General features: G+C 45.8%; 1 protein-coding gene across 3 annotated transcripts; it reads left to right on the top strand.

Moving 5' to 3' along the window:
• The first annotated feature begins 46,310 nt into the window (after window positions 1-46,310).
• znf711 (ZFX family zinc finger ZNF711) lies at window positions 46,311-104,838 on the top strand. 3 transcript variants are annotated; one of them, XM_085996149.1, is made up of 8 exons: window positions 46,313-46,600; window positions 68,598-68,698; window positions 69,383-69,946; window positions 83,359-83,517; window positions 88,569-88,712; window positions 90,232-90,369; window positions 98,087-98,230; window positions 102,454-104,838. In XM_085996149.1, exons 2-8 carry the CDS (start codon window positions 68,620-68,622, stop codon window positions 103,629-103,631), a joined length of 2,406 nt encoding a protein of 801 aa, XP_085852275.1. In that variant the 5' UTR covers window positions 46,313-46,600; window positions 68,598-68,619; the 3' UTR covers window positions 103,632-104,838. The 3 variants fall into 3 exon arrangements, with proteins under 3 accessions (XP_085852287.1, XP_085852275.1, XP_085852282.1); XM_085996156.1 differs by lacking the exon at window positions 46,313-46,600 and adding an exon at window positions 46,743-46,896; XM_085996161.1 differs by lacking the exon at window positions 98,087-98,230 and having other exon boundaries at window positions 46,311-46,600.
• The last annotated feature ends 39,341 nt before the right edge of the window (window positions 104,839-144,179 follow it).

Below are 144,179 nucleotides of genomic sequence, written 5' to 3'. Positions count from 1 at the left end.
TGGGGTCGAACTCTACGGAATACTCCAGCCTGTCCGGGTTTGCATACGGAGATACTTCTCTAATGTGTCCCAGGGTGAGGATCATCATGCCCAGAGTCAGCGTAACCGTCGGGAGGAAGATTTGTTTAGTATGCAATGGACATGTTCCTTTGGACAGATGGTGGTGGCTTCGGAAGTTGAGTAAGACCATGAAAAAGTCCACGGTCGAGTGGGAGCGACTGGGTAACAATACCCATCGGACTATTACGGGGACTCATGGGGGATTGAGCGTCTGTTGGGACAAATGGTGGGAACCAGATGAGGGGATTTACATCTGCATGTGGGGTTCAGAATGCGCCTGCCCCACAGACGTCTCCATCTTTTTCCAGAGACAGTGGCAGTATGCTGGGGAAGGGATGAGGTGGGACGTCAGCATGCGTGCGTGCGGAGTCCCATACTCTCTGATCCCGGTGAATGCCACTGAGCTCATCACCCGCCCCCGCAAGCCCCTGCCCACGATTCTGGTAGCCAAAGCCCGCAAGGAAGGGTGCCCCGCCACTACCAAGGGACCCGGGAACGGACTGGTATTGGTACCCACAGGTCAGGTGCTGTACCAAGGGGTGCACTACGCGGTAGCCTCGGTGATTTTAAACCTCACCGAGGTGCGATTGCCAGAGTGGTGCCCCAAGGAAACGGAGCAATTGTACCAGGTCCTGTTAACAAATACGTTCAGACAATTTTATGAGTTCGGCTTTGCCGATGTTCAAAGAGCCGGATTGTACACCACACCACATGAGGTCTTCGACAGGGTAGGGAGACAAAGGAGGGGTACAGCCAATGATATTTTTACCGCCTTTAACACAGGGACTTCCGTCATCAACACTCTGGATGACGTGCAGCTGCAGACCCAGATCAATGGTTTAAAAGTGCAGTTAAGAAAGATACTGACGGACGAGAATAAGGTAGTGGGGTCTGAGTTACATGAGGACCAGGCCGTGACACTACATTTAAAAGAAATCATAGCTGAGCTGGAGAAACACGCTAAAATGGTAAATGCTCTCATCAGAGAGGATTGGAATGCGTCAGATCAGGCTGCGCAGAACGAGGCGTGCGTGCTGTACGAGGCGTGGTTACTGGGTGAGGGCCGCAGTAATCTGGAGGATTTAAAACAAGGTTTGGTCCCCTCCTGGATCAGCAATAAGCACCTCGCAGCCCTCCACCCTTTTGAGAACGCATTAAGTCCGTGCCAGCTCAGACTAGCTTCAGAGGCCTACCCAGTCCCAGTGGACTGTGGGTGGTCTAATCACACCATTATGGGTATAGTGGTAAGAATGCTGGTTATGGAAAGACAGCTAAACCCGCCCCGGTATACAGGGTGGAGAACATTGGAATCATTCAAGGGGGTGCACACATTCGCTACACAGCGGTCCCACCTCACATCATTCGATGGGAGCATGCAATAATGGGTACCGACCTCTCAGGGTGCCAGAGCCGGGGAGCACACATCATCCTGTGTCCCCAGCACTTGAATGCCTATTCGAAACCACAGTGCAGGTGTGATTTTGTGTGTATTTTCTTTCTTTATTATTTTTATTGAAGTTTATTATGTGTGTTGTTATTAATAAAAGATAATATGTATGAACCAGGTGGTGTAGGGGTATTAGGCCCCCCTCCACACCTGGAAATATGTGTGTCAGATTTTAACTCCAATGTGTGGTAAACCACTTTTATCGTTACACTATAGTTATCACTGTTGTATTGTTATCACCGTTATCACTGTTGTATCACGATACGAGGTCGCCTCTTGTCGCGCTGTTATACCTGGGCTGACCACCTCCGACTCCGCCCATGGCTCCACCTACCTGCCCAGGTATAAAGGTAGTCGACTGGCTGGTATTCCTCCTTGTTGGACCCGATCACCCACGAGGGTGGGCTCTGTTATTTAGTCAATAAAAACCTTTAGTTACGTTCCTAACTCGTCGCTTTTTATTGGACGAATTGATAGGTATATCAATTTTATTGACTAAATTTTAAAGATGTCTACTACTGGCCAGCCAGAAGCCCTCCCAGAAGCACAGCCACACCAGCCGGCTTGGCTGCAAGCCCTCAAACCACCGTACCTGGATCTAAACCCACAGGCAGCAAACGCAGCCCTCAACTTCAAACACTGGCTGGACTGCTTCGAATCCTACCTGGAAGAATCCGGCGCCCCGCAGAGATCCAAACTAAGACTTCTGAACGCCCAAGCGAGCCCGAGAGTATACGCACTCATCCAGGACACGACTACGTACGAGGCCGCTATCAACCTACTGAAACAGCAGTACCGCAGCCCGGTAAATTACATGTACACCAGGCACCTCCTAAGATCCCGCCCGCAACAGCCAGGAGAGTCTGTAGCTGAATTTTTACGGGCGCTAAGAGCACTCGGCAGGAACTGTGACTTTAAAGCGGTGACGGCTGTTGAAAATACGGAAGATAATATCCGCGATGCCTTTGTGAAAGGCCTACGGTCCGACTACTCACGGCAAAGACTGCTTGAAGCTAAAGACCTCGACCTGGACAAAGCTGAAGCCCTCGCTCTCTCCCTGGAGGTGGCCCATCAGGACCAGGAGGCGTTTTCCAGGTACTGCTCGCGACCCTGGGACTCGGGCCCGACCCCTACCGCAATACCCTTCGCAACGCCGCCCCCGGGACCTACCTCAGCGTCGGCGTCCCGGACCCGACCGGGCCCGCCACCCCCGGTACCGGCTCCGACATCGGGCACCCGCGATCGGGCCGCCGGCTGCTTCTTTTGCGGCCAGGAGAAGCACCCGAGGTCGCGCTGCCCAGCCAGGAACTCTACCTGCACAACCTGCAGGAAGAAAGGCCATTTCTCTAAGGCCTGCAGGAGCGGATCTTCAGAGGCCAGCAGTGCCTCATGCGAACTGTGGGGGCGGCCATCTTCTTTCACGGCAACTGAGGCCAGTATCCCCACACGTGAGTCATGGGGGCGGCCATCTTTGATCAAGGCAACCGACCCCAATAGTGCCTCATGTGAGTTATGGGGGCAGCCATCTTCTCCGCCATTTTGTCCTACCTCGTGGGAGACGCCATTTTACCCACCACGCCCGACTGCCACCGGGCCCCCGGACCCGACGACCGCCTCGCCCGCAGACGACAACGGCTCGCTTACCTACACGCTAGCCTCCGTCACTCTGGATCAAGCCCGCCCACACCACCTGTCCAAGTCGATGATGGACATCAAAGTAAACGGCCACGCCACGACCTGCCTGTTCGACAGCGGAAGCACGGAGAGCTTCATCCACCCAGACACGGTGAGCCACTACTCCCTCCCTGTCCTGCCAACGCGCAACCGAATCTCGATGGCATCGAGGTCCCACGCCACGGACATTAGCGGCTACTGTGCTGTGACCTTGTCGGTTAAGGGTACAGAGTATAAAAACTTTAAACTCCTCGTCCTCCCCCAGCTCTGCGCTGCCGTCCTACTAGGGCTGGACTTCCAATCCCACCTCCAAAGTGTAACCCTAGCATACGGTGGACCCCTCCCCCCACTCACAGTCGACAACCAGCGAAGGTTAAACCGCCCACCGCGTAACACCTGCAGCCTATCCACCCTCAAGGTGCCGCCACCTTCCCTGTTCGCTAACCTCACCCCCGACTGCAAACCCGTCGCTACCAAGAGCAGGCGGTACAGCGCTGGGGACAGAGCTTTCATTAGCTCTGAGGTGCAGCGTCTCCTGAAGGAGGGCATCATCGAGGGGAGCAACAGCCCCTGGCGTGCCCAGGTCGTGGTCGTTAAGACCGGCGATAAAAATCGCCTGGTCATCGACTACAGCCAGACCATAAACAGATACACCCAGCTGGACGCATACCCCCTTCCCCGCATATCTGACATGGTCAATCAGATTGCACAATACCGCGTATTCTCGACCATCGACCTTAAGTCGGCCTACCACCAACTCCCTATCCACCCCGAGGACCGCCAGTACACCGCCTTCGAGGCGAATGGGCGCCTATACCACTTCCTTAGGGTCCCCTTCGGTGTCACCAACGGGGTCTCGGTCTTCCAAAGGGAGATGGACCGGATGGTTGACCAGAACGGACTGCAGGCCACATTCCCCTACCTAGATAACGTCACCATCTGCGGCCGCGACCGGCAGGACCACGACGTGAATCTGGAGAAATTCCTCCGTACAGCCCAACGGCTGAACCTCACCTACAATAAGGAGAAATGTGTGTTTAACACCTCGCGCCTTGCCATCCTTGGCTGTGTAGTAGAGAACGGACTCATCGGCCCCGACCCCGAAAGAATGCGCCCCCTCATGGAGCTACCCCTCCCCCACTGCCCTAAGGCACTTAAGAGAACCCTGGGGCTCTTCGCCTACTATGCCCAATGGGTGCCCAATTATGCGGACAAAGCCAGACCCCTCATGAAGTCCACATCCTTCCCCCTTACGGAGGAAGCGTGCGCAGCCTTCTCCCTCATTAAGGGAGACATTGCCAAGGCCACTATGCACGCAGTGGATGAGTCCATCCCCTTCCAAGTCGAGAGCGATGCATCCGACTTCGCCCTAGCCGCCACCCTTAACCAGGAGGGGAGACCGGTGGCCTTCTTCTCAAGGACCCTACAGGGCCCTGAGATCCGACACTCGTCGGTCGAGAAGGAGGCCCAGGCGATTGTGGAGGCGGTACGACGCTGGAGGCACTACCTGGCAGGCAAACGATTTACCCTCCTTACCGACCAACGTTCGGTCGCTTTTATGTTTAATAACAAGCTGAGGGGCAAAATCAAGAATGACAAGATCTTGAGGTGGAGAATCGAGCTCTCCACCTACGATTATGATATCTTGTACCGGCCAGGTAAGCTGAACGAACCCCCCGATGCTCTGTCACGAATTACATGCGCCAGCGCGCAAAGTGATAGACTTCAGACCCTCCACAATGACCTCTGCCACCCCGGGGTCACCAGACTTTACCACTTCATTAAGGCCCGCAACCTGCCCTACTCCATCGAGGAGGTCAGGACCATAACCAGGAACTGCCAGACCTGCGCCGAGTGCAAACCGCACTTCTTTAGGCCGGACAGAGCAAGCCTGATCAAGGCCACCCGCCCCTTCGAGCGCCTGAGCATCGACTTTAAGGGGCCCCTCCCGTCCTCTGACCGTAATGTGTACTTCCTCAACATTGTTGATGAGTACTCCCGTTTCCCCTTTGCCTTCCCCTGCCCAGACATGACCAGTACCACGGTCATTAAATGCCTGAACGACCTCTTCGCCTTGTTCGGGTTCCCAAACTATATACATAGTGACCGGGGCTCCTCTTTCATGAGCGAGGAACTCCGTCAGTTCCTACTAGCGAGAGGTATTGCAGCAAGTAGGACCACCAGCTACAACCCCCAAGGGAACGGCCAGGTGGAAAGAGAGAACGCGACGGTATGGAAGGCCGTCCTCTTAGCCTTAAAGTCTAAGGGCCTCCCAACCTCCCGCTGGCAGGAAGTCCTCCCGACAGCGCTGCACTCCATCCGGTCACTACTTTGCACTGCCGTTAACGCCACCCCCCATGAACGAATGTTTGTTTTCCCCAGGAAGTCGACTACGGGAACCACCCTACCAACCTGGCTGACCTCTCCGGGGCCCGTCTTGCTGCGAAAGCACGTGAGGGCCCATAAAACAGACCCCCTGGTCGAAAGGGTGAACCTCCTGCACGCCAACCCCCAGTACGCCTACGTGGCTTACCCAGACGGGCGGGAGGACACTGTCTCCTTACGAGACCTCGCACCCTCGGGCACTCCGGAGACACCACCTTTACCCCCCCCCACCACCCCCCCAATTCCAGCCCAGGTAGACGGCATGCCGGAACCCCACGAGCCTTCGCCGACCACGCAGACACCAGCACTAACACCGGATAATGCAGCACCGCCGCTGCGACGATCGGAGAGGCTTACGAGGCCTCCGGACAGACTGACATACCAGAACTGGTAGTACACTTCACCCCGCCGGACTCAAATCTAAACAAGGGGTGAATGTGGTAAACCACTTTTATCGTTACACTATAGTTATCACTGTTGTATTGTTATCACCGTTATCACTGTTGTATCACGATACGAGGTCGCCTCTTGTCGCGCTGTTATACCTGGGCTGACCACCTCCGACTCCGCCCATGGCTCCACCTACCTGCCCAGGTATAAAGGTAGTCGACTGGCTGGTATTCCTCCTTGTTGGACCCGATCACCCACGAGGGTGGGCTCTGTTATTTAGTCAATAAAAACCTTTAGTTACGTTCCTAACTCGTCGCTTTTTATTGGACGAATTGATAGGTATATCACAATGTATTGCCATCTATAGATGCTTAATGTACACTGTGGGTTTTCTGAAATGGGAAATGCATGTGTCGTGGGGTCATAGATAGGTAAATACAGGGGATAGTTTGATTATGGAGAGTCAGAAAATTTTGCTCACCCAGAATTATGATATTTCAAGCAAGTTATAGTATCATCAGGGGGGACTGTAGGATTTGCAAAATTGAACATTGTCCTATAAGGGTCTATTGGCAGAAAAGGCCTTAATTTTAAAGACTGTTTTAAATGAAGCCCAGAAAAAGGGGGCACACAAAATGGCCGCCAGACCCTGTGACCAGCTTTTGGGACATTTTAAAATGGTTCCTGCAGTCCACAGACAGCTTTTGTGGATTCAGCCCACAGTAAGTTCTGGAATGCAATTTCGGAGAATGCAAAACCAGACAGAACCCCATACATATGGATTGGATGCAGATCCAATCAGATCGGGCTGTAGATAAAGGCCATCAAAATGTTTACCCAGACAAAGGGAAACAGCTTCAAATTCAAAGGGGGACATCAAGACCCATTAAAGACAATACAAGATCATTCCAGACCAGAGATGGCAGTTACCGGCCATCCCGAAAGTACTTTAAACACAATGACTACCCCTCTGTGCTAAAAGCCCACCAAAATTTAAACAAAGACTAACCTTGATATGGCGGGAGATAAGGGCCTCGATGAGAAGTATAATTGGAGACCCGGGGTAGCTATCGGGAGTGCGGAGGATCGAGTTAGATGATAGAGGATCGAGTTAGATGATCGAGGATCGAGTTCGAGTTCGAAGTTGGAGAGAGAGGTTCGAGAGGGAAGATCGAGTCAGCGCCCAGACCCAGGGTAGCTATCGGGAGATCATCGACAAACCCCGGGCCATTTGACGAGATAAATAGACGGCGACCCTCCAAGAAGAAACCTTTATGAAAATGGTCAAACAGTTGGTCTCTCTCCACGCCGACATCCAGGCCTGCTAACATCCAGCCTGTCCGAGTCCATTACCTCGAGGGAGGAAAGAGTGTGTCGCAGCCCGCTGCGTTCCGCTGACCACGTGGAGACAGGACGCCTGAGAGGACCAAAACGCAGACTTCAAAACCTCTGTTTTCTAACTGGGACTGGTGAGCATGTTTCTGGCCTCTCATAATCTAATCTAGCTAGGTTTAGGGGGTGGGCATTTTAGGGGATAATTAACAATGAGTTGTTGTCCCTCGATGTTCCGTGTGTTTCCCTATTTCATGGTGAACCGTGTAAAGTACAATATGCCTGTAGATATATTGGTTAGTACTGTATTATGATTTGTTTTTCCCTCCCATGTACCTTATTTTGGCTTACATTCAATTTTTCCTTTATGCAATAAAATTTCACTTCGTTTCATTAAACTTGGTCTGCAGAGTATTCTCTGCATTGTAGTTCCTGCCTCAAAGTCCAGTGTACAGAACCTAAGGGGTGAGTGGGTCGAACCACTCGGTAAATTACTGTGCAAAAGAGAGAGAGGTCTCACCAGAGAGAGAGACCCGGCAAGAGAATACCCCTTACATTGGTTAATGGACAGAAAACAGAGAGTAGAAATAAATGGGTCATTTTCGGGTTGGCAGGCTGTAACTAGTGGGGTACCGCAAGGATCAGTGTTTGAGCCTCAGCTATTTATCTACATCAATGACTTGAGGGGACCAAGCTTAATGTATCCAAGTTTGCTGACAATACAAAGCTAGGTGGGAAAGTAAGCTGTGAGGAGGACGCAAAGAGGCTGCAAAGGAATATAGACAGGTTAAGTGAGTGGGCAAGAATGTGGCGGATGGAATATAATGTGGAGAAATGTGAAGTTATCCACTTTGGTAGGAAAAATAAAAAAGCAGAATATTTTTTAAATGGTGAGAGGCTGAGAAATGTTGGTGTTCAGAGGGACCTGGGTGTCCTTGTACACGAATCACAGAAAGTTAACATGCAAGTACAGGAAGCAATTAGGAAAGCAAATGGTATGTTAGCCTTTATTACAAAGGGATTGGAGAATAAGAGTAAAGGGCCTAGAAATTCGGTGGGCCGCGCCACCAGTTAGCGCCTAAAGAGGGCACCTAGTGGTTTTAGCGCCACTGGCCATGCCTCCCGCGAAATTTAGCGGGGCGCTAATGGCGGCGTTAGCCTGTAGCGCTGCGCCGCCACCAATGACATCATCGGTGTGCGCAGCACCCCGCTGCCACCCCAAACGCGATATTGGGTCACGCCCCCCCCCCGTAGCGCCGGTCGCAATTCGTGACCGGTTCAGGGGGGCCTACCTGTGGCGGTAGTGGCGCTAATTAAAGGGGAGGTGCGGGGCGGCCATTTTTTTCGCTGGCCACCTGCCAGCACCTCCTCGCGCCGCCCTCCCCGGCCTCCTGATCCCCCCCCCCCCCTCGGGCAGTGCCGGCTGTGCCCCAAGAGCCCGGTACTTCTCCCGGTGCCGGGCTCTTTTGCCGGGACTCGCGATCAGAGATCGTGCTGGTGCAGGCCCCTCCCCTTTAAGAAGGGGAGGAAGGCCCGCAGTACCGCAGCGCGCCGTGCCGCAGCGTGTGGCGCTGCAGCACGTTGCACTGCGCTATTGAGTTTGAGAGCCCCAAGAGGGACGCGGGGCGCCTCAAGCAGCGCCCCGCTTCCGTTTGGGGCGCTCAAACTGAATATCCCGCTGGCACTCCTGGCTACTTCCGGGGCGGGACTTCCGGCACCCAGGCGAGCTTGGCGCTCCAAACGGGGCGCCAACGAATTTTTAGCCCAAGATGTCTTACTGCAATTATATAGGGCTTTGGTGAGACCACACTTGGGGTATTGTGTACAGTTTTGGTCTCCTTACCTAAGGAAGGATATACTTGCCTTAGAGGGAGTGCAGCAAAGGCTCATTAGACTGATTCCTGGGATGGGGGGATTGTCCTATGAGGAGCGATTAAGTAGACTAGGCTGATATTCCCTAGAGTTTAGAAGAATGAGCAGTGATCTCATTGAAACATATAAAATTCTTAAGGGGCTTGACAGGGTAGATGCAGGGAGGATGCTTCCCCTGGCTGGGGAGTCTAGAACCAGGGCTCACAGTCTCAGAATAAGGGGTTGGCCATTTAGGACTGAGATGAAGAGAAATTTCTTCACTCAGAGGGTTGTGAATCTTTGAAATTCTACACCCCAGAGGGCTGTGGATGCTCAGTCATTGAGTATATTCAAGACAGAGATCAATAGATTTTTGGATACTAAGGGAATCAAGAGATGTGGGATAGTGCGGGAAGGTGGAGTTGAGGTGGAAGATCAGCCCTGATCTTATTGAATGGCGGAGCAGGCTCGAAGGGCCGAATGGCCTACTCCTGCTCCTATTTCTTAATCTGTTGTGCACTTATGTACAGGAAAGTATGCACGTATTTCATGCTGAATTATTTATTCAGCTGATTATCATTGGCATGGTCATATAAGGGCAAAATCATCTGGTGCGTTGTAATATTCTAGGATGGGTATTGCATTGAATGATTTGTCCTTTATTTGAAGGTGTGAAGAAAGTGACGTTGACAAAGGTAGACGGTGTTACTTGATCGTTGTTCCCATTACAAAAACAGATCCTAAACTCCATTACGTCACACCATAAAATTTACAGAATGCATTATGGAAGTTAACAGATTTGCAGAAATTAAAACAAAGCTGCAATCTAATTTCAGGACTTTCAATGGTGATTATAAGAATTTCAAGCATCACTCTTATAGTTGATGTCACTATTTGAAATCCTGAATTACATTATTGCATTGTGATCACTCCTGAACCTTCATAACCTCTGTGTAACACAATCTGGAGGTTTAGTTTTCTTTACAATTAAGTCTGAGATCACTCAGCTGTTTTACAGCCTTAACCCACTACCCTATCATTTTTTTCTACAATATATATGAAATTTAGTTTGATTTATATTTTTTGCAAGGTCACTGATTTGTGGCTTTCACACAAAAATGAATGGAATCACGGTGTATGATTAACATTAATAAAAACCTGGAAACACCCCATAATCTCACATAATAAAAATAAAATTTGACTCCATACATCAATGGGCCTAATTATAAATGGAAGGAATCACAGAATATAATCTTCGAAATAGTAGTAAAAATCCCAGAAACCCATGCAACGAACATTGGAATTTGTCTTAATCAGCTACCATAAACCAATGGCCCTGACATTAACTTAATCAAAGTATAATTTGTTGCCTCATGCAAATGTTTTCAATTAATTTGAAGTATCATCAATAACGGTACTATTTAAAAATGCATTATGATTTAAATGGTTAAACGCTGTCGTATTTCTAAAATGCTGAAAATACACAGCAGGTGTCACAAAATCAAATAGGTTAGTACTTTAAGTAAAAACTCTTTTGTCAGATCAAAGGTGTTCTGACAAAATGTCTTAACTCAAAATATTAACCTGTTTTTTCCTGATAGGGAGAAATTTCACTTCTTTGTTCAGATGTTCACCTTTCCCATTTTTTACTCTCACTGCTGGAGACACAGTTGGGTCGATATTAACCCGCACACGATGGAGCATCCAAGTAACCCACTCTGGAGAGGCGAGTCTGTAATTATAATATTTAAATTAGGCTCCTTTCATGAGGTTTTGGCAGAGATATGAAATTAACGCCTCCTGCGTGGGTTTCCTGGGGTTCGGGAAACTTGTCAGTAAAACGGAGGTGAGATTGAGTGGCACTTCATGGGAATGGTTAAAGGTCACGAGTCCCGATATGAATAAAGGCTCAGTGCTCACAGCTGCTTCCTCAGTTCCCTCTGGGAAATGGTTTGGTGAGAATACTTGTTGTGAGAGACTTATTCGTGCAGTTTGGAGGTGTTGACATGGAGAACATTAGGATGGGTGGCGTCATGGCTGCTTTTGATTGGACTTCAGATGAGGAAGATCAGCATCCAAAGCAGCAAGGGCGTGCTGAGAAGGGAGCTGCAGGTGGACAACAGAGAGGGGAGCAACAGAGAGGTCGTGTTCGCAGGAGGCACTACCCACCTAATGGGGTGTACAGATAGAGGCTCAGCTTCCTTGACCTATCGGAAGAGCAGTGCTTTCGAAGGCTGAGATTGTCGCGTCAGGTGGACAGAGACATCTGCAGCCTCCTAGAGGAAGGCCAGCTACCTGCTGGACCTGGTGGACACGCATTACCAGTGGCTGTGAACATCACCACTGACCTCAGTTTTTTTGCCTCTGGTTCCTTCCAGCGCGCTACCAGAGACATGGAGGGTCTTGCAGTCGGCTGCACATAAATGCATACGGCAGGTAACGGATGGATTGTTTGCCAGGGCTGGGAGTTATATAAACATCCCCTGTGATGACAATAACCAGAATGAGCGGCCACTCGAATTTGCGTCTCAGGCTGTCTCCCTACAGGTGCAGGGTGCCATTTATTGCACACACGTTGTGAGGGAGTAAGCCATACTTCAGAAAGATACACCATAATATGAACAGAATACTGATATTATTAATACATGATATACTGGGTTTAAAAATCTAAAGCCTTGGAGACACAGGCTGCAAACAGAAATACAGGCTTCTGAGATAAAGATCAGTTGATAACAAAGTTGTAAACAAGCTTTGAAATGGGAATTAGTTAAAAATACTAAAACAATGAAAGATTGAAGCAAACCATTTGGTGCTTCTGAAAGGTCTAAAGTGTTAAGAACTAACATGTAGAACAGAAACACAAACATTAAAAGAACCAAGTGCCTTTGAAAGAATGACATCAAGTAAAAGAAACACCTGCTGGTCAAATAGTTTTATGTTAAACTTGGAAGGCAGGAAACACAATTAAATATGCAACCAATTGAGATAGCTAGAAATGCATGAAACACTCTGGTTAAAAAGTGTTTTTAATTTATACATATAGTAAATATGATACCAACAAGAAGACTTAGACCTAGAAATTCGGTATAGCCGTATTTGGGGCGCTAGTCCTGGCGATGCGCAAAGTTTAGCGCCAGGCGCAATTTAGTGCCACCTAGCGCGATATTGGGTTGCAGCGCCCCTAAAGGTGATTGCGGCGCTAAATCAGGCGCTGCACGCGCTAACCCGGCGGCGCAACCCAATTTTGCGGCGGCGGGTCGCAGCGAGGGTGCTGTCAATAATCACTTTCCCTGAGACACACTGGCGCCGGCCAGCTCTTAAAGGGGCAGTTCAATTGGCATCACCAGACACACTCACTGCCTTGTAGGCCTTCAAAGCGGTGGGAGCCTACCTGTGACGCACCAGCCTAGCAAGACATGGAAAGGGTGAGGCAGAGGGTGGAACACCTCACTGATGGGGCATTGGATGCTTTGGTTGGTGCAGTGGAATCAAGGCCAAGGAAGATAGTCGGAATGTGATTTATGTTTTGGACGTCTCCCGGGTGTGAGAGCCAGTTATGTGTCAGTGTATTAGTTTTGCTTTCTGTTGCTGGTGTATCCATGTGTTAATGAAGACACGGAATGCAGGAGTTGGTTTACAGGTGTTTACTGGACAAAGTCTGGAGGTGAACTAACAGATACAAGACAATATACAGGCTTATATAGCCCGAGTGGCCATTACCGGCATTACAGTACACAGGCGGCTCTTAAAGGCACATACACCACAATTCCTCCCCTTTTAGACAACCAGTACATAATATTTTAAGTAATCATTAATTAACATGTTACAAGAACAATAATCTACACATTGCTGCAGTTAATCAATTATAAGTCAGTCTCTCTGGAGGCTTCCTGACTCGGTCCGGATAACGCCTCGGGGGTGTAGTAGTTTCTGGTGGTGTAGTAGGTTCTTTTGGCAAGGCTGATTCGGCTTGAATGCCAGTGTCGGGTTCATCTGGTTCCAGTATCACCGGATCGGAAGTAAATACTATGGGTATCTCTACTTCATCATTAGGCATATAGAGTTGTGATGTAGGTTGTCCCTTTTTGGATGACTCTATGATCTGGTCAGCATGGCGCCTTATTATGCTTTCTCCAATGTCCACGGTATACATCAGCGGTCCTAGTCGTGTGCAAATAGTTCCAGGCTGCCATTTCTCGGTACGGTAGTCCCGGGCCAAAACTTGTTGACCTATCTGGAAGGTTCTAGTTGGCCTTTCATTCATGCCTTGAAATTGCCGGTTCTCCACGTCCCTTCTGATGTTTGGCTTGATCAAATCCAGCCGGCATCTTAGGCTTCTATTGAAGAACATCATGGCGGGAGTTTGATTTGTAACCACATGTATGCAAACAAGAAGTTATCTACCTTATGCTGAAGTTTATGTCTTCATTACCCATGGCCTTTATGGCCTTCTTGAAGGTCTGGACAAACCTTTCAGCCAATCCATTGGTGGCGGGATGATATGGGGCAGACGTGTAGTGCTTAACCCCATTGTTTTTTAAGAACTTCCTGAATTCTTCGGACACAAATTGCGGTCCATTATCAGAACAGATCTGTTCAGGCAGCCCATTCCTGGCAAATATGGTCCCTAATACTGTGATGGTTTTTTCCGTGGTGGTGGAGGACATCTTTATTACCTCCAGCCACTTGGAGTGTGCATCAACCGCGATTAAGTACATTGAGTCCATAAATGGACCAGCAAAGTCAATGTGTACCCTTTGCCATGGAGATGAGGGCCACTCCCATGGATGTAGAGGGGCTTGTGGTGGGGCGTTTTGGACCTTTTGGCATCCTAGGCAACTCTTGGTCATTTCTTCGATGTCTCCATCGATACCTGGCCACCACACAAACGCTCTGGCTAGGTTCTTCATTTTCACTCCACCCAGATGCCCCTCGTGAAGCTCCTTTAGCACTTTATCCTGGAGTTTGGGTGGAATCACCACTCTGGATCCACATTTCAAGGTTCCTCGGCACACTGACAGCTGTTCTCTTCTTTGCGAGAATGCTGGCAACAGTGGTTCGCCATGTGCTGGCCATCCCTTCACCGTTAAATCGTAGACTCGTGAGAGAGTCGGGTCATTTCTCGTTTCCTTTTCAATGGCAGAATTTGTTACTGGTAGACACTCCACTATGGTTGAGTGGAACATCTCTACTGGGTCTACTGTAGGTGCCTCTTCCACCGTTGGCAACGGTAGGCGCAATAACCCGTCAGCATTCCCATGCTGTTTTGATCCTTTGTATTCTATGTCATATTGGTGTGCCCCTAGGAAAAGGGACCACCTCTGTAGCCTTTGCGCTGTCATAATGGGAACACCCTTTTTAGGGTTGAATATGGAGACGAGGGGTTGATGGTCAGTCAACAAGGTAAATTTTTGTCCGTGTAGGTAATGGTTGAATCTCTTCACTCCCCATACCAGGCTGAGTGCTTCCCTGTCGATCTAGGCATAGTTACGCTCAGCTGAGTTCAATGAGCGTGATGCAAAAGCTATTGGCCGTTCTGAGCCATCAGGGAATCTATGTGATAATACCGCTCCTACGCCATAAGGGGATGCATTGCACGCCAGTCTGATTGGCAGTGATGGGTTGTAATGAGCCAAAACTTCCTTGGACGTGATCAAGCCTTTACATTTATGGAAGGCACGTTTACAGTCCTTGCTCCATTCCCAAATTACTCCCGTTTGTAGCAGTTCGTTAAGAGGGTGCAGAACAGTTGACAAGTTCGGTAAAAATTTATGGTAGTAATTTATTAATCCCAGGAACGACCTTAATTGTGAGACATTTTCAGGTGCTGGGGCTTTTATGACCGCTTCAATTTTCTCAGGGGACTTATGCAACCCTTCTTCATTAATTATGTGGCCACAATATGATATTTGTTTCTGGAAAAATTCGCACTTGGGGCGGTTTGCTCATAGGCCCCGTTCTCTCAGCCTAGTGAGCACCTGCTCCAAATTGGCAAGGTGTTCGTTGTCATTTTCTGCTGTTACAAGGATGTCGTCTAGGTAGCATTGAGTCCCATGAATCCCTTGCAGGACTTGTTCCATAGCTCTTTGCCAGATAGCTGGAGCTGATGCTATTCCGAAAACCAGTCGATTGTACTGGTACAGGCCTTTGTGTGTGTTTATTGTGAGATACTTTTTAGAGGCCTCCTCAACCTTCATTTGTAGATATGCCTGTGCCAAGTCAATTTTTGTGAAACGTTTCCCTCCGGATAGTGAGGCGAAAATATCTTCTATCCTCGGAAGAGGATACTGTACCATGTGAAGGACTGGGTTTACAGTCAGCTTGAAGTCCCCACAGATGCGAATTTTTCTCTGTTCTTCAGATTTATCATTATTTAACGTTTTCTTCATGACCGGGACGATGGGTGTTGCCCACTCGCTCCAATCTATCTTGGATAACACGCCTGTCTTTTCCAAATTCTCCAGCTCTGCCTCGACTGCTGGACGAATGGCATATGGTACCGGCCTTGCCTTAAAAAACTTGGGAATTGCTGCATCTTCCACCTTTATTGAGGCCGTGATGCCTTTTCAAGGTTCCTAGTTCCTGTTGGAACACTTCTTTGGCATTGGCCAAGATGTCTTTTAATCGTTCAGGTATGATGTCATCATCATTTTTTTTCTTACTGGTCACCGTCAGTGCCTGAATGGAGTGCCAGTCCAAACGTATCTTCCTGATCCATTCACGTCCCAACAGCGGTGGACCACCATCTTGCAGAACGTATAAATACAACTTCTGTATTTCCTTGCCGTTGTATACAACAGGCACCTTTATTTTCCCTTTGGGGTATACTTTCTGCCCCGTATATGTTTTCAAGATAATGGATGTGTCTTTCAAAGGTATATGCGGAAATAGCCGCTCGTAATCCCGTCTACTTATGACGGTCAGAGCTGATCCTGTATCTAGCTCCATTTTAACTGGGGACCCCGCTATCGTGAGGGTAACCCAAATGGTCTGGTAATCTTCTTTGGCAATTACATTATGTAATTTGAGAGAGCTTAGTCTCTTGTTTCCGGAGTCGCTATCGCTCTTCTGGTCTTCAGAGCTACTGTCCGTCATCATTTGTACCTTTCTGTACTTTTCCTTATTAATTTTTTTTCTGTCAGTGGATTTTTTGTTTCCAGATCGGCATACACGTGTAATGTGTCCCATCTTTCTGCATTGCCTGCATGCTTTGTCCTTGAACCAGCAGTCCCTCTGGTCATGGGTGGATCTGCCGCAGCGATAACATCTCTCGAAACCCCGTGTCATTTCATGGGTGCCGAAGTCCTGTGGCTTTTGCTGTATCTCTGCAGCTCCTCTTGCACTGAAAGCCTTGTCCAGTGTCAAATCTTTCTCAGAAAGTAGCCTTTTTTGTGTTCCTTCACTTAGGAGACCGCAGACGAATTTGTCTCGTCGAGAATTTGCCAATCCTGCCCCGAATTGGCAGTGTAGGGTATCAACAATCTCCTTAAAATTCTTGTCCATCGGTTTGGCTGGAGTGATTAAGTTTCATAACAGCCTGTATGTCCTTGCGCCCATTAGATTTAGAAGTACCGATGCCTTTTTATCATTTTCTATTCCATTTGCTGTGCAATATACCTCCACTCTTTCCACATATGTGGTCCAATCCTCTATATCGTTATCAAAAGCATCAATATTGCCAGCCTTAGGCATCCTGGAAAAAAAATGGTGCTTCCCGCGCTTTTCTTTCTTTCCTGCAGAAAAGATATGGCGCTTCCCACGCTTTCCCGCCGCTGCTGCTGCTGACAACGCTGTTTTCCGTGTTTTTTTTTCTTGCTTTTCTTCGACTTTGGACGTCTGAGGAATCGATGTCCTTGAGGTGCTGCCGAATTGCAGGTAAGCCCGTTTCCAATTCGTCGCCACTGTTGTATCCGTGTGTTAATGAAGACACGGAATGCAGGAGTTGGTTTACAGGTGTTTACTGGACAAAGTCTGGAGGTGAACTAACAGATACAAGACAATATACAGGCTTATATAGCCCGAGTGGCCATTACCGGCATTACAGTACACAGGGGGCTCTTAAAGGCACATACACCACAGTTGCCATAGCTTTCTCATGTTTGAAGGAACCACATTTTGTGTAATGAAACACTTTCTTCATTTACAATGGCCATGCCTTCTATTTACATGCGTCTTGCCCTTCACAGGCTTGGGGGTATCAGACCGGTTCCATTCCTGTTCTTGGAATGGCAGCAAGCATTCCGTGAGAGGGGCCTAGAAGCTACTTCTGATCAGCCTCTGACGCGCAGCCTGAGAAGAGCCGCTCACGTAGAAGTTCAGACCGGCAGGCATCTTCTCAGCCACCGACAGAGATGTCCTGCACCTTTTCTGAGGTTGCAGATCTGGCTGAAGCAGCTGGCACAGCTCAGTCACCACCTCCTTTCTAAATCGCAGCCTTCTGACACACTGCTCCTCCGGCATGTTCATGTAGGAAAACTGCTGTCGGAAAACCCTGCCAGTGTAAGGTCTGCTGTGGCGACGTCTGTTGGCCCTCCTCCGTCTGGCCATGCCCACCCCCCTCTCCCAGCGTCTCAGTGCTCTTTCCAGATGATTCAGCAGCAGGACGTTCCCCTCCAATGCAGCCCCCATAATAACTGCCCACAGGAAGGTTCCCTGTTGTCAAGGCTCACCAACAGCAAGGTGATGGTCAGAAGGCTGAAGATCGTCTGCCTGTGCTGGCTCAGTGGTCAAATGGCTCTCAGTGTGCAGCTCAGCAACTCTTTGTAGCTCTCGAGGAAGTTGTGCTCCAAAAATGGCTGCCACTTTTAAACCACACCAGTCCCCTTTAAATAACGCTCCTCCAGCCCGAGAGCGACTTGGTAAGGCCCAGGTAAGCTGTCACTATTAGCGCCAGGTGCTACGGAGGGGGGCGCCACTGAATTTCCAGTCCGGGGCGGCCAAAAGGCGTTGCACACTCAAATGACATCATAATCAGCCTGCGCCCATGAGCGGGTGCTAAGATTTAGCGCCGGCGCTAAATGCATGCTCAATATGGGGCGAGGCACTAGGCGCCTTGCGCCCGCCCAGAAATTGGCTAGCACCCCACTTCTCGGCCTCTTTAGGCGTTAATCAGTGGCGCTAACAACCAAATTTCTCCCCCTTTGAAGATATAACTTCAATAGATGACACCAAGCAATTACATAGTGTTCGTATTAAACTTGGATCACCACGGAGTCACAATGTCTGCTAAAAATCAGTCAATATTAAGAATTAAATGGAAAATCGTTGATAAGAATGACATCAAACAGAAACCATAGCTGTCATTGTTTTTATGATGGTTTTTGAAACACCTAAAGGTAGAGAAATCATTATGCATGCATTAGTTGAATTGACAGTAAGAATAGAAAGCATTCAAAACAGAGGTATCAAGAAAGACAATTAGCTGACATCAGCAGAGAACTTCAAAGAAGAAACCACTGCCAAAAGGGTATAAAAATAAGACCTTTTCAACAGAAAGTCAGAGCTCACTGAACGGGCAAAGCATTTCTCAACTCTTCAGAAGCAGCTCTGTAAGTTTTTAACTATGAGTCTCGGGAAGTCAAAGTAATTGATTTTGGTGGATGTTCTGGATTTAGAAATAAGTAAGAAATAAGAAATGTAACAAAGTAAAGATTTGAAAATAAGGATCTCTAAGAAATAAGAAATGTAAGCTATCTGTATTTTGAATTGTTAATGTTGTGACTGATTCAGCAGATGTTAAATGAATGTCTGCTTTTAAAAAACTATATATTTTTAGAATTTCTCAAAGAGTAATTCTGTATAAACTCGCGAACCCAAATTCTGTACAATCTTTTGTAAGGAGTTGCAGAATTCTGGGGGGTATTCCAGACCCTCATAATATCCGGAAGGTTACAGTCTAGTTCAACTTATGAAAGTACTATCTGGAGGATGGTAACATCTTCAGTCCTTCCTTTTCTTTAGGGAGAGATAGCCTGAACCTTAAGACCCATATAAGCATCTTATGGAATTCGGCTATCTCTAACTTAAGTTGAGGGTGAATGTCTGGGGAATATGCCTGATCTGGGATAGCCCAAAAAGGCTAGGACTGTAATTATCCCTTCTACGTGACAATCCAAGCACCCCCAGGTCAACCAGGAGCATTCGTCAACTGCAAGGGATTTCATTGCATCAATGTTCAGCTTGTGTCCAAACAACAACAACTTGCATTTATATAGCGTCTTTAATGTCGTAAAACCATCTCAAGGCACTTCACAGGAGCGATATCAAACAAAATTTGACGCCGAGACACATAAAGAGATATTAGGACAGATGATGGAGGTTTTAAGGAGCGTCTTAAAGGAGGAGAGAGAGGTATAGAGGTGGAGAGGTTTAGGGAGATATTGCAGAGTTCAGGGCCTGGGCATCTGAAGGCATGGCCGCCAATGGTGGAGCAATTAAAATCAGATGTGCAAGAGGCCAGATTTGGAGGAGTGCAGAGATCTCGGAGGGTTGTAAGGCTGGAGAAGATTAGAGAGCTAGGGAGGGGCAAGCCCATACACGGATTTGAAAACAAGGATGAGAATTTTAAAATTGTGGCGTTGGCAGACCGAGAGCCAATGTAGGCCAGCGAGCACAGGGGTGATGGGTGAATGGGACTTGGTGTGAGTTAGGATATGGGCAGCAGAGTTTTGGATAAGCTCAAGTTTATGGGGAGTAGAAGATGGGAGGCCGGCCAGGAGAGCATTGGAATAGTCAAGTCTAGAGGTAACAAGGACATGGTTGTGGGTCAGAGATATTTAATGCAGTCACTATGCAGCAGTTAAGTCTGAGTCTCGCCATCTCCAATGCTTAGGGATGCTGACATCCCACTTATCTCCAGGGCCTCCTGCTCTGCAGTTGTCAACTCCATGATCTGTGGTGGCTCACATCTGGTCCTCTGGCTCTCCCTTGCATTTTGTGCTCTTTTCTCCTACAAGGGGGCACGACAGACTAATGAGTGTCTGTAATGCAAGTGTGCATCCAGTGGATGTAGTGCATTCGTTGAGGGTGACTATCAGGAAGATGCATCATGAGAGACACTGGTATGCATTTGAGGACATGTTGACGTGTACATCAAGGGACGCCTCATTATAGCAGGTTTATAGCCTTTGCTCTTCCTGATTCCATTTCAAATTCTAGTAATCTCCTATAATTCACCTAACTCCTCCAAATTCCATCTGTGTATTGGCCCTTTATAAAGTCGAGGTAAAATCTCGTCGAGCAGGTGCAGATTACGCCCGGAAGTAAAATGATAATGAGGCATCCATGTTGAAATCAGACTTCCCCACGGGTTCCAGGATCTTCGGCATTGCTCACTTGCTATCGCACACCCACATCCCTCCCACCCCTGCTCAGCTCCAACCCCAGTGAGTTCATTCCCTTCCTTGTGCCAGATCTATCACTAATATATGGTAATTCCCCTTCAGAAACTTTCTTTTTAAAGATACGATAGGTCTTGCAATAGACTGACCTTATTCAATAAACACAGATGCAACTGAAACATTAGAATAGGAAATGGATAAATTTCTGATTCAGCGGGAAGCAATGTTAAATGATAAGGCCAGACCTTGAAACAGGATCTAGTTGGAGTGATGTGGAGGAGTAAGTTACTTGTGCATAACTTCTTACAATGTTAAACAAGGTTTATGTTCTTAAACTGCACACTGCTTTATTTGGGGGATTCACTATCCATGGGGCACGCTGATTACAATGAATCCTAAGAGGAAGATGTCCAAAACTGAGTACTTTGGACATGCCGAATTAAGTGTTTGAAGAAGAAGCATCACCTCAGGAGTTTTGAAAAAAAATATGGGCAGGAGGGATGGTTACACTTTGAAACAAAGAATTTTGATGTCTGAGTAATGAATGATTGAAGAAATCAACACAGCATGAAATGCATTGCCAAAATCAATGAGTCATAAACCTAATCATGCATTTAATAGGATCCAACTGTAATACAATACTTTTCTGATCCATCTCTGTGATTGCCTACTGCTTCTCTCTTTGCTAAGGGTCATCACATTCTCATCATCCATCTATTAGCCTCACAGGTTGTTACTGCCAAGGCATTTACTTTAGACCATCTGGTTACATTTTAGCCTATTTTGTTTAACTATCCACAATTGTAAATTCTCAGTACATTCCACATGCAATACAGTTTTCGTTTGTTACCAAAAACAAAACACTTCTATTTTGGACTATGATTTGATGCATTAAATATGCATTAAACAGAATATTCGTGGTTAAGCAATGGTAGGATCTAATAGCCCCAAAATTGCTCATGCATTCAGGCTAGGCTAGGAATCTAGCGGAACTGCTGCAAACTCCACCAAGATTCAGGAACACTTTACACTGGCGTTTCCAGTGGCCTTTTTCTGGGGCCAGAGCCTCTGGGCAGATTACACTACTGTGTCTGATCAATGTAAAACAATGGTGCCATTGAAGCCTTGGCGTTAAGATACAAATCAGCCATGGTGGAATAGGCTCGAGGGGCTGAATGGCCTACTCCTGTTCCTATGTAATTCATAGAAAAATCACAAGACTGATCACTGGTATCAAAGGGCTGAATTATAAGGAAAGACTGGTGAAATATATAGACTTGAAAGGAGATGTCTAAGAGGAATCTTCCTATAGGTATATAAGAAAGTAAACAGTATAGAAAAGGTAAATCTAGAACATCACTTCAAATTAAATGGTGACAATATGCTACATTACAACCACGACTATAGTTCTAAAAGTACTTTACTGGCTGTGAAACATTTTGGGACATTCTGAGGACATGAAAGGTGTTGGAAAAATGGAAGTTCTTTCTTGCTTCCTTTCTGGGACAAACTACCAAAAGGCATATTCAGGACATTTTATGCCCAATATTTCTTGCAGGAGACCCAATTCATTTTGAGGGCCTAGCATTTGGCTGACATCTGTTGGCAGAAAACGAGTGCAATATTGGGCGGCCAGGAGGGCCCCTGGGCCGGAAGAAAGTAGATTCTCGGGGTGGGTGGGGGGGGGGGGGGGGGAGTTCAATCTCAGGATGGTTGGTGGTGGGTGGGGGGCGGGGGTGGATACCTGGATAGCAGCAGCCCAAGCTGGTTTTTGGAGCCTGGAGGAGTACTCCTGCTTATCCTAGTGCCACAAAAATATCGTACAACGTACCTGCCGGGTTCCTCTTCGGCTGGACTGCCAGCTGATACTGGACAGAGCATGCACGGCACTCAGTACTGTCCTAAAATGGCAAACTGGCTCAATTTGCAGGCTAAAAGTACCTAAGGCGGCCTGAAGGAAGATTGCGGCAGCCACAGCGACAGCTACAACAGGGCAGTAAATCATTCTGCACCATTTTCAGGGTGCTACTGTTCTTTTTCTACCGGGTGGGAGGCCTCAAAATTTCCCCTATATTCATTTAAGAAACAGCTAGATTGTGTAATGGAGAGATTGCAGGTCCTTTCTGGGACTGATGAGCCAAGATGGACCTTCCCCATCCGAACCTATCCTGTGATCTTGTGGTGTGGTGACACCATCACACATGACCAGATATCCCTCTCTCCTCCAGTAGTGTATGTCTGAAGTCCAGAATGAATATCTGTGCAGAATGAGAAGATTATTATGAGTGCTACACATCACAGTAATGGTATTTTATTATGAACAGGAACAATGACACTGCATGCACATTTAACATTTGGAAGAAAAACAATTTTGCCCATGTCCTTGAAGAGCTGGATGTTCTGAATTATTAGGCTTGATGTGTCATTTCCATGCAAATGTGAGTATTACAGATTATTATGTCTGATTTCTGTGAAAAACTACTCTGCTATAAGTTTGCAGCCCTGGCTAAATGATAAAAGAGTACATCTTGGATTACTCACAGTTCCATGGAAGATTCCCGATAACATTTCCCAATTGTGTCTATAACATACTATGGAACATAATTACACAAGATTAAAATGTTTTACTTTAAGTAGTTTTACTCACTTTAAATAGTGTTAAATAATATTAAATTTAATAAATATACTGCAAGATTCGCAAAATTTCTACATTTCCCCAAAGGTTATTAATAAGAAAAGGGACCCTGCATGGACATTTTAATGAAAAAGGGTACCCAAAATGGCGTCCGCGCCTCGTGACAGAAAGCCTGTGAGATTTTTTAAACTTGGACTCTGCGGCACAGGCAGCTCGTGGAGAAATCGAAACCAAAGCTGCAGTTTCTGTGAAGAGAGACTTTGCATTTTGAAAACCAAACAGGACTTTGAATTATGTATTAGATCAAATCGGAGACAGATCAAACCCAGTTAGGCCTATAGTTAAAGGCCATCAAGCAGTTTGCATAAATAATTGGCAACAGATTAAGGAAGCCATCGAGGCTGGACAGGCCCATCAAGGTGCATTCTAAACAAGTCAATTATCAGGCCGGTAGATGCGATTACCGGCCATCTAAAAGCAGTTAGAGTAGATTGCCACCGTTATTTAAAATAGCCCGCCAAAATTAAGACAAAGAATTAACCTGATTTGGCGCGCAGATAAGGGCCATCCAAAGGAGTATAATTGTAGGCCCACCGGCAACCTTCTCTCTCTGATCTCAGCCTTGCTCCGGCTCTGGCCCCTCGCCCTCGTGGCTGCTGCTCTTCCCCTGTCCCGCGCTTACCCCCTGGCCTTTGCCCGTGCCTTTCCCCACTCCATCTGGAATCGCCCAAACACTGCATCGGGTGGACACGGACAATTCAGGCCAGGCGAGGTGGGACGCAACAAGGCGAGGAGGCAAGACGAACTGAGGAAGACAACGGAGGAGATGAACTGAGGAAGACGACTGAAGACAGGCTTCGAATCATTGGGCCTTCAGTCTCAGCTGGCCTGCGACTATCTTCATGCAAACTCAAACTGTCGGCCGAGGAAGAGGAACCGCCATCCCTGCAAGGTAAAGTACCCAGGCAGAGACTTTAACTTTGGGGTACTCGAATCTGGACAACACACTTGCAGCACCCGGAGACCACGTGATGACGTCAGGCTCCAGAGAGCACCAAGAGTGAACCACGAACCCCACCGCTGTTTTGAGTTCAGCAGACCCCTGTTGATTGGTGAGCATGAAGTTCTGACCCCTCATAGCTTAATCTAGTTAAGTATAGGGGGTGGGATAAGGATAAGGGGATTGTTAAGATAGTTGTTTTCCGTCGATGTGTCATGTGTTCTGATGTAAGAAAAAGGAGACTTACCATCAAGTAACTTTAAAGTAAGCTTTAAGTAACTTATAAACACACTATATACACGAGAGGTCTTTACCATGCCTCTGGTAGAAGCCTCTTACAACACTGAACAGACCAGTATTTATACCAGTCCAACAGGAAGTGACATATGACAGGAAGTGAGGTATGTACACAGTTCATAGTTCATAGTTCATAGTTCACAGGAAGTGATGACATAACTTCCCGGAAGTTATCATTTTTATCACATTCTTCCCTCCTGCAGGATTAGGAGGCTGTGGTCTACCTTTTGGTCCGCAGCCGCCGAACAAGGAAGAGTCGCACCCATTTGGATTCCCGTCGTAGAGGGTCGCTGGTCCACTTACATGCGGTTGGCCATTGGTCAGAGTCTGTGTGGCCTGGATTGCCCTGTGAAGGGTCGGGGAGATCATGGCTTCGAGTACGAGCCCCAATAGGTTCAAAGTCGGGCTGCCTCTGTTCAGAGGGAGGTGCAGAGCTGGTCTGTGGTGGATCAGTACTTTCATGCGCGGTACTGGGAGGGTCGCAACCTTGAGCACGGGGTTCTACCGGCACCAAGCTAGTTGGTGTCCGATCAGGATCCTGGAGAGGGGTACCCGATAGGTCCCAAGAGTTTCCTGGTGAAATGCCATCACCCGATGTCCCACTAGGTCCTGGTGGGCAGGGAGCCAGATCCCGTAATGATACGGTAGATTCTCGGCCGTCGGAATATCGTATGTTTGCATAGGTGGGGTTGGCATCGGTTAGTTCGACCTCGTCTACAAGAGGGTCATTTTTAGACGTCCGAACGTATCTTCGGAGTAATACAGGTCCAGGAGTAGTTAGCCATGATGGGAGTGATGTCCCATGAGATGAGCGACGCTGGAATCCAAAGAACCGCTCATGAGGTGTAGTATTTGTGGCTGTAGAAAGCAGGGACCGTATAGAGTGCAATGCATCCGGAAGCACTGTTTCCCATTGCTGGTCTGGTAGGCCCCGAGATCTTAAAGCGAGACGTACGGAATTCCAGATGATACCGTTATACCTCTCTACCTGCCCATTTCCGATGGGATGGTATGGTGTTGTTTTGCTTGTAGCAATTCCCCGTTCTGAGAGGTAGTCCTTGAGTTCCCTTGACATAAAGGATGGACCCCGATCTGAGTGAATATAAGCCGGCATGCCACAGAGAGAAAATACCTGCTCAAGGCAGCAGATTACTGTGGACGCCAGCATATTGGAGCAGGGGAAGGCAAACGGAAAACGTGAATATTCGTCGATCATGGTGAGCAAATATGTGTTCCGAGTTGAAGAGGGCACTGGGCCCTTAAAATCGATGCTAAGTCGTTGCATCGGTTGGGTTGCATGTATGAGTATACCATCTGAGGGGCGGAAGAACTGAGGTTTTAATTCCGCACAAAGCCGGCATTCTGAGCATATTTTCTTTACATCTCCAGTGGAAAAAGGGAGATTCCGTGATCGTACGAAATGTAGCATGCGCGTAACGCCAGGATGACACAAACCATTGTGGACATCCATGAGAGTGGAGGATGACATAGTGGAGCAGAATGCCTGTGTGAGGGTGTCCGGGGCCACATTCTCCTTGCCAGGCCGATAGAGAATGGTATAACCAAAAGAGGCCAGTTCCATCCTCCAAAGTTGTATTTTATTATTCTTAATTTTGGTTCGTTTTCGATTATCGAGCATGAAGGCGACTGATCGTTGGTCCGTGATCAATGTAAAGTGCTGGCGAGCTAGAAAATGGTTCCACTTCCGTACTGCCTCTATGATGGCTGTGGCTTCTTTCTCAACCGGAGGATAATGTAGCTCGGCACCTTGTAAGGTCCTGGACATAAATGCTACAGGACGACTTTCCTGATTCAGAGTAGCCGAGATCGCCACCTCCAAGGCATCACATTCAACCACGAAAGGGAGATTCTCATCAATGGAGTGAAGAGCTGCTTTCTCCAACTGTTTTTTGAGAAGGTTAAAGGCTGCAACAGCCGCTGTTCCCAGTGGAAATGATCTAGCATGCAGCAAGGGTTGGATTTTGTCCGAAAAATGAGGAATCCATTTAGCGTAGTATGCAAACAGACCGAGAGCCCGATGTAAAGAAGCCGGATTCTTAGGTGACGGGAGCTCTTGGAGCGGGCGAAGTCTTTCTGGGTCTGGCTTAATGATACCATTGCCTACGCAGTAGCCAAGGATGTTGATGGTCGGTTGCGACTCAACAGATTTGGATTCATTCAGGGTCAAATTACGGCGATGGAGGGCATCCCGAAATTTTTGGAGGTTGGAGTCGTGTTCCTGTTGATCGTGACCTGCAATGGTAATGTTATCAAGATAGGGAAAAGTGTCCCTTAGGTTTTCCTGCTTAACCAGGCCATCCATTGCCCGTTGAAAGACAGCCACTCCATTAGTAACCCCGAATGGGAGGCGATGAAATTGGTACAGCCGTCCATTAGCCTCAAAGGCTGTGTACTGCTTATCTGAGACCTTCAAGGGTAACTGATGATAGGCACTTTTTAAATCGTAAGTTGAGAACACTTTGTATTCGGCCAGTTTATTAACCATATCATCAATGCGTGGCAATGGGTAGGCGTCCAAGTCGGTATATTGATTGATGGTTTGCGAATAATCGATGCATAGTCGCTGTTTGTGAGGTTTTAGAGGGTTCTTGACAATGACGACTTGAGCCCGCCAGGGCGACGAACATGGTTCAATGATATCCTCTGCTAGAAGTCGAGAGATTTCAGCCGCAATAAAAGATTGGTCTTCCTGATTAAAGCGCCGCGATTTCGTTATTATCGGTTGGCATTGAGGCGGAATACTGGCAAATAATGAGGGTTCATCAAGTGAAGCTGCTGATAATGCACAAAATGGTAATTTAGACGGTATATTAGAAATAGTAAGTCCGGGTTTGGATCCACCAAACTCAATGGTGAGTTTCTTATGCTGTTTTTGGAAGTCCAGCCCTAAGAGGAGATCACTACATAAGTCTTTGAGCACCGAATGTCGGGTGGAGGGATACATACAACCATGAAGTGTCATATCAACAACACAAAAGCCGGAGATTCTGGTATTAAGTGATGACTGGGCCATCGCAATTGCCTGGTCCAATGGGAAGACATGTAGTTTCAATTTCGCAACAATCTGTTCCTTAATGAAACTATCAGTACTTCCTGAGTCAATTAATGCATCTAAGGTATGCCCTTTAATTGAAATTTTTGTGGCTGCATGAGACAGGTTCTGTGGGCAAGCAGCTGTAATTGGTGTCGTTGCACAGAGAGTGGCTAAAACTCTCGGTGTGCTTCTTCGGGAGAGAGCTCGAGAGGAAGCTTGATAGGTCCTAGCTGGAACATCTTGATAGGCCCTAATTGGGGCAGTTCGGTAGGCCTTAGCTGGATTGGCCCTCGTAGAGGCCCTTGATAGGCAAACTTTAGCAAAGTGTCCTTTTTTCCCGCAATAACTGCAGATTGCATTGCGAGCAGGGCAGGTTTCCCTAGGGTGAAAAGCATCTCCACAAAAGAAGCATTCCTTCCTAGATTGCCAAGAGGCTGCTAAAGTGGGGTCGTCCTCCTCTTCTTCATCAGAATTATCAGAATTAGATTCCCCCATGATAGGGTTCACCTGAGACCGCTTGAATTGTCTGGTTGCAGCTACAGCAGCAGATCGAGATCTGGGCAGCTGATAGAGGTCTGCATTTCTCTTTGCCAAATCCAGTGAACAAGCTAGGTCAAAAGCTTTTTGTAGCTCAAGTGTTTTACTTTCTAGTAGACGCTGGCGTATAAATGGAGAGGCAATCCCGCAGATGAAAGCATCACGAATCATTTCTTGGCGGTACAGCTCAGCTGAGGCTGCCTGAAAGTTACAATCTACGCTGAGCCTGCGAAGTTCTTGCAGGAATTCGTCAATTGATTCCCCTGGCCCTTGTCGGGCTGTGGCCAGTAGATGTCTAGCATAGACCTCATTTGGGGTCTTCGCATACAGTTTCTTAAGTGCCCGAATCACCTCTTCGTAATTATCCCAGTCATCAACATATTCGAACACTTTTGGGGTCACATAATTGACAAGTATCTTCAATTTAGCAGGAGCATCCGCTTTACATTCATCCAGAAAATTCTCAAAAGTACGATACCAATGCTTCCATACCCTGCCAGCTGCTGGTGTATTCGGGTCCAAGTCCAGACGAATAGGTCTAAGGATTTTCTCCATGATGGGTGGTTCCCTGGATCCTTAACTTCCGAGTTTGTCTGAAGGTCTAGTATTCGTCAGTGTAAATACTAAGTTACTTAAATTGATGTAAGAAAAAGGAGACTTACCATCAAGTAACTTTAAAGTAAGCTTTAAGTAACTTATAAACACACTATATACACAAGAGAGGTCTTTACCATGCCTCTGGTAGAAGCCTCTTACAATACTGAACAGACCAGTATTTATACCAGTCCAACAGGAAGTGACATATGACAGGAAGTGAGGTATGTTCATAGTTCATAGTTCATAGTTCACAGGAAGTGATGACATAACTTCCCGGAAGTTATCATTTTTATCACATGTTCCCCATTCCCTGTATAAGTATAGTTATTTTTGTATTTTGCCTGTAAAAGTGTATACTAGTAACTTTTTCATAAGATTGTGTTAATTTCCTCTTCAATAAAATCTTGGTTTTTGCTTACATCCAACCACCTGTCTACTCGAGTCTTTTCTGTATCGCCGCCTTGTACCTAAATCCGGTGTGTAGAACCCAGGGGCGTGGGAGCAATTCAAACCGCTCACAAACAGTCAGAGGCATAACTGACTGGGCGCACGCGCCACCCCACACCACCCCCTACAATACATCACTGTTTCAACATTATTAGGAAATGTGTAACAGATCCAAGAGCCATCACAGTTATAAAAACTGAACACACATCAAAACATTTCCAAAAGTGAACCCCCAAATTGTTTAATATTAATATTTTCACATCTCCTTCATATATCCTTCTCCATTGCAGAAGATAGGGTAGTCTTAGCTATGGATTCCCTCATGAATGCTATCAACGCCTATTGTATAGTGATTTACAGCAGACATAATTCTAATCGACCAAATCAGATTCCAACTTTCTCTAACATTCTGGAGGACTTTGTCATCTTTTCATAGTTCAGATGTTTGGCTCTAAGGTGATGTAAGACTACTGGGCTTTTCTGTTCATCTCAACTGATAGCAGAAGTCTGGCCAATGTAAGGGTTTTCTCAACTTAGAAACGGCACAGCCCTAGCCACTTACAGGCTTATTAAATACTACTAAACCCATATATCTTTGTACTGTAGTTACTGTGTTAGTGTTGGTTGTGTGTTGTGTACTTAAATGATGTTTAGTATTGTACATTTTGTCATCTATTGTATGTGTTGATACCAGGGTTGGAGGTGCCGTCTTTCAGGTGAGACGTTAAACCGAGGCCCCGTCTGCTCTCTTAGGTGGATGTAAAAGATCCCATGGCACTATTTCGAAGAAGAGCAGGGGAGTCATCCCCGGTGTTCTGGCCAATATTTATCCCTCAACCAACATAACAAAAACAGATTATCTGGTCATTATCACATTGTTGTTTGTGGGAGCTTGCTGTGATCAAATTGGTTGCCGTGTTTCCCACATTACAACAGTGACTTCACTTCAAAAAAGTACTTCATTGGCTGTAAAGCGCTTTGAGACGTCTGGTGGTCATGCAAGGCACTATATAAATGCAATTCTTTCAAGTCTTTCTTTCAGGGTAGGATTTTATATTCAGCTGGTTTAAATGACCAAAATAGATTTTCATTTTTTTTCTCGAAACATGGAAAATATGGCAGCAGCAAAAGAAATACACTCTCAGCTGGAAACAAAACAATTATTTTATCAAGTTCCACTTATCTGTTATATATAGTTAATTGGTCATTCCTACCATGCTGAGTGAATCCTTTAAAAGAGACAACTAAACATATACATATTACAATTTTAGAAATTAAAACAGATTTGGCACTGTAGATTGGAAACATTTCTTCTTAGTCAGAAAATCCATCAACAGAAAATAAGATAAAATGTTCACGTTTATACGAGAATAGATCCACTAGATCCCCTGCAGTATTCTGTCATGTCTCACCTATAGTTTTATGCACCTGCTGTCTGAACAAGCTTTTTATTACTTGGCTTGGCTTTTGGCTGATGCCACAGCTCGCCACATAACCTTATATATTGCCACTCAATTCTCTTCAGAAAAATTGCAGTAATAAATTGAAAATCAACGGGGATTTATTTTCACAACTAAGCTGTCCCACCAGTTTGGAATCAGAATCACATTTCATTATTACTTGCTGTTTGGTTTGTGAGATTACCAGTCTTGTATGTGTGACCTTGAAGATGTTTCTGATTTATCAGTGTGCAGAGCATAGTGTTTAGTGCAATATAGTCAAGATATGGGCTTTTGGTTTGCTTGATTTTTATTCACATTTTCCCCCTCTTCGCTTCTCCTCATAGCCCTGCCATGGATGGTGATTTCCATCTGGTACCTTCTTCTACTGGCCAATTTTAATTTGTGACCCTAGAAAATTAATTGCTAAGATATTATATAGGCCACAGACAGCTGACTTGAGCAACCCCACACTTGCACAAATGTATTTCAGTACTGGTACAACTGTAATCAGTTAATGCTGCATGAATGTCCAGTATCTTAAAATATTCTTGCAGCATATACAGGCTGAATATTCCATGTAACATTCCAATAAATAAACAATATCACTTCAGTTGTCATAGATTACTACTTACATTAAATTGTGATTCAATTGCAGGGATCTACCGTGTTACCAAAATCATTGCTGACAACCCTTCTGTTCCACAAATAGACAATATATTTTAGGGTCTAGGAGATTTAAATAATATAAATTACTTTTAACAACCATACATAAGAATATAAGAAAATAAGAAATGGGAGCAGGAGTAGGCCATTCAACACCTCAAGCCGGCTCCGCTATTTAATAAGATCATGGCTAGTCTTCTACCTCAACTCCACTTTCCTGCCCTATCCCCATATCCCTTGATTCCTTAGTTCCCAAAAATCTATCGATCTCTGTCTTGAATATACTCAATGACTGAGCTTCCACAGCCCTCTGAGGTAGAGAATTCCAAAGATTTACAACCCTATGAGTGAAGAAATGTCTCCTCATCTCAGTTCTAAATGGCTGATCCCTTATCCTGAAACTATGACCCCTAGTTCTAGACTCTCCAGCCAGGGGAAACAGCCTCTCAGCATCTACCCTGACAAGCCCTCTAAGAATTTTATGGGCCAGAAATTACAGTGTCTTTGACAGTGTATGCTCAGCGTACGCCATCACAATCCTTCTGAAAGGCCCCGCAAGTCCTGGGTTTCCGCATGCGCGAAAACCCGGAACTTGCGATCTGTCAAGGTACGCCTTGACAGATCATACGAACCGACTGGAAAATCACTATCACGGGTGCAGAATTGGGCTATTTGCCCAACAACTGCCCAGCGATTGCCCACAAAACTCTTATGGCTGGTAAAAACAGGCGTAGGGCCTGCTTTCAGCAGCGTAAGAGTTATTGGGCCAGAAATTCAGGTCGGAGGCTTCCCGCAGGTGCAAGCCCCCAACCTGCACTTACGTAGTGCGCCGGCCGTTGTGCTGTGGGCACGCATGGGATTCCGATCCTGGGCCTCCTCCAACTGCCAGTGCGCTGTGCTTGCGTATCCCAGGGGCGCAGTTAGTTCGAAGTGTCCCCTGGGATCACGTGGGCCATGGAGAGCCAATCGTATCAGGGAATGCTTCATTCATAGATTTGACAGTCAAATCTATGAAACAGAGATCGGCCCCAAAACATAACTAAAACTTCAAAACAAAAATTTTTTCATTACATTTTAAAAATAACTATAAATTACATAAAATAACTATTTTAAACAATAATTAAAATTTTTGAAAAAATTAATTACAGTTTTTAACGGGGCTAAAAATAAACTTACCTTTCTTTTTAAAGTATTTAAAAATAATAAACCTGTGGAAAAAATGTTTTAAAATTACTTAATTCACCACTTACCTTGTTAAAAGCAGGCCTTGCGACTGCTTTTTAAAAGCGTAGCTGCTGGAGACTTACCCGCCCGGAGAAGCCTGTAAAAAAAACGGAAGTTCCAGGCGTATGCGCTGCCTCTCCGGCGCATGCATTCAACCTGTGAACCACTTCCTTTAAGGGAACGGAAGTTCCGGTTTCCCGCGCATGCGCAGTGCATGCACAAAACCGGCACTTTCGTTGGCCCTACGCGTGAGTACCCTTTGCGTACTCACCCGTGGGGACCCGAATTTCTGGCCAACTAGTATAAATCTTAGGGGAAAAATTGGGTTGATTTGCACCTTTCGTTAGCATCCCTGGGGGGCGTTAACGGGGCACAAATCCCTTGCCGCCCGATGTGCGGTGCCGCTAATGCCTCCCGTGAAATTTAGCAGGTTAGTGGCGGCGGTAGCCGGTAGCGCCCCATGGCGCTGGCGATGATGTCATTGCCGTGCACAGCGCCCCACTCACGCCCTGGCCGCAAACTTCGTTTGCGCCCCCTGACCTATGGCCAGAAAAAGCAGTAATTCTGAGGATTGGGAGCAGTTTAGGATTCAACAAATGAGGACAAAGGGATTAATTAAGAAAGGGAAAATAGAATATGAGAGTAGGCTTTCAGGGAACATAAAAACTGACTGTAAAAGCTTTTATAGATATGTGAAGAGAAAAAGATTAGTGAAGTCAAGCGTAGGTCCCTTGCAGTCAGAATCAGGGGAATTTATAATGGGGAACAAAGAAATGGCTGACCAACTAAATATATATTTTGGTTCTGTCTTCACAAAGGAGGACACAAATAACCTCCCAGAGATGCCGGGGAACATAGGGTCTGATGAAAGGGTGGAACTGACAGAAATCAGTATTTGTAGGGAAATGGTGTTAGGAAAATTGATGGGATTGAAGGCCGATAAATCCCCAGGGCCTGATAATCTACATCCCAGGGTACTTAAGGAAATGGCCCTAGAAATAGTAGATGCATTGCTGGTCATCTTCCAGAACTCGATAGACTCTGGAATAGTACCCATGGATTGGAGGGTAGCTAATGTTACCCCACTATTCAAAAAAGGTGGTAGAGAAAAAACGGGTAATTGTAAGTCTGACATCAGCAGTGGGGAAAATGCTAGAGTCCATTATAAAAGATGTAATAGCAGAGCACTTGGAAAGCAGTGACAGGATCAGACAAAGTCAACATGGATTTACAAAAGGTAAATCATGCTTGACTAATCTACTGGAATTTTTTGAGGATGTAACTGATAAAATAGATAAGGGAGAACCAGTGGATGTGGTGTATTTGGACTTTCAGAAGGCTTTCGATAAGGTCCCACATAAGAGATTAGCATGCAAAATTAAGGCACATGGGATTGGGGGCAAGGTATTTGTGGTAAACCACTGTTGTTCACTGTTGTTCACTCCACTGTTGTTCACTTCACTGTTGTTCACTCTTGCCCATTGTTGTACCTGTCTGTGCATGCCTCAGCTGGCTCCGCCCCTGGCTCCACCCATATGCCCTGGTATAAAGGCGGCTGCTCTGCAGTTCCCCAGGCATTCAGGACCGGTCGACCACTAGAGGCATGCCTTCGTTCTTTAGCTAATAAAAGCCTGTTTGTTACTCTCTTAACTTCCAGTCTTTCTCAGTAATTGATAGCGCATCAATTTTATTAGCTAAACTTTTTTTCGATGGAGCAAATCCTCAAACCAGCACGCCTGGAACTAGACCCTCAAGAGGAGGATTCATCTACCAAGTTCGCACACTGGCTGCGATGCTTCGAATTTTACATAGAAGCCTCCGTCGAAACTGTTCAAAACGATGGCGACAAACTAAAAATTCTGACCTCCAAGGTGAACCACCAAGCTTATTCGCTCATCCAAGATGCGACTACGTACAAGGGCGCTCTCGACCTCCTTAAAGAACAGTATGCACGCCCGGTAAATGAGGTTTACGCCAGACACCTCCTGGGGTCCCGCAAACAGCAACCCGGGGAATCGATGGAGGTATACCTATGGGCGCTGAAGGTGCTCGGCCGGGCCTGCAAATGTAAAGGGGTGTCGGCCGCGGTGTACATGGAGGAACTTGTCCGGGACGCCTTCGTCGCGGGCCTCAGGTCCAACTACACCCGGCAGAGACTGTTGGAGCAGGGCGAACTCGACCTGAAGAAGGCCACGGCCCTCGCACTCTCGCTAGACGTGGCCCACCGGAATATGGCCGCCTACTCCCCTGGCCGTGCGGCCGCATCGTGGATGGCGCGGGCGCCGCCATCCTGGGACACGGTAGGACCGCCACCCTGCGCCGCGCCACCCCCGTCACATCCCGCCAACGGCCCAACTTCTGCAGCGATGTCCCGGGGCCCAAAGTGTTACTTCTGTGGCCAAGCCAAACACCCCAGAGCGCGCTGCCCGGCGAATAACGCTACTTGCTCTGGTTGTGGGAAGAAAGGGCACTACGCCAGCGTCTGCAAGGCTAAACCTACCCCAAACTCCAGCAGTGCCGTGTGTGGGCCGAGCGGGCCGCCATCTTGGACGCCGCCATCTTGGACGCCATCTTGTACGCCTCCAGCCGCGTGTGGATCATGGGCGCCGCCATCTTGGACGCCATCTTGGATGCCTTTGACCATGGGTGATCCGTTCCGGCCGCCATTTTTGCAACGGGCCCCCGACTCACCCACCGCCTCACCTGATGACTGCAGCGACACGCCTGACCCTATGCTGGCCTCCGTTACACTGGACCAATCTAGACCTCACCAACTCGCCAGGTCCATGATGGACATTAAGGTAAACGGCCACGCCACGACCTGCCTTTTCGACTACGGGAGCACGGAGAGCTTTATCCACCCCGACACGGTGCGGCGTTACTCTCTCCCGGTCCTGCCAGCGCGCCACCGGGTCTCTATGGCCTCCAAGTCCCATTCAGCGGACGTCGGCGGCTACTGCGTGGTGACCCTTTCGGTGAGGGGCACAGAGTACAGAAAGTTTAAACTGCTTGTCCTGCCCCATCTCTGCGCTGCCGTTCTACTGGGGTTGGATTTTCAGTGCCACCTTAAGAGTGTCACGATGGCGTACGGTGGACCCCTTCCCCCACTCACAGTCTGCAACCAGCAGTTTTCAAATTGCCCGCCGCGCACCTTTTGCAGCCTCTCCACGCTTAAAGTCACCCCTCCCCCGCTGTTCGCTAACCTCGCCCACAACTGTAAGCCCATCGCCACCAAAAGCAGGCGATACAGCGCTGGTGACAGAGTTTTTATTAAATCTGAGGTGGAGCGGCTCCTGAAGGAGGGGATTATTGAAGCTAGCACCAGCCCCTGGCGAGCCCAGGTTGTGGTCGTCAAGACCGGCGAGAAGCAGCGCCTGGTCATTGACTACAGCCAAACAATTAATCGATATACCCAACTGGACGCATACCCTCTCCCCCGCATATCTGATATGGTCAATCAGATCGCACAATACCGCATATTCTCCACCATTGACCTTAAGTCAGCATATCACCAACTCCCTATCCGCTATGAGGACCGCCAGTATACTGCCTTCGAGGCAAACGGCCGCCTCTACCACTTCCTTCGGGTTCCCTTCGGCGTCACCAATGGGGTCTCCATTTTCCAAAGGGAGATGGACCGGATGGTCGACCAGAATGCGTTGCAGGCCACTTTTCCCTACCTGGACAATGTGACCATCTGTGGCCATGACCTGCAGGACCATGACGCCAACCTCGCCAAATTCCTCCGCACTGCCCAACTCCTAAACCTTACGTATAACAAGGAGAAGTGCATATTCTGCACAACCCGCCTCGCTATCCTTGGCTGTGTTGTGGAACACGGAGTCATCGGCCCCGACCCCGACCGGATGCGTCCCCTTATGGACCTTCCCCTGCCCCACTGCCTCAAGGCCCTGAAGAGATGCCTGGGGGTTTTCTCCTACTATGCCCAGTGGGTCCCTAATTATGCGGACAAAGCCCGTCCACTTATCAAGTCCACCTCTTTTCCCCTGGCGGCAGAGGCCTGCTTAGCCTTCCACCGTATCAAAGAGGACATTGCTAAAGCCACCATGCACGCAGTGGACGAGTCCATCCCCTTCCAGGTGGAGAGCGATGCGTCCGACTTTGCCCTGGCCGCTACCCTTAACCAGGCGGGAAGGCCCGTGGCCTTCTTTTCACGAACCATCCAAGGCTCCAAAATCAGACACTCCTCTGTCGAAAAGGAGGCCCAGGCCATTGTGGAAGCTGTGCAACATTGGAGGCATTACCTGGCTGGAAAACGATTCACCCTACTCACTGACCAGCGTTCAGTTGCTTTTATGTTTAATAACAAGCAGAGGGGCAAAATCAAAAACGACAAGATTTTGAGGTGGAGAATTGAACTTTCCACCTACAATTACGATATCTTGTACCGGCCCAGGAAACTCAATGAGCCCCCGGATGCTCTATCGCGAGGTACATGTGCCAACGCACAGGTTGATAGACTGCAGGCCCTTCACAATGACCTCTGCCACCCGGGGGTCACCAGGTTCTTCCATTTCATCAAGGTCCGCAACCTGCCTTACTCCATCGAGGAGGTCAGGACCATGACCAGGAACTGCCAAGTCTGTGCCGAGTGCAAACCGCACTTTCATAGGCCAGACAGAGCACACCTGATAAAAGCCACCCGACCCTTTGAGCGCCTGAGCGTCGATTTTAAAGGGCCCCTCCCCTCCTCTGACCGCAACGCGTACTTCCTCACTATCATCGATGAGTACTCCCGTTTTCCATTTGCCATCCCCTGCCCAGACATGACCAGTGCTACGGTCATTAAATGCCTGAACGACCTCTTCGCCTTGTTCGGTTTCCCCAGCTATATCCATAGCGACCGGGGCTCATCGTTTATGAGCAACAAACTCCACCAGTACCTGCTCGTGAGAGGTATTGCCATGAGCAGGACCACCAGCTACAACCCCCGGGGGAACGGACAGGTAGAAAGAGAGAACGCGACAGTTTGGAAGGCCGCCCTGCTAGCCTTAAAATCTAAGGGACTTCCAACCTCCCGCTGGCAGGATGCGCTCCACTCCATTCGGTCACTGCTCTGTACTACCACTAACGCCACCCCTCACGAAAAAATGTTTGTCTTCCCTAGGAAGTCCACATCGGGGACCTCGCTACCACCATGGCTGATGTCTCCAGGGTCTGTCCTACTTCGGAAGCACGTGAGGACCCATAAAACGGCCCCCCTGGTTGAGAGGGTCAACCTCCTCCACGCCAACCCTCAGTATGCCTACGTTGCGTACCCGGACGGGCGGGAGGACACAGTCTCCATACGAGACCTCGCACCCTCGGGGGCCCCTGAAACCAACATCACCCACTACCCACTACCATTGCCCTTCACCGCTACCCACAATGCACCGGCGGCAATGGACCCATACCTAACCCCTGTAGACGGCACGCCGTGGCCCCGTGACCCGTCATTGATCACCAACCAACTCAACACCCATGAGGATGACACGCCAGTGCTCCAGCCCACACGAGACTCGGCGTCGGAAGCTGCACCACCTCAGCCGTCGCCACGACGATCACGACGGCATACAAGACCCCCAGAAAGACTTAATTATATGAACTTTTAATACACTTCACCCCGTCGGACTCATTTTTAAGCAAGGGGTGAATGTGGTAAACCACTGTTGTTCACTTCACTGTTGTTCACTCTTGCCCATTGTTGTACCTGTCTGTGCATGCCTCAGCTGGCTCCGCCCCTGGCTCCACCCATATGCCCTGGTATAAAGGCGGCTGCTCTGCAGTTCCCCAGGCATTCAGGACCGGTCGACCACTAGAGGCATGCCTTCGTTCTTTAGCTAATAAAAGACTGTTTGTTACTCTCTTAACTTCCAGTCTTTCTCAGTAATTGATAACGCATCAGTATTGACTTGGATAGAGAACTGGTTGGCGGACAGAAAGCAAAGAGTTGGAATAAACGGGTCATTTTCCGAGTGGCAGGCAGTGACTAGTGGGGTACCGCAAGGATCGGTCCTAGGACCCCAGCTGTTCACAATATATATTAATGATCTGGACGAGGGAATTGGATGTAACATCTCCAAATTTGCAGACGACACAAAGCTGGGTGGTAGGGTAGGCTGTGAGGAGGATGTCATGAAACTCCAGTACGATTTGGACAGGTTGGGTGATTGGGCAGGAACATGGCAAATGCACAATAATATGGATAAATGTGAGGTTATCCACTTTGGTGGCAAAAACAGGAAGGCAGATTATTATTTGAATGGCAATAGATTGGGAGAAGGGGAAGTGCAAAGAGACCTGGATGTTCTTGTGCACCAGTCGCTGAAGGTAAGCATGCAGGTGCAGCAGGCGGTTAAGAAGGCAAATGGTATGTTGGCCTTCGTAGCAAGAGGGTTCGAGTACAGGAACAAGGATGTCTTGCAACAGTTGTACAGGGCCTTGGTGAGACCACACCTTGAGTATTGTGTGCAGTTTTGGTCGCCTTACCTGAGGAAGGAGGTTCTTGCCATGGAAGGAGTGCAGCGAAGATTCACCAGGCTGATACCTGGGATGGCAGGAATGATGTATGAGGAGAGATTGTGTCGATTGGGCTTATACTCACTGGAGTTTAGAAGATTGAGAGGGGATCTCATCAAAACCTATAAAATTCTGTCAGGCCTGGACAGACTAGATGCTGGAAGGATGTTTCTGATGGCCGGGGAGTCCAGAACCAGGGGTCATAGTTTAAGGATAAGGGGTAAGCCATTTAGGACTGAAATGAGGAGGAATTTCTTCACCCAGAGAGTGGTGAACCTGTGGAATTCTCTGCCACAGAGGGCGGTGGAGGCCAGTTCATTAAATGTATTCAAGAAAGAGTTGGATATATTTCTTAAGGCTAAAGGGATCAAGGGTTATGGGGAGAAGGCAGGGACAGGGTACTGAATTTGGATGATCAGCCATGATCTCATTGAATGGCGGAGCAGGCTCGAAGGGCCGAATGGCCTACTCCTGCTCCTATCTTCTATGTTTCTAATATGTCCTACAGGGTCAGGGGGCATTTTTGCAGTGGCGGCGGCGCTAGTAAAAGGGGCAGGTGTGCAGCCTCTTGCATGCTGGGCTGTTTTCATGGCACCCCGCTCCCCGGTGGTCTACCAGGGCCCTGGTGTGTGCAGCGCTAGGCCCCTCCCCTTTAATCAGGGGAGGAAGGCCTGCAATGACACGGCGCTACGTGCCAACGCACATGGCACTTTTACTCGTAGCGCCGCGATCTTCAGTTGTAGTGTCCCAAGAAGGAGGTGGAGAGATTCCAGTAGCGCTCCACTTCCTGCTTGTGGCGCTACTACTGAATTTCCAACGGAGGGGTGCTAACTTTTTCGGGGCGCTAATATTAGTGCACCGGCGACATTAGCACCCCAAAAGGGACACCACCCAATTTTTCCCCCTTAAATTAAAAATTAAGAAAAGGTGCACAAACACTTAAAATTAGTTTATGCAAATATTGGCCTGGATTAAAATGTTTAAAATTATTTTGCAAATCATTAAATTTCTATTCTATTTTGTGTAATGAAGGGGCTTTTCATTAAATTTGAAAATCAGAACATTTATTAGAGTTGTCTAACTTGTTTAATTATTTGGGGATTTCTTTGCATGTCATTATGGGATTCCGTTTGGAAATTACTGCAATGAAATATTCCTTTCTCATTGGAGGATCTAGCCCACGTGAGCCAAGGGACGCTTCCGAACCGCCTGCATCCCTGAGATCCGTGGGCCTTTACGCAGGCGTACACACAGAGGCCCAAGGCCTGAACTCTCCGTAGCTTTGGAACCTGGAGGTAAGTTTGGAAATGTTTTGCAAATTCAGGGCCTATATGTTTCAATGAGATCACCTCTCATTCTTCTAAATGCCAGAGAATACGTGCTAACCATTGCTATTTTAAGCTGACAGTCAGCATTTCAACCTTTGTGTCTGTTTGTTGAGTTTCACAAGAAAAATTTTGTTTTTGCTGGGATTGCAGATTGTCAGTATCAACCAATCAGATCGGTTGAAAGATGAGACAGAAACCAATGAATTGGGCCTTACTATTAAATTTTTAGGCTTCTTTTACCTTTTTTCATTCTAAATATTTTTGGCTTCTGTGTTTCAGACTACTCTCATAAGTGAGCCCTAGCTATCTATGTTCCAGGCATGGTTTCATTTGTCCCGATATCTAAATAAAATTTGCAGCATGCCTGTATAACGAATAGAGAACCCTTTTTACATTATTGCAGTACTAATTCTATCCTGTGCTTTCATGAGATCCTTCTTGTTTTCGTATGGCAGCAGAATATTAATATACTCTATCTTGTCATAGGCTGTAACTGACAAATGTATTAAACAGCACTAGAAAAAGTTATTAGTAGTACCACAGCATATATTTTTACAGTAATTGTTAAGTTTAGCTACCTCCCTTGTTTTAGTAGAAAATACATAATAGTTTGCAACGGTTGTGATAAACTAGGTTATTCTTCTCTCGCCAACTAAGAAGCTGTCTGGCTTCAATAGCTCTTTTTGAGGATTCCAGAGAGAATTATTTCAAAGACTCCAAACAGTCTCAATTATTCCAAAATTTCCAAGCTAATAATAATAATAATCTTCACACTAGGTCCAGACTTCCGGCATGGACTCGATGGGCCAGAAGGCCTCCTTCTGTGCCATTGTGACTCTAAGGCCTAGAAATTGGGTATCGCCCCGCTTGAGGCGTTAGAACTGGCGCTGCGCAAAGTTTATAGCCAGATGAAAGTTATCGCCGCCTGGCGCGATATTGGGTTGCATCGCCCCCAAAGGGGATTGAGGCGCGAATTCAGACGTTGCACGGGCCTCCTAAGGCGCAAAACTTCCAGCGCTACCCAATATCGGCGCGGACGGGCGCAGCGCAGGTGATCTCAATTACCGATAACCACGAGACTTCCAGGCGCCGGCCGACTCTTAAAGGGGTGGGTCAGTCAGCCTCAGCTTCCACACTCAACGCCCTGTAGGCCTCAGAATCGGCGCTCCTCCTTCTCTGGCGCAAAAAACTTGGTCAGGATGGAGAAGGTGAGACAGAGAGCAGAGCGCTTCAGCACTGAGGCTCCGGAGGAGTTGGTGTCCGCAGTGGAGCGCCGTCGAGATGTTCTGTATCCTGACAATGGCAGGAGGCCGAATCAAAAGGATTACCGCCGAGCTTGGAGGGATGTTTCTCAGAGGGTCAACTCCAGCAGCATGGCGCCCAGGAGCCCTGTTCAGTGCAGGAAGAAATTCAACGACCTCACTCGGGTCATTAGGGTGAGTGTTGTTTATGCAAACTTCTGATTCCCTCCATCTGCACCTGACTTCGTGCACCCTGTTGCCATGATGCCCCAATGGCCATCTGTCAGCAAGCACCCATGGCCCTTTCTGGGCACACACATGGACATTTGACTCAAGGCATCATGTAAGGGCTCTTGCACCATGGGGGGCATGAGATGATCTCTCAAGGCATCATGTAAGGGCTCTTGCACCATGGGGGGCATGAGATGATCTCTCAAGGCATCATGTAACAGAGCTTCCCCTTCTTTCCCCTGCAGTCCAAGCTGGCAACGATCCGAAAGGACCAGCGTCGAACCGGTGGCGGACCTCCACAAGTGGTCACTCTCACGGATCTCGAGGAGAGAGTGCACCAGATTCTTGGAGGACGTCTGAGTGGTCCTGTTACCACTGCAGCTGCCGACCCCCTTCTCGAAAGCGAGGGTAAGGCTCTCACCTTTTTCAGCTGTCTCCTTCCACTTGGTCCCCCCGCCAGCATGCTTTCTCGGTGTGCAGCCATGTTGGAGCCTTGCCGCAATCTGGCATGCCTTGCCGCCAACCTGACCCTTTTGCTAAAGCCACTGTTCCACCTCCCTGCTTTCAGATGCTGCATCACCAACTCGGGATCTGCGCCCTGAAGTTGCCAGTGCCAGTGCCTCCGGAGGCGAGGATCAGGAGGAAGCCGGAGCATCCGTTCCAACTTCAGGGGAGCGTACACATCTGCAGACTGGGGATAGTAGTTCCCTGGATGGGAGGGGGGGGGGGTGCTCTGCTGATGAGCCAGTTGCCGGAACAAGTGGCATGCAGCAGCGCGGGGGGGGTAGGCAAGTTTGGCCACCGGCTCCCCGGAGGGCAAGGCAGGGAGTGATGACTGCTGCACAGAGTGCAGAGGAGGTGCGTAGCCTGGCTGAAATGAGCACCCAGGCCCGGCTCAGGCACACTGAGCTGATGGCTGCAGTGGGGAGGATGCCTCAGTCGATAGAAACACTGGCAGAGTGTGTTGGACTTTGGAGCAGCAATGGAGAGGACTGTCCAGGGCTTCGGGGCAGCAATGGAGAGGACTGTCCAGGGCTTCGAGGCTGCTATGGAGAGGACTGTCCAGGGCTTCGAGGCTGCTATGGAAAGGACTGTTCAGAGCTTCGGACAATCCCTGGAAAGGTCTGTCCAGGGCTTGTCCGAGGCAGTGGAACGGACTGCTCCGGCCTTGTCCGAAGCAATGGAAAGAACTGTCCAGGGCTTCTCCGAAGCACTGGCACCTGCCACACAGGTCCTCACTGCTGCCCCGCAGTCACTTGCTGGCCTCGTCCACACCCAGATTGAGGCAACGCGAACTCTCACTGCAGCCACCCTATCTGCATCAGCTAGGATCACCCCGGGCCCTTCCAGTACCATACAAGGCCAGGAATCAGTGGAGCAGGCGATTGTGGCGGTGGAGCCGAACCGGTCCCCTCAGAGAGCCAGTGTGTCGTCCGACCATGGTGCAGGTGTCCTCTCTCGGCAGGTGACCATTGCTCATGCCACCGCTGGTATGTCTGCAGTGCGGCTGCCACCACCTGCAAGGCACACTGCTTCCAGCCATGCTCAGATCAAGCAGCCTGCGTCCGCACCCTCCAAGACCAGAGGTCGGCCAGGCCGTCCCTCAGGGGCTTCTGCGCTTCCACACAGTCAGCAGGCGTCCCCCAGCCTTGACCCCGCCACTGGGGTTCAATTACGTAGGAGCAGCAGGGAGGGAAGGGGCCAACCGTGAAAGAGAAGTCGTTCTCCATCAAGGGGCCAGCAGTAGAGGGAGGTGCAGAGACGTTTCTTTGGCCAAATTCAAGGACTCCCTCACCTGTTGTGATTGTTGGAAATGGTTTGTTTAGTTTTGCGGCTTTGCCGAAGAGTTAACTGTTATTTTGTTAGTTATGGTTTCTGTTGACATGACGTTGTTATGCTGGAAGGAAGGACTTTTGTGACAATAAAGAAAAGTTTTAATTTGCAATGGTACACGTAACTATTTACAATCATGCTGGCCTTCAGAGCCTTTCAAAGATCCGAAGTGCGCAGGACAAATGACACCCATCATTCCGCCAGAGGGGCCTGGAACCGAGTCCTGATGAGCCTCTGACGGATGGCCCTTCCACTTTCAGGAGCCCTCCCATCTTCCTCCTCCTCCTCCTCCTCCTCGTCCGCCTGCTCCTCCTCCGCCTGCTCTGCTGGACCTTGAGGGACAGCTGGCATTGGCTGGGTGCCTCGAATCGCCAAGTTGTGGAGCATGCAGCAGACGACGACGATGTGACCCACTTGCTCCGGCGAGTACTGCAGGGCTCCCCCCGAATGGTCCAGACAGCGGAAACGCTGTTTGAGCACACCAATAGTGTGCTCTACAATGTTCCTGGTCGCCTGATGGCTGCTGTTGTACAGCTCTTCTGCTGGGGTGGCGGCCAAATGGAGTGGTGTCATGAGCCATGGGCAGAGAGGATAGCCCTTGTCCCCAAGAAGTCAGCCTCGTGAGCGAGCCGGCCCCTCAAAAAGGTCACAAACTGAGGTCTGCCGCAGGATGAAGGCATCGTGGCTGCTCCCTGGGAATTGGGCGTTGACTGCCATGATCATTTGGCAGTGGTCACAGACCAGCTGCACATTGAGGGAGTGGAACTCCTTGCGGTTGCGGAAGTCCTCAGGATTGAGTAATGGCGCCCGCAAAGCCACGTGTGTGCAATCAATCGCCCCCTGCACCATGGGGAAGTCCGCAATAGCAGCGAAGCCCTGCGCGCGCTCTGCCTGCTTCTCCAGGCTCAGAGGGAAGGTGATGAATTGACGCCTTCGTCTATAAAGGGCAGCTGTAACTTGCCGGATGCAACAATGGACTGCAAACAGAGATATTCGCAACGTCCCCAGTGGCTGACTGAAAGGATCCGGTGGCATAGAAATTGAGGGCAACAGTCACTTTAACGGACACCGACAGAGAGGTCCTGCACCGTAGATGCAGCTGCAGATCCTGAGCAAGCAGGTGGCACAGCTCAGTTACAACCTCCTTCCCGAATCGGAGCCTTCGCACACACTGCTCCTCCGACATTGCAAGGCATGAGACCTGCTGCCTGAATACCCTCGCAGCGTACTCTTGGATTGGCCGACTTCCATTGCCCCTCCTCCTTCTGGCCAATCCCGGCCCTCTCTCCCGCCGTCGCTCTGCCCCTTCACAGTGTCCGGCCATGAGGACGTTGCCATCCAAAGCAGCTCCCATTCCGATGCCAGTCGGTCAAAACACTGTTAGGTGTAGTGCTCCAACTGCTCCGGACAGGTTTGAAGGTCCCAAGTATTCTAAGGCTAAATTCCCAAAAATCTGCTCCACAGTAGCTCACCAACTCTCTCCAGCAACGATCACAATGAACAGGCCAAGTGGCTGCAGCTTTTATACTAGAGCTGTCCCCTTTAAATAGCGCCCCCCGACTACGAGAAGGGCCTGGTAACGTTCCATCGAACTGTCACTAACAGCGCTAGGCGCAAAGGTTCCGGGCGCCACCGAATATCCGGTCCGGGGCGCCAAAAAGGCGTTGCACACTGAAATGACGTCATGATCTGCCTGCGCCCGCAGGCGCGCGCAAAGAGTTAGCGCCGGCGCTAAAAGGATACTCAATATGGGAGGTGGCGCTATATTCACTGCGTCCGCCCGAACATTGGGTAACGCCCCAATTCTCGGGCTCTTTAGGCGCTAAATGCTGGCGCTACCAACCGAATTTCTAGGCCAATGACTCTAACTGTGGTTACATTCTAAAAAAGCTACCTATGGAAAATATATTTGCATAAAACACAAAATGTTTGCATTTGAATTGAGGGGCTTGACCACATCCCCACCCCTCTCTTGGGCACCTGTCTTCTGACAAATGGACAAAATGTTGCAACAAATGTACCAAAAATGAAATGGCACATTCTTCTGTGAATAAATTTTTAAAAATCTTTATATAAACAATGACAGAATTAAAACAGATCATATCAAGCAAAATCTTAAACAAAAATACTTATTGTCAGTTACTTCCTCTCATTTATGGTTGCAATATAAACTTAAAGCAAACAAGTTTTAAGATGAGCAGACAGGGTTTTTTAGCGCTGTAGTTTCGTTTATCCACACCTTCAGTAGTGTCAGATCTGTAGTTTTAGTGAGGGCCAGTGTTCTGATAATAAAATAAGGGCTGTAGTGGTATTTTGTGGGTGCTCGCCTGAATTTACAGTACTGGTTGTTTCTTGTCTTACTTCCAACATACAATCTTTGTCTCAGGTAGTGGTGTAGCAGTTTATGTTTTGATGAAAAGAAGTTGATTCTTGCCCAGACTACTAGGTTGCCATGTCAATAATGCAGAAATGTTAAGGAGTGACGAGGCTTACAAATCCCATCTTCCTCACCTTCCAATTCCTCTTGTTCCCCGATGTGCCTATTTAAACTTTATGGAGCTGTTTTTTTATTTGTTTTAATGCGACACAAATCAAAAGAAGCCGTATTAAAAAAAAATAACAGAAATAAGTTTTTTTTTTAAATGTTGTCCCTGAGAGGTAGTTTTGGCGGGCCTGTAGTATTTTTGACCCCCGGAATATCGCGTATGTATTGAAATAAACACATTGTGTGGCTCTTTCTTCAGTTGGAGTCGGGAACGCACCTTTTGCCTTTTTATATATTGCGTTAGTTTGTTGCAGTAGCTGCAGATTTTGCCCGATGCCGGTGTTTTTTGGCAGTGCTTTGCCCTGCCTGCGCTCTACCCTGCGGCTCGGGCTGCAGCTCCTCAGCTGTCTTGCTCTGACGTAACCCCGAAAAGCCGGTGCGGGCGGGCGCGCGCGCTCAGCCCGCAGCCGCCGCCAGATCGAAGCCTAATTGGCGGGGCCTGGATCCGGGGAGCGCTCGGCCCTGGCAGCACACGGCGGGGAGGCGGCCGGCCGATCGGAGCGATAGAGGACAGGCTACACACAACAGGCAAGTCACCGGCTTACAGTGAGCGGGCCTCCCGCCTAACCATCGCTTACAGGGCGGCGGCGGAGGAGGGGGGCGGAAGCCGAGGGCCCGGCCCGCTGAGGGGATTGAAGGGAGGGCTGAGTTAGGCCGGGTTAAGGCCGCAGTTAGGCCGCGGCCTTGGGCCCAACCCCAACACAAGGCCTAAAATCTCAGCGGACCGAGGGGAAGAAACAAAGGGAGAGGGGAAGAATCCTGGTCGCTCGGGCCCGGACTCTCGGTTGTGGAGAAGGCGGTGGCGGCCTCCGGGAGAGGCTGGAGTGAGTTTGATTGTTGTGCGCGGCCGGGTTTAATGAAATTATAAAATAAATAAATAATGGAAAGTGCCGGGGAGGGTGGGAGCGAGGGGGGTATCCCGAGTTGGGGCTCAGGCCGAGCCCGGGAAACGGCGGCTTGTGTTGAGATATGATGCCCCGTAATGGCGAGGAGAAGCGCTGGAGACAGGGAGTACGTGTAATATGGCGGAGAAACAAGATGTCGGCGGCTGGGCGAGCGATTGGTGTCTGACTCCGGGAGGGGAGGGAGCGGCCATGATCGACCTTCCTTGTCCGTGTCTCAACTTCACTGCAACGGAAGCGTCGTCCTGGTCTTCCACCAGGGCTACGGCATTGTTGCAGATGGAAAATGGTGCGGGTGTGTGTGCACATTCATCCAGGGGAATTTGCAGCATTTGAGATTTTGCAACAAACGTTAACTGTTCTGAACCATAATGGTGACACGCACACAATACCACTCAGTTGTCGGTTATAATGTTGGATTGGCAGTTGTCTTCACTGGGCGAAATATCAGTAATAACAGCCGCCCATTGTAATTCGTGCGATTTTACTGTATCCTAGTTTATCTGGAAGAACTGACCACTCAATAAATGCTGAGTCCTTTTATTTATAATTACAATGATGATTTACATGCACGTCTTTAGATTAAAATGTGATGTGAAATTGCAGTAGAATATTTACCACAATATGAAATTGCCGAACATATTATTGGTTAATGCCACAAGCTGTTTTATCTTAAATTTGTCCCGGCCCCTTTTATCTCCACCCACCTTGTGTCAGGGTGACAAAGCTGACGTTTTGCCCACTTCTAACGTGATCTCGTGTGGCTTCCTGTACCTGTAATATGTTTGTGTTATTTCTCCGAAGAGTGGGTACCTGTGGGGAAAATGCTTTCAAGAAGTGGTTATCACTTCATATAATGCAGATTTTTAATAAGACCCTATTCACAATAATCTTAATCTCCAGAATCTTATTCTGAATGACATTTTGTAGAATTCATTGCATTCTGCCAGCAGCATGAAAAACATTCTCATGGACATGCCCAACAGGAGCCAATGGTTGTTGGATTTATGTGATCAGAGCTGTTTTTGTTTTAATGCAGTCCCTATGGAGTTTGTGTTTAGTTTACTGAGAATACAGCAAGTCTTAGTGGGTTATACTTCAAAAAATATATATGCACCCCCTGGTTAGGAGCAATTGTAGAAATGCTATAATGAATGCCTCCTGGTGATCATGTTCAATGACCATCTCTTTTTGTGAGATCAGTGGAGCCCATCCTCTTCCTCTGTCCTCTTTGTGGTTGCCTTTCACAGGAAAGAGTTTAACTATGCAAGTGAGCCAACAACACTAGACAATGCCTGACAGAACAGTCATTATGCTTTGACCCGATTATTTATTACTGGTCCAGATAACTACTAATTCACATCTGCACAATGCTCTGGAGATGAAACTACTGGATATCTGGATTATAGCATTTTAAGTTTTTAAAAAAATATCAAATGCAGATATGACCAACCCAAGAAATTGTACCTACAAGTAGGAGGTAGGGCTGCTTATAATTGGCTTACAATGCAGCATCTGCCATGGAATTGTTGATCATTCCAAAGACCAAAGCTACTTGCTGTTAAAGACACACACAAGTAACTTTTTTGAGGCCGTCCACATACTCCAACTATGATTGATTTTTTTTGTATTCTTCTTGACCTTTCTAACCTGAAAATCTGTTGTGGAAGATTTACTTTCTTGACTGAAATCTAATTGTCCTAAATTGCATAAGTGCCAAATTGTTCAGTACATTGAGTTGGATAATGGTAATGCAGTACTATGTAGAAAGGAACTGTCATTGAGGCAGGTGTTGCAGATAAAGTTCAGTAGTAGGAAAAATTGTTGATCTTCATTTCAACCATTCAGTGCTCTCATTAGTATTGCCTCTATCAAATGTGAAGTCTGTTTACCTCTTGTATAGTTTACTTGTTTTATTTTGCTTGTGTAGAAATTTTAATTTCTTAAAGCTGGTTATTATGCACAATGTCAATGTATACAGAATAATCATGTTCAATTACAGTATCCAATCATCTGCAATATGAATCAAATCAATTACACAATAAAATTATGGGATAAAAAAATTCTAAACTTACGTTTTGAATTTTCAATAAATTATGGTGCCAGCCTTAAAAAAAAACACACTTACACTGGATCTGAAAGGCTGATTGGAGAGTTGTTGATGACAAAGCACTATGCTGACATTGCTTCACCTGTATTACCTTTTATAAATCAAATTTATCTTTTTTTCTTGACTTTAAGTGCTGATTTTCAAAGTGAAAATTGTGGGGGAGTGCAGGTTTTGAGCTTTTCAAATTAAGCATTTATTCTTGGTGCACATAATAACATTGTAAACTTAAGAATTTAGATCAACAAATTAAAAACTATTGGGTTTCTTATAGTATCTCAATTTTTAGACAAGTGAATCTTGGAAGATCAGTCCTTAAACCACTTCAGTACACTAGAGCTGGATGTAATATGTTGAAATGTTTAGATGTAATAGATAATGCATTTTCTGTGACTTAAAAAAAGTAAGTTATATTGAAAGAAAAGAAAGAACTTGGATTTATATAGTACCTTTCACAACCACAGGACGTCCCAAAGAGCTTTACAGCCAATGAAGTACTTTTGAAGTGTAGTCACTGTTGTAAGTAACGTGGTAGCCAATTTGTGCACAGCAAGCTCCCACAAACAGCAATATGATAATGACCAGATAGTTGGTTGAGGGATAAATATCTGCCAGGACACTGGGGGGAACTCCCCTACTCTTTAAAAAAAATAGTGCCATGGGATCTTTTACATCCATCCGAGAGGGCAGACAGGGCCTCAGTTTAACGTTTCATCTGAAAGACGGCACCTCCTGACATCCTGGACTGTCAGCCTAGATTTTGTGCTCAAGTCTTTGGAGTGGGTCTTGAACCCAGAACCTTCTGACTCCGATGCCTTCCAATATATTTCAACTTTAAGTATTCAATTTAACCAGTAAATGCTAGATATTAATGGATATGTTTCTTCCATTTGCTAATGTGAAGCCAAAAGTAGGTTTGAGTATAAAATGGCTTTCTAACTTTATGCTAATGACAGGAAGGCCATATACCTAACACAACAATGAATAAAAAGCACAATTGAAGTAGTTCCATTGTTATAGCAGTTGCAGTAAAAAAAACTCCTTGATGGAAACGAGAACTAATTTTGGAAAATACTGGTAAATTCCTTACATCTTATGCCAACAACCTCTTAGAATTGCATCTTAATTAGTAATGAACCGTGGATTAGGATTTTCTTTTGTCATGTGATCCTTGGTTCAGGAATTGTATACAATAGGAGTGAATGATCAGTGGTTTGAGCAGTAATTCTATATTTGAATCAAAAGTATTCATAGGTATGTAATTCTGAAGTTTAACTGTACAGAAAAGGTATTATGCTGGAGACTTAGCCATCTACTCCTCAAGTAACAAGTATCTGTGGAGTACTGTTATTTTCCCACAAATAATCCCAATCCAGATCTCATGCAGACAAAATAATTGGTTTTCAAATACATTTTGTGAAAAATACTATTTGCAATAATTTATAACACTTGCATGGGACTCGATGCAAAGGGTCTTATGTTCTTGGCCTACAGAAATACTCAAGGTTCCTTGTTTTCCCATATTTTAAACTTTAGTTTTCGTTCCAGATTTTCTATTATAATTATCTCCTTTTTAAAGTTAACATAGTCCGCTCATAATTTCATAGTTTGTTAGCTATCAGATCAGCATATCCTCTGGAAATAATTATGCTATCACCAGCAGATTGACCATGGGCCACAGCCAGTTGATATGTGTGCGCGTGTTATACATATGGGCGGCTGTAACTTCAGCTGCCTAGGCACCACACTCTGGAATTCCATCCGCCTCTCCTCCTTTATCATCCTCCTTAAAACCCATCGCTCTGGAGTGGCATCCATTTATTTCTGATTACGCTTCTGTGACATGCCTTGGGACATTTTTCTAAGTTAAAGGAATTATATAAATGCAAGTATATATATATGCGATAGAGTTGGGCGAGAGATTTCAGAAATTTGCTCTGCAGCTCCACAGTTGCAGATGCTTGCAGCTATATCGTGACAGCTGACATAGCAAAATTGAATGGTAACTGTTGACAGAAAAGTGTGACCAAAAATCATGACTAGAAGTGTGTGGACTATACAAGATTTTAATGGCATATATAGATTCATTGGTATAATGTTGCATTTTGCATTTTAAAAAATTCATTCACGGGATGTGGGCGCCGCTTGCAAAGCCAGCACTTATTGCCCATTCCTAATTGCCCTTGAGAAGGAAGTGGTGAGCCGCCGCCTTGAACCGCTGCAGTCCAAATGGTGAAGGTACTCCCACAGTGCTGTTAGGGAGTTCCAGGATTTTGACCCAGCAGTGACGACGGAGGAACAGCGATTATATTTCCAAGTCAGGGTGGTGTGTGACTTGGAGGTGGTGATGTTCCTATGCGCCTGCTGCCCTTGTCCTTTTTGGCGGTAGAGGTCGCTAGTTTGGGAGGTGCTGTCGAAGAAGCTTTGGCAAGTTGCTGCAGTGCACCTTGTAGATGGTACACACTGCAGCCACGGTACGCCGGTGGTGGAGGGAGTGAATGTTTAAGGTGGTGGATGGGGTGCCAATCAAGTGGGCTGCTTTGTCCTGGATGGTGTCGAGCTTCTTGAGTGTTGTTGGAGTTGCACTCATCCAGGCAAGTAGAGAGCATTCCATCCCATCACACTCCTGACTTGTGCTTTGTAGATGGTGGAAAGGCTTTGGGGAGTTGGGAGGTGAGTCATTTGCCACAGAATACCCAGCATCTGACCTGCTCTTGTAGCCACAGTATTTATGCAACTGGTCCAGTTAGGTTTCTGGTCAATGGTGACCCCCAGGATGCTGATGGTGGGGGATTACGCAATGGTAATGCCATTGAATGTCAAGGGGAGGTGGTTAAACTTTCTCTTGTTGGAAATGGTCATTGCCTAGCACTTGATTGGTGCACATGTTACTTGTCACTTATCAGCTCAAGCCTGAATGTTGTCTGGGTCTTGCTGCATATGGGCACGGACTGCTTCATTAGTTGAGGAGTTGCGAATGGAACTGAACCCTGTGCAATCATCCCCAGTTCTGACCTTCTGATGGAGGGAAGGTCATTGATGAAGCAGCATTACTGAGCGGTGCTCTACGACTAAAAATACTTAAGGGAAACATTAATCAAAAGTTTTAAAATGCATTTAGTTTGTACGTTGCATTTTATTGCTAAAATGATGATGCTCTTTATTTTCACATAAAATGTTCCATTTATGAGGAGTTGAACAGATGATGGCGCAATACAAGAATGATTTAATCTGTGCCAAAAGCAATAGAAAATTTCATTGGAAGCAGGAACAGTCAGATAAATTTGAGTTTGCAATTAATTTAGGAGATGCTTATGAGGCAAAGTACTCTCTCTCCCTTAACCTCAGTTAACCAACAAAAGTTTTGTCTGTTACTAGGCATTAGAAAGGGTGCAGGGGAGGCTTACCAGGATGTTACTGGGAATGAGGGACTTCAGTTATGAGGAGAAGTTGGAAATGTTAGGACTGTTCTCCTTTGAACAGAGAAGGTTAAGAGGTGACCTAATAGAGGTGTTCAAGATGATGAGAGGTTTGATAGAGTAAATAGGGGAAAGATATTCTGTCTGGTGAGTGGGTCAATAACTAGAGGTCATAGATTTAAAATCATTGGAAAAAGAGCTAGAGGGGAGTTGAGAAATGTTTTCACTCTGAAAGTTGTCGGGATCTGGAACACTATCTGAAAAGGTGGTGGAAACTGATTCCATAAATAATTTTTAAAAGGGAGTTGGACAGGTACTTGAGGATGAGGAACTTAGCGGGCTATGGACAAAAAGCGGGGATGTGGGACTAAGCGTGACTGCTCTTTCAAAGAGCCAGCACAGGCACGATGGGCTCAATGGCCGCCTTCTGCCTTCTGTGCTGTAAGTTCCTATGAATCTATTTCTGATGTACAAGAAATTCAATTTTGTTTTAGACTTACAGTAGCTTCTTGGAGATTGATAATTTTAGGCCTCGAGCTTTATAACACCCACTGTTGATCAGCATGTATTACAGTCTCGGATAGTAATCAAGACTTGAAGTTCTGTATGAGCTAGATGCCCTTTGTACTAAATTTTCTGTTTCTCTTGGCACCCCTCCAGTTGATAGCTAGCATCGAAAGGGTTGTTCATTTGCCTATTCGGGTACACATTATAGGTTCCATGGTATGTTTCAAAGAAAGGGAGTTCTCCCAGTGGCTATCATTCCTCCCTCAACTAACATCACCAAAAACAGATTGACTGGTCGTTCTTTTTGCTGCTTGTGGAGTCTTGCTGTGCATAAAATGGCTTCCATCTTTGCCTATCTAACAATAGTCACTTCACCTCAAAGTAATTCTATATGAAGCACTTTAAGACATCTCAAGAAATGTGATGAGGTGCTATATAAATGCAAGTTTTTCTGCTGGATTGTGGAGCTCATAACTGATATAGCTGGATAACGCTGTGCTAGGTTTGAGAACCTAGAATATTGGCTCTGGTAATTATTTTTTAATGAACTCTTCTGAGCGAATGACACTCACGTGGTGTGGTGGATTTAGCACAGTCAATACTTCTTTGATATGGGTGTGCAGCCAGCCGTGATTGATGAGATGTTTCAACCATATTTCAGCTATGTAAAGAATTCACAGTACAGAATTGCCTGTATTTCAATACAAACTTGTAGATGTCCTGTGATGCTGCACGTGGGTAGCAGTCCAGTATTTGGAGTATGGTTTTTGATGTATACTGAGGTCCTACTGTAGCCTAAATGCAAAAGTGTTGTGCTTGATCTCTAACAGTAGATTTACATAACTGATGCCAGGTAAAAATATTAAACATTTTACCGGTACTGAAAGGTTCAGGCCTCACAGAAACATTTGTAATATTGTTTACCTACCACTTTACAAAACCTGCTTACGGTGCAAATAATTTTGTTGTTCCCACTTTAAAATCTCCTTCTCGGTTCTTCATTTTTTTAGGTTGCTGTGCCACCCACCAGTGCATTGGACCCAAGTCCTCTGGTCCCCTCTTCTCCCTCCCCAAGATTTTCCTCTCTTTTCTTAGTTATTAACTATTAAAGTTGTTTTTGTCTCTTCCTGTCTACAATTTGTAGTAGTTCTTGATGAAGCTGTTGTTGGCATAGTACTGCTCCAGGGAGGTTTTTCCCCATGGTCACCCGTGATCATCATCTTGAACAGGTAGTTGTTCACTCTGCTTTGAGCCTGACTGACTCCAGCGACAAAGTCCATGGTCAGTTCATTGGTCAGTATCAAAGTGTCTCATTAACATCCCTTCACCGGCCCCTCTGCAACAGAAGAAATATCCCAACACGTCTGTTCGCACAATTTTTTTTGATGGCTTAATCTACAGAAATCCTTATGGTTCTTTTCCATTACTCGTGCTTCACAGTTATTTGTACATTTTCTGCATGGTTGTCATGTGACACAGGCCATCAGGTACGCTTCATGTAATCTATTTCCACAGGAGCACGGTAGAAAATACAACTCCCTTGATATTTTGCGCTCTTGTGTGCCCTCTCTCATAATTTATCAACAAGAGCTTTTAAGTCCCCAGGCAATTAAAGGATTCTGGTTGTCATGTGATATCTATTGTGGTGAATTCATCATACTAGTTTTACAAGATGAGGGTGTAAACCACAACTCTGATTATGCATCTTTTAACAATCATACATTTTGTCACACACAACTGGAAATCCACAGCAACCAAGGCCAAGTGAAATTTCCAACTCTAGAAGGGCCCAGGCAGAAGAGCAGACCTGTATAAGGAAAACTTTTTTCAGCTACTTCATTGAATTACCAATTTTTGGGTTTAATGATTTTATTCTTTAAATGTGCATTTTTTTGTATTTTACGGTAAATATTTTTAGCTGAAAACCGTGTGAAGAAATTATTTGATCAATTTGATTTTTGTTTTGTGTTAGTTGCTGGTTCCAGATTGGTGGGTTTTTGATGCTTCTTAATTGCTGATTGAAATTTTCCTAACTGACCAATGAATGAGAGTGGTTTTTGATTGCTTTGCAGTAGAATATTTCAGCATGACCTGTTTGAGAGATGCAATACTGTGGATGCGTGCTACACGCAAGACTTTTAATTTTATAGATAGCTAAATGGTTTCAGATCACTTGTGAGAAATGAGGGTAAACTTATACTGGCACACTTGAGGTGCTTTCGGAGGTTGAAATAAAGATACATTATTGGGGTAAAATAGAGGGAGCGTTTACTTTGCATTTATCCTGGTGTGAATACTTGATGCTGATACAGGATACCCTTCAGCTTTCAAAGTGCACATGCACTAATCAAATTTAATTAGTACATCACCTACTGAGCTTCTATGGAAAACTGTAATGTTGGGATCTCCATTTGGTAAAAATATCCATGGATTTACCGAGGTATATTGAAGTCATATAGAGCTGGTCATCATGTCTCCAGTGCCAGTCTCAAAAATGTCTATTTTAGACAGTCATCTCATTGGCCAATTTTCCTGCACTGTTAATTCTGCCCTTTTTTTATTTATTATTATTATTATTATTAGCCAGCTCTTGGGTTAAAGAAAGTAGACCGCAGGGACCTCCAAAAAGGGCTGGAAGACACGATGGGAATAGAAATAAATTCAAATTTGAAACCAATGCAAAGATGCAATAAAATGAAATAGATGACATTGAAATCTAAAATAATAAAACAAAAGAATAAGACTGCAAAATAATGTAAACAACATCTTGCATTTATAAAGCCTCCTCTTAACATGGAAAGCCATCCCAAGCCCTCAAAAGTCAGTGCCATTATCTTGTGTATGGAAAAAAGAGGGCAGATATTACTGGGACTGTGAAATGTCATTCAAGATCCATAAGCATAACAGCAAACAAGAGACAGCTGTAATCTTAAAGGATAGTCCAGAGGTTCCCAAACACACTTTTTCTGAGCCCCCCCCTTCAGAGATTCATGTCCCATTCACACCCCCCTTTAAGAGTGCAATTCTATTGATTTCAAAAACTGGAAAAAATTGAGAGAAGTTCAAATGCACCAGAAGCTGGTCCAATTGGACATTGGCTTCCACTCCAGTTTTTGGGATAGGAATGGAAGGCACATTGCCTTGATTGAGAATTGCAGTTCCCTTACAAACCTCTACTGCTTAAGCAAACTTATGGTGCTGCAGTTCTGAGATCGCCACGGTCTTGTTTCCAGTAGACATTCCTCGTGAGTCTCCCTTTTTGGCACACTCGTGATTTGACAATAGAAGAATAAGTAAATTGTTACCACAGGCCTGCAAGAGATCTGAAAACCGATAGGCAAATCTATTTTGTAAACCCTCTAGCTGCATCAGTTAGTGAGTCTTTGTAATTATGTTTATCGCAAAAGCTTTGTGTGGCTAAATATATAGAGAAGACATATAAAGCATTTACTTAACAAAGGAGAGGAGCTATACCCTACAATGTTATATATTGCAGGTTGGTTTATTTAAGTCTGTCCTTAATTAAAATTGAGGTGCATGAGAAGAAGGTTTGAGATGTATGTTGGGCAGATGGAGAAGTGTGTTTGAACTTGACATTAAACGGTCACAATTGGAGATTGGACACTAGTGGCTTGGACTGCTTCCAATTTATAGATAGTCCTGAATGCTGATTAGGCTCAGTCAACTTACTGTGGGATGTTGCTGAGTGGAGGCCAGATGCCTCACTAAAGAAAATCAAAGGAAGAGTTTTTGCTGGCCAGCTGTTGCCAATCACATTCTAAAGTCAAAGCAGCTTCTACATTATGTGTAGTTGGGAAACTGGAAATATATAGAGCATCCATAGCATCCTAGATTCTCTTGGAAAAATAACTTGGTATTGCAGCCTAGTGCTAATCATGCAATGCCATACAACTTAAGCTCCTGTATCACTATTATTATCTTTCATGTCTTGCGCCATTTCTACTGTCTAATGCAGAAGGGTTCAAAAACAAATTTCTCGAAGAGAATTATAAACGAATAACATGCCTTGCAATGATTTGTTTTGTGGAATAATTCAGTCTTTACTGATTTGTAACTCCTTTGTGGAGTATATTGAAAGCACACAGCCATACACTAATTTTCTAAATGCATCTCATTTCCGTGTGATCTTGGAGTTTTCAGTAGAATTTTGGGGTTGATGTGCATTTTAAGCTCAAATATATGCCTGCTAAAATTTGCTTTGACAAATGTATGAAAATAAAACTCATTCTTACATTTCAGTTCTGTACAACAACACATTATTGCAGTATTGCTGATATGGCTACCACTTTTGTTACTTGACCAGAATATTGCACTTGCACTGCTGCATAGCAATGAAATGGTTACTACTGCTTTTATTTTCATGTAACAAATAATTATTGATTTCTTTTTCCTCCATGTCTAGTCATTGGTTTACAAATTCATACTGGTTCAACATCTTGCTGGTAGACTATTTTGGACTTTAAATGACCCTGTGAATTTTCAAAATGCTTTGCAATAAGGTGAAGTAAAGGTGCCAAATGTCCTTCATGTTCAAAATAGTTCCTATAGAAACTAATTATTTTAAAACATAGCTCTCTTCTGGTTGAGAAAGGGGTAAGGTAGTGCAATGGTTATGTTACTGGACTAGTAATCCAGAGAACGAGTTCAAATCCCACCATGACAGTTCAGACTTTGAATTCAATTTTTTTTTAAATCTGGAAATTAAAAGCAGATACCAGTTAAACAAAAGTGACCATGAAGCTATCAGATTCTTGTAAAAACCCAACTGGTTCACTAATTTCCTTTAGGGTAGAAATATTTGTGTCTGCAGTCCCACGATAACGCCGCTGTTCCAGCACAGCTACAACACAGGCATCTACCTGGCATTCCTTAGCTAGACATAATGGAATATGCTGAAAGTCTTACACAGCTGTAGTTACTTTTTTCATTCTTGTGCTATGGAAAATCCTATACTAAACAAGCATGTTTTCATAAACATCTTGGCACCGATAAAAAGGAAATCTGAACCAGCTATTTAAAGCTGTGCCTTTAGCCACAACTAACACGGATTTCTCCAAGATTAAAATTTAAAGTAAAACTTAATAGATACTTGGCCAAATTGCAATAAATGGGATTGTAGTTATAATGTAGATGTTTTATACCCACTACTGCAATTTACTATAGCACTTCAATTTCTACTTTTGGACTAATGAATGATTTCTAAAATTTGTTTGACAATCTTGCTCGCACAGGCTTTCTTTCTGTAATGGCTTTTCCTTTTATAGTGTAAATGGACAGTTATCACTCAAACTCAGAAAAAAAACTATGCTCTTTTGACTTTTACATTTATACATAGAAATATATAATTGTCAAAAGATTTGGGAGTTGGAATTAAGTTAGAATGCTTCCTCTTCACTTTTGGGACTTGATTTTGAATCCAACATTGCCAGATGGGACAAATATCCCTTTGGCAGCTATCAAGTGTTCTCGGTGAAATTAATTTAATGTGGTTTCAATTCTTCTTCTTTCGTATGGTAGTAGTAAAGTAAATCAAATGCCAATGTCTAAGTCAGATATCCGGGCCAAAGCTTCCTGTGTAACCGCGCGGATATCTTGTAGGCTGCCTGTGAATTTCCTCTGAGGGCAGTGTTCACTGATGTGCTCCAGGGTCTGATTAGGAGCTCCACAGTCGCATGATGGGGATACTTTAATCTTCCATCTGTGGAGAACATGGGAGCATCTACCATGACCGGTTCTGAGCCAGTTAATGGTTGTCCACTGTTTGTGAGGAAGGTTTTATCGTCAGGTTGTACTGTGGGGTCCTCTATAAGGAATCAATTCGCTATGTCACGGTTTTTCCAAGCATTTCGCCATCGGTCATCAAGGCTGAGGGGAGATCACTGAAGCGCTTTGGCGACGGTCCAAAATGGCCTTCTAGATTTGAGACGGGTTGTTCAAGTCAGCCTGGATCAGCATGTCTTTGCTGGTGTAGCGGTTGTATTCTCTGAAGACTGCATACTCGTGGCGTAGGTGTGGTGGTGCAATGTCTGCAAGCATGGGCAGCCAAGGTGTTAGTGTCGATAAAAGCGTACCAGTGATGATTCTCATGGTAGATTTCGGCTGGACATTGAGTCCACCTCACAAAACCGCTACGTTTTTATTCTCACTCAGGAAATGGAAACATGGAAACATAGAAGATAGGAGCAGGAGTAGGCCATTCGGCCCCTTGAGCCTGCTCCGCCATTCAGTGAGATCATGGCTGATCATCCAAACTCAGTACCCTGTCCCTGCCTTCTCCCCATATCCCTTGATCCCTTTAGCCTTAAGAAATATATCTAACTCCTTCTTGAATATATTTAATGAATTGGCCTCAACTGCCTTCTTTGGTAGAGAATTCCACAGGTTCACCACTCTCTGTGTGAAGAAATTCCTCCTCATCTCTGTCCTAAATGGCTTACCCCTTATCCTTAGACTGTGACCTCTGGTTCTGGACTCCCCCGCCATCAGGAACATCCATCCTGCATCTAGTCCTGTTAGAATTTTATAAGTTTCAATGAGATCCCCTCTCATTCTTCTAAACTCCAGCGAGTATAAGCCCAATCGACCCAATCTCTCCTCATACGTCATTCCTGCCATCCCAGGTATCAGTCTGGTGAATCTTCGCTGCACTCCCTCCATGGCAAGAACATCCTTCCTCAGATAAGGCGACCAAAACTGCACACAATACTCAAGGTGTGGTCTCACCAAGGCCCTGTACAACTGCAGCAAGACATCCTTGTTCCTGTACTCGAACCCCCTCGCTATGAAGGCCAACATACCATTTGCCGCCTTAACCGCCTGCTGCACCGGCATGCTTACCTTCAGCGACTGGTGCACAAGGGCACCCAGGTCTCGTTGCACTTCCCCTTCTCCCACTTCTCCCAATCTATTGCCATTCAGATAATAATCTGCCTTCCTGTTTTTGCCACCAAAGTGGATAACCTCGCATTTATCCACATTGGGCAGATGCAGTATAATCACCCAACCTGTCCAAATCATACTGGAGCTTCTCGGCATCCTCCTCACAGCACACACGCCCACCCAGCTTTGTGTCGTCTGCAAACTTGGAGATATTACATCTAGTTCCCTCGTCTAGATCATTAATATATATTGTGAATAGCTGGGGTCATAAGACCGATCCTTGCGGCACCCCACTAGTCACTGCCTGCCACTCGGAAAAAGACCCATTTATTCGAACTCTTTGCTTCCTGTCTGCCAACCAGTTATCTATCCAAGTCAGTACCTTACCCCCAATCCCATGTGCCTTAACTTTACATGCTAGTCTCTTATGCGGGACCATATCAAAAGCCTTCTGAAAGTCCAAATACACCACATCCACTGGTTCTTCCTTATCTATTCTACCAGCTACGTCCTCAAAAAAAATTCCAGTAGATTAGTCAAGCATGATTTACCTTTTGTAAATCCATGTTGACTTTGTCCGATCCTGTCACTGTTTTCCAGGTCCCCTGCTATTACATCTTTTATAATGGACTCTAGCATTTTCCCCACTATCGATGTCAGGCTTACCGGTCTGTAATTCCCCATTTTCTCTCTACCACCATTTTTGAATAGTGGGGTAACATTAGCTACCTTCCAATCCATGGGAACTGTTCCAGAATCTATAGAATTTTGGAAGTTGACCAGCAATGCATCTACTATTTCTAGAGCCACTTCCTTACGTACCCTAGGATGTAGATTATCAGGCCCTGGGGATTTATCGGCCTTCAATCCCGTCAATTTCCCTAACACCATTTCCCTACAAGTACTGATTTCATTCAGTTCCTCCCTCTCATTAGACCCTATGTTCCCCGACATCTCTGGGAGGTTATTTGTGTCCTCCTTTGTGAAGACAGAACCAAAGTATGTATTTAATTGGTTTGCCATTTCTTTGTTCCCCATTATAAATTCCCCTGATTCTGACTGCAAGGGACCTATGCTTGACTTCACCAATCTTTTTGTCTTCACATATCTATAAAAGCTTTTACAGTCAGTTTTTATGTTCCCAGCAAGCTTGCTCTCATACTCTATTTTCCCCTTAATTAATCCCTTTGTCCTCCTTTGCTGAATCCTAAACTGCTCCCAGTCCTCAGGTTTACTGCTTTTCTGGCCAATTTATATGTCCTCTCCTTGGGTCTTATGCTATCCCTAATTTCCCTTGTTCGCCACGGTTGAATCACCTTTTTTGTTTTATTTTATGCCAAACAGGGATGAACAAATTCTGTAGCTCATCCATGTGATCTTTAAAATGTTTGCCATTGCCTATCCACTGTCAACCCTTTGAGTAACATTCCCCAATCAATCCTACCCAACTCGTGCCTCATACCATCGTAGTTTCCTTTATTTAAATTCAGGACCCTAGTCTCTGAGTCAACTACTTCACTCTCCATCTTAATGAAGAATTCGATCATATTATGATCGCTCCGCCCCAAGGGGCCTCGCACAACAAGATTGCTAATTAATCCTTTCTCATTACATAATACCCAGTCTAAGATGGCCTGATCTCTAGTTGGTTCCTCGACATATTGGTCCAGGAAACCATCCCGTATACACTCCAGGAATTCCTCCTCCACAGTATTGTTACTAATTTGGTTAGCCCAATCTATATGTAGATTAAAATCTCCCATGATAACTGCTGTGCCCTTATTGCACGTGGTGTATGAAATAAAAATGTCACTGTGGTACAGCACTCAATGCTATTCTGGACTTGGGGTGAGATGTTTTAGGCAGTGCAGAGGAACCTATATATTGTATGTAATTTGTCATGTACAGTATGGTCAACAGTCCATGATCCTGGGTTAAAGGGGACAGATATTTTATTCTGTAACAATGGCCTGGATTTTGCAGCCTGTGGCAAAGTGATGGCGCTTGCCGCTGACCTCGATGTAAGCTGCCAACGAAGATCTAGCGATCTCTGTGGCATCGATTTCACCTCTCCCGATGTTGCACCTCTCCCGACGTTAATTTGAATTTGGCCCCAAGTCTAGAGGATCTCCAGCGTCCAGCAACAGTGATATCATCAAGCTGGCTAAGCAGCCAAGCATATTGAAGAATTCTCACACAGCAAACCAGGAAGTAAAATGCACTGATTTCCCAACACATTTTTTAATCATTTTACAGTGAGCGAAATAAAGATTGGGACATACACATAGGATTAATTTAGAAGCTGAAATATCATAAAAATTTCATGTTTTTTATAGTAATCTTTTAATCATAATGGAAATATTTGACATTCCATAAATATAAAATTAGTTTTTCAGGGCCTGAACGGTTGTTCAGTAATTACGACTCAGTACGCCATTAAAAACCCAGTTACACCTCATTCAACAAGGCTTAACTTTTTCTGGGTTTTTTTTAAGAGCTATGTTCCAGCGTAAAAGCTTAAGTTCTCATCAGTTCAGTGATTTCAATTGATTGCTGGCTGTGGGGAGTTCAGCCTGTGGAGGGGCAGGGAATGACTGACAGCAACTTATGGATTTCCGCGTTTAACTGCACATGTGCGTACTCCAGATTGCTGTCAGATTCACGGTTGTAACGGTGGCGAACACTGACAGTTTCATCATTATTACAACCGCTAGTTCCGGGCCATGTCCTTTTACCTTGTCTGTCCAAAATTCAACATTTAAAAAATATTGTATATGTCTAGCACAGTTTCTATTAGATTTGCTCTTTTGAATTTCTGAAATTGCTCCGTGTGTGCCTTTGTTGTAAATAGCAATTTCCCTTACCCCAGCATTTGTTTGTTCCATATATAAACCTCGTAACTGTGTCAGCTTGGCTCAGTGGCCAAAGTCTGGGTTCAAGCCCCACTCCGGGACTTGAGAACATTAATAGGTTTACTCTTCAGCGTAGTACCAAGGGAGTGTTGCATTGTCTTCTGGATGAGACATTAGACCGATGCCACCTGCTTGTTCGGGTGGATATAATGGATCCCTAGCTCTATTGAAAGAGCAAAGGAAGAAAAGAAAGAAATTGTGTTTATATAGCACCTTTCATGACCACAGGATGTCACAAAGCACTTTACAGCCAATGTAGTACTTTTTGAAGTGTAGTCACTGTTGTAATGTAGGTAGCATGGCAGCCAATTTTCACACCGCAAGGTGCCACAAACAGCAATGTGAAAATGACCAGGTAATCTGTTTTATTTAGTGATGACCTGGGAGAGATTTGGGATATGAATGGCACTATATAAATGCAAGTTTTTTTTTCTTTACCTTCCTCCCACCTCCTTTTTGTCTTTCCTTTCCTCTTATTTTTATTTTCATTTTCATTCCTTTGAGCAAGGGATTACAAAATGCTGAGGTACAGAGGGATCTGGGGGTCCTTGTACATGAGTCACAATAAGTTAGCATACAGGTACAGCAAGTAATTAGGAAGGGAAATTGAATGTTGGCCTTTATTGCAAAGGGAATGGAGTATAAAAGTAGGGAAGTCCTGTTACAACTGTACAGGGCATTGGTGAGACCACACCTGGAGTACTGCGTACAGTTTTGGTCTCCTTATTTAAGGAAGGCTATACTTGCATTGGAGGCAGTTCAGAGAAGGTTCACGAGGTTGATTCCGGAGATGAAGGGGTTGTCTTATGGAGAAAGGTTGAACAGGTTGGGCTTATACTCAGTGGAGTTTAGAAGAATGAGAGGGGATCTTATTGAAACATATAAGATTCTGAAGGGGCTTGACAGGGTAGATGCAGAGAGGATGTTTCCCCTCGTGGGGGAATCTAGAACTAGGGGGCATAATTTCAGAATAAGGGGAAACCCTTTTAAATCGGAAATGAGGAGGAATTTCTTCTGAGGGTCGTGAATCTTTGGAATTCTCTTCCCCAGAGAGCTGTGGAGGCCGGGTCATTGAATATATTTAAGGTAGAGATAGACAGATTTTTGAATGATAAGAGAGTCAAGGCAAGGAAGTGGAGTTGAGGCCAAGACCAGGTCAGCCATGATCTTATTGAATGACCTACTCCTCCTACGTCTTATGTTCTTATGAAATGACAGAGAAAAGGATTCAACAGTTGGAACAAATTAGAAAGATGCTGCACAGGACTATCTGCATGCTAAGTGCCAAAAGTAGCAGGCGATAGACATGGTCTAGAAAGGATAGCAGAATAAGCCACAGAATAAGCCACTAGTTGCACATTTTGATATTTCAAAATATATGCAAAAAACAATTTCACTTTGAGAAAGCTCTGAGGGAAGCAAGGGCACAGCATGTACTCTGGGTGGAGAACTTCAATATGCACCACCATGAGTGGCTTGGCCAAGTGAGCTGGCCTTCTGAGGAGTATAGCTGCTAGGGTCAGATGATGAGAAAACTAACATGAGGAAGTAACTTTCTTGACTTCATGCTCACCAACCTACCTATCATGGACACATCTGTTCATGATAGTACTGGCAAGTGACCACCACACAATCCTTGTGAAGACCAAGTGTCATCTTCACCTTGAAAGCGTCTTCCATCGTATAGTGTGCCACTGCCACCCATGCTAAGTGGGTCAGACTGAGGATCGATTTAGCAACTCAAAACGGGACATCCATGAGCTGCTGTGGGCCATCAACAGTCCACAGCAGCTCATGGATGGCCCGTTTTGAGTTGCTAAATCGATCCTTAGTCTGTAACCTCATGGATCATGATCCCTCACTCCATGATCACCATTAAGCTAGGAGACTATTCCTTGTTCAATGCGTAGTGTAGAAGGGGGTGCCAGGAACTGCACCAGCCATTACCTTAGAATGAGGTGTGAACCTAGTGAAGATGCTGCACAGGGCTATCTGCATGCTAAATGCCAAAAGTAGCAGGCGATAGACAGAGCTAAGTGGACCCACAATCAACTGCACATCAATCGAAATTGTTTGTGAAGAACCAGGTAACCAACAGGAGGAGGCTCTAGATTTCCCATCCTCAACCGTGGTGGAGCCCAGAACATGAACGCAACAGACAGGGCTGAAGTGTTTGCAAACATCTTCAATCAAAAGTGCCAGGTTGATGATCCTTCTCGTTCTCTTCCATAAAATATACTGTTACGGTTGTGAGCTTGTTTAAGTTGCATTTCCCTTTAACCATCTTGAACACTTGAGCAGTGCACTGAGTCAGATCACCATCAGCTTTGAAATGCATTTGTAGTTGTAGCCTGGAATTTTCCTTAATTATAGAGAAAGTGAAACACTGCTAATTTAAAAGTGCATTTGTCGTCAAGTATGTTGTGCCATGTAGTAGTAGGATGTAATTTTGGATCTCGAATTCCCCATGTGGTGAGATCCAAATCTCAGCCCTAATATTTAATAGAGTAGTAAAAGCTGATGCTCTTTCCTTTCTGTGAATTTGAGCAGTTCAAACTACTGGCTTTTTCACGGATAAAACACTAAGGGAACATCCCCAAAAAGCAAACAAAAAGTGTGAAATCTGAAATAAAAACACAAAATATGCAGCAGTATGCTTCAAATGTAAGACATTTCCTCAGAACTGAAAATTGAAAGATTATTAGACCCCTTTGTAGTGTGCAAGAGAGAAGGAAAAAGAGGTAGTTAATAAGTTGACCAGCAGACTGCTTAATTAAAAAAGCAGAAGCATCTTAGATGGTATAAAAGACAATCTTGATGAGGTAATGAAAAGACATTCGAAGAACAAAGCAATATTTAAATAGCTAAGATGGTGAATAGCACAAAGAAAACAGCAAGAAGATGAAAACTTTTTTAAATGCAGGAGGTCTGAAATTAAATGAGGAAATGCTGGAAGTACACGGTAGTTTCACGAGTCCCTATCCATCTTCTGTTATATCACCCCTCATGCCCTTTCTAAGCTTATTCTGTCCATAACAACGACCTCCTGCTCCTACTAACCTGCTGAGCACCCAACATCCCTTCTAGGCCCACCATGCCACCTGACTTTGGAAATGGTTTCCTCGCCTCAGGTTCTCTCCCTTTTACTTCAGAAACCACCATCATCACCGCCCCCTCAATAAAACCCACCCATGACCCTCTGTCCTTGCCCTATCTCCAACTTCTCTTTCCTTTCCAAAGTCCTTGACTATGTTGCCGCCTCCCAAATCCGTACCCATCTTTCCTGCAACTCAATGTTTGAATCTCTCCAACTAGAATTCCAACTCTGCCACAGCATAAGTGACATCCTCTGTGACTGTGGCCGTGGTGCATTATCCCTCCTTGAATTTTCTGCAGTCTTTGATACAGTTGAGTGTACCATCCTCATTCCAGTGCCTTTTTTCTGTTGTCCAGTTGGTGGGATTGCCATTGCTTGATTCCACTCTTACTTATCTGATCGTAACCAGAGCTACTCCAACAATGGCTTCTCTTCCCATCCCATCCTTGCACTGTTACCTTTGGAGTCCTCCAAGGATCTGTTGTTGGCCCTCCTCATCCTAAGCTACATGCTGCCCCTTGGTGACATCATCCACGGATGGGAGATCATCTCCCACATGTATGCTGATGATACCCAGCTCTACCTCTCCACCATCTCTATCTACCTGACCACTGCCTCTGTGTTGTCAGATATCCAGTCTTTCACGAATCGCAATTTCCTCCAGTTAAACATTGGGAAGATTAATGACATTTTCAGCCTTCGCCACAAACTCTATACCCTTGACACCTATTCTGTCTCCTTCCCCAGCCATTGTCTCAGGCTTAACCAGACTGTTCACAACTTCACTGTCCTATTCAACCCTGAGTTCACCCTCCGACCCGACATACTCTGCATCACAAAGACTTGACGACTTCCACCTCTGTAATATTGCCTGCCTTTGTCCCTACCGTAGCCCATCGCTGAAACCCTAATCCATGCTTTTGTCACCTCCAGGCGCGACTATTCCACTGCTCTCCTGGTCAGCCTCCCATTGTCCTCCCTCTGTAAACTTCAGCTCATTCAATGTCTGTCTCATATCCTGCACCTGCCCTTGCTGACCCATATTAACTCCTGGTCCCCCAGGTCTCAAGTTTAAAATCCTCATCCCTGTGTGTGTAAATCTCTTTATTGCCTTGTCCCTCCCTATTTCTGTAACTTCCTTATATCTCCACCCTGCACCCCCGCCCCCCCCCCCCCTTTTTGTCATAGCATTGGCGGCCATGAATTCTCACATATGGGCACCACATTCTATATAATTTCCTCCCTAAACCCTCCGCCTCACCTTTAAAATCCTCCTCAAAACTACCTCTGACCAAGCTGCTGGTCACCCCATCTAATATTTCCTCCTTTGTTTTGGTGTCCATTTTTATCTCATTACGCCTCTGAATTGCCACGGGACATTTTTCTATGTTAAAGGTGCTTTATTATTGCAAGTTGTTGAAAAGGGGGAGCCATGTGATAAATTCATCTGATACTGAAAGGTTGTATCAATCTAATTTTTATAGCAGTAAATGGAATTTCCTGCCCCCGCCACCCCCCCCCCCCCCCCACCCCAGCCTGCCATTGGCCATGAGTTTTATCATTTTTCTCCCCCCAGAAGATTACGTGGTGCCTGGTGGGTAGTGTCTTGTTCATGATGTATAAGGCATCACAACTGTATGGGAAAGGCAAGATCTTTGGAATTCTCTACCCCAGAAGGCTGTGGATGCTCAGTCATTGGGTATATTCAAGATAGAGATCGATAGATTTTTGGATACTAAGGGAACCAAGGGATCTGGGGATAGTGCGGGAAGGTGGAGTTGAGGTAGAAGATCAGCTGTAATATTGAATGGCGGAGCAGGCTCGAAGGGTCAAATGGCATAGTCCTGCTCCTATTTCTTATGTTCTTGAGATGGACCAGCTGGTCTTTACTTGCTCAACATTTTCGTATGTTGCTTGCATTAAACAGAAAATATATTCAGCTTAAAGCATATTTTAAATTCTAGATATTATAAAAAAAAATGAATTTTCTTTATTAATGTCAGAATGTGGAGTCGGGGGACAAATGGAGAGATTAGAGAGGCTGGGTTGTTCTCCCTGGAGCAGAGATGGTTAAGAGGAGATTTGATAGAGGTGTTCAAAATCATGAATAGTTTTGATAGTGTGAATAACAAGGAGAGGCTGTTTCCGGTGGCAAAAGGGTTGGTAACCAGAGGCGACAGATTTAAGGTGATTGGCAAAAGAACCAGAGGTGACATGAGGAAATACTTTTTTATACAATGAGTTGTTGTGATCTAGAGTGCACTTCCTGGAAGGCTGGTGGAAGCAGATTCAATAGTAACATTCAAAAGGGAATTGGATAAATACTTGAAGGGAAAACATTTACAGAGTTATGGGGAAAGGGGAGTGGGATTAATTGGATAGCTCTATCAAAGAGCAGGCACAGGCACAATAGGCCGAATGGCCTCCTTCTGTGCTGTATCATTCTATAATTCTATGAATTTGTGGTAGGAGCTAAATTGTATGTGTGCTAAATAGAAGTTATTTGGAACCTATGACTTTCCTTTAATTTATGGACCAACAGTGGGGCATTACAGCCATGATATGACATTTGTTACCTTGTTAAAAAGATGTGGTTAGATTGAAAAATTCACTTGTGTGCTCATGAAAACATTTAAAATGTTTATTTAGTTAAAAAGCTAATTATTACATCTTTTGTTTAGACATTGATGAAAACTGTACATCATGGATCAAGGAGGGGGAGGACTTGAGTTACATTCACATGAGTCAAAAGTCTCTCACGCTATGATTATGCAGGACTTTGGTAAGTAGTTTACTTATTTAGAAATTTATAGTGCACAAAGTCAAGTTGTTAACTTTATATAGTATAATTCAATACTTATCAATAAAAGGCCACAAATAATTGATCACCAGTAGATTTAAGTAGCGGTTTAAAGGAGAGTTCTAAAGTAACAACATTTGGGACTGTTCTACCAACTTGAGCCTGACATCGGGGAAGGTACTAGCCTGACAACTGGGCAGATTTAGTACAAAGGGAAATAATAAAAATGGATATTGCGTACCAGGACCAGGAAGAATGTGAATCCATGTTTAATTTAATGGTAGCCAACTCAGACATATATATGTTATATATTTCACTTATCCAGGTGAGAGATTCAATATGGTTATATAATTCCAGGTGAATTGTATATTTAGTGAGTTAAAATTATATGTTTTATTGAATTAACCAGCTCTTTTAGATTTTCATTCAGCAGATATATATGGCAATTTATTCAGTGCATTTAAAAGCTAATAATAATGGCCAAATCTATAGTCCAGTCTCTGTTTTGCTATTTTAATATTATCACATTGTATGTGTGGATATAAAATACACATGCACCATCCCTCATGCAATTTGACCCCAGAACAAAGATGATCAGTAAAATGATTTGAATTAACAGAAAATGTTACTAACTGGCATAATCCTAATCTATTGTTTGTGTTGCAGTGACTGGAATGGCTGGTGCAGCCCACATTGATGGAGATCACATTGTTGTATCTGTGCCTAATGCAGTGCTGGTCTCTGATGTCACTGGGGAAGAAGTTACACTAGAACATGGTCTCACAACTAATATTCACGAAGTTGTGCAGGGTCCAGATATTATAGCTGAAAGTGATGTTGTTACAGAAGGAGTGATTGTCTCGGATTCAGTACTAGAGACTAATGTTACCATTGAAGAAGACTTGAACACCAGTTCGGTTCCTGACCATGTTCTGGCTTCAGATCTTATAACTGAGACTGTTGGTGTTCCAGATCACGTACTAGTGTCGGACCTTGTTTCAGTGCAGGATGAGGAACATTTTGAACACGTTGTCCAGGATTCAGTTACAGATGTTCTCTCTCCTGGGATGGTCTCAGAAGAAGTTATGGAAGTAGATGCTGTGTCAGAGACTGTAATTCAAAACCATGATTTAGTAGTTCAAAATCAAGAGACTGTTTCTGGCCCAACCATGACTATTGAAGCCCAGGTAGATGAAAAAGATGCATCTGAGGATTTCTTAATGATATCCTGTAAGTGGAAATTAAGAGTGTGGCTTTTGTATTTATATTGTTGTTGGGAACTGAAATTTTGTATTTGTAATTTTATGCCCATCAAACTGCTGTAGAAACTTTTCACAAAAAATGAAGGTATGCTGTACCAAGTTTCTGATAATGGGCAATGTAGGAGTAAGTTACAACATTTATGCAGGCAAGAAGTTTAGATGATGAATTAAACCACGAGGACCAACCCTGAAAACTACCATTAATTGCGTTAAGTTGTATCAGTTTTTCTCCTTTCTTATAATTACTGTTTTAGGCATTTTATTCTTATCAAATTTTGTGGTATTGGTATTTTGTCTACAATAACATATTGTAGAAAAATATATAAGCTAGTACTACATTTGCTACTTATATAGGAATATAAAAATATACAGGGCTGGAAAAGACCGTTACGCTCCATCTGTGTCATCATATCCCACAATACCCCTCTATCCATTTTTTCTCCACAGACTTATGCAGCTTTCTCTTGAACATTCTGACACAGTCAGGCCCCATTGTCTTTCTTGGCAGTCTGTTCCATACATTTACCACCCTCTGCTTAAAGTAGTTGAATCTAAACTGTCTTTTCACCCTCCCTCTTCCAAGTTTAAAGTTTTATGCTCTTGTAGAATGTGTGACTATATTAAACATATAGGCCTAGAAATTCGGTTGGTAGCGCAAGCGATTAGCGCCTAAAGAGCCTGAGAATTGGGGCGTTACCCAATTTTCGGGCAGGCGCAGTGAATATAGCGCCACCTCCCATATCGAGTATCCTTTTAGCGCCGGCGCTAACTCTTTTCGCTCGCCCGCGGGCGCAGGCAGATCATGACGTCATTTCAGTGTGCAACGCCTTTTTGGTGCCCGCAACCTTTTCGTCTGGCGCTATTAGTGACAGTTGGATGGAGTGTTCCCAGGCCCTTCTCGGACTCGGGGGGGGGGGGTGCTATTTAAAGGGGACAGCACTAGTATAAAAGCTGCAGCCATTTGGCCTGGCCATTCTGATCGTTGCTGGAGAGAGTTCCTGACCTTCTGTTGGACAGTAATTTTCTCATTGAGCCTTCGGAGGCACTGGCACTGGCAGCTTGAGTGCCCGGCTCCCGAGCTGGTGATGCAGCATCTGAAAGCAGGGAGGTGGAAGAGTGGCTTTAGCAAAAGGACAGCTTGGCAGCAAGGGATGCCAGATTGCGGCAAGGCTATGACATGGGTCCACAGTGAGAAAGCATGCTGGCGGGGGGAACAAGTGGAAGGAGACAGTTGTAAAAGGTGAGAACCTTACCATCGCTGTCGACAATGAGGTCGGCAGCTGCAGTGGTTACAGGACCACTCAGACGTCCTCCAAGAATCTGGTGGACTCTCTCCTCAAGATCCGTGAGAGTGACCACTTGTGGAGGTCCTCCACAGGTGCGAAGCTGGTCTTTTCCAATCCTCGCCAACTTGGACTGCAGGGGAAAGGAAGGGAAGTTCTGTTACATGATGCCCTGAGTGATCATCTCATGCCCCCCATGGTGCAAGAACCCTTACATGACGCCTTGAGTCAAATGTGCATGTGTGTGCCCAGAAAGGGCCATGGGTGCTTGCTGGCAGATGACCAATGGGGCACAACCCACCCTGTAGCCATAAAGTCAGGTGCAAATGAAGGGATGCAGAAGTTTGCAGAAACAACACTCACCCTCACGACTCGAGTGAGGTCGTTGAATTTCTTTCTGCATTGGACAGGGCTCCTGGTCACCGTGCTGCTGGAGTTGACCCTCTGGCATACATCCCTCCAAGCTCATCGGTAGTCCTTATGATTCGGCCTCGTGCCATTGTCTGGGTAGAGAACATCTCGCCGGCGCTCCACTGCGGCCACCAATTGCTCCAGAGCCTCATTGATGAAGCGCTCTGCTCTCTGTCTCACCTTCTCCATCTGGTCCAAGTTTTTAGCGCCAGAGAAGGGCTTGCGCCGATTCTGAGGCCTGCAAGGCGCAGAGTGTGGATGCTGAAGCTGACTGACCCACCCATTTAAGAGCTGGCCGGCGCCTGGAAGTCTCGTGGTCATCAGTAATAGAGAGCACCTGCGCTGCGCCCGTCCGCTCCGATATTGGGTTGCGCCGGAAGATTAGCGCCTTAGGAGTCCTGTGTAATGCCTGAATTCGCGCCTCAATCCCCTTTTTAGGGGCGATGCAACCCAGTATCGCGCCAGGCGGCGATAAGTTTCGTCTGGCTATAAACTTTGCGCAGCGCCAGTTCTAACGCCTCAAGCGGGGCTATACCCAATTTCTAGGCCATGGACTTTTATCTTGTCAGTGACCTTTAGGATCTTGAATACTTCTCTTCGATCACCCCTGAGCCTAATGTTTTCCATTGTAAAAATTCCCAGCTTCTGGAGCCTATCCTCAAAACTCAGGTGCCTCAGTGTATCTGTCTGTTTAATTACACCCTCTCCAGTGTCTGGATAGTTTTGTTATAATATGGTGACCAGAATTGTACACAATAATTCAGGTGAGAGGTGGGGCTGGGCCAGTGCACTGTACAAACTCAATCACTACAGGCGATTTGTGCTGTATTCCTTTGGGTGCACAGCCCAAGATCTTATTTAAGTCTTTACTTATGCCACCCATTGTCTTGATGGCTTCATCGATCTGTCCATCAGTACACCCAAATCCCTCTTCTGTGTGGTGTCCTGTAGAATAATATAATTTAACTTATATTGCTACTGTTAATTATCCTTTCCCAAAATGTGGGCTTTGTATTTATTCACATTACATGACACATGTCACTCATCGGCCCAGCTTCCCAATCTATCCAGGACCTTTTGTGCTTGACCAGACTGTTGTTTGTAGTCTCTCTTAGTTTGTTATCAAGCAAACTTGGACAGTTTTGTTTCTATCTCCACTACCAAGTCATTTAGGTACAATATAAACAGCAATGACCTCGGCACTGATCTGTAGGGCATCCTGCTAGTTGCCTGCTTCATTGCTGATCCAGCTCCACAGCTGTCTGTTACAGCCAATTTTCAATCCATTTCAGAAGCACTTCACCTATACCTTCCAACCTTGTGCTACATAAAAGATTGGTCCATTTACTGAAATCTAAATAAGCACCTTGTCCACAAGGTTTGTTATCTCCTCCAAGAACTCTGAGGACTGCTTTGAAGGTTGAGGTTAAGGCACATTGAATCTGACCCATGCTATACCTTATCTGTAAGTGCTTGATATTACCAATATGCTTTGTTTGCTTTTGTTTCTGTCTCTTTCCCTTCTTTTCCTCTCATCATTTTGTCTCTGTGTGCATTTTTCACCCATCCCTCATCTTTTTCTTGCCCTCTTTACCAGTTTCAGCAATAAATTATAACATCACCAAAAAAACAAGTCTTGGCAGTTACATTATGAGCACAAATTGCTTCTGTAATACATTCCAGAATTTTAGCACTTGCTTATCTGCCACTGTAATTCACGCTGAGGACAAATCATTCATTTAAAATTTGTAGAACAAAAAGTACATAATGAACTTTGTGTACTGAATTTCATAAAGGCTTTATCACTAATTTCATATTTATTTTAAAATTAACTGGGTCTTGACTAAATGAGCAAATTTCACATTTATTTTAAAATTAACTTGGTCTTGACTAAATGAGCAAGTTTATAATTATGTAAACAAGTTAAAAGTACAAACTTTTAGGATGCAATAACCATGATTGGATTTCAGGGAGAGATCAGTAGCTAGATAATGAAACACATTGTGTCATAATTTTGCCTGTATCCTTATTTTGAAAATGGATTTGTGTATAATATAACAATTTAACCATTTTAGTTATATACTGTATAGACTTTAAGTGGGCAACTGGAAGGCAAGTTTTATTGAAATTCTTGAGCAAGACCTCTAGCTGATGAAATGATGGTAGTGTTCCAGTTTCTGAATGAACTTTGTTTATAAAAAAAAAAAAAAATGTTGCTACCTGAACTGAAGCGATCAAGATAGATTAGGGTGTAATCCCAAATCAGTAAATTTGCCTTTACTTTGCCCAAACAATATGCCTCGATTTTAGAACAGAACATTAATGCAATATTTTCCTTTCCATCTAAGCTATTTTTACTTCTAGGGGCTTGATTTTAAATCCAATTCAAGTTGATTGGATTAATTTAACCCCTCTGGTCGCTGTTAAAAATTTAAATGAAACTGATTTGAATTGTATCAATCCCGTTCTTTGTGTTTGGGAGAACAGTTTGGGGAAACAAGGTCTTGACACACCAATTTGGCTGAATATTTTGAGGAGGTTACTAGGTTGGTTGATGAAGGTAGCCTGGTTGACATAGTATACTTGGATTTTCAAAAAGGTTTTGACAAGGTGCCATGCAATAGGCTAATTTATAAAGTAAAGTCCTTTGGGATTAGCAGGCAGATCCTGGGGTAGGTAAGGAATTGGTTGCAGTCTTGTAAGAAGAGGGTTGCTATTAATGATAGTGGTTCTGCGTGGAGTTCTGTAGGGATTGGTGTTGGGACCGTAGCTCTTCACTATATTAATGATGTGGAAAAAGGCATTGGAGGTTCACAGATGACAGAAAGATTTGTGCTGGTGTTAGAACCTTGGATGAACAAAAAAAATTACAGTCCTATCTAGATGCAATGGTGAAATGGGCCTGTGTCTGGCAGATGATAATTTAATATAGATAAATGTAACATTATGTACACGGGTAGGGCTTAACACCAAGCGAGTATATACTGTACAGGGATTTGAACTAAAGTCTGTTGAGTGGGAAAGAGACCTAGGTGTTATAGTCCACGAGTCTCTCAAATTCACAATTACCTAGTTATAAAGCCTTAATTATCAGGATAAGCTTATTGAGCTGAGTCATTTTGCGCTAGAAAAGTGTAGACTTCGGGGAGATTTGATTGAAGTATTTAAAATAATGTAGGACTAGACTGTGGTGTGTGCGAATTCACTGAAAACATTTAAAAGGGAGCTGGATGGGCTCCTGGCTGAGGCTGATATCACTGCATATACAAAAGATAAGTGGGATGTTGCTGATGCTCCTCATGGCCACTGTTGTTTCCTGGAACTTGTTTTGGTTTGGGAGATGGAGGGGAATTTCCTAGAATCTTTTTCCCCCTGAATTGGTCTAGGGTGTTTTTGGGGGCGATTCGCCACTGCTGGTTGGTGGAAGCCTTGAGGGGCATGATGCTTAATTGCACCATGACTGTATGGGACAGGCTTAGTGGCTAGCTGGGCTTTTCCTACCCATCATTTCGAATGTAGATAAGGGACATCAAATTCAGAGAAGGTACAAAGGTGGAATGTGAGAGAAGAATTTCTGATGGTGGTGTAATAGGGATACTTTTCTGAGGTTGAGAATTAGGCACATTGTGGCAATGTAGGAAGATCTCCACATTGAACCTATGGTATGTCTGATCTGTAAGCACTTGAAACTACCAGATACAAAGTGGAATAATACTAATTTCCCAGAACAAATATATTGCCTGTTAGCACAAAATTCACTAGCGTGAGGTGAGCAAGAGATTTTAATTCAGTGTTTCGTTCTGAGGTTTATGGTATCAGCATTTCATAGAAAAATGTGGAATTCCATTTCAGTTAGTATATAAATGTTTGACGTGAGGAAGCTGAACATTTTCATTAGACCTGCAACCTGAGAGAAACATCCATTATTTGGGCCTTTAACAGTTCAAATGATTTTGATAAAATGCCTGTTTAAAATGGATTGAGTCACATTGTTATTGTGTGGCTAGCCATATAGAATACAAAATGTATATTCCAGGGTAACAGATTATACATGGTTTAAGATCAGTTATGAATAATACTAGTGTAAAAATTCCTTTTGATACTTTTTTTTAAGTAAATATATTCTGCAAAATGGTTACAAAGTGACAGAACCATTTTTAGGAGACCCTTTCACCCAGAATTTTGCTGCAGGTTGTTATTTTATTATAGTCAGTTCCTTTTAAGTGAATAAGCTGTTTGCCATCCAGTTTGATTCACGTACATGGAGGAACTGGGATCTAATCATTTTATTATTAGATGTTAAGGCCACAAACAACAATATGATGAAACAGGACTTTGTAAAAGCAGATTTTGAAGTTATGAAAAGAGCTTGAGGAAATATTAATTGGGAAATCATACTTGAGTAACAGAAGACAAAATAATCAATTTAAGGATATTGTACAGGATGAGGAAAGTACATGCCTTTTTTAAAAAAAAACACAGCATGACCTAGACCATAGAGGTTTAATAAAGAGGAAGAAGATGGAAAAAAAAAAGCAAAAATACTTTAAAAATAATACAAAGGATTGGGATACAGGGTATACTGAGGATAGCTAAAGAAGCCACAAGGATCAGTGCTGGGGTCTCTGCTATTTGCAATCTATATTAATGACCTAGATGAAGGGACCAAGTGTAATGTATCCAAGTTTGCTGACGATACAAAGCTAGGTGGGACAGTAAGCTGTGAGGAGAACACAGATTCTGCAAAGGGATATAGATAGACTAAGTGAGTGGGCAGTAAGGTGGCAGATGGAGTATAATGTACGGAAATGTGAGGTTATTCACTTTGGTGGGAAGAATAGAAAAACAGAATATTTTTTAAATGGTGAGAAACTTTCAAATGTTGGTAGAGAGATTTGGGTGTCCTCGTGCAAGAAACACAGAAAGCTAGCATGCAGGTACAGCAAGCATTAAGGAAGGCAAATGGCATGTTGGCCTTTATTGCAAGGGGGTTGGAGTATAAGAGTAAGGAAGTCTTGCTACAATTGTACAGGGCCTTGGTGAGACCACACCTGGAGTACTGTGCACAGTTTTGGTCTCCTTATCTAAGGAAGGATATACTTGCCTTGGAGGCAGTGCAATGAACGTTCACTAGATTGATTCCTGGGATGAGAGGGTTGTTCTGTGATGAGAGATTGTGTAGAATGGGCCTGTACCCTCGAGTTCAGAAGAATGAGAGGTGATCTCATTAAAACATACAAGATTCTGAAGAGGATTGACAGGGTAGATGCTGAGAGGATGTTTCCCCTGGCTGGAGTGTCTAGAACTAGGCTGCATAGTCTCAGGATAAGGGGTAGGCCATTTAAGACCGAGATGAGAAGGAATTTCTTCACTCGGAGGGTTGTGAATCTTTGGAATTCCCTGCCCCAGAGGGCTGTGGATGCTGAGTCTTTTGAGTATATTGAAGGCTGCAATAGATAGATTTTTGGACTCTTGGGGAATCAAGGGACATGGAGATTGGGCGGGAAAGTGGAGTTGAGGTCATTGATCAGCCATGATCTTATTGTATGGCGGAGCAGGCTCAAGGGGCCGTATGGCCTACTCCTATTTCTTATGTTCTTAATAGGAAAAAGTAAGAGAAGTAGCGAAATGAATTGCAGAGGACAGCAAGAGTAACCCCAAAAGGTTTTACAACAATGTTAATCATAGATGAAAGGTCAAAGCACAAGTGGATCTCTTGAAGGATAAACTGAGTAATTCTTTTTGCGCTTTATAGCAGGCTCAATGAATTGTTCACATCAGTTTTCACTACAGTGAGAGAGGAAGTATTAAGGGGATTAACATCTTTGAAAGTAGATAAATCGCTAGGCCCGGATGAAATGTATCCCAGGCTGTTAAGAGAAGCAAGGGAGGAAATAGCAGAGGCTATGACCATCATTTTTCAATCCTCTCTCACTACAGGTGTGGTGCCGGAGGACTGCTAACATTGTACCTATTTTTAAAAAGGGAGAAAGGGATAGACCGAGTAATTACAGGCCAGTCAGCCTATTCTTGGTGGTGGGAAAATTTTGGGGAAAAAATTCTGAGGGACTGTATTAATCGTCATTTAGAAACACACGGATTAATCAAGGACAGTCAGCATGGATTTGTTAAGGGAATGTCGTGTCTGACTAACTTTATTGAATTTTTGAGGAGGTAACAAGGCGGGTTGATGAGGGTAGTGCATTTGATGAAGTCTACATGGATTTTAGCAAGGCTTTTGACAAAGTCCCACATGACAGACTGGTCAGAAAAGTAAAAGCCAATGGGATCCAATGGAAAGTGGCAAGTTGGATCCAGAATTGGCTCCGTGGCAGGAAGCAAAGGGCAATGGGCGACAGATGTTTTTGTGACGGAAAGCTATTTCCAGTGGGGTTCCGCAGGGCTCAGTACTAGGCCCCTTGCTTTTTGTGGTATACATCAATAATTTAGACTTCAATGCAGGGGGCATGATTAAGAAGTTTGCAGATGATACAAAAATTGGCCGTGTGGTTGATAGTGAGGAAGAAAGCTGTAGACTGCAGGAAGATATCATGGACTGGTCAGGTGGGCAGAAAAGTGGCATGTGAATTCAATCCAGAGAAATGTGAGGTAATGCATTTAGGAAGGGTTAACAAGGCATGGGACTACACAATAAACGGTAGGATACTGAGAAGTGTAGAGGAACAGAGGGACTTTGGAGTGCATGTCCACAGATCCCTGAAGGTAGCAGGACAGGTAGATACGGTGATTTAGAAGGCATATGGGATACTTTCCTTTATTAGCCGAGGCATAGAATATAAGAGCAGGGAGGTTATGCTTGAACTGTATAAAACACTAGTTAGGCCACAGCTAGAGTACTGTGTACAGTTCTGGTCACCACATTGCAGTAAAGATGTGATTGCACTAGAGAGAGTACAGAGGAGACTTACGAGAATGTTGCCAGGACTGGAAAATTTTAGCTATGAGGAAAGATTTGATAGGCTGGCGTTGTTTTCTTTGGAACAGAGGAGGCTGAGGGGAGACTTGATTGAGGTGTATAAAATTATGGGGGGCCTAGATAGAGTGGATAGGAAGGACCTAGTTCCCCTAGCAGAGAGGTCAATAACCAGGGGGCATAGATTTAAAGTAATTGGTGGAAGGATTAGAGGGGAGTTGAGGAGAACTTTTTTCACCCAGAGGGTGGCGGGGATCTGGAACTCACTGCCTGAAAAGATGGTAGAGGCAGAAATGCTCATCACATTTAAGAAGTACTTGGATATGCACTTGAAGTGCCGTAACCTACAAGGCTACGGACCAAGAGCTGGAAAGTGGGATTAGGCTGGATAGCTCTTTTTCGGCCAACACAATGGGTCGAATGGCCTCTTTCTGTGCTGTAAATTTCTATGATTGATTCTATGATTCACAAAAGAGGACTAGACAAATTTCAGTCATGAGAAATGGGGCTAAGCGATCCATAGTACATGCAAAATTTGGTAAGGATTCTATTTGTTTTTATTCATTCCTGGGATGTGGGCGTCGCTGGCAAGGCTGACATTTATTGCCCATCCCTAATTGTCCTTGAGAAGGTGGTGATAAGCTGCCTTTATCAACTGCTGCAGTCCATGTGGTGAAGGTACTCTCTGTGTTGTTGGGGAGAGAGTTCCAGGATTTTGACCCAAAACTCCAGTTATCCACAAAGCTCTTTGGGCACTTTGAATACATCCTAGAATCCTTAAGGAATTAAAGGAGGAAATTAGTGATGATTTGGATGATATTTTTTGGTGCTCTCACCACTGGAGAAGTAGTTGAGATCTGGAGGGATGGCAAATGTAGTTCTAATATTCAAAAAAGGATAAAGGCATGAACCTGGTAGGTCATTTTACGCATCCTTAGTAAGAGAAATAATTTTGAGCATTTTATGGGATATAAATGAGTATTTAAAGGACAAGTGTTATAGGGAGCAATCGCATTGGTTTAGAAGTAAAAGGCCTTGACTTACAAATGTACTGGAATTCTTTGAGCTAGTAACTAAATTAGTTCAGATAGAATTTACTCGGATTTTCAAAAGGTGTTTGATACAGTTCCTCATTTAAGGCTAATAAGGAAACATAAGGCTTGTAGCATATTTGACCAGTTGTCCAGATGTTTTGAAAACTAGCTTCGCCACAAAGGAGGCAGACAGAACATATTGCAGTCAGCAGCGAACGAATGGCGCTCTCGCCGTTCATTATGCTTATGGCTGCCCACAGACTTTTTGTGGGCTTTTCGCAGCAAATTACGGTCATCGGGAGTCTGATCCAGTGCGGTGCCCTCTACAGAGGATCTGAGACCTGTATGAACAGGGCAAGCAACAGTGTGTCTCTTCAACCACTCTGATTGATTGAAGAATCTTTACTGAGGCACACAGAGTCTAAATGAGGAAGTGTAAGAATATTTAATTCAATATAAAATTATCTATAGAGAGGGAAAGAAAGATGGGATTAAGAGACAAAGAAAAACATTTTTTTTTAATCTCCAATAATAATTAAAATCTGAAGAGACTCCACACTTTTAAAAGTAAGTTTTCTGTGTCAGTGAGGTTGTTGGGCAGTAATTAAGACTTAACACACTGTTAAACTTCACTTACGCTTGAATGGAGAAGCCCTAACTTTTCTGGAGTGTTTAGTGGGTATCTAGTGGGTACGTACCGCAACTTCATGCTTTTCATGTGTTTGAATGCTGAGTCTCTCGGCGAGGTACTGGTGTAGCGAAGCTTATGGAGGAGCAGGGCAACTCTGACAGTAACTGCGCATGTGCGGAAGCTGGAATTTGTTGTCAGATTTACTCCTCAATAACGGTGAGTGCTAATGGCCTCACCGTTATTCCTTTCGCAAAATCCGGGCCAATGGAACAAGCTCTGCCTTGGAAAAGGTAACCATGTGTTCTGGGACCCTTACTACTTACAATATTTGTGAATGACGTGGAACAGGGTGTGAATAGTATTACATTTTCCGGGGACCTGTAGATCTGTGGGCAAGTAATGGTTAGAAAGAAGATTGGTCATCTTTAGAAAGACTTGAACATGGGCTGAGATATGGCAGATGGATTTTAATATGGATAAAATTAGTACTACATATTGGAACAGGCAATAGTAAACGTGCGTAACATGAAAGGATCTTCGTTGGCAGAGGCCATAATGGAAAAGGATTTGAATGACTATTGATCATACTCAAAAGCAATTGGTCAATGTGAGGCAGTTATTCATGAGACAAATCATGTACTGGGTTGCATCTGGATGGCATTGGACTACAAGTCAGAGCAAGTTATGCTGACAAATTAATGGTGAGGCCAATTCTGGAGTACAGAGTTGAGTTTTGACCGTCCTAACTCAAAAAGGATGCAGATGCATTCGAAATGGTTCAGACGAGAGTGGCCAAGGTTATTCTAGGCCCTTGGGACTAAGTCATGAAGTAAGGCTCGAACGACTAAACTTTGCTGAAGACAACCCATACATGTCGTCAAAATAATGGTAGTTATGGATGAGGTGAAAGTAAACAAGCTATTCATTTTGGACAATGAACATATGACGAAAGGACCCAAGTATAAAATTCATGAGCATCAACAAGGTTAGAGAGAAGATTTCTTTTCTCACAGGATATGTGGAATAAACTCCTAGAGAAGGTAGTCAATTCAGTAGCAGTGGGACCTTTAAAAAGAAATGGAATCAATATCTGTTGAGAAGTGGGATTGAGGATTAGAGCTATTTAACAGTGTTGCTTGACTTATTTTATAGGGGGGGGGGTGGGTGCGGGATTAATATTCCCTAAAGTAGGTGATCAACACATGGTATGGGAGGAAACTCCATGATCGAATAATCATACATGCACTTTCTCACTCTGGATCTTGTGTTCTGACATCAGAGATTTACAATGCAGTATTAGCAAGAATTGTTCCTTGGATTTTTTTTCTTTTTTATTACTCTTTAGATATTTAATATTCTTCCTTTAGGTCTCTATACTCCATTCCCCTTCAAGAAAACATGCAGGTGACTTGCTCCCAGGCCTCTGCCAATGCTGTTCTTGATCTGGCTACTGGGAGGTGAGTGACAGCAGCCTGGGGTGACATCCTGTTGTTTGTTCCTTTCTGAGGAAGTAGCAAGCCTCCGGCATCTCCCCCTGATGCTTGACTGAGATTGAGAATTCACCATATAGGAATCGTGGGTGCAGAACCATGTCCTACCAAATTGATACTGCACTGCATCACCTGATTTCCATGTTTTTAGTTGTAATGGCAGTTCTTCGCAATATAAGTTGCTTTGGCCTTGCTGTAGATTGTACAGATCATGCAATATATTGTGCATATGGGATCTATAAACAGGGCTGTAAATAAGGTAAAATGTATAATGCTGGCATGTAATATTCACTGAATTGACATTTACAGGTCAGTCAACAGAACTGAATATAGAAAATATTAATATTCTGAACAAATATTTCCTTATACGGAATTCATGTGGAATATTCTATTGTGTTAATTAGGAACAATGGCTTTCATATTGCAATTAATTTTAAACATGGACAGAAATGTATGAGAAATACATTCTTAAGTGGAATGTGTCCTGTTTTTCAATATAGTACTGTATTTCATTTTAAAATAATTTTGTTGGGATGGTGATGACTTTGTCTTACATTTTTGTGGTTTACGCTTTGTTATCTCTCTTTTTAGTTATCTTGTGCTTATAAAATGTGAAGGGGAGACGTTAAGCAGCTGTAGGTCAACTGAAGCCACCTTGTAAATCATTACTTATTAATTAACTGTTAGCGACTCAGATTGCTGTTAAATGTTTCACAATGTAAGTTAGTGTTGGGGTAGAACCCGAATTGACTGTTGTAGCTGATCTGTGGAATTTAATAAGTAACATGTTGCAGATGTATTGTCCTACTTAATGTTGATTTTTCAAATCCAGGGGCTTTTTTTTGTTGTTGTCATAACCCAGATATAATTTTTTCCCACATTTTGATGCCAGTAATCTTAAACTACAATAAAATTATATATTTTGAAAAATGTTATTCAGATAGAGTGGGTCATAATTCGTATCAATTTGAAAAATCACAGTAAAAAGCATGCAATTTCCATTAATACTCCCTTGGCTTCATCTATTTTCATTTATCGATTTGAATATTTATGTGCGGTTAGTGTTGATGACAACATTGAAGGAGTTACTGAGCCTAGCAGTATTAGAGAGTTGAACTAATGTACACAGTTTGACTGGCAAAATCCACTGAAATGCCACATGCTGTACTGATAATTCAGCTCCCTTACATAGTCAGGCTCAGAAAGCCAGCTCCTTTGCTGTTAGTGGTGTTTATTTTTTGTCAGCTGCTGGTACTGGAGCCTTAATTTCATATCCTTTGGTATTTGTAGCCCAAGTAGCCAAGCTAATAAAGAATACTAAAATGCTTCAAAGATTTGGCAGTGTGTATAACCATGGCAAAGGAAACAAGATCAAGAGTCAAGCAAATTTAAATTGGGCCAGCAAAATGGATTTGGTTGAAATCATTTTGAGGTTGTTGGGGAAGGAATAGGCATGAAAGGCCTGGTCTCAAATATTTTCATGGTCGAGAAATTTATTGCAACTCAGAATGGGTAGTAGACTCAAGAACCTGCAGAAGACTTATTAAGCTTGAGGTTTCTGATGTGCTATAACTGTTTATTTAACTGTTTTATGCAGTAGATGATGTCGGAGAGAAGTTGGACCAGATGGGAAATGCACCAATAAAAATAAGCACTGATATTGAGCAAGATGATTCTTCTAAAGAAGATGGGTTTGGAGCGGAGGTCATAAAAGTGTATATTTTTAAAGCTGAACCAGAAGATGACGTGGAAATAGGTAAATATTATAATTTATTAGCATGTGTAATTTATAACATTTAAAAAAAAATTTCACAAGTTTATTCCCTGTATCAATTTTACAATGGACAAAGGGTCCAGTTTAGTGTGAAAGTCTAATCTAGTACATTAAAATGGCTGTTTAGCACATTAGCTAGAGACATTACATAGTTTAATTTAAAGAATGCAAACCATAACTGGCCATATTTTCAGTTTTCATGACCCTTGTACATCATTCTGGCTTTAAGTACATGGACAGCAGTTTCTTTACTGGAATTGCTCATACTGCTCACTTGGTTCTTCCCTGATTTAATTACACTGGAATTGAAATGTAGAATTCATTTATTTTCCATTGTCAATCGCAAGTCTCTCAGAAGTTTTTCTCAGATGGTTCCAATTACATACTGTGGAGAAATTAGAGTTCTGATCTGCCAGCCTTGATTTGCTAATGTGAATACATGTGGTTTGAGATGCTGTGATAATTTTCAGTATCTTTATATGAATTTTGAATTTCTTTATGCATTACCCTTCACAGACAAAGGGTTGTCTGACTGGAAAAATAGGTAAGGATGGTGGTTTCTCTAGGAGTTTTTATTTTTCCTATACTGCTTAATTTCTGTTTTGTAAGATTAGAAGGAAGCACAGAATGGGAAATGGCAATACAAGCCTTTTTTATGCCAAGTTTGCACCATTTATACTGCAGAATGGATTTAGCGACAGTAAATCAACTGCACGTGTACAATTTGCTACAGATTAACTACAATTGCTACGAAGTCAGATTTGTGACTTTAGCATTCTAACTGTATACCTTCCTCAAGTTGAGGAAAGGACCATATAGGCCAGCAATGTTACAAACACTTTGTTCACCAAGCTGCCTGTGGTGGACCTACAGAAGAACCAACAGTATTTGTTCAGCTTTGCCTCCTGAGTCGGTCAGAAAAAGTACCTATATGAGACATTTTGATGCCTCACAATTGTATGTTTGCTGTCTGAGACAACTTTGCAAAGTAAATGGGCTAAAAAAGATACCTACTTTCACTTGAGCATGAGTGAAAGTCATAGAAAATTTCTCATGTTACACGAACTAGACACATTGGCCCTGTAATTTGCAGGGAGGGAGCGGGAGAGCGTATTTGCAGGGGGAAACCTGAAATCCCAGGAAGGCTAAAGTCCTAGCAAATTTAACGGCAGAACCTCATTATCATTTTAAAATTCCATTTCCCACCCGGATTGTCAGGCTTGACTGGCTGCCGGGTGGGAAAGCCTGTGCTAGAAGGCCACAGTCGGGGGCTGTTGGTAACGGTCCCCGGCAATCTGGAAAGATTGCGGGTTGGGTGGGGGGGAGGGAGGTTGGCAAATCATGGGGCACCGCGGGGCATAAGGGGGTTCAGCAAAGATAGAGGGGCATAAGGGGAGGTCAGACCAGCAATCAGGAGGGAGGGAAAGATTGCGGGGCATAAAGCTTGGGATCGCGCGTTGCGGTCGCGGCGGAAGGTTTGCTTGAGGGGCCGGGAGAAGCACTCCTGCTTCCGGCTCTCAAACAGTGCTATAAAAAACACTTACCTGATTGATCCGGCTGTTCCCGTCTCCATTTAGATACCATAAGAACATAAGAAATAGGAGCAGGAGTAGGCCATTCGGCCCTTCAAGCTTGCTCCGCCATTCAATGAGATCTTCTGCCTCAATTCCATTCACCAGCCCCATCGCCATATCCCTTGATGCCTTTACTAGTCAGAAATCTATCGACTTCTGTTTTGAATATACCCAATGACTGAGTCTCCACAGCCCTCTGGGGTAGAGAATTCCAAAGATTCACCACCTTGTGTGTGAAGAAACCTCTTCTCATCTCAGTCCTGAATGGCCTAACCAATTATCTTGAGGCTGTGGCCCCCTGGTTCTAAACTCCCCAGCCAAGGGAAACATTCTCCCAGCATCCACCCTATCAAGCCCTGTAATAATTTTGTATGCTTCAATGAGATCCCCTCTCATTCTTCTGAATTCAAGAGAATATAGGCCTGGTTTACTCAATCTCTTCTCGTACAACAGTCCAGCCATCCCAGGAATCAATCTCGTGAACATTCGTTGCGCTCCCTCTATGGCAAGTAGATCCTTCCTTAGGTAAGGAGATAAAAATTGTACACGGTACTCCAGGTATGGTCTCACCAAGGCCCTATATAATTGGAGTAAGACATCTTTACTCCTGTACTCAAATCCTCTTGTAATGAATACCGGGTTTCACAAGTCCTGGGAACTGTTGGAGCCTGATTTAAATATTGTAATAAACTGTTCTGTCTCTCGAGAGTGGGACACACACACACACACACACACACACACACAGCATGCAACCCGCCGGCGTAAAAAATGACGGTAGGTGCATACGAGGCAGGTTGAAGTCACGTTACGCGATTTTACATATTTAACCCACCCGTCCTGGTGGGGGTTGTTAAATTTCCCCATTGTGTATAGAAAGCTGCTTTCAGCCCACAGTCTTCACACAGATGTATAAGCAATGATACTATGCCCAGATTTTGTGGTCAGTGGCGAAAGAATGACGCTCGCCATTCATTATGCTTACACTTAACCACAAATCACAGTGTAAAATCTGTGGGCATCAGACAGTCAGCGTGGCACCCTCTACAGGGGATCTGGGACCTGTGTGAACAGGGCAAACAGCATGTCTCTTCAGCCACTCATTGAAAAATCCTTACTGAGGCACACAGATTCTAAACCAGGAAGTGTAAATTAGAATATTTAATTCAATGTAAAATCATGTATAGAAAGCAAAATAAAGAGAGGGAAAGAAAGATGGTATTAAGAGTGAGAGAGCTAAGAGACAAAGAAAAAGTTTTTTTGTAATTTTTTTCAATTTTTCAATCTCCTACAAAATTAAAATCTGAAGGAATGAGACTCCACACTTGTAAAAGTAAATTTTCAGTGCCAGAGAAGTTGTTTGGCAATAATTAAGAACATAAGAAATAGGAGCAGGAGTAGGCCATACAGCTCCTCTAAGACTTACCACGCCGTTAAAAATTCACTTACACTTGAATTGAAAAGCCCTAACTTTTTCTGGCATGTTTAGTGGTTATCTAGTAGGTAAGTACCATGCCCTTCATGTGTTTGAATGTCCAAACTCTCGGCGAAGTACTGGTGTAGCGACGCTTGTGGAGGAGCAAGGTAAATCGGACAGCAGTTTCTTGACTTCCGCGTTTAACTGCGCATGTGCAGGCGCCGGAGGTTGCTGTCCGATTCACTCCATAATAACAGTGAGCGCTGATGACGTTATTCTTACCGCAACATCATGGCCATTATCTGCACTCGAGGGGACTCTCCTTTTAACCATATCTGGACACTCATTTGATGAGTGAACTATCCATGAACACGGCTGTCGAATAGCTGGTCACCACTTTCAGACAGTTAAACCTAGTAATAGACAGCAATATATTATCAGTGAAATCCTACAAATTCTTTTGGACATCCAAGCCTTAGAACCCTTGTTCAGTTATCTTTTGCTATCCAGGTGTGGGCAGATAGTGCGTCTTCAGTGACCGTTATGCAAAGACAGTTTGTGTTCTGTTGAAGGTCAGAATAAAACTGCTTTTGTTTTCCTTAACATTCACAGCCTTCTTGATTAGCTGGGAAGTGCAGGATACATAGTTTCTTTAGTGGACACAGACACACATAACTTGATTAGAGTGAAGTGTTTGCAGGGAACATTAAATTTGAATTGGATTTAGAACATTAATTGTGTTACATTTCATTCTCTCTTGGGGTGGACACTTAGTTGAGGGACATCTAAGCTTGGAGTTTCCACTGCCCTCGCCCAGCTTTGTGGGTGGCAACAGCAAATGGAACAGAGATCCGTAGTGATGGATCTTCTTCATAATGATGGAATACGATGTTGTGAACAGCCCCATCGCTGTCTGTTTATTAGTTCAGATATGAAGCACAGCCTTTTGGAATTTTCATTTGAAATGATGCCTCCTTAATTGTGGAAATTTAATCAAATTGTTTCTCAGTGGCACACTTGCCCATATTATTTTTTCCAGAGACAATAGATACTAGCTCGACAACCTAGGCTTTATTTATCAATAATAATACAAACAAAAGCAGGCCTCGTCCAGCTTAAGTGAGCATCTCTTCTAGACCATTGCTTTCCCATGAGGCTTCCAAGAGAATGAAATCCTTTCAGAGTGCAACTCAGTTGTAGTTAAAAATTCATTTGAAAGTATATGGTTCAGTAGTATTTTATGGTATAATGTGGGATGGAGCCTTGTGCCTATCGCAATATGATCAGTTGGTTGAAAGCTGTATTGTCCTAACCTTTTTTAAAAAATAAAAAATCCTCATTTTGGGTTCCCTCATGTAAACTTATATACTGACAAACATCCTTGGTCAAAACAACTGAAGATAATGACGAGGGGCATGTCAAATGTTTGTCACAAGAAGCAGTCTTGTGATGAACTTTGAAAATCTCTTGAAGAGAAGGGTGATTTTTGCTTGTGTACCAGTAGAATATGGAGGATAACTTAAAATGAAGGAAGAATACTATACTCTGAGTAATCCGTCTTTAACAACCCTACCTATTACTTAATTTTCCAAAGAGAAATAACATTGCATTTCTTTTTATGATTTGATTTGCTCCACTAGCAAACTATGCTGAAGCTTCAATACTTAATGCCATTAAAACTAAACCAATGTTATTCTGAATCTTGTGCCGGTGTACTGATTGTGATGGCCAGTTTTATTTTACTTCTGGTTGCCTAACGAGCAGCATGTTCAAAAGAACTCTGCCATTTTTGATATGTGTGGTACTTTACATCTACTAAAATGGAAAATTGAGCCTGTCTACCCCAGAGGAGGTTTGTGCACACTAGAACCTCGGGAACTAAATTGTGCAACTTACAACTGAAGAACGCCTTCCAGGTTTTTCAATTGATCAAATGGTTACTAAACATTTTCTGCATCTAAGTGGCCATTGTACCTGACTGTAAAGTAATTAAAGAAAGTTCACTTGAGTTTTTCTTTAAAGTCTGATTGTTTTCTTATTTGAAGGTGAAACTGAAGTTATTGCAGAGAATGATTATCAGAATGGTCATACCATAACCGGAATGCTTGATCAAGGGAATGTTGGTAGAATGCCTCGGGAAAAGATGGTTTACATGGCAGTCAAAGATCCATCTCAGGAAGATGACATTAGTAAGAAATTCTATGTACGGTTTCTTTTTTAGTGTTCATTGAAAGGAGAACTATAACTTATTTAGAAATAGTAAATTTAGCCATGTTACTTACTAATACAATCTTCTCTCTAGAATCCTGAGAGATAACCAATTATAGACTTAGTTTAGTAATTTTTTTAGAAGCAAGTGATGTTTGCTCTTTCTGTATGCAGTAGTGTGGAATAAGGCAAACCTAGTACTCTGGGTATTACATCCAACCTGAGTTTTTTTTTTAAACCTGAGAACCCAGGTACAGTAAGTCAGCAAACACTAGAGCTAGAAGAAATGGCTTTTTACAAAACACTGTAATGCGATAGTATACTTAGCAACAGGAATTAAAATAGTAAGATAGAAGATTGTACTAGTTGAGAAAATTGTCTAAATTTACCAGTTTTAAATAGAGTTCACTTTTAAAGTGCACCATTAAGCTGCATGACTGACTGACTTGCTGTGTTGCTTGATTAATTTCAATTTAATACAAATAAAATGAAGTACAAGTCTGAGAATCTGAAAATGTAAAATATAGAATGTTGTTTCAAGTAGAGATCTTTTGTCAAAATTGATTAATATAACTCTGATTACTGCTTTGGATTGAGAAACATTCTAAATCATGTTTTTAAGTGGGCCTCCTATACTTTGAACTCATCTATAAGAAGCATCTAATTGTCTAGGAGTTTATAGAGCAGTTCGTGTAAACTAATTGTTAAACTCTGAGCGGGTTAGTTTGGCACTGACTAGATTTTTAGTGGTGGTAAAAGAAAGTGCGAGTGCTGGAAATTCAGTATAGGTATGTCGGCATCTGAAAGAGTAAAGATATTCCAGGTGGACACCCTTCATCGGAACTGCTATAGGGCAAGTAACTTTAATGGCTTGACTGAAACAAAAAAAGGAGTTGAGAGCACAGATATGTTAATTATTTTTAAAAAGAGATAGCAAATGATTTTAAAGGCCAAGAAACAGATTTTAAAAGGCTGGGAAAAGTTTTGACGTGTTGCATGATATACAAAGGCAATATTAATCAGAGACTCTTCAGCTGCATTTTTTCAGAGGAAGTTTTTGGCAATATTACTAAACCTAATTAATTTAAATGTCCAAATACATTACATTTAGGCGAAGGGCATTTGTGATACTTATTTCTTAAATATTAAACTATGAAGGTTGGGAGATTGACGTGAACAACACACTTTAGCCTGTTACCCTAAACTCCTACAATGGTGTCAAGTACTCTGATGTAATTTGGAACTCTCCCCCACATAACCTGACTGCATTTACATAAACTACTGCCAGAAGAATATCTTCTACTGCACCAGCATGCCTTCCATTAAGAAATTAAACTACCTATTTTAAATTTACAATTGTGCTAATTGTACTGGATTTTAAGGGAGTGGTACATAATATTTTCGTCTAATTCTGTAGATTTGATGATTCTTCAATTAACTTTTAATAATAGTGGAAAATCTTGACTCACTTTTGACTAAAGCACTTTATACTTTATTCAGACTGTGCTGATATTGCTGATGAAGTCTACATGGAGGTCATTGTTGGAGATGAGGAGGCATCAACGGTCCATGAGACACAGATTGAGGATTCTGGCATCAGTAAAGCCTTTGTACCTGTTGCATGGGCTGCTGCATATGGTAAGAAATTGGCAGGATTTCAAAATCAAGGCTAAACTTTTTCCTTGATGCGCTTCCACGCATTTTAAAAGAATCTAAAGAGATAGCAGAGGCACTATTATACATATTTAATAATTAATTAGAAAATGGTGTGCCAGAAGACTGGTGGATAGCTAACGTTATACCTATATTTAAGAAGGGAGATAGAACATGTCCAGGGAACTATAGACCAGTCAGCTTAACATCAGTGGTAGGAAGAATAATGGAATCCCTACTGAAGGAGAAAATAGAAAAACCATCTAGAAACCAGGGGGGAAAAATTCAGTATCGCCCCATTTGGGGCGCCGATATCGGCCGTGCGCAAAGTTCAGCGTCTGGCGCTAACTATCGCCTCCGACAGCAAACTTGGCTTTTATCGCCCCTGGAGGTGATTGGAGCGCTAAATCAGGTGCTTCACACCTGTCTTAAGGTGCAAACGCCGAGGAGTGAGGTGCTACCTCAGAGTACTGGCGAAGCAAGGAAGGGCAAATCAAAATAAACTTGCAAAGTGCTGCTCAGTACTCAAAACTCCTTCACACAGCGTTGAATCTCTCCAGAAGTCAGTCAGTCAGTCAGTCTCTCTCTCTCTCTCTCTCTCTCTCTCTCTCTCTCTCAGACTGCGTGGTGCAAAAATGTCACCGACAAAAAAAGATAGGAAGCCGTCGCCTTTAAATAGCGCTCCCCTAGTCCTTTTCTGACAGCATAACGCTCCCCTCAACCTGTCGTTGCTAGCGGCAGGCGGTAAGGCAGGGGCGTTGCGTACTCGAATGACATCACAATCTGCCAGTGCAGTAGATCGCCGCCACAAAATGTCTAGTTAATTTCGCGAGCGGCCTCTAGTTGCTTTGCGCCCCAATTGGCACCCTCTTAAGGCACTAACGGGAGGTGCAAACAAATGAATTTTTCCCCCATAAAATATAATAATGAATAGTCAGCATGGATTTCAAAAGGGAAAGTCTTGCTTGACCAACTTCATGCTTTGAAGAGGTAACGAGAGAGTAGACAAGGGTAATGCAGTAGATGTAATTTATCTAGATTTCCAAAAGGCCTTCGATAAGGTCTAATGAATAAGGTCAGAGCATGTGGAAAAGTAGCAGAATGGATAGTTGGCTTGTCTGCAAGACCGAAAGCAGTGAGTAGGGGTAAAGGGTAGCTGTTCAGAGTGGCAGCAGGTGGAAAGTGGGGTCCCACAAGGATCATTGCTGGGACCAATGTTGTTCACAATTTATATTAATGATTTCAACTTTGGAATCAAAAACACAATTTCTAAATTTGCAGATGACACCAAATTGGGGGGGGATAGTCAATACTGAGGAGGACTGCAACAATTTACAAGAAGATGTTAAACTTGAAGAATGGCCATGTAATTGGCAAATGAATTTCAATACAGACAAGTGTGAGATATTACATTTTGGTAAGGAAAAATTACTTGGAAAATAAGAATCTAAAAGGGGTAGAGGAGCAAAGGGATCTGGGAGTACAAATACACAAATCACTAAAAGTAGCGGTACAGATGAATAATATTAGGCCATGAAAAAAAAAGCAAACCAAGTTTATTTCTCGTGGGATAGAATTGAAAAGTAGAGAAGTTATGCTAAACTTGTATCGAACCTTGATTAGATCACACTTGGAGTACTGTATACAGTTCTAATCACCATATTGGCCCAGAAATTCAGGTCGGGGGCTTCCCGTGGGTGCAAGCCCCGACCTGCACTTACCTAGCGCACTGGCCGTTGAGCTGTGGGCCCGCGTGGGATTCCGATCCTGGGCCTGCTCCAACTGCCGGCGCGCAGTGCTTGCGTATCCCAGGGGCGCAGTTAGTTCGATGCGTCCCCTGGGATCACGTGGGCCATGGAGAGCCAATGGTAGCAGGGAATGCTTCATTCATAAGTTTGACAGGAAGAGCTGTCAAACCTATAAATACTATAAGCCCCAAAACATCACTAAAACTTCAAATAATTTTTTTTTTTTAAGTAACTAAATTACATGAAATAACTATTTTAAACAATTTAAATTTTTGAAAAAATTAATTACATTTTCTAATGGGGCTAAAAATAAACTTACCTTTTCTTTAAAGTATTTAAAAATAATAAACCTGTGGGGAAAAAAGGTTTTAATTTTAATGAATTCACCACTTACCTTGTAGTGTAACTGCTGGAGACTTACCCTCCCGGAGAAACCTGCAAAAAAAAGTAAGTTCGATGCGCACGCGCTGCCTCTCCGGCGCACGCGTTCCACCTGTCAACCCCTTCTTTCAGGGGAACCGAAGTGCCGGTTTTACGCGCAGTGCATGCACGAAACCGGCACTTTTGTTGGGCCTACACGTGAGTACCCAGCGCGTACTCACGCGTTGGGACCCGAATTTCTGGGCCATTATAAAAAGGAAATAGAGGCACCGGAGAGGATGCAAAAAAGATTTACAAGGATGATACCAGAAATGTGAGGGTATACCTATTAGAAAAGGCTGAACAGGCGGTGTCTCCTTTCTCTTGAAGGCTGAGGGGTGACCTAATAGAGGTATTTAAAATAATGCAAGGTTTTGATAGAGTAGACAGCGAGAGTGTTTTCACTTGTGGGGAAGAGCAAAACCAGAGGCCATCAATATAAGGTAGTCACCAAGAAATCAAATAAGGAATTCAAAAGAAACTTATTTACCCAGAGAGTGGTGAGAATGTGGAACTTGCTACCTCAGGGAGTGATTGAGGTAAATTGTATGGAGCATTTAAGGGGAGGCTAGATAAGCATATGAGGGAAATGTGAATAGAGGGTTATGCTGATAGAGTTAGATGAGGAAGGATGAGAGGAGGTGCGAGTAGCCTTTTTCTGTGTTGTATATTCTCTGTAATTCTGCGTTAGAAATTATTAACAGCAATCCTGATAGCTCAGAGGTAAAAGTCTGAAATATATAGTTCAGGAAGGCCCCAGGTTTGATAGCATGTCTAAGTTAGCTGACTTAGCAGTTAATAGTCTGACTAAACCAGACGTTTAACGTCCTGTTCAACCGAGCTGAGTTTTAAATCCCACTTCCTATCCATCACTAAAATTGCCTATTTCCACCCACCTTCGCACTACCTCACTACCTCTCCACTGCTGAAACCCTTATCCGTGCATTTGTCACCCCTAAGCTCAATTATTCCAATGGTCTCCTATCTCTCCTGATATTCACCACAAAATCCAATTAGTCGCAAAAACAGCCACCTATATCCTGTTCTGAACTAACTCCCACTACCACCAGCCTTGCGGACCTACACTGAATCCCTGTCGACCAACGTATTAAATTTAAACCTCATGCTCGTCTTATCCACAACTTTGCTCCACCCTACCTTTCTAACTTCGTCCAGCCTTGTGCTCCTTCATCCCCTCTGACTGGCCTTGGGAATGTTCCTCCTCCCTTCGCACCACCATTGATAGCAGAACCATCAGTGTCCTTAGCCCCACTCTCTCGATCTCTCCAGCTAATCCCCTGCACATCTCCACTTCTTTTACCTCCTTTCTGAGCCATCATAAAACCAATTTATTTAACCAGCATTTTGGTCACCCCACCTAATTTCTCCCTTTATCGCTCAGCCTCCATTTTCCTGTCTATTTCCATTTGTGAAGCACCGTAGCAAGTTTTTCCACTAAAGGTGCTATTTTAATGCACGTTGTTCTCGGCACTACTGGGTTACGTAAGGTTCCTGCTTCTGTTTGTTATACTGAGTGCATAATTGTAGATTGGTGAGGACAGGATCATGTTTGGCTGTGATATCTTCCACTGTTGTACAGCCTACTGGCACTCGTCGTTCTGGCTCTTCTTGAATAATGGCCACTTCAGTAAGATACTAGAGGTTGTCCAGTGACTGTGCAACCATACCTCAGTGAAGGACTATATCCCAGAAGAAATTTGAGGTTGTATAAATCTTTTAATTCATTGGTTTAAGATATTTTAATGTAAATGATTATTTGATTTATGATCACTTTTAATCTCTTTTTAATTACATTAAGAACTTTAATCTCTTCCATCCCCTCCCCCTAGCTCCATGATTCAGTGCACTCTGTGCCATTGAACCATACAGACCAGAACCGTCAGAAATCTGAGCTTAGGTGTACTGTAGATCATACTCTTGGCCTTAGCAGATGGGTTCAAGTTGGACTCCGATGTTTCTTTGAGAAATACTAAGGGGGAAAAAAACATTAGTGGGAGTGGTATATAGACCTCCAAACAGTAAGGCAGAGGTTGGGGATGACATTAAAAAGGAAATTAAAGAAGCGTGCAATAAGGGCACGGCAGTCATCATGGGTGACTTTAATCTACATATAGATTGGGCTAACCAAATTAGTAACAATACTGTGGAGGAGGAATTCCTGGAGTGTTTACGGGATGGTTTCCTGGACCAATATGTCGAGGAACCAACCAGAGATCAGGCCATCTTAGACTGGGTATTATGTAACGAGAAAGGATTAATTAGCAATCTTGTTGTACGAGGCCCCTTGGGTCGGAGCGATCATAATATGATCGAATTCTTCATTAAGATGGAGAATGAAGTAGTTGACTCAGAAACTAGGGTCCTCAATTTAAATAAAGGAAACTACGATGGTCTGAGGAGCGAGTTGGGTAGGATTGATTGGGGAATGGCACTCAAAGGGTTGACGGTGGATAGGCAATGGCAAACATTCAAAGACCGAATGGATGAACTACAGAAGTTGTTCATCCCAGTTTGGCATAAAAATAAAACAAAAAAGGTGACTCAATCGTGGCTAACAAGGGAAATTAGGGATAGCATAAGATCCAAGGAGAGGACATACAAATTGGCCAGAAAAAGCAATAATCCTGAGGATTGGGAGCAGTTCAGGATTCAACAAAGGAGGACAAAGGGATTAATTAAGAAAGGGAAAATAGAATATGAGTAAGCTTGCAGGGAACATAAAAACTGACTGTAAAAGCTTTTATAGATATGTGAAGAGAAAAAGATTGGTGAAGTCAAGCGTAGGTCCCTTGCAGTCAGAATCGGGGGAATTTATAATGGGGAACAAAGAAATGGCAGACCAACTAAATACATATTTTGGTTCTGTCTTCACAAAGGAGGACACAAATAACCTCCCAGAAATACCGGGGAACATAGGGTCTGATGAAAGGGTGGAACTGAAAGAAATCAGTATTTGTAGGGAAATGGTGTTAGGAAAATTGATGGGACTGAAGGCCAATAAATCCCCAGGGCCTGATAATCTACATCCCAGGGTGCTTCAGGAAGTGGCCCTAGAAATAGTAGATGCATTGCTGGTCATCTTCCAGAACTCAATAGACTCTGGAACAGTACCCATGGATTGGAGGGTAGCTAATGTTACCCCACTATTCAAAAAAGGTGGTAGAGAAAAAGCGGGGAATTATAGACCGGTAAGCCTGACATCGGTAGTGGGGAAAATGCTAGAGTCCATTATAAAAGATGTAATAGCAGAGCACTTGGAAAGCAGTGACAGGATCGGACAAAGTCAACATGGATTTACAAAAGGTAAATCATGCTTGACTAATCTACTGGAATTTTTTGAGGATGTAACTGGTAAAATAGATAAGGGAGAACCAGTGGATGTGGTGTATTTGGACTTTCAGAAGGCTTTCGATAAGGTCCCACATAAGAGATTAGCGTGCAAAATTAAGCCACATGGGATTGGGGGCAAGGTATTGACTTGGATAGAGAATTGGTTGGTGGACAGAAAGCAAAGAGTTGGAATAAACGGGTCGTTTTCCGAGTGGCAGGCAGTGACTAGTGGGGTACCACAAGGATCGGTCCTAGGACCCCAGCTGTTCACAATATATATTAATGATCTGGACGAGGGAATTGGATGTAATATCTCCAAATTTGCAGACGACACAAAGCTGGGTGGGAGGGTATGCTGTGAGGAGGATGTCATGAAACTCCAGTACGATTTGGACAGGTTAGGTGATTGGGCAGAAACATGGCAAATGCACTATAATGTGGATAAATGTGAGGTTATCCACTTTGGTGGCAAAAACAGGAAGGCAGATCATTATTTGAATGGCAATAGATTGGGAGAAGGGGAAATGCAAAGAGACCTGGGTGTTCTTGTGCACCAGTCGCTGAAGGTAAGCATGCAGGTGCAGCAGGCGGTTAAGAAGGCAAATGGTATGTTGGCCTTCGGAGCAAGATGGTTCGAGTACAGGAACAAGGATGTCTTGCTACAGTTGTACAGGGCCTTGGTGAGACCGCACCTCGAGTATTGTGTGCAGTTTTGGTTGCCTTATCTGAGGAAGGACGTTCTTGCCATGGAAGGAGTGCAACGAAGATTCACCAGGCTGATACCTGGGATGGCAGGAATGACTTATCAGGAGAGATTGTGTCGATTGGGCTTATACTCACTGGAGTTTAGAAGATTGAGAGGGGATCTCATCAAAACCTATAAAATTCTGTCAGGCCTGGACAGACTAGATGCTGGAAGGATGTTCCCGATGGTCGGGGAGTCCAGAACCAGGGGTCATAGTCTAAGGATAAGGGGTAGGACATTTAGGACTGAAATGAGGAGGAATTTCTTCACCCAAAGAGTGGTGAACCTGTGGAATTCTCTGCCACAGAGGGCGGTGGAGGCCAGTTCATTAAATATATTCAAGAAAGAGTTGGATATATTTCTTAAGGCTAAAGGGATCTTGGGATATGGGGAGAAGGCAGGGACAGGGTACTGAATTTGGATGATCAGCCATGATCTCATTGAATGGCGGAGCAGGCTTGAAGGGCCGAATGGCCTACTCCTGCTCCTATTTTCTATGTTTCGCCCCACTACACCCACCCACCCACCCACACATGAAGAATGGCCATGTATGTGAGCTATTAGAGGACCACTGCTTTCTGTAAATCTATATCCCAGTTCCATATTTCAAACCTACTTCACTAAAAAGGAATTGTGGTTCCTGGTAATGTAGTGGATTAGCATGTTGTCCTGTTGTTAGGAAAACCTGGGTTGATGGGATAAGAGTTTCCTGTGTCTGTTGCATGTAAGGGTACTATTTGAAATGAGTTTAGGCAATCTTATTTCAGTTCCTTGTAGATGCAGGCCCAAAGCACAAAACTGCCTCTAATTTGGCAAGTCTCATTTCAAGAGGCACAAGGATGACTGGAAAATAGAAATGTCATCATGGTTCGTTAGAAAACTTAGAAGCAAGTTAGGGGGAAAATAGCCTGATGGGTAACTTTTGAACCATTTTCCCCATACGTGATGAAACATTGGAGAAACAAGTATTTTGTTGCAAAAGGAGTTGATTTTAAAGAAATAATTTTATACTTTGTACATTTATTGTTAACATTTTCTTTTCGTTAGACTGAAAACAACTCTGGAAATTTCATGCAAAGATTTGCTTTGAAATCCATGATGACAAAGTAGAATTTGAGAAGTTTTGCAATAAAATTGATAGATTACTTCTTTGCTCCTGACAATACCACATTTGTACCATAGTTGTGCCATTGTTTGGATCTTTGTCTTTGTTGTTCCCAGTTATTTCTTAGCTCAATTCACAAAGCTTCTGGAAGTACACAAAACAAGTTCCTTAAACTTACCTTTTGGAGGAAAATGTCACCACTTGCACAAAGAAAAAGAATCTTTGGCACAAATAGATTTTGCATTGCAAAACATGAGGCACCACAAAATTATGAAACCATAATTGATATTCATTTAAATTACATTCTTTAAAAATTGTATTGTTTTGCTCAAGGTAACAATTTTGAGGCAAAGGTAGAAAATAAGAATGGCACTTCGAGTCAGTTCCTACAAATAAGTGACAGCACAAGCACTACCAGAGCGCTAAAGCAAAAAGCCAGGAAGAAGAGGAGGGGTGAAGGCAGACAGTGGCATACAGGTAAGTGTAGCTAGCCAGTGGAAATCAATGGTATTTGGTAGCATTAGAAACCAGTGTTTGTGAGAAAGTGGATTTTTCTTGTTCACATTTCACTAAGAATGAATATGTTTCAAAGTGCACTGTACAATATGAAGAACCAATATTTACCCATTAGTCTTAACATTGATATTTATTAAAGAGGAATGTGGGAATTGCTAATGTGCATTTAGTAGTGCAGAGCAAAATGACTGTCAATTACAGCACCTAATGGAGACTGAGGGCTAATGGGGAAGGCGGGTTGGGGGCAGGGGGCCTCCGAGGCGGTTGGGAAACACGGGTGAATAGGTTTCCCGCAGGCCCTGTCGACTTTAATGGCAGGGCCTGATTTGCATGCAAAGTCTCTGTTTCCCACCCGCAGCCAGCCAGATTGAGGGGCTGGCTGGTTCTGGGCGAGTAGGCCTGCGGCACTAGGCTGCACAGACGAGAGAAGGCGGGATTGCGTGGGGGCCAGGCGGTGAAGAGGATTGGGGGGGGGCGGGCCGGGCCGGGCCGGGAAGAGGGTTGGGTTGGGTCGGGCCGGGTCGGGCCAGGAAGAGGATCGGGGGGTCGGGCAGAGCGGGGTTGGGCCGGGAAGAGGATTGGGGGGGTCGGGTCGGGCCAGATCGGGGCGGTCGGGCTGGGCCAGATCGGGGGGTCGGGCCGGGCTGGGAAGAGGATCGGGGGGGTTGGGTCGGGCCAGATCGGAGGGTCGGGCCGAGCTGGGAAGAGGATCGGGGGGCCGAGCTGGGAAGAGGATCGGGGGGCCGGGCCGGGAAGAGGATCGGGGGGGGGGGTCGGGCCGGGAAGAGGATCGGGGGGGGTCGGGCCGGGAAGAGGATCGGGGGGGGGTCGGGCCGGGAAGAGGATCGGGGGGGGGTCGGGTCGGGAAGAGGATCAGGGGGTCGGGCCGGGAAGAGGATCGGGGGGTCGGGCTGGGCCAGATCGGGGGGTCGGGCCGGGCCAGGAAGAGGATCGGGGGGGTTCGGTCGGGCCAGATCGGAGGGTCGAGCCGAGCTGGGAAGAGGATCGGGGGGGTCGGGCCGGGAAGAGGATCGGGGGGATCGGGCCGGGAAGAGGATCGGGGGGGTCGGACCGGGAAGAGGATTGGAGGGGGTCGGGCCGGGAAGAGGATCGGGGGGGCCGGGCCAGGACGGGAAGAGGATCGGGGGGCCGGGTTGGGCCGGGAAGAGGATCGGGGGGTCGGGCCGGGAAGAGGATCGGGGGGTCGGGCCGGGAAGAGGATCGGGGGGGGCGGTCGGGCCGGGAAGAGGAACGGGGGGGCCGGGCCGGGACGGGAAGAGGATCGGGGGGGGGGCCGGGCCGAGGACCGGGGGGGTCGGGCCGGGCCGAGGATCGGGGGGGTCGGGCCGCGCCGAGGATCGGGGGGGTCGGGCCGCGCCGAGGATCGGGGGGGTCGGGCCGCGCCGAGGATCGGGGGGGTCGGGCCGCGCCGAGGATCGGAGGGGTCGGGCCGCGCCGAGGATCGGGGGGGTCGGGCCGCGCCGAGGATCGGGGGGGTCGGGCCGCGCCGAGGATCGGGGGGGTCGGGCCGCGCCGAGGATCGGGGGGGTCGGGCCGCGCCGAGGATCGGGGGGGTCGGGCCGCGCCGAGGATCGGGGGGTCGGGCCGCGCCGAGGATCGGGGGGGTCGGGCCGCGCCGAGGATCGGGGGGGTCGGGCCGCGCCGAGGATCGGGGGGGTCGGGCCGCGCCGAGGATCGGGGGGGACGGGCCGGGCCGAGGATCGGGGGGCCGGGCCGGGAAGAGGATCGGGGGGCCGGGCCGGGAAGAGGATCGGGGGGCCGGGCCGGGAAGAGGATCGGGGGGCCGGGCCGGGAAGAGGATCGGGGGGCCGGGCCGGGAAGAGGATCGGGGGGCCGGGCCGGGAAGAGGATCGGGGGGCCGGGCCGGGAAGAGGATCGGGGGGCCGGGCCGGGAAGAGGATCGGGGGGCCGGGCCGGGAAGAGGATCGGGGGGCCGGGCCGGGAAGAGGATCGGGGGGCCGGGCCGGGAAGAGGATCGGGGGGCCGGGCCGGGAAGAGGATCGGGGGGCCGGGCCGGGAAGAGGATCGGGGGGCCGGGCCGGGAAGAGGATCGGGGGGCCGGGCCGGGAAGAGGATCGGGGGGCCGGGCCGGGAAGAGGATCGGGGGGCCGGGCCGGGAAGAGGATCGGGGGGCCGGGCCGGGAAGAGGATCGGGGGGCCGGGCCGGGAAGAGGATCGGGGGGCCGGGCCGGGAAGAGGATCGGGGGGCCGGGCCGGGAAGAGGATCGGGGGGCCGGGCCGGGAAGAGCATCGGGGGGCCGGGCCGGGAAGAGCATCGGGGGGCCGGGCCGGGAAGAGCATCGGGGGGCCGGGCCGGGAAGAGCATCGGGGGGCCGGGCCGGGAAGAGCATCGGGGGGCCGGGCCGGGAAGAGCATCGGGGGGCCGGGCCGGGAAGAGCATCGGGGGGCCGGGCCGGGAAGAGCATCGGGGGGCCGGGCCGGGAAGAGCATCGGGGGGCCGGGCCGGGAAGAGCATCGGGGGGCCGGGCCGGGAAGAGGATCGGGGGGCCGGGCCGGGAAGAGGATCGGGGGGCCGGGCCGGGAAGAGGATCGGGGGGCCGGGCCGGGAAGAGGATCGGGGGGCCGGGCCGGGAAGAGGATCGGGGGGCCGGGCCGGGAAGAGGATCGGGGGGCCGGGCCGGGAAGAGGATCGGGGGGCCGGGCCGGGAAGAGGATCGGGGGGCCGGGCCGGGAAGAGGATCGGGGGGCCGGGCCGGGAAGAGGATCGGGGGGCCGGGCCGGGAAGAGGATCGGGGGGCCGGGCCGGGAAGAGGATCGGGGGGCCGGGCCGGGAAGAGGATCGGGGGGCCGGGCCGGGAAGAGGATCGGGGGGCCGGGCCGGGAAGAGGATCGGGGGGCCGGGCCGGGCCGGGAAGAGGATCGGGGGGCCGGGCCGGGCCGGGAAGAGGATCGGGGGGCCGGGCCGGGCCGGGAAGAGGATCGGGGGGCCGGGCCGGGCCGGGAAGAGGATCGGGGGGCCGGGCCGGGCCGGGAAGAGGATCGGGGGGTCGGGCCGGGCCGGGAAGAGGATCGGGGGGTCAGGTTGGGCCGGGAAGAGGATCAGGGTCGGGCCGGGAAGAGGATCGGGGAGGTCGGGTTGGGCCGGGAAGAGGATCGGGGGGCCGGGCCGGGCCGGGAAGAGGATCGGGGTCGGACTGGGCCAGATCGGGGGGTCGGGTCGGGTCGGGAAGAGGATCGGGGGGTCGGGCCGGGAAGAGGATCGGGGGGTCGGGCCGGGCCAGGAAGAGGATCGGGGGGCCGGGCCGGGCCGGGAAGAGGATCAGGGGGTCGGGTTGGGCCAGATCGGGCGGTTGGCTCGGGCTGTGCCGGGAAGAGGAGCAGGGGGTGGCGTGGTTGGGTGCGCCAGGACGAAGATCGGGGCATCAGGGTTCGGGCTGGGCTGGGTAGAAGACCTACCCATTTTTTTAGGTTAAAATTCCCCCTGGATCTCCAAGAAATGGAATTGAGTACTAAAGCTTTAAAGAGGAATGTAATTTGTGGACAGGGAGAAATATAGTACAAAATACTGGTCTGTAATTTTGATTTTAAAGAAAGTTATTTGTCACATTTCCTCTCTGAGAAGATGTATTTACATCCATCTTTATGTCCAGTAGCCTGCACGCACCTCAGGAATTATACTGAGTACAAATGTTTTTCACAGGGAGAATTTGAGAGGCACTCTGGTATCCATAATGCATAACACTATTGGCATTTTTCCCCATTCCTGTGCAATATACAAGCCGTGCCCCCCAGCTGGGAAAACTATTCATTGACATTCCTTGCATTTTCTTGTGTGCCAGCAAACACATTTCCATAAGACCTTCCTCTACAGCCTCAGCAGGCACTGAGCCTATCTCTCAGATCCCCTGATTTCCATTTGGCACTTTTCAGTTTGTTTGGTGGGGGGTGCTTCCTCTTTTATGCAGCAAAATGAGAGGTGATCGCAAGATGTGTGGGTCAGGAAGACCATCAGCCAGACTATTTCAAGTTGATTTCATTTTCAGAACAGTTTATTTCAAATTCAGAGACACTAGCAACCTAGCAGTTATTTCAGTCTATTTTTTTGTTTTTCAAACAAAAAAAACAAGAAAGGTTGCATTTTTAATATAGAACATACAAACATTAAGAAAGCTTACCTGATCAATTTTTTTCTTGTTTTAAAGCTGTCATCATAGGTCCTGATGGACAACCCATAACTGTATACCCATGTCACATCTGTGGGAAGAAGTTTAAATCCAGGGGTTTCTTGAAAAGGCACATGAAGAACCATCCTGAGCAGAGCACCAAGAAGAAATATCAGTGCACAGACTGTGACTATACAACAAATAAAAAAGCAAGTTTTCATAATCATCTAGAGAGTCACAAGCTCATCAACAAAGGAGAGAAAACATACGAGTATAATGAATATGGAAAAAGATTCACTCAGGCAGGAGCACTGGCCGCTCACAAACTAGTCAATAGGGAAAAAGAAACTAAAATGCATAAATGCAAATTTTGTGATTATGAGACAGCTGAACAGGGTCTTCTTAATCGGCATCTGTTGGCAGTGCACAGCAAGAATTTCCCGCATATCTGTGTGGAGTGTGGGAAGGGATTCCGTCATCCATCAGAACTCAAGAAACACATGCGAACTCACACAGGGGAGAAACCATACCACTGCCAGTACTGTGAATACAGGTCTGCTGATGCTTCTAACCTGAAGACCCATGTGAAAACCAAGCACAGCAATGAGCTGCCATACAAATGTGACCACTGCCCTCAAACATTTTTGGATGACAAAGATCTGCAAAAGCATGCCACTTTATTTCAGGCACATAGGACCCATCAGTGCCCACATTGTGACCACAGAAGCTCCAACTCTAGTGACCTTAAACGTCATATAATATCTGTGCACACCAAGGAATTCCCACACAAATGCGAGGTGTGTGATAAGGGATTTCATCGTCCGTCAGAGCTGAAGAAACATATGTCAACTCACAAGGGTAAAAAGCTTCATCAGTGCAGGCACTGTGATTTCAAAATTGCAGATCCTTTTATACTTAGCCGCCATATTCTTTCAGTCCACACCAAGGACCTTCCTTTTAAATGCAAAAGGTGCAAGAGAGAGTTTCGACAGCAAAGTGAGCTTAAGAAGCACATGAAGACACATAGTGGAAAGAAAGTTTACCAGTGTGAATATTGCGAGTATAGCACTACTGATGCTTCAGGCTTTAAGCGCCATGTAATATCTATTCACACAAAGGACTACCCTCACCGATGCGAGTTTTGCAAGAAAGGCTTCCGTAGGCCATCGGAAAAGAACCAGCATATAATGCGGCATCATAAAGAGGCTATAATGTGATGTACAGACGGGAAAATGTTTTACACAAAAAAACTTAATAACTGTCAGTTAATTAGCACGGCTCGTGAACTGTTTCTCCTGGTCTCAACTTGAGTGCTGTTTCTCAACCTACCTTTCATTCTTTGTATTATAAGTTTTTAAAAGGTATGAGAGTTGGGAGGAGGAGTCAATTGTACAAATGTTTTGGTTTCTTTACACAATCTGACTAGTAATGTTCTGGGGTTGCCATAATTGTGAAGCCATTCAGCGAGTTCTCTGGTTTTTAACAATTTCAGGTGACTCGAGTTTAATTCACATGCAGTTGCAAAATATTGTATTCTACAGCTACGCTATAAAACTTGCAATTAGACCCTTTAAAATTGTTTCCATTTTATTGTTAATCCTGGTAAATATCTGATTCATGGAACAGATGTTAAAAACATCTATTTTTAACTTTTTTTAATCAAAAATAAACCCCAATAAAGTGATTTGTGACAAATAGCCTAGCAGGTACAGACCGCTTTCCAAAAAGCTTCATGAAAAGACTGGTTCAATGGATGCGATGGAATTTCTTTTGGTTCACTCCTTACAGTTACTGCAGCTTGTTACAGACTTGCATTTTAATACCAAAGCAAGTGTAGCTCTATGCAGCCAGTGTGGATTCGTGCCGTACTGCTGAGAGTTGGACTGCTTTTTATTATAGGGCATGTGTGGTGATTCTATGCATCCCTTTGCAAATACTTTTGATCTGTAAGTTATATAACACGGGAGTACTTCATGAATCAAACAAGTTGGTTCAAGGCTATTTAATGGATACAGATCTTGTTTTGACATTGTTATGCATATAATGTATAGGAAGTGGTATGATGGATATAGTTTTTTAGCTGGTTACTGCTCACACATTAAATGGTTGTTCACTTTGTGAATTTTTAACTTTATTCATTGTGTTGTGGTAGTTTTTGTGTTTTTTCAAATGTTGTCAATTTTTGTTTTGCACCAGATGAGAATCAGTTGCTCGAGAATTCAAAATGTTCTATTTCCAAAACTCAAAATGTTAATTTAGCAATGCCTCTTAGATTAAAAAACACTTGTGTTTCATGTGGCTGTAAAGGTTGTACACTCTGTAAAATAAGAGATCTTTTGTCACTGTTCTGTGGGATTACTATTTCTAAATGTTCTTAATGTGATGAGTATATCAATAAAACTGCATCTGTTGCACTGAAAGTTACTTCATGGTCAATCCACTTGCCCAGGCAGCCCAATCTCATTGCGGTTTTGGCAGATGCTTTCCAAACAGTAGCGTTGTCTTGCTGTTAATTTGTGTAATTCCTGTTGGCTGCACTGCTGCAAGCATGCACCTTGTGTTCACAGATTATACAGCAGGATTTGTGATCGTCAAAGAGAAGTCATAAGTCTGGACTAAGCCAATAAGCTGAAGAAGCCTGCATGAAGATGAAGTCAAGTGCATTTTTGATTCCTGGTAAATACCTGATTCTTACTACTATACTCCTGTAATCAGAAAAATTAATTCAATTTAAGTTCCTATGAAATAAGTAATGTAACAATAATTTTGGAATACTTGTTCCTGCATAGATTAAAATTTATAGATTTTTAAACAAATGTTTGTTTATGCTAGCCCCCATCCTTGGCTAATTTCATCCCCATGTACCAAATCTCTCTCTTCCCCCATCACCTGGGAGAGACAGAAAAGTCCTTTGTCAAAATTTACTCTCTGACCCTTCATGATTAGGCAATCCCCAGGGGGGTCATAAATCTATTAATTATTATCCAGAATAATTTCCTCATGCTGTGATCACCTCCTTTTCTAGAAGGCTGTCTACTACCTTTTTGAAGGACTGTAAAGTATTGGTTTTCACTGCCTCCTCTGGAATCCTCTTCTACGGGTCGATCACCATCTCAGAACAGTAAAGCTTCCACACATCCAATCCACCCCAGCTTCTCAGTTTATGTAGGAGGCCCCTAGTTCTACCTATCCTCATCACCACAAACACACTACTGTATCTACTATTTAAAAAAAGCAAAATACTGTGTGGTAAACCACTGTTGTTAGTATTGTTGTTCACCACTGTTGTTAGTACTGTTGTTCACTCTTGCATATTGTTGTACTTGTCTGTGCATGCCTCAGCTGACTCCGCCCCTGGCTCCACCCTCATGGCTGGATATAAAGGTGGCTGCTCGGCAGCCCCCGGCCCTTTTGGATACCAGGCAACCACAAGAGGCATGCTCTGTTCTTTGGTAATAAAAGCCTGTCTGTTACTTTCTCAACTTCCAGTCTTTTGTAGCAATTGATAGTGCATCAATTTTATTACCAAAATTAAATGTTGGCTGCGAATGCTGATCAACCGATGGCGCAAAACGCTGAGCAGCAGGCGCTGCTGCGAGCCCTCAGACCAACATGCCTGCACCTAGACCCCCAAGAAGCGGGTTCGTCGACTAAATTCGCACAATGGCTGCGTTGCTTTGAGGCGTATCTGGAAGCCTCGACCGTGACTCTTGATGAAAATAAATTGAAAATCCTGGCCTCGAAGGTGAGCCACCAAGTCTATACTTTAATCCAAGATGCGACGACCTACGCGGCGGCTATCGACCTACTGAAAGGGCAGTATGCACGCCCGGTTAACACGGTCTATGCCAGGCACCTTTTAAGATCTCGCAGACAGCAGCCCGGGGAATCGGTGGAGGCCTTCCTACGGGCACTGCGGGTACTCGGACGCGGCTGCGACTGCAAGGAAGTATCGGCTGCGGCACATGCGGAGGGACTGATACGAGACGCTTTCGTTGCGGGTCTAAGGTCCGACTACTCCCGGCAGAGGCTGCTGGAGAAGGGTGAAATAGACCTGACAAAGGCAGTGTCCCTCTCGCCCGACGCGGCCCACAGAAATATGGACGCTTTCTCCCCTAATCGCCCCGCGCCGTGGATGCCGCAATCTTGGGCCATGGGACCGCCACCTCCGACTGCTGCAGCGATGTCCAAGGCACAAAAATGCTATTTTTGTGGCCAAGCTAAACACCCTAGAGCACGCTGCCCCGCGAAGAATGCTACCTGCTCCGGCTGCGGGAAGAAAGGTCACTACGTTAGCGCCTGCAAAGGGAAGACCGCTAACGCCAGCAGCGCCGCGTGCGAACTGTGGGCGCAGCCATCTTGCCCGCCATCTTGGGCTCCCCCAGCCGCGTGGGGATCGGGACCGTGGGCGCCGCCATTTTGTCCGCCATCTTGGACGCCTCCGACTTCGGTTACGGGGGACCCGGACTCCACCACCGCCTCATCGGACGACCGCATCGACGCGCTTGAACATACGCTGGCTTCCGTGACGCTGGATCAATCTCTCCCGCATCAACTGTCCAGGTCCATGATGGACATTACGGTAAACGGCCGCGCCACTACCTGCCTTTTTGACAGCGGGAGCACGGAGAGTTTTATACACCCCGACACGGTGCGCAGTTACTCTCTCCCGGTCCTGCCGACGCGTCATCGCATCTCTATGGCTTCCAAAGCCCAGTCAGCGGAAGTCGGTGGCTACTGTATGGTGACTCTTTCAGTGCGGGGTACTGAATACAAAAATTTTAAACTTCTGGTCCTGCCCGATCTCTGTGCTGCCGTCCTACTGGGGTTGGATTTTCAGTGCCACCTTAAGAGTGTCACTTTAGCGTACGGTGGACCCCTCCCCCCTCTCACGGTCTGCAGCCAGCAGTTTTTAAATCGCCCGCTGCGCGCCATTTGCAGCCTCTCCACCCTTAAAGTCTTCCCCCCCCCCCCCCCTCCTTGTTTGCTAACCTCACCCGCGACTGTAAGCCCATCGCTACCAAAAGTAGGTGTTACAGTGCCGGGGATAGGGGTTTCATTAAATCCGAGGTAGCGAGACTCCTGAAGGAAGGGATTATCGAGAGCAGCAATAGCCCATGGCGAGCACAAGTGGTGGTGGTGAAGACTGGCGGAAAACAGCGCCTAGTTATTGACTACAGCCAGGCGATCAATCGCTACACCCAGTTGGATGCATACCCACTCCCCCGCATATCTGACATGGTCAATCAGATAGCACAATACCAGGTGTTCTCGACGATTGATCTGAAGTCGGCATATCACCAGCTCCCCATCAGGGCTGAGGACCGCCAGTACACAGCTTTTGAAGCTGACGGTCGGCTCTATCACTTTCTCAGAGTTCCCTTCGGCGTCACCAACGGAGTTTCTGTCTTCCAACGGGAGATGGACCGGATGGTTGACCAGAACGCGCTCCAGGCCACTTTCCCATATCTAGACAACGTCACCATCTGCGGCCAGGACCACGACGTTAATCTAGGGAAATTCCTCCGGACGGCCCAGCGGCTGAATCTCACATACAACAAAGACAAATGTATGTTTCGTACTAAGCGCCTTGCTATTCTTGGCTGCGTAGTGGAGAATGGAGTCATCGGCCCAGACCCCGATAGAATGCGCCCTCTTATGGAGCTCCCCCTCCCCCACTGCCAGAAAGCACTGAAGAGATGCCTGGGGTTTTTCTCTTACTATGCTCAGTGGGTGCCCAACTATGCGGATAAAGCCCGACCCCTCATCAAGTCCGCCTCCTTCCCCCTGACAGCAGAGGCCTGTGCAGCCTTCACTCTCATAAAAAGCGATATTGCGAAGGCCACAATGCACGCTGTGGATGAGTTCCTCCCTTTTCAAGTGGAGAGCGACGCATCCGACTTTGCCCTAGCTGCAACCCTTAACCAGGCGGGGAGACCCGTGGCCTTTTTCTCAAGGACCCTCCAGGGCCCCGAGATTCGACACTCCTCTGTCGAAAAGGAGGCCCAGGCCATTGTGGAAGCCGTGCGACATTGGCGGCATTATCTGGCCGGAAAACGATTTACCCTGCTCACTGACCAGCGTTCAGTAGCTTTTATGTTTCATAATAAGCAGCGGGGCAAAATCAAGAATGACAAGATATTAAGGTGGAGAATCGAACTCTCCACCTACAATTACGATATCTTGTACCGGCCCGGGAAACTCAATGAGCCCCCAGATACCCTATCACGTGGTACGTGCGCCAACGCGCAGGTTGATAGATTACAGACCCTCCACAATGACCTCTGCCACCTGGGGGTCACCAGGTTCTTCCATTTTATCAAATCCCGTAACCTGCCCTACTCCATCGAGGAGGTCAGGACCATGACCAGGAACTGCCAGATCTGTGCCGAGTGCAAGCCGCATTTTTATAGGCCAGACAGAGCGAGCCTGATCAAAGCCACGCGCCCCTTCGAGCGGCTGAGCATCGATTTTAAAGGGCCCCTCCCCTCCTCTGACCGCAATGTGTACTTCCTCAATATAATTGATGAGTACTCCCGTTTCCCATTTGCCATCCCTTGCTCGGACATGACCAGTACCACGGTCATTAAATGTCTGAATGACCTCTTCGCATTGTTCGGTTTCCCTAGCTATAGCCATAGCGACAGGGGCTCATCTTTTATGAGCGACGAACTTCGGCAGTACCTGCTCGCAAGAGGCATTGCTACAAGCAGGACCACCAGCTACAACCCCCGGGGTAACGGCCAGGTGGAAAGGGAGAATGCGACAGTCTGGAAGGCAGTCCTTTTAAACTTAAAATCTAAGGGCCTTCCGACCTCCCGCTGGCAGGAGGCCCTCCCTGCGGCGCTCCATTCCATTCGGTCGCTGCTCTGTACACCCACCAATGCCACTCCTCACGAGAGAATGTTCTCCTTCCCCAGGAAGTCCACGTCGGGGATTTCGCTACCAACATGGCTGGCTTCTCCAGGACCCGTCCTACTGCGGAAGCACGTGAGGACCCATAAGGCGGACCCCCTGGTCGAGAGGGTGAGCCTCCTCCACGCCAACCCGCAGTATGCTTACGTGGTGTACCCGGACGGGCGGAAGGACACAGTCTCCATTCGAGACCTCGCACCTGCGGGTGCTCCTGAAACACCCTCTTCGCCACCCACCGCTACTCCTGCCTACCCCCAGGACACCGTCCCCGCACGAGACCTCGCACCTTCGGGTGCCTCTGAGAGACCACCATCGCTACCTCCCATTACCCGCGCTCTGACCCCTGTAGACGGCATGCAGCAGCCCCAGGGTCCGCCACCTGCTACACCTCCTCTGAACGAGACACCGGGTTCAACGTTGGATGCTGCACCATCACCGCCGCTGCTGCGACGCTCAGGACGGCTTACAAGGCCTCCTGATAGACTTCAGTACACGAATTTTTAGTGCACTTCACCCCGCCGGAACAAGGGGTGAATGTGGTAAACCACTGTTGTTAGTATTGTTGTTCACCACTGTTGTTAGTACTGTTGTTCACTCTTGCATATTGTTGTACTTGTCTGTGCATGCCTCAGCTGACTCCGCCCCTGGCTCCACCCTCATGGCTGGATATAAAGGTGGCTGCTCGGCAGCCCCCGGCCCTTTTGGATACCAGGCAACCACAAGAGGCATGCTCTGTTCTTTGGTAATAAAAGCCTGTCTGTTACTTTCTCAACTTCCAGTCTTTTGTAGCAATTGATAGTGCATCATGCTGCAGATGCTGGAAATCTGAAATAAAAACAGAAAATGCTGGAAATACTCAGACGGTCAGGCAGCATCTGTAGAGAGATAAACAGAGTTAACGGGATCGATTTTCCCAAAGCTGTCGGGAAGAAGGCGGGACTACAACTTTCGGGTTTTAGACCCGCCTACTTCGACATCCGGCCAATCCGTGCGATTTTCCCTTGATTGACCTTGTTGAGCCCGCCCAGCGAGCTCAGCAGGCCAATTAAGGGCCACCCAGCAACAGGTGACGTCACAGACTGCAATTTCATCTGTCAAGAGTTCTTGACAGATGAAATATCAGTGTTTCACAGCTGTTTGAAGCTGTGAAACACTGACAGTCCGAGTTCTAACATAAGTCCTTCTGCGCAGACTCAGTTAGAACGCTCAGCAGCACTCAAAGCTGAAGGCTGTCACTTTTCACAGATCGCAGCCGTTCAGCTTTAAGTTCCGGCTGAGTGCTGGGCTCCCGACGGCTACAGGAAGAAAGGCTGTTAAGGTAAGTACAGGTAAGTAAAAGTTCTTTACATACTTTAGACACACCAAACACACTTACCTTTGCACTCATGCACCCATCACTCACCTGAGCACCGAAATTGTGACCCCTTCAACCCGACGGCCTGCCTGCTCCTGCTCTAACCTGGCGTAGTTTGGAGCCATCGGGAATCCCACACGAAACCCCTCAAAATAGGGATTAGGCTAAAAACTGCCTGTTAACTACCTGTTAACAGGCAGTTAATTGGCACTAATCCCTTCCCGCCTGGTTTCGGCGGGTCCCAGTGCGGGGCGGGTACCCGCCGCCTCTGAAAGTTGCATGGGGCGGGATGGTGTCGGGACCCCCGAATCCGGGATTTCCCCCTCCCCCACATGCCTGAAACCCCGCCTGATGGCTCCACGAAAATCGACCCCAGCGTTTCAGGTCGATGACCCTTCGTTAGAACCGGAAAAAGTTGGAGATGTAACAGGTTTTTAAGCAAATATAGGGGCGGAGGAGGGGAGGAAAGAACAAAAGGGAAGGTCTGATAGGATGGAAGGCAGGAGAGATTAAGAGACAAAAGGGATGATGGTGCAAGGCAAAAGGAGATGGTAATTGGACAAGTTTAGAAACAAAAGATGACTAGATGAAGTGTAAATAGCAGTGGCAGAATGATCGACAGCTGCCATGAGAGAGAAGAAAAAAAAATGATGGGGCAGAGGTTATGGTCTGAAATTGTTGAACTCGATGTTGAGTCCAAAAGGCTGTAAAGTGCCTAATCGAAAGATGAGGTGCTGTTCCTCGAGCTTACGTTGAGCTTCATTGGAACAATGTAAGAGCCCGAGGACGGAGCGGAGAATTAAAGTGACAGGCGACCGGAAGCTCAGGGTCACCCTTATGGACTGAACGGAGGTGTTCTGCAAAGAGGTCACCCAATCTGCGTTTGGTCTCCCCAATGTAGAGGAGACCACATCGTGAGCAGCGAATACACTATACTAAATTGCAAGTAGTACAAGTAAATCGCTGTTTCACCTAGAAGGAGTGTTTACTATCGACTATTATGTTGTCCTTGCCTTTAATAATCTATCTTTACTACGTTAAAGGCGCTATATAAATACAAGTTGTTGTTGTTGCCTGGATTCGATTATTTCTTAAATCTTCATCTCGAGTACAAGCTCAAAGTGTCAAGTTTATCTATAGCTAAATTTCTTTCAGGCCAGGAATCATTATTGTTGCCCTTCTTCACAGAATCTACAGTGCAGATAGAGGCCATTTCGGCCCATCGAGCCTGCACCGACACATATCCCACCCTATCCCTGTAACCCCACGTATTTAATCCCCTAACACTAAGGGTCAATTTATCGTAGCCAAATCAACCTAACCTGCACATCTTTGGACTGTGGGAGGAAACCGGAGCACCCGGAGGAAACCCACGCAGACACAGGGAGAATGTGCAAACTCCACACAGACAGTTGTCGCTTTCAGATTCACATAATCCTTCCTGAGGCAGGGAGACCAAAATTGGACAGATTACTCTAAATGAGGTCTTACTAAAGCATTATATATCCCTATTATTGGGTCCTAGTTTTGTAATGTATGGTCCAGGCAATGTAGCCCATGAACCCATTTGCCATGGACACAGTCTCCTGACACTGTTTTGAAACTTTGAGAGAATGGTGAAAGAACACTCCCAAGTCTTTCTCCCTATAACTTTAACCAACATATACTTGTTATATTTCATACTGTTATTAAAGGCACCTAAGAGTGTAGCTTGTCTGTATTGAAGACAATTTGCTAATCTTGGACCTGCTTTCCCAATCTAACAAATTCATCTGCAATCTAGTACCCTTTTCTAAGCTCCTGAGTGTTACACAATTTGGTGTCATCAGCAAATGTATCACCGTACTGTCAATGCCCTACTTCTGATCCTGAGTAAATACTCTGAACAGAAGGACCTAACATTGAAACCTGGGTCACCTACTTGTGACTAATCCCATTGAGAAGCTACCGAATTCAAAACCATCCTTTGTTTATGGTCCCTTAGCCCATCTTCCCTTTTCAACCCCACAGCATTAAACCTAATTTCCCCTATGTGGCACCTTATCGAAAGCCTTTTGAAAATCCATGGAGACAAAATCTGCCAGCTCTCGTTGATTCACTAGTACAGTCACTTCTTGAAAAAGCTGGATAAGATTTGTTAAATGTCCTCTGTTTTCTAAAGTTGCATTTTATGACCTAGAAATTCAGTATCGCGACGTTTGGGGTGTTATAGTCGAGCGGGCGCGAAATTTAGCACCCGGTGCAAATTATCGCCACCTACAGCTAAATTGACTTGCTTCGCCCCAAGAGGTGCTTGGAGCGCTAAAGCAGGCACTGCGCGACTGTCCTAAGGCGCTAAGCCGGAGAAACAGGTGCAGCCAGTTAGCGATTGCAGGCAGACACGCTGGCGCCGGTCAGCTCTTAAAGGGGAGGGTCGATCTTGGATTGCAGCCACACCCTGCACATCGGAGCCCTGATTCTCGGCCTGGACAGACCTGCTGCCACATTCTAACGCCTAGAACCATGGAGAGGGCCAGGGAGCGAGCGCAACGGTTCAGTGAGGGGGCCCTGCCGGTTCTGGTTGGCGCAGTGGAGCGCAGGCGATCTATTCTGTTTCCGGATAGTGGCAGGAGGCCGCTGCCCACCGACTACCGCAAAGCTCGGAGGGAGGTGGCTCACAGAGTGACCTCCAGCAGCATGGTGCCTAGGACCCCTGTGCAATGCAGGAAGAAGTTCAACGACCTCACTCGGGTCGTCGGGGTGAGTACCCTTTTCAGTATCCTCTTCATCCCTGCATGTGCACCTCACTTTATGGCCAAAGGGTCCTGAAAGCCCCAATGACCAGCCCTCATCCAACACCTATGGGCCTTTCATGAAACTCACACGCACATTCAGCACTTTACACACTGTAAGGGCTATTCGACCATGGGAGGCAGTGCAGCCAAGATCAGGGCTTCACACTGTACTCCGAGCCCGTCCTTTCTCTTGCAGGGCAAGCTGGCCCATAACGGGGCAGCAGCAATGGACCGGGGAGGCCGGCCTCACCTTAAAAGACCTCAACGATCTGGAGCAGCGAGTCCAGTGCATTATGGCAGGCCGGATGATTGGCCCCGTCGCCACTGGAGATGCTGACCCCGTTCTGGACAGCAATGGTAAGGTCATCACCTTTTGACCTCTCTCCGTCCACTTGTGCCTCACACCAGCATCCTTTGCCACTATCGAACCAATACAGTGCATTGCAGCACTCCTGCCTCCCTCGCTGCCGCCCTGTCCTCACGCTAAAGCACCCCTTGTACCTCCCTGCTTTCAGATGGTGAATCGCCAGGTGAGGAGGCGGGCCCTCAAGCTGCCACTGTGAGTGATTCTGAAGGCGAGGAGGAAGAGGAAGCCGGACCATCAGTGCCACCCTCAGCCGAGGCAGCCCATGGCCATAGTGGGGACACGTCTTCCCTGGAGGGGAGCAGGGAGTCTGAGGAGGGTGAAGCTCCGGGGCCCAGCGGGCTGCAGCAACGCGGTGGTGTAGGGAAGCTCGGTGGCCTTCTCCCCGGAGGGAGAGTCTGGCCTCCAGTCCTGCTACAGTGAGCGCAGAAGAGGTGCGGCTCCTCGCTGAAATGGGCGCCCAGGCAGAGCAGAGGCACACTGAGCTCATGGCTGCAGTGGCAAGGATGCCCGAATTCATTGAGTCACTGGCAAGGAGTGTCCAGGACTTGGGTGCAGCACTGGCAAGGAGTCTGCAGGACTTCGGTGCAGCACAGGTGGCTTCCATGCAAGTGCTTAGTGGTGCAATGCAGTCAGTGGCTGGTCTGATGCAGACACAGATTGAGGCCACACAAGCACTGACTGCTGCCACCCTCTGCATCGGGCTCAAATCGCCGGGGCCCTCGCCGCGCCGCAGAAGGCCAGCAGCCTGTGCTTCAGATTGCTCCGCATGCTGCCCCGTGGGAGTGCCAGTGTGTTGCCCGACCAAGGAGTGCCTGTCCTCTGTCAGGATGGCAGCATTTCTGCTGCCAACACTGTTACTTCTCCACTGCAGCTGCCACCACCCGTAGGACAGACTGCTGCCGCCCATGCAGAGTTGAAGCAGTCAGCAGCCGGGCCCTCCAGGCCCAGAGCTGGTCCAGGCCGTCCCCCAAGGGCATCTGCCGACTCAGTTTCTGACACTCAGCAGCCTTCCCCCAGCCTTGCTGCAGCCACTGGGGTCCCATTGCGGAGGAGCTGCAGGGTGGGAAGGGGCCAATCTCGCAAGCGAAGCAGATCACCCTCGAAGGGCAAAAAGTAGGAGGTGTGGCAAAATGCTGTTAATTTTTTTAGTGAAGGCCGAGGATCATGGTCATTTTTTGTTAACTCTTTTGTTCATTGTCTCCAGGTTGTGAGAGCCAGTTATGTGTCTGACTGCTTTTTTGGGGGTTTCTCTCTATTACTTTGTCATGCGGGAAGGGTACACAGTTTGTTAAATAAAGAAGTGTCTTTATTCAGATTGTGCATGTTTGCTCTTTGAACTATTTGTTGCCTTGACTGGCTCAGGGTTTGCGGAACCATTCCATTCATGTTCTTTCAATGGTACAAGCCATTCCCTCAGAGGGGGCCTAGAACCGACTTGCAATAAGCCGCTGATGGACGGCCCTTGCACTTTGTGCCTCCCTCCCGTCTTGGTCCTCCTCCGCCTCCTCCTCCTCCTCTGCTGGTGCTGGCAGTGGCTGAGTCTGGAGGATTGCCAGGTTATGCAGCATGCAGCACACTACAACGAAATGGGAGACTCGCTCAGGCGAGTACTGAAGGGCTCCCCCGGAATGGTCCAGACAGCGAAACAGTTGCTTTAGCACGCCGATTGTGTGCTCCATGATGTTCCTGGTCGCTTGATGGCTCTCATTGTATCGTTCTTCAGCAGGGGTGCTGGGTGCGCGGAGCGGGGTCATCAGCCAGGTGCACAGAGGATAGCCCTTGTCCCCGAGAAGCCAGCCTCCTGGGTGAGCCGGGGCTTCGAAAAGGTCTGCCACGGAAGTCTGGCGCAGGACGAAGGCATCGTGGCTGCTGCCTGGAAAGCGGGCATTGACAGCTAGTATCAGCTGTCTGTGGTCACACACCAACTGCACGTTCAACGAATGGAACCCCTTCCGGTTGCGGTAATCCTCGGCATTCTCTTGCGGCGCCCGCAAAGCCACATGCGTGCAGTCAATGGCGCCCTGGACCATGGGGAAGCCCACTATTCGTGCAAATCCCATTGCGCACTCTTGCTGCTTGTCCAGGGCCATGGGGAAGGAAATGTACTGACGTCTCCTTTTAAAGAGGGCATTCGTGACTTGGCGGATGCAGCAATGCACCGCGAACTGGGAGACATTGGCAATGTCCCCAGTAGTGGATTGGAAGGAGCCAGTGGCATAGAAGTTGAGAGCCACTGTCACCTTCACTGCCACCGAGAGATGTCCTGCTCCTCAGTTGAGGCTGCAGATCTGGCTGAAGCAGGTGGCAGAGCTCAGTGACCACCTTCCTGCTGAATTGAAGCCTCCGAATACACTGCTCCTCAGACATGTTGAGGTATGAGAACTGTTGGCGGAATACCCTGGGAGGGTAAGGCCTCCTGTGCCGACGCCTGTTGGCCCTCCTCCGTCTCGCCATGATTGGCACTCTCTCTCGGCATCTCTGAGCCCTCTCAATGCAATGGAGAAACCCAATGTTTCCACCCATTGCAGCCCCCATAGTATGTGGCCACTCAAGGTTATGGCACTGAAAAATCAATCCAACTGCAAAGTTCTGGGCCGAAGCCAGAAGTACCTGTGCGAGCGCTGACTCAATGCAGAAAGCTCTCTCCGTTTGTCTCTCTACAAATCTCTCTCTCTCTCTCTCTCTCTCCCTCTCTCTCTCTCTCTCTCTCAGAAGGAGTGGTCCAAAAATGGCTACCACTAAGAAGCCAGGAAGAGTCCCCTTTAAATAGCGCCCCCCCAGCCCCACAGTGACTGGGAACCGTTCCAGTCGCTGGGAGTGCCAGGTAGAAAGGAGAGGGCGCCACTGAATTTCCGGTTCGGGGCACCCCAAGGGCGTTGCACCATGAAATGACGTCCGGATCTGCGTGCGCAGCTGAGCGGACGTTGCGGTTTTGCGCCGCCGCTAAATGTCCGCTCAATGTCAAAGCTCAAAGAGGCGCAGGTCTCGCCGCGCCCGGGCGCTAGCCGCTTTGCGCCCCACTTATCGCCCTCTTAAGGCGCTAACGGGTGGTGCAAACAACTGAATTTCTCCCCCTATATCCCTTACAACTTCTGTAAGTTCTACATATTTATTTATAGTGTCCCTTATGATACTTCCCTTATCTTTCCTACTACAGAGGTTAGACTCGCTGGTCTATAATTCCCCAGATTTGATTTGCAGAAAAGATTTACAAGAATGGTTCCAGGGATGTGGGACTTCAGTTATGTTGATAGACTGGAGAAGCTGGGGTTGTTCTCCTTAGAGCAGAGAAGGTTGGGAGGAGATTTGATAGAGGTGTTCAAAATCATGAGGGGTCTAGACAGAGTAGATAGAGAGAAACTGTTCCCATTGGCAGAAGGTCGAGAACCAGAGGACACAGATTTAAGGTGATTGGCAGAAGAACCAAAGGCAACGTAAGGAAAAACTTTTTTACGCAGCGAGTGGTTAGGATCTGGAATTCACTGCCTGACAGGGTGGTGGAGGCAGATTCAATTGTGGCTTTCAAAAGGGAATTGGATAAGTACCTGAAGGAAAAACATTTGCAGGGCTACGGGGAAAGGGCAGGGGTGAAGCTCTTGCAGAAAGCTGGCACGGGCTCGACGGGCCAAATGGCCTCCTGCACTGTAACCATTCTATAATTCTATTTTGAATAAGGAGACCATATGTGCTTTTTTCCATTCCTCTGGCACTACCCCAGATCTTGCTGAGCCAGAGTGTCACACAAGACTTTCACCGTTTTGTTCAGCACCCTTGGATAAATTAAGCCAAACTTTGCTGCTTTTTATCATTCGAGCTGTTTTAATTTAGCTACTACCTTTCCTTTTGTAATCAGCAAACAACCTGCCTGAATTTTGGTACTATCTACCAGGCAAGGAGCAGGTCCAACTTTCTCAACAGTTTAAAAACTGATACAAAGCATCTGTTCAACTCTTCTGCACTGAATTTATCATTTTATAACTGTCCCCAAGTTATCCTGCAATGGTCCTATTTGTTCCTTAACTGATCTTTGAGTCCTAACATAAGGAAATGTCCTCTTTCCAGATTCATTTTAGACCTTCTAATCTTTTTTTCTAGTTAACACTTAATTTTTTTGTACTTTTCTTTATCTGAAGGACTATTACCCTGTTTATAACTTCTAAAATACCTGCCCTTGATTGCCAGTTGCTGAATTAATTCCCCATGTAGCCATTGTAGCTTTCTCTCATTCTATGCTACTTCCTTTAAGGCTTCCAACTATAACCATAAGTTGAAGTCCATTAAGTAATCTTTCTTTTCAGGAGTTTCTTTTTCAAGTGGATACATCCTGTTCACACTCCCATTTAACCACTGCTAAATCTGTAAACTGAGCCTTTTTAAAAATATAACAACAGCGTAATATTAAATGTCTCATGATCTGAATCTGCAAGGTGCTCTCCCATCTCGGTCATCTCTCAGCTGTGACTCATTATTAAATATTAAAGCCAATAGAGTGTTTTCTATAGTACTTGTCTTTACATGGAAGCAATCATTGATTGTATTAATAAATGTCTCCAGGGCCTCCCTCTCTTGTGCCATCACTGGTATTTCTGCTAAACTCCATTTGGAGCCAGAGTGTTTCTCCAACCCACCCCGACTCCCCCATTTATTCCTTTCTTAATGAACATGGCCACTCTTCTTCCCCTTCTACTAAATCTATCTTTCTTAAACAATGCATACCCATGCATGTTATATTAAGGCCCATCCTTAAATCCAGCCATGTTTCTGTAAGGCCCATCAGTTACGGGTTTCCAGTAGCAGTCTATAGCTGCAGTTCTGTCAAATTATTGCTAATGCTTTTGGCATTTGTGTAGGCACACTGAATATAAACTCTCCAGATAATTTGAAGCATTGTTGTCTCCTGCTAACATCCTTTCTTAGTGGGTCCAACTGCAGAGGGGAGTTAAAATTCCCAATGTCTACAATGGCACTCTGGTTGAGCTTCCACCTTTATTCTGCAGGATGTGTGTGTTTTTCTCTCTGGTTTCATTAGTTTAAAGAAACTGTAGATGCTTCCTCCATGTTGGCAGCAAGTAGTTTGATGCCTACCTTACTTTGGTTACCTTCATCATTTTGAATAGCCCTGGTCATCCTACAAACTGGCTCCAGATGTTAATGTACTGCAGCCCCTTCCTTGCTGAGGACTATAACCACAAGTTGAAGTCCATAATTCTGGACCTTCTTTCAGTTCCTGTGCTTCATGATTCCTGACCGTGGCTCCTTAATGTAATTTCTCCCCACATGAACAGCTACAGTAGTCCCCATGAGTACTCCTTTAGCACTCCCTTGACCCTACCATCCAAGTCATCTATCCTAGCGCTGGAAAACATAGCATGGTAGCAATTAATTTCTTTTTCTTAACAAAGTTCCTGATCAGAAAATCTGATGTTGGAGCCCCCAACAACTAAGACCTTGCTCTCCTGATTCTGCTTGTCAATATATTTGTGATAGTGTTGAATGGACAAGCCTACTTCCTAATTCCTTTCTGATTTCTTCCTCCAGTGGTGCAGGTGTTCTGTCCTCTATATATGCACCCTGGGTGGAACTCATCTGCACTCTGAAGCCTCTGTTTAACTTAGCAGCAGCTAATGGTTAGCAGTGTGAATATGAAACTCTGCTACATCCTGTGTGAGAACAAGTGCAGCAAGGCTAGCCTTGTGCAGGAAAACCTCATACTCGGTGAACTGGTCATATATAACTCTCACTCGCTGACTCCACCTAGAATGTGTACAGTCCCAGAAGACGTACAAATGAACGTCCCTACCTGATCCTTGGAAGTCTCGCCTACAATTTTCTTCGTTCTAATGACGTAATCTCCTGTGTACCTGTAAGGGGCGGGGGGAGTGAAAATGACCAGTTTTAATCTGTGGTAGCTTATGTCAGAAAATTGTACCATAGCCATGTTACCTGGGTTAAAAAATGAGACCCGCACATAACACAAAAGCACAACTAAATGTATTAATTTAAAATGATTAAAGTTCCCTGTGTTCCTTTAGTCTATGCGGTAGGTTATATTAAATATTTATCACACTAAGCTGTATATGCAAATTGTTTTTATACTTTTAGCATAACATTTACATCACAGAAACAGGCCATTCAGCCCAACTGGTCTATGCTGGTGTTTATGTTCCACACAAACCTCCTCCCACCCTACTTTATCTAGCCCTATATGCATATCCTTCTATTCCTTTCTCCCTCATGTACTTGCCTAGCTTCCCCTTTATAGGCATCTATGCTATTTGCCTCAACTACTCCATGTGGTAGCAAGTTTCACATTCTAACTATTCTCTGGGTTTCTCCTGAATTATTTAATGTCTTCTCTTGTTCTGCATATACTGAGTAAAGTATCAAAGCTATCTAGAAGAAGACCTCCACTAGGAGTAAAGATTGCTCCTTGCAATATCCATTGCAGTCTTTGTCAAAGCATGAAGCTGAAATGGCTGCTGAGGAGAAAACCTGGCTATGGTGAATTTGTGTCACATCCTGTGCAAAAGTCCATCTCTCTTCTGTATCCAACCATCTGGACTTCTGATTTGTTATACCATACCAGATCATAATTGAAACATAATTGCCAAATCACCATTCGGGTGTGAGTAGAGATAGCACAATGGACTAGGTAGGTCTAACTTGGTGAACAGTCCCTGGGCTGTAATTTAGAGAGAGATGGATAGGACAAATCACCAAAAGGTCAAAACCTGGCATCTCTAAGAGTTCCAGTAAATCCTGCAATTTTCTTTGGTAAGCAACTAGAGTAGCTGTTGGAATACTACAACACCATTTACAGCAACTCTGGGCCATTTCTGGACTGGTACCATGGGAAGAGTCTCCGATGATTGAATATCTGCCCCATTTACACATCTAGACAGGTATTGCAGAAGGAACCCTTTTTTTAATTTTAGCTGGGGATTCAGGGCAGTGTGCCTCTGTGAAGTATATCATCTCAACTAGGGTTTCAACTGCCAGCTTCTCACCCAAGACACACTCATGGACACCTTCCTCCCCAACCCACAAGTGACTAAGGTAGGATTGACAAACTTTGTAGTCATGTGGGAGAGGATCATGACAGATGCATGGGGAGTGAAGGTCAGGAGCAGCTGGCATCCTGTACGTTTTTGAACCAAATCCATGTTTTCAATGTGCAGTACAATTGCATCATCTGAGGGACCCTTAATTGGTGGATATATTCGATTATAGATAGTTCTTGTCATCTGTGATGATACAGATGGTTCATAAAGATCAGAAAAGAAATCATTTTTACTCATGATATTTTGTGATCCCAAAAGGGTGGGAAGATAATGGCCCATTCTTAATCTCAAAGCACTGAACATGTTCCTTTGCAAAGAATGATTCAAAATGGTGACCCTACCTCGGTTATTCAAGCAGTCTGTGCAGCAAACTTACTGGGCGCAGTTGATTTACAAGGTGTCTACTTTGACATTGGCAATCAACAGTGTTATCAAAGGTACTCTTGGTTTGGTTTTCTACATTGCAATTAGCAGTAAAAGTTAAAGCTGTTTGGCCTTTCCACTGTTCCCTAGGGCTTTTACTATATGCCTATTTCTAGTCACAGTGCACATCGATACAATGCTTGCACATCAACCATATTGTGACCAACCTTTTGGCCACCCCTAGTGGTGCAAATCCTTCTGATTGTTCTCTGCTTCTTTAAGATTCACCAACTATATAGCATCAGCACAGAGTTCAGAGTGGCACAACAATTGATCATGTAGTTGTGCATTGCTTAGCATTTTCTTAATTCGTTTATGGGATGTGGGCGTCTCTGGCAAGGCCAGCATTTACTGCCCATTCCTAATTGTTCTCGAGAAGATGGTGGTGAACTGCTGCAGTTCGTGTGGTGAAGGTACTCCCTCAGTGCTGTTAGGTAGGGAGTTCCAGGATTTTGACCCAGCGATGATGAAGGATCGGCGATATACTTCTAAGTCAGGATGGTGTGTGACTTGGAGGTGGTGGTGTTCCCATGTGCCTGCTGACCTTGTCTTTATAGGTGGAAGAGGTTATGGGTTTGGGAGGTGCTGCCAAAGAAACCTTGGTGAGTTGCTGCAGTGCATCTTGTAGATGGTACACACTGCAACCATGGTGCACCGGTGGTGGAGGGAGTGAATATTTAAGGTGGTGGGGTGCCAATCAAGCGGGCTGCTTTGTTCTGGATGGTGTCGAGCTTTTTGTGTGTTGTTGGAGCTGCACTGATCCAAGCAAGTGGAGAGTATTCTATCACACTCCTTACTTGTGTCTTGTAGATGGTGGAAAGGCTTTGTGGAGTCAGGAGGTGAGACACTTGCCACAGAATACCTAGCCTCTGACCTACTCTTGTTGCCACAGTATTTATGTGGCTGATCCAGTTAAGTTTCTGGTCAATGGTGACCCCCCCAGGATGTTGATATTGGGGATTTGGCGATGGTAATGTCATTGAATATCATGGGGCGGTGGTTAGACTCTCGCTTGTTGGAGATAGTCATTGCCTGGCTCTTCTGTGGCGCGAATGTTATCTGCCACTTTTCAGCCCAAGCCTGAACGTCATCCAGGTCTTGTTGCATGCGGGCATGGACTGCTTCATTAGCTGAGGAGTTGTGAATGGCACTGAACACTGCAGTCATCAGTGAACATCCCCATTTCTGACCTTATGTTAGAGGGAAGGTCATTGATGAAGCAGCATATGCTTTGTTCTACTACATTAATGTCGCTGGGAAAATTCAGACCTAATGGCAGCTCAAGACACTAGCCTCATGATAGTGAGTATCTGCCAAGTCAGAGTGACAGTTAACCTCTGTTCTACAAGCAATTGCACCAAAACTCTCAGCCACAAATAATGCCCTCTTGTGACTGTGGTGTATGTGCCTTTAAGAGCAATTATGGTGTATGTGCCTTTAAGAGCCCCAGGTGTGCGTAATGCCGGTAATTGCCACTTGGGCTATATAAGCCTGTGTATTGTGTATATCCTTTAGAAACCCCCCCCCCCAGACTTGCTTAGTAAATACCTATGAACCAACTCCTGTCTTCAGTGTCTTTATCTACACACGGACACTACAGTGGCGACGAAGTGGAAACGGACTTACCTGCAATTCGGCAGCACCTCAAGGACATCGATTCCTCCAGCGTCCAGAAGACTCAAGGAAGTAAGAGAAACTGTGGTTTCACCAGCTGGCCAAGCTGGTGACAGGTACTGCGCTAATCCTTCCTGGGCGTCAGGCTGGAGCTCCAGCGGCGGGCTCTACAGCTGAGACAGGCAGCAAAATCGGAGGCAAGCAATAACGGACTGGGAGGGTGCACTCGAGAGACGGCCGGCGCGGCAAGCAGGTCAGCGTTTAGACCTCCGTCGGGAACGAGTCTCCAACAGTGAATAAACGGAAACCACAGTAAAACAGCGTTGTTATCGGTAGCAGCGGCGGGGAAGCGCCATATCGTTGCTACAGAGAGAAAAAAAAAGCAGCGCGGGAAGCGCCATATCTTTTCTGAAATGCCTAAATCTGGTAATATTGAGGCTTTTGATGGCGAAATAGAAGATTGGACCACATACGTGGAAAGAGTAGAGGTTTATTGCACTGCAAATGGAATAACAGATGAAAAAAAAAGCTTCAATACTTCTGAACTTAATGGGCGCGAAGACATACGAGCTGTTACGAAATTTAATCACTCCAGCCAAACCAAAGGACAAGACTTTTAAAGAAATTGTTGATACCCTGCAGGAGCATTTAAACCCAACACCGCTGCTGATAGCGGAACGATTCAAGTTCTTCAAGAGAAATCAACACAAGAATGAAAGTAACGCTGACTACCTAACCGAATTAAGAAAGCTATCAAAGTACTGCCAATTCGGAGCAGGACTATCGGATTATCTTCAAGACAAATTTGTTTGCGGTCTCTTAAGTGAAGGAACACAAAAAAGACTGCTTTCTGAAAAAGATTTAACATTGGACAAAGCTTTCAGTATGGCTGTATCATACGAAGCAGCAGCAAAAGGAGCTGCAGAGATACAACAAGAGACACAAGACTTCGGCACCCATAAAATGACAGGAGTTCGGAAGATGTTATCGCTGCGGCAGATCCACCTATAACCAGAGGGACTGCTGGTTCAAGGGCAAAGCATGCAGGCAATGTGGTAAGATTGGACACATTGCACGGGTATGCCAATCTGGACAAAATAAATCCACTGACAGAAAACAAAAAATCAATAAAGAAAAGTACAGGAAGGTACAAATGATGACGGACAATAGCTCCGAAGGCCAGAATAGCGATAGCGACTCCGGAAACAAGAGACTAAGCTGTCTCAAATTACATAACATACTTGCCAAAGAGGATTACCAAACCATTTGGGTTACCCTCACAATAGCAGGGTCCCCAGTTAAAATGGAGCTAGATACAGGATCAGCTCTAACCATAATAAATCGACGAGATTATGAGAGGCTATTTTCACATATACCTCTAAAAGACACATCACAGAAATCACAGAAACCTCACAGTGCAGATAGAGGCCATTTCGGCCCATCGAGCCTGCACCGACACATATCCCACCCCCGATCCCCATAACCCCTACACCAACACATATCCCACCCTATCCCCGTAACCCCACGTATTTAATCCCCCTAACACTAAGGGTCAATTTTATCATAGCCAATCAACCTAACCTGCACATCTTTGGACTGTGCACATCCATTATCTTAAAAACATATACGGGGCAGAAAGTCTACCCCAAAGGAAAAATAAGGGTGCCTGTGGTATACAACGGCAAAGAAATACAAAAGTTGTATTTATACATTCTACAAGATGGTGGTCCACCGTTGTTGGGACGTGAATGGCACTCCATTCAGGCACTGACGGTGACCAGTAAGGAAAAAAACAGTGATGACATCATACCTGAACGATTAAAAGACATCTTGGCCAACGCCAAAGAAGTGTTTCAAGAGAAACTAGGAACCTTGAAAGGCATCACCGCCTCAATAAAAGTGGAAGATACAGCAATTCCAAAAATTTTTAAGGCAAGACCGGTGCCATATGCAATACGTCCGGCAGTCGAGGCAGAGCTGAAGAATTTGGAAAAGGCAGGCGTATTATCCAAAATAGATTGGAGCGAATGGGCAACACCCATCGTTCCAGTCATTAAAAAAAACATTGAAAAATAACTCTGAGGAACAGAAAATTTTTTTGCATCTGTGGGGATTTTAAGGTGACTGTAAACCCGGTCCTTCACACGGTACAGTATCCTCTTCCGAGGATAGAAGATATTTTCGCCTCACTATCCGGAGGGAAACGTTTCACAAAAATTGACTTGGCACAGGCATATCTACAGATGGAGGTTGAGGAGACCTCTAAAAAGTATCTCACAATAAACACACACAAAGGCCTGTACCAGTACAATCGACTGGTTTTTGGAATAGCATCAGCTCCAGCTATCTGGCAAAGAGCTATGGAGCAAGTCCTGTAAGGGATTCCGGGGACTCAATGCTACCTAGACGACATCCTTATAACAGGAGAAAACGACAACGAGCACCTTGCCAATTTGGAGCAGGTGCTCACTAGGCTGAAAGAACGGGGCCTACGAGCAAATCGCCCCAAGTGTGAATTTTTCCAAAATCAGATATCATATTGTGGCCACATAATTAATAAGGAAGGCTTGCATAAGTCACCTGAAAAAATTGAAGCAGTTATAAAAGCCCCAGCACCTGAAAATGTTTCACAATTAAGGTCATTCCTGGGATTAATAAATTACTATCATAAATTTTTACCGAACTTATCAACTATTCTACACCCTCTTAATGATCTTCTACAGACAGGAGTGATTTGGAAATGGAACGAAGACTGTAAACGTGCCTTCCATAAATGTAAAGACTTAATCACATCCGAGAAAATTTTGGCTCATTACAACCCATCACTACCAATCAGACTGGCGTGCGATGCATCCCCTTACGGCATAGGAGCAGTATTGTCCCATAGATTCCCTGATGGCTCGGAATGGCCGATAGCTTTTGCGTCCTGCTCATTGAACTCAGCTGAGCGTAACTATGCCCAGATAGACAGGGAAGCACTCAGCCTGGTATGGGGAGTGAAGAAATTCAACCATTACCTACACGGACAAAAATTTACCTTGCTGACTGACCATCAATCCCTCATCTCCATATTCAACCCTAAAAAAGGTGTCCCCATTATGACGGCACAAAGACTACAGAGGTGGTCCCTTTTTTTCTAGGGGCACACCAATACAACATTGAATACAAAGGGTCAAAACAGCATGGGAATGCTGACGGTTTATCACGCCTACCGTTGCCAACGATAGAAGAGGCACCTACAGTAGACCCAGTAGAGATATTCCACTCTACCATAGTGGAATGTCTACCGGTGACAAATTCTGCCATTGAAAGGGAGACAAGAAATGACCCTACTCTCTCACGGGTCTACGATTTAACAGTGAAGGGATGGCCAGCACATAGCGAACCACTGTTGCCAGCATTCTTGCAAAGAAGAGAACAGCTGTCAGTGTGCCGAGGAACCTTGATGTGTGGATCCAGAGTGGTGATTCCACCCAAACTCCAGGATAAAGTGCTAAAGGAGCTTCACGAGGGGCATCTGGGTGGAGTGAAAATGAAGAACCTAGCTAGGGCGTTTGTATGGTGGCCAGGTATTGATGGAGACATCGAAGACATGACCAAGAGCTGCCTAGGATGCCAGAAGGTCCAAAATGCTCCGCCAGAGGCCCCTCTACATCCATGGGAGTGGCCCTCATCTCCCTGGCAAAGGGTGCACATCGACTTTGCTGGTCCATTTATGGACTCGATGTTCTTAATCGCAGTTGATGCACACTCCAAGTGGCCGGAGGTAATAAAGATGTCCTCCACCACCACAGAAAAAACCATCACAGTATTAAGGACCATATTTGCCAGGAATGGGCTGCCGGAGCAGATATGTTCTGATAATGGACCGCAATTTGTGTCCGAAGAATTCAGAAAGTTCTTAAAGAACAATGGGGTAAAGCACTACACGTCCGCCCCATACCATCCCGCCACCAATGGATTGGCTGAAAGGTTTGTCCAGACCTTCAAGAAGGCCATCAAGGCCATGGGTAATGAAGACATAAAACTTCAGCACAAGGTGGATAACTTCTTATTTGCATATAGGAATGCAACGCATATGGTTACTAACCAAACTCCCGCCATGATGTTCTACAATAGAAACCTAAGATGCCGGCTGGATTTGGCCAAGCCCAACATCCGAAGGGACGTGGAGAACCGGCAGTTTCAGGGCATGAATGAAAGGCCAACTAGGGCCTTCCAGATAGGCCAACCGGTTTTGGCCCGGGACTACCGTACCGAGAAATGGCAGCCTGGAACTATCTGCACACGATTAGGACCACTGATGTATACCGTGGACATCGGAGACAGCATAATAAGGCGCCATGCTGACCAAATCATCAAGTCATCCGAAAAGGGACAACCTACACCACCACTCTATACATCTAACGATGAAGTAGAGATACCCATACCTACCTCCGATCCGGTGATACTGGAGCCCGATGAACCCGACACTGGCCTTCAAGCCGAATCAGCCTTGCCAGAAGAACCTACTACACCACCAGAAACTACTACACCCCCGAGGCGTTATCTGGACCGAGTCAGGAAGCCTCCTGAGAGACTAACTTATAATTAATTAATACAGCAATGTATATTATTTTGCATATAACATGTAATTAATAATTACTTAAAATATGATGTACTAGTTAGCTAGAAGGGGAGGAATTATGGTGTATGTGCCTTTAAGAGCCCCAGGTGTGCGTAATGCCGGTAATTGCCACTTGGGCTATATAAGCCTGTGTATTGTGTATATCCTTTAGAAACCCCCCCCAGACTTGCTTAGTAAATACCTATGAACCAACTCCTGTCTTCAGTGTCTTTATCTACACACGGACACTACAGTGACTAACGTTGCCAATCCTGGGTGATTGTTCTGGAGTCTCCAGGAATTAAAGATTAATCTGTGGACACTGCTGTGAGCAACCAGGCAGGAAATCATAGGGGCATTAAAAGTAAATGTTTTCTCAGATCATTTTCCCTTACTGGTTATAAAAATATTGGAAATGGGCAGGATGGTTAGAGGCAGAAGGTCATGGAAAGAAACCTCTAGGAATACTTCCAACCCAAGTTGGCAACCTCCATGTGACCTAAACCCAATATTTGTGTCTGTCGCATGTGAATTTCTTCAGTCTCTTTGAACGCAGACCAAGCAAATGCTTGGCAAGGCTAGGCTTTGTGAAATCATTAGGCTGCTTTATTTCAGTGAGTGAAAATAGAGAAACAGTTATGATCAAATTAATCTAGTTCAGTCAGTACAACTTATCTTCATATAAAGAACACACCATGCTTTCCAACTTAATTGACTTAAACAAGATGTTTCTAACCTTCCTCCAGCTTTTCTAACCTCTTTGCCTCAGCAAATTCCCTTACAGCTTTTCCTTTAACAAATCTGACTGCTCATATGTGGCTCTTTGTTCACCTCCTTCCTGCCTCCACAGGACATGGGGTTTAGTTCCTGTCTGGGGGTGGCTAGATCAGTTGCTAATTAAACCTGTTACCACAACCCCTCCCTTTAAAACTATCTTCACGTTAAACTCAACAGGAAAGGACAATCCATCCCCCTATGGAGCAAATGTTTGTTGGGAGTCCCAGGTTGAGATAACAGCTCCCCTATTGTTTCCAATTGTCCTGGGTAACAGTATCAATATCTGAAATAACAACAGAAGACGCTGGAAAAACTCAGCAGGCCAGGCAACATTCGTGGAGAGAGAAATAGAGTCAACGTTTCAGGTCGAAACCCTTCTTCAGAACTAAGGAAACAAAGGCAGGAAATTAAATGGATTAAAAGGCAGTTTGTGGGCTGGGAAATGGGGGAGGGGATGAAAGAAGAGACATTAAGAGATATTCAAGGTGAGACGAGATGGTAATAGGAAAGGTAAAGAAACAAACTGGCTCTAGATGAAGTGTGAAATGCGCTGGCAGAGTGAAAGACAGCTGCCATGTGGGAGAGAGAAAAAAAAGGAAAAGGCACAAACCAAAAGTGTGGATAAAAAATATGAAAATATAATAGGGACCGAGGTTATGATCTGAAATTGTTGAACTTGATATTGAGTCTGGAAGGCTGTAAAGTGCCTAATCGGAAGATGAGGTGCTGTTCCTCGAGCTTATGCTGGGTTTCTGTGGTACAATGCAGGAGGCCGCGGACGGTGAGGTCTGAGTGGGAATGGAACGGTGAATTGAAATGACAGGCGACTGGAAGCTCGGGGTCACCCTTACGGACTGAACGGAAGTGTTCCGCAAAGTGGTCACCCAGTCTGCGTTTGGTCTCCCCAATGTAGAGGAGACCACATCATGAGCAGCGACTACAGTATACTAGATTGCAAGAAGTACAAGTAAATCACTGTTTCACCTGGAAGGGGTGTTTGGGGCCCACACTTCATCTAGAGCCATTGTTTGTTTCTTTACCTGTTCTATTACCATCTTGTCTCACCTTGAATATCTCTTAATGTCTCTTCTTTCATCCCCTCCCCCATTTCCCAGCCCGCAAACTGCCTTTTAATCTGTTTCATTTGCTGCCTTTTTTTCTCCGTTTTGAAGAAGGGTTTCGACCTGAAACGTTGACTCTCTCTCTCCACAGATGTTGCCTAGCCTGCTGAGTTTTTCCAGCGTCTTCTGTTGTTATTTCGGAATTCCAGCATCCGCAGTAATTTGCTATAGTATCAATATCTGGCCTTAATACACATTTTGTAGATGCCTGCAATCTTTTTAAACCTGTGCCAATTCTTTTTGTTTAAAACCCAACATTCAAAAGTAACTCCTATATATTCCAGATCTTTTCAGAGAAAATGGTTTAAAAAAATCCCGAATCATGACAGGTGCCTACCGCGATTGGCTTTTAAAGAAGCAGCAGATGCTGATGAGGTGCAGCACCTTCAACTGCTGCAACCATGTTTTGGTAAAGTATGGTGTCTGTCTCTGTTGTGGTCAGGAAGATGTTGATTCTGATAGTGAAGTGTCAAACAATATCTACTCAATCGCACCAGTCCACAAGAGAGACTTCTCTCAACGATCATGTCAGATTCTCCAATGGACCACCAATTCTCCAATTGATGGTCTCTATTGAGAGGACTCAGATTACCTTCGTTGGTGATTGGCACATTATTGTCGTCTTGTGAATTATCCAATCCTCAGGCTTCGAATATATGCAGCATTTCAACCTGCAGCTGAAACTTGGCTTCATCCATATTCATATAACAGGAATCTCAGCTTTTCATGATCCTGCTGCTCCAAGTTCATTTGGAGAGCATGCTCTGGTCCCTCAGTTCATGATGGAAGTCTGAAATCAGACAGTCCATCTCTGGTGCTAAACTGGGACCTGAATTTGCTAATCAAATAGATGCACTCTTTCTTTGAAACCTCTTATAAACTATCACTTAAAATATCTGTCATGGAAGACTGCACTGTTCGTAGCTCTGGTTTTCAGCACATAGGTTATCCATCAGCCTTACCTGATTTTATATACTGCTCATGCTCTTAGGATACATGCAGGTTTCCTGCCAAATGTTGTATCCCACTTTCAATGTTGTATCCCACTTTTAAGAAATTGTGATTCCTTTTTACCCTCCTCTTCAAAATTGAAGTTAGAAAATGCTGGTCACTCTAGATGCCCACAGAGCTGTGGTTTATATGATGAATTGCACCAAGTCCCAGCAGTTACTTGTTTTATTTGACTCTAAGAACCATTATTTCTGTCTAAAGGCCATGATTCATATGATTTTTTTCCATTTCAAAGTGCCTGGTGTGGTTTATAGTCCGTATCAGCCTTGGCTCAGTGGTAACACTCATGAGTTATAAGGTCGTGGGTTTGAGCCCCATTCCAGAACTTGAGTACATAATCTTCGCTGATACTGCAGTGCAGTACTGAATGCGTGCTGCATTATTGGGAGTGCTGTTTTTTGGATGAGATGTTAAACCGAGTCCCAATCTGCCCTCTTGGGTGGATCTAAAAGATCCTGTGGTGGTATTTGAAGAAGAGCAAGGAAGTTATCACTGCCATCAAAAACAGACTAAATGGTCATTCATCACGTTGCTGTTTGTGGGATCCTGCTGTGTGCAAATTGGCTGGTGTATTCGCATTTGTCTATGTAATAATGAATTGCATTCAAAAAGTAATTTATTGTAAGCACTTTAGGACATCCTGAGGACTTAAAAGGCTATATAAATGATAGATCATTCTCTTTCTATATCTTTTATGGATGTAATTTTTTTTTGAACAATATGGCCTAGAAATTGGGTTGGTAGCGCCGGCGCTGAGCGCCTAAAGAGATCTAGAATTGGGTCAAAGCCCTATGTTGGGGCGGATGCTATGAAGATAGCGCCAACTCAGATATTGACTATACATTTAGCGCCTGCGCAAAGTGTTTGCGCGCACCCGCGAGCGCAAGCGGCTCATGACGTCATTTCAGTGTGCAACGCCTTTTAGGAGCGCCTGAGCGCATATTGGGTGGCGCCCGGAGCCTTAGCGCCCAGCGCTATTAGTGACAGTTCGAGGGAGGGCTAACAGGCCCTTCTCGGAGTAGGGGGGCGCTATTTAAAGGGGACAGCTCTAGTGCAGAATCTTCTGCCACTTGGACTGCTCATTGCGATCGCTGCTACAGAGAGTTGGCGAGCTAATGTGGAGTGGAGTTCTGGGAATTAAGCTTTACAGTGCTTGGGACCTTCAACCCTGTCCGAAGCACTTGCAGCACTACACCTAAAAGCCTTTTGACCAAGTGGCATCGGAATGGGAGCTTGTTTGGAGGGCCATGGCCTCATTGCCCAACACTGAAGGGGCAGAGAGATGGCGGGAGAGAGGGCCGGGATTGGCCAGAAGGAGGAGGGGCAATGGAGGTCGGCCAATCCCACGGGATGCTGCGAGGGTCTTCAGGCAGCAGGTGACAAGCCTTGACATGTCGGAGGAGCAGTGTTTGGAAAGGCTCCGAATCTGGAGGGACATTGTTACTGATCTGTGCCACCTGCTTGGTCAGGATCTGCAGCCGCGTGAACGCTGCAGAACCTCTGTCCGTGATGGCTAAACTGACTGATGGCCTCCATTTTTATGCCAACGGATCCTTTCAGTCAGCCATTGGGGACAATGCGACTGTCGCTCAGGCTGCAGTCCGCTGTTGCATCCGGCAAGTGACAGATGCCCTTTATAGGCGAACGCGTCAAATCATAACCTTCCCTCGAACCCTGCACAAGCAGGCGGAGGAGGAGGAAGATGGAAGGGCTGCTGAAAGTGGAAGGTCCATGTGTCAGAGGCTCCTCTGGACTCCTGTCGACACCCCTGTGACGGAATGATGAGAGTCTTAACTCATGTGCACTTTGGATGTTTGAGGGCCTCTGAATACCAGCATCACTGAAAGTAGTCACATGCACCATGCCACATTGAAACTTCTGTTTATTGGCACAAAAGTCTTTAATTACAGCTAAACAACGTCATGTCAGCAGAAACCATAACTTAAAAAAAAACTGTGAACTGTTTGGCAAAGCCACAAAACTCAACCAACCTTCTGCAAATATCACAGCAGGTGAGGGTGTCCTTGAATTTGGACAAACAAACGTCTCAGCACCTCCCTCTACAACTGGCCCCTTGAGGGAGAATGACTTCTCTTTCGCGCCCGGCCCCTTCCCTCCCTGCTGCTCCTCTGTAATTGGACCCCAGTGGCGGGCTCAAGGCTGGGGGACGCCTCCTGACTGTCTGGAAGCGCAGAAGCCCCTGAGGGACGGCCTGGCCGACCTCTGGGCTTGGAGGGTGCGGACGCAGGATGCTTGCTGTGACCATGGCTGGAAGCAGTGTGGCCTGCAGGTGGTGGCAGCTGCAATGCAGACGTCCCAGCGCTGGCATGTGCAATGGGCTCCTGCCGAGAGAGGACACCTGCACCATGGTCGGATGACACACTGGCTATCTGAGGGGAGCGGCTCGGCTCATCCGCCACAATCGCATGCTCCACTGATTCCTGGCCTTGTACGGCAGTGGAAGGGCCCGGGGTGATCCTGTCTGATGCAGAGAGGGTGGCTGCAGTGAGAGACCGCGTTGCATCAATCTGGCTGTGGAGGAGCCCAGCAAGTGACTGTGGCAACAGTGAGGACCTGTGTGCCAGGTGCCAGTGCTTCGGAGAAGGCCTGGACAGTTCTTCCCATAGCTTCGGACAAGCCAGGTGCTGACCGCTCCACTGCGTCGGACAAGCCCTGCACAGGCCTTTCCAGGGACTGTCCGAAGCCCTGAACAGTCCTTTCCATAGCCGACTCAAAGCCGTGGACAGTCCTCTCCATTTGTTGGGCCGAAGCCCTGGAGAGTCCTCTCCATTGTTGCCCCAAAGCCCTGCAGAGTCCTCTCCATTGTTGCCCCGAAGTCCAACATACTCCTAGCCAATGAATCTATTGACTCAGGCATCTTCTCCACTGCAGCCATCAGCTCCGTGTGTCTGAGCCGGGCCTGTTTGCTCATCTCAGCCAGGCGACGGACCTCATCTGCACTCTGTGCAGCAGTCATAACGACCTGCCTTGCCCTGCGGGGAGACGGTGGCCGCACTTGCCTATCCCCCGTGCGTGGCTGCATGCCGCTTGGTCCGGCAACTGGTTCATCCTCAGAGCCCCCCCCCCTCCCCTCCAGGGGACTACTATCCCCAGTCTGTAGATGTGTCCGCTCCCCGGATTCTGCAACGGCTGGTCCGGATTCCTCCTGGTCCTCGCCTCCGGTGGCACTGGCACTGACCGCTTCAGCGCGTTGAGCCCGAGTTGGTGCTGCTTCATCTGAAAGTGGGAGGTGGAAGAGTGGCTTTAGCTAAAGGACAGCTTTGCTGAAAGGCATGCCAGATTGCGGCAAGGCTCTGACATGGCTGCACACTGAGGATGCATGCTGGCGGGGGGACCAAGTGGAAGGCAACAGGTGAAAAAGCTGAGAGTCTTACCCTCGCTGTCGGTAATGGGGTCGGCAGATGCAGTGGTCACAGGACCAGACAGACATCCTCCAAGTATCTGGTGCACTCTCTCCTCCAGATCCGTGAGAGTGACCACTTGTGGAGGTCCGCCACCGGTTCGACGTTGTTCCTTTCGAATCATCGCCAGCTTGGACTGCAGGGGAAATAAGGGGAAGTTCTGTAACATGATGCCTTGAGACTTCATCGCATGCCCCCCATGGTGCAAGAGCCCTTACAGGAGGCCTTGAGACATCTGTCCATGTGTGTGGCCAGAAAGGGCCATGGGTGCTTGCTGACAGATGGCCATTGGGGCATCATGGCAACAGGGTGGCCGAAGTCAGCTGCAGATGCAGGGAAGCACAAGTTTGGTAAACCATCACTCACCCTAACGATCCGTGTGAGGTCGTTGAATTTCTTCCTGCACTGAACAGGGGTCCTGGTCGCCATGCTGCTGGAGTTGACCCTCACAGCAACCTCCCTCCAAGATCGTCGGTAAGCCTTCTGATTCGGCCTCTTGCCATTATCCGGATACAGGACCTCGCGACGGTGTTCAACTGCAGCCACCAAGTGATCCAGGGCCTCAGTGCTGAAGCGCTCTGCTCTCTGTCTAACCTTCTCCATGATGAACAAGTTTGTACCGCCAGACAAGGGTGAGCGCCGAATCGGAGGCCTACAGGGCGTTGGGTGTTGAAGCTCAGACTGACTGACCCACCCCTTTAAGAGCCGGCCGGCGCCTGGAGGTCTCGTGCTTTCCCGTAATTGGGTTCACCTGCGCTGCGCCCGTCCGCATCGATATTGAGTAGCGCCTGACCTTTTACGCCTTAAGAGCACCGTGCAACGGCTGATTTAGCACCTCAATCCCCTTTGGGGGCGATGCAACCCAGTATCATGCCAGGCGGCGATAAGTTTCGTCTGGCTATATACTTTGCACATCACCAGTTCTAACGCCTCAAGCGGGGCTATAACCAATTTCTAGGCCTATATGTTCACTTTAGCTTAATTTTTGCAGCAACTAAATGTTTCAAGTACCTTTTAAAGGTAACTGCAATGCTCCATTTTCAGCTTAAGCTTGGTGTGCAACAATCCAGGGTTACATTTTGCCACTCTGTCTCAACCCTATGTGTTGTGTATGTAACCTGTTCCACCTTAAGAGATGTACTACTTTCTCAGGCTGCTGTAGACGTAATACCGGGGGTGAACACACCGGTATATAAGCACTGTGCAGTAATCTTGTATTCAGAATAGTCCCTACCTCCAACCAGTAAAGACCTGTTTTATTGTTACTGATTAAGTCTGAGTATTAATTACTTGAACAACTCACAGACTTAACACTGGCGACGAGTCTGATTCGGACCCTGCGGCAGTCACTCCATGGCAGTTTCGTCCACAGCCAGGACGTTACAGAGAGGTTTCCACCCTCTCCACCCCACTGGAAGACATCCTGACCTCGGAGCCTCCATCGGCGACCGTCAGCTTCTTCTCCAGCTTGGTGGTGGGTAAGCCGTTGTCTGAGCCGGGCAGCGACGCGACAGGCAGTCGACCGCGTTAGCCGCACGAACGGGGCTGGGGGAGCAGGAGGAATAGGGCACGAGAGCCGCTTCGAGCGGGAGGCGTTTCAACAGAGCGATCGCATCTCCTGATAAGGGCCGAGAGCCGCTTCGAGCGGGAGGCGTTTCAACAGAGCGATCGCATCTCCTGATAAGGGCCGAGAGCTGCTTCGAGCGGGAGGCGTTTCAACAGAGCGATCGCATCTCCTGATAAGGGCCGAGAGCCGCGAGAGCGATCGCATCCGCTGATAAGGGCCGCACTCGGGCGATCGCGGCGAAGATAAGGGCCGCACTCGGGGGCTGAAGGGAGACGGCGTCGGGGGGGACGGGTGAAGACTGCCAAGCGCGGGAAAACCGCCATTTTGTGGGCGGAGGACGACGACGGCAAGAGCGGGAAGCCGCCATCTTGGATAGCAGTAAAAAATTAAAAAAAATCTGAGAAATTGCAAATCTGATAAAGTACTACAATGCCTAAACACGGGAATATTAGCAACTTTGATAGTGACATCGAAGATTGGGCCATATATGTTGAACGAGTTAAAAATTATTGTAAGGCAAATAAAATTCGTGAGGCTGATAAAGCACTAACATTATTAAGTTTAATGGGTGCGAAGACATACGGGCAATTGAAACACCTGTTATCACCAGATGAACCGGCGGATAAGACGTTCGATGAGATTGTTACTGTCCTGAAAGATCATCTAAACCCCACGCCGCTGATGCTAGCGGAACGATTTAAATTTTACGACAGAAGGCAGCTACAGCATGAAAGCAATGCTGAATATTTGCTGGAATTGCGTAAATTAGCGAAATATTGCCAGTTTGGAACGGGACTGACAGATGCACTACGAGACAAATTTGTGTGTGGTTTATTTAAACAGGATACACAAAAGCGACTGCTCGAGGAGAATGAGCTGACGCTTGAGAAGGCGGTCACTATGGCAGCAGCACACGAAGCCGCAGCGAGAGGCACGGCAGTAATGCAGCTACGGTCACCGGAGCTCAGTGCACACAAATTGGGTGTGAGTTCTGGCAAATGTTATCGTTGTGGAAAGACAACGCATGATCAGAACCAGTGTTGGTTTAAAAACCAAGAATGTAGAACTTGTGGTAGGCTTGGACATATAGCTAGAGTATGCAGGTCAGGGAAGAAGACCAGCAACAAGAAGTCACCGCAAGGAAAATACGCAAAAGTACACAAGGTGGCCGAACAGGAGTCCGATTCAGACGCTAGCAGTAATGAACTGGCTGGCTTAAGCAGTATTGAACTGGCTAGCTTAAGGGTACTCAACGATGGTAAGGGTGCAGACCTCCAGACAATTTGGGTTACTCTTCAGATAGAAGGAGTCCAAGTAAAAATGGAATTGGACACTGGATCGGCATTGTCGGTCATGAATAAGAAAGATTACAGAAGGTTATTCCAACATATTCCCCTACAGGATACGGAGATTATATTGACAACCTACACGGGGCAGAGAGTGTACCCCATCGGGACAATAAAGGTTGCAGTGGCCAACAAGGGCGAAGGAAGTCAAATAATGGACTTACATGTGCTACCGGAGGGAGGTCCACCACTACTAGGCCGGGAGTGGTTTAGAAACATAAATATGGACTGGCATTCGCTAAAAGCCATAAAGAGTGAGAACTCGGTGCAGATAATCAGCCCAGACTCTAGAACTGATGATGGTAAGACCAACCCATGTGCAAAAGACAAAGTTTCAGCACAGAATTCCACTGAGCAACAACAACATAGTTTAACAGAGAATTCTGAGTCTGTCAAGTCTACTGATATGCACATTTTTGAGGGACACTGGGCTCGAACTCAACTCCATTTCAAACTACAACAGCAATTAGAACAAATGATTCGCCGTTTTGAGCAAGAGATGAATGAAATAAAAAAGTTCTTTGTGACAGAGTGGGAGAATCTGGAAAGGCAACAGAAGCAACTGATGGAGAAAATGGAGCAGGAGCACACCAACCATCTGCGCGAGGAGGCCGAACGAATCAAAGCTGATTCAGGTTCTGAAGGTGCGTGCCATAACCTGGTGTCAGAAGAGTTAACGGTCAGCCAACTCCTTCATATGCTGAGGGACAAGACTCTGAAATGGGAAAAACTTGAACACGAGCTGCGATCTTCAAAGGAAAAGGGTTCGGAGCTCTCAAAAGTCATTGAGATGGCTGATGTGACGACACAGACTGAAACGACTGCAACAGAGCAGCCATTGGATGCCAAAAGTACGCTGACTCACGTCAATGTAGAACAACAGACCGCTGAAACAGCTGCTCCGGTAGAGGGATTGCATAGTCCGATCAATCAATCTCCAAAGGAAGTTGAAGTATTAAAATCACAAATGAGGTCACTAGTAAACGACTTGCTGAAAGCCCAGAAAAAGCTGGATGCAGAGGTACACATGAAGAAGTCTCTTCAGGAAAGATGTCTGGATTTGGAACAAGAGCTGGCTAACGTCCAGCTGGGTATGGAGGAAATAGACGACCCTCTCACTGGTCTAGCTCAGGACGACACCGAATATTACCATGACCTGGTGGACGACACCGAATATTACGATGTCCTGTCCTGCCCAGCTTGTAATTTCGACTCCCAAAGTGCAGAAATCATGGAGGAGCACCAAAAGTCTACGGAACATCGGGAGAAGCTGGCTCTACGACGGAAACAGGAGGAAGAGAAGGAGGAACTGCGCATGCAGCTGGCAGCTGTGGCAGCTGACAATGGAGCCCAGAGAGTCTCCAAGAAGCAGAAAAGGAAAAGTAAAAACAGAAGATGACCCATCTGAACCATTATCACCTCTACCAGATCACACACGTGGTCCCTCCGAACGGAGCCAAATCAGTTCGGAAGTTCAAGCTGTTAAATCCATGAAAGGACTATTGAATGAGTAACGTGAACCGACTACACCACAGAGATTGAATCTGTGAACTGTTTTCCGCAGAGACTGAATCTGTGATATGTTACGTTAAACATGAAGTTATATATGTATATATGTTATTACGTTATGTTAAATGGGGGGGATGACTATAAAGCTAAGAAGGGAGGAGTGTTGTGTATGTAACCTGTTCCACCTTAAGAGAGCTTAAGCCTGTTCCACCTTAAGAGATGTACTACTTTCTCAGGCTGCTGTAGACGTAATACCGGGGGTGAACACACCGGTATATAAGCACTGTGCAGTAATCTTGTATTCAGAATAGTCCCTACCTCCAACCAGTAAAGACCTGTTTTATTGTTACTGATTAAGTCTGAGTATTAATTACTTGAACAACTCACAGACTTAACACTATGCTGTAGCCAAAGAGTGTTGGTTGACATCTCTGCCCGTGGAGACCATGCTAGACACTGGAGGATATCGACTTCACCTCAAATTTTCAGTTTAGAGAGTTAAGATAAAAGATATGGTTGAAGCTGAAGTCTAGGTAAAAGAAATTTGTCCTCTGCCTTTCTCCCAGGAAACTGAAAACATTAACTTTTCAGATTCTGACTGTGCCAGACACTTAAATTTGAAGTTCGGAGTGCTTGTTGCATCTATCAGGGTTTCATTTTCTGAGAGAGATTCTTTTGTGCATTTCATTTCATGAAAGGACGATCAAATCTAACCCAAATTATTTTCTCTTCACTCCTTTTGGATCTGTATTTAGTTCTTTATAAGTTCATGTATTTTTGATCTTTATATATTCTGACATATTAAGGTTTCTTGTTTGGAAAACTGCACTAATAGCACTACTGTCAGTTGGGTGAGACCCTGGTAGATTACCAGCCACATTTAATAATCACAATGTCCAAACTTTTCCAAGGCGTCAACCTAAATTCCTTCAATTTCATTTACAAAAGGAAATTACCATTACCTTTGTCTTTTCATCTCGTCAGAATTGGCGCTTATTGGGTGAATGTCCAATGTGTTGCATTCTACAATGCAGAATCAAACTTTTGTAACATTGGATAATCCTTTGAGTTTTATGCATTTTTTTTTTTCTTTTGGATCACTATTTTCAAACCAGTTTAGCAAAATAACATGTTGAATCTCTTTTAGACTGCTGCTGCCTCATGGGTAGATAATCTGCAGGGACCGGGCATTCCACTAAATCTAGCTCACCCCTCCCCTTCTCCTAGGTTGTATTAAGTCAGACTATTACCATTTGTGGAGGATGTGAACAAAGATGTATTATAAGGCCTTTCTCATTCTTTGCATGAAGCATTCTCCGCATACCAAGAGACTCGCCAACTAATCTGTGTCCTCTCTTGGGGATAAAATTTGAATATAATTGTTGTATTCATATTAATCATGTTCTACCTCCTTGTTATTCAAAAACAGCTGTGTTGCAGCTGAGGAGAGGGAGGGTGCCTTTAGATGTTGCAGAAAGGAATACTCGCACAACTCCTACCTCACTGTCAAAAATGCTTTGAAGGAGCTATATCTGTCATTTTCTGGTTAGCAACCTGGCCGTACTCCTGCATTATGTAAAGAATGCTTCATTGAAAGAATAAGGAAGATCATACAAGGTAAGTAAAGTTTTCTTTTCATTGATGAATAGAACCATAGAAATTCCATTCAACCCATCAAATTTATATCTAGCCTTTCTGCTGAAGCTCTCTACTGCCATTTCCCATCCCTTTCTTCATATCCTTTTATATTCTTCCTTATCAAATAAATATCTACTTCCAGTTTAAATGATATAGTTTATGACTCACTAGCCATCTGTGATATAGTTGTTGTATGTAACCCTCCATTGTGGGGAAAGAAATATTTGAACCCCACTCTTGATTCTTTGAGTGATAGTTAGAAGTCTACTCCCCATTGGTACTAATTGACTAACTGGTGCAAACAATATTTTACTTTCTCAAAACTTTCATAATTTTGAAACCCTCTGTTAGATTCTCCTCTTAACCATCTCTGTTTGAGTGAGAAACCCCATTTTTTTAGCCTTTCTTCAAAACTATAACCTTTCCTTCCTGGTACAATTCTAGTGAATCTTCATTGTACTCTTTCCACAGCTTTAATACCCTTTCTATAATGGGATCCCAGAACTCCATGTAATACTCCAGATATAGCCTAACCAACATCTTGTACAAATTCAACATGACATCATTGCTTTTATTTTCAATGCCCTGATGCATAAAATTGAGAATCCTATTTGCCTATTTTTATGGCCTTTTCCAACTGCACTCTCACCTTTGAAGATCATAGAATCATACAGCACTGAAGGAGACCATTCGGCCCATCGTGCTTATACCAGCTCTTTGAAAGAGCTATTCAATTAGTCCTTCTCCCACTTTTACCTTTAGCCCAGCAAATTTTTCCCCTTCAAGTATTTATCTAATTCCATTTTGAAAGTTATTATTGAATCTGCTTCCACCACCCTTTCAGGTAGTGCATTCCAGATCATCATAACACACTGCGTAAAAAATGCCTCCTCATCTCTAGTTCTTTTGCTAATTACCTTAAATCTCTGTCCTCTGGTTACCAACCCTTCTGCCACTGGAAACCGTTTCTCCTTATTTACTCTATCAAAATCCTTCATGATTTTGAACACCTCTATTAAATCTCCCCTTAACCTTCTCTGCTCTAAGGAGAACAACCCCAGCTTCTCTAGTCTCTCCACGTAACACAGGTCCTGCATCCCTGGTACCATTCTAATAAACCTCCACTGCACCCTTTCTAAGGCCTTGACATCCTTCCTAAAGTGGACCCCCTTTAAAGTTGTACCATTTAGTTTATATTGCCTTTCTATCCTCCTCATCATTATTTACTAAATTTCTGAGTTTTGTGTCATCCGCAAACTTTGCAATCATGCCCTGCATACCTAAGTCCAGGTCGTTAATATAGATCAAAAAGAGAAGTAGTCCTAATACCAACCCCTGGGCAACACCACTTTATACTTCCCTTCAGTCTGAAAAATAACTCTTCACCACTACTCTCTGCTTTCTGTCCCTTAGCCAATTTTGTATCCATGCTGCCACTGCCCCTTTAATCCCACGCATTTCAATTTTGCTAACCAGTCTATTATGTGGTGCTTTATCAACGCCTTTGAAAGTCCATATACACAATGTCAACCGCACTACCCGCATCAACCCTTTCCGTTACTTCATCAAAGAACTTAATCAAGTTCGTCAAACACGATTTGCCTTTTAACAAATCCATCCTGGCATCATTTATTAACCCATATTTTTCCAAGTGACAATTAATTTTGTCTCAAAGTTTCCCCACCACCGACGTTAGGCTCACTGACCTGTAGCTGCCGGGTTTATACCTCGCCCCATTTTTGAACAGGGGTGTAACATTTGGAATCCTCTAGTCCTTTGACACCACTCCCATATCTAAGGAGGATTGGAAGATTGTGGCCAGAGCCTCCGCTATCTCCACCCTTACTTTCCTCCGCAACCTAGGTTGCATCCCATCCGGACCAGGTGACTTTTCTACTTTGAGGATTGCCAACCTTTTAAGTACATCCTCTTTATCTATTTTTATCCTATCCAATTTTCTACTACCTCCTCCTTTACTGTGACATTGGCAGCATCCTCTTTAGTGAATACAGATGCAAAGTACTTATTTAATACCTCAGCCATGCACTCTGCCTCCACAAGATCTCTTTTTCGTCCCTAATCGGCCCAACCCTTTTTACTACCTTTCACTTTTATATGTTTAGAAATGACTTTGGATTTCCCTTTTATGTTACCCGGTAATCTATTCTCATACTCTCTTTAGAAACATAGAAAAATAGGAGCAGGAGTAGGCCATTCGGCCCTTCGAGCCTGCTCCACCATTCAATATGATCATGGCTGATCCTCTATCTCAATACCATATTCCCGCTCTCTCCCCATACCTCTTGATGCCTTTTGTGTCTAGAAATCTATCTCCTCAAATATATTCAGTGACTTGGCCTCCACAGCCTTCTGTGCTAGAGGATTCCACAGGTTCACCACCCTCCTGAGTGAAGAAATTTCTCCTCATCTCGGTCCTAAATGTCCTACCCCGTATCCTGAGACTGTGACCCCTTGTTCTAGACCTCCCAGCCAGGGGAAACATCCTCCTTGCATCCAGTCTGTCTAGCCCTGTCAGAATTTTATACGTTTCAATGACATCACCTCTCATTCTTCTAAACTCTAGTTGACCCAATCTCTCCTCATACGACAGTCCTGCCATCCCAGGAATCAGTCTGGTGAACCTTCACTGCACTCCCTCTATGGGAAGTATATCCTTTCTTAGGTAAGGAGACCAAAACTGCACACAGTACTCCAGGTGTGGTCTCACCAAGGCCCTGTATAACTATAGTAACATAGAAGATAGGAGCAGGAGTAGGCCATTCGGCCCCTTGAGTCTGCTCCGCCATTCAATGAGATCATGGCTGATCATCCAAATTCAGTACCCTGTTCCTGCCTTCTCTCCATATCCCTTGATCCCTTTAGCCTTAAGAAATATATCCAACTCCTTCTTGAATATATTTAATGAATTGGCCTCTACTGCCTTCTTTGGCAGAGAATTCCACAGGTTCACCACTCTCTGGGTGAAGAAATTCCTCCTCATCTCTGTCCTAAATGGCTTACCCCTTATCCTTAGACTGTGACCCCTGGTTCTGGACTCCCTGACCATCGGGAACATCCTTCCAGCATCTAGTCTGTCTAGTCCTGTCAGAATTTTATAAGTTTCAATGAGATCCCCTCATTCTTCTAAACTCCAGCGAGTACAAGCCCAATCGACCCAATCTCTCCTCATACGTCATTCCTGTCATCCCAGGTATCAGCCTGGTGAATCTTCGCTGAACTCCTTCCATGGCAAGAACATCCTTCCTCAGATAAGGCGACCAAAACTGCACACCATACTGAAGATGTGGCCTCACCAAGGCCCTGTACAACTGTAGCAAGACATCCTTGTTCCTGTACTCAAACCCTCTCGCTACGAAGGCCAACATACCATTTGCCTTCTTAACCACCTGCTGCACCTGCATACTTACTTTCAGCGACTGGTGCACAAGGACGCCCAGGTCTCGTTGCACTTCCCCTTCTCCCAATCTATTGCCGTTTAGATAATCTGCCTTCCTGTTTTTGACACCAAAGTGGATAACCTCACATTTATCTACGTTATATTGCATCTGCCATGCTTCTGCCCAATCACCCAACCTGTCCAAATCATACTGGAGTTTCTCGGCATCCTCCTCACAGCACACATGCCCACCCAGCTTTGTGTCATCTGCAAACTTGGGGATATTACATCTAGTTCCCTCGTCCAGATCATTAATATATATTGTGAATAGCTGGGATCCAAGGACCGATCCCTGCGGTACCCCACTAGTCACTGCCTGCCACTCGGAAAAAGAGCCGTTTATTCCAACTCTTTCCTTTCTGTCTGCCAACCAGTTCTCTATCCAAGTCAATACCTTGCCCCCAATCCCATGTGCCTTAATTTTACACGCTAATCTCTTATGTGGGACCTTATCGAAAGCCATTTGAAAATCCAAATACACCTCATCCACTGGTTCTCCCTTATCTATTTTACCAGTTACATCCTCAAAAAATTCCAGTAGATTAGTCAAGCACGATTTACCTTTTGTAAAGCCATGTTGACTTTGTCCGATCCGGTCACTTTTTTCCAAGTGCTCTGCTATTACATCCTTTATAATGGACTCTAGCATTTTCCCACTAGCAATGTCAGGCTTACCAGTCTGTAATTCCCCGTTTTCTCTCTACCACCCTTTTTGAACAGTGAGGTAACATTAGCTACCCGCCAATCCATGGGTACTGTTCCAGAGTCTATTGAATTTTGGAAGATGACCAGCAATGCATCTA

This window comes from Somniosus microcephalus, chromosome 1 (assembly GCF_052327205.1).
Source record: "Somniosus microcephalus isolate GS21.2 chromosome 1, FLI_Smic_1.0, whole genome shotgun sequence".
Taxonomy (NCBI): domain Eukaryota; kingdom Metazoa; phylum Chordata; class Chondrichthyes; order Squaliformes; family Somniosidae; genus Somniosus; species Somniosus microcephalus.
This window is presented reverse-complemented; position numbering and strand designations above follow the sequence as displayed.

Coding starts and splice junctions, on each gene's coding strand:
- znf711 (XM_085996149.1), top strand. CDS start 68,620: ATGGATCAAGGAGGGGGAGGACTTGAGTTACATTCACATGAGTCAAAA. Junction 88,713..90,231: donor ATCTCAGGAAGATGACATTA/GTAAGAAATTCT, acceptor TACTTTATTCAG/ACTGTGCTGATATTGCTGAT. Junction 90,370..98,086: donor TGCATGGGCTGCTGCATATG/GTAAGAAATTGG, acceptor GTTTTGCTCAAG/GTAACAATTTTGAGGCAAAG.